At 47.5% G+C, this 113318-nt stretch overlaps 1 protein-coding gene across 2 annotated transcripts; it reads left to right on the top strand.

Moving 5' to 3' along the window:
- The first annotated feature begins 23797 nt into the window (after nt 1–23797).
- LOC146830144 (uncharacterized) lies at nt 23798–99719 on the top strand. Of its 2 annotated transcripts, none has more exons than XM_085604394.1 (2): nt 23798–23934; nt 96731–99719. In XM_085604394.1, exon 2 carries the CDS (start codon nt 96741–96743, stop codon nt 97869–97871), a length of 1131 nt encoding a protein of 376 aa, XP_085460520.1. In that variant the 5' UTR covers nt 23798–23934; nt 96731–96740; the 3' UTR covers nt 97872–99719. The 2 variants fall into 2 exon arrangements, with proteins under 2 accessions (XP_085460520.1, XP_085460518.1); XM_085604392.1 differs by lacking the exon at nt 23798–23934 and adding an exon at nt 45369–45505.
- Nucleotides 99720–113318: the final 13599 nt, after the last annotated feature.

Below are 113318 nucleotides of genomic sequence, written 5' to 3'. Positions count from 1 at the left end.
CCAACTTAAGACCAGGTTTTCCCTGGTCTTAATTTTGGCGCTGCCTCCTATTTACGCTGTCCTTGTAAATAGGGGGCAGCATCAAAATGAATGGGTGTTGCGTTGGAACGCCCACTGCAACACCCACTGCACGCAACTTTTAAGCTCAGTACAGCGTAAAAGGGGGCCTTATTTACAAAGCAGTGGCTTAACGCTGCCTTGTAAATAAGGCGAGGCCCCTATCGCCACAACATCGTAAAAAGTGACATTCCCGTGGCGATAGGGGCTTGTAAATAAGGCGAGGCCCCTATCTCCACAACATCGTAAAAAGTGACATTCCCGTGTCGATAGGGGCTTGCACATAGTCTCCTTCTTCGCATTAGATATCAATCCAGTGATGCTGCTCACAGAAATAACCTCACAGCTGGGCCTTCTGCTTCTTTTTTCCTGGTATTTCTTTTTTGGTTTTCAACCAACATGACTTTGTCTTCCCACTACAACACAGGGGTAAACGCCCACTGTCTTGGATTATAGCCAGTGGTACACTGGGGTTGACAGATTTAACGAATAGTACATTAAACAAATTGACTTAGGACAACCGGCACCAACCACAGGAACATCAGACAGGTGAGAGGAGGTGGTAATAGGCCTCCCGCCATTGACGAGAACACACGTTCAGGAGATGGCCCAAGACCCAATTACAGCACAGTGGAGTGTCCAGTTCAATTCGTTGAAGAGGGGTCACTTCCAGCAGACCTAGATTGCCCAAGTACCTCTCAATGCAAGGAACCCCCACCCCTTGCTGGAGCAGCATAGAGTCTACTGTAGTGGGAGCAAAATATCTTTTTGATCTCTGCCTGAGTGTTTAAAATCTCACCCTGCGGGGCACGTATTGCTGCTACTGGGGTCCTTGCAGTCTCTGAGAGCAGAAGCCATGTCCAGCCATGTCCCGCTCCATACGTTGCCAGGGCTCGTATTCTGTGTAATCGAGGGCGCGCAACCTAGTTAAAGTCGCCTTGTAATCCAGGTTTCCCTGTGCTAACTAGTTGAGGGCAGAGTTAATTTCCAGGGTGCTAATCTTGGTTTCTAGCGCCGATAGCTTTCTGAGGAGCATCAAATGTATTCCCATAGATAGGTTAAATACACCCTCCAGGAACCACTTTAAGGCCTCCCGTTGAGGAGTATATTAGAAGCTGTGCCTGCATTTTCACCGAAAATAAGGTCCACACTCTCTGACAGTGATACACGGAATACCTCATCGTGAAGCTGTTCATGTGGAGAGGAGCCGTGAGGGTATAGCCGGGTGCCTGCCTCCTGGTCGAAAATCAATTTGAGGGGATTATGGTTGTATAAGGTATGGCCTAAATATTTAGCCGCTTCAGAGCTACAGTAGAAGAGATCAGTTCTTTTGGGAAGGTTGCATACCCAGGAATAGTGTGAGTACTCCGTCATCACTGGATCTAAAAGGCATCATATGTTTACGATGTGAATATTGATTGGGCTCCCAAAAACAGAGGAGAACAATTGTCGAGAACTAGATCAGGAAGAATATTGAAGTCCCCACCTCAGATTCATGGAGCAAATGTGTTCATGGGTAGTGAGGGTGTGTGTGAGCATTCCCATAAAGGTGCCTTGATTCATATTAGGGCCATAAAGCACAACCAGCAACAACGGGGTCTCATCCAATGGACCCCCAAACACTACATTCCTACCCTACGGATCTATTGAGGATGTTGCACCGTGAAGTGAACCTCTGAGGCGAACCTCGCATTGCCATGCCCGAACATCCCACGTCAGACATTGTAGGGGTACAAGGAAGAGTTAGCGGTGTCGCCCATAGCTCTTGACGTGCAGGTTCGCCTCATGAGCCTCAACCCCACAGAGGTCTCACCTGTGCCCTTTTTGAGGCCAATGATGGAAGTCGTCGACGGTTGAACAAACCTTAGATGTGATACCCAACCATTGAACCACTCCCCGACTTACAAACCCAGGCTGATGCGCCAACTGGTGATCACTCCATTGCGGTGTAGTGCTCACCCATAGGGGAAGCGCGGGGGCATGTCTGATTAAATCACTCTCCCTGCACATTGCGACGGCTCTGCCATGAGCCGCATCGACCGCAGGGGGCGCCCATTCCTACACTCACGCTAGACCGTGCCCGAGCCACAATCCAGAACAGGAGGACTGCGCTCCCACACGCAGGGCCCCGGCGACCGCAGGTGGCCATCGGCGGTGAATGAGGGACCCAGATCATGTCTGATGCTAGGCAGGGATCAGGATAAGCTACGCAGGGGGGTTCATCAGGGCTCACCACTGAGCAACCGGCGTCACAGCTGCCACCTTGGCCACGCCCCCCACACCGCTCCTCCCACCGCTCTCTGGGGAGAGTCATCGTGGATATCCTATTACTAAAACCTTACTCACTAGATACGCCCTTTAGGAAGCTCTTTGTAAAAAACAAATGCCTGAGTCCTTAAGACATTAGAGAAGGCAGTTGCATTTCTACCTTGAGATCATATTTGGAGCCTGCCAGTGATTTTGCAATGGGAAACTTATGGACATATCCTATAATATATATATATATATATATACATATATATATATATATCACTGAAAAAACCATAGGTTTCACACATGTTATAGTTAGCTGGACATTTTACTGATAAAAAACCAATGAAATTCCCCCGTTATAGTTACTGTAGGCAACTATAACTCACGCGACCGCAATCCTCTGCTGATGCTAATACTGTATTTAGACACTTATTTGCCCATGTCTTCTTCCATTAAATTTTAGCTATACATATATTACAAATATTTTTTTTTCATAAAGACACATATGTCATCAGCAGAAGATTACGGTCGCGTGAGTTATAGTTGCCTACAGTAACTATAACGGGGGAATTTCATTGGTTTTTTATCAGTAAAATGTCCAGCTAACTATAACATGTGTGAAACCTATGGTTTTTTCAGTGAATTTGCAAGGTATTTTAAATGCTAATTCCTAACTATAACGTGTGTGAAACCTATGGTTTTTTCAGTGAATTTGTACGGTTTTTTAAATACTAAGTTACTTTACGCCATTTGTGGCGTGCGCGCCCACTTAACGCAGTTCGTTCCGTGCGCGCACGGTGCGCTTCGCGCACCGTGCGCACATGGAGGACATATGATGAGCATCGTTGTGACAGATAAAATGTATGTTTTTTTATAAGACTATATGCCATGCACTCCCTCGACATGGCTAGGTGCTTGGGAGCTGTCTAAACAGCCCCTTTACATGTTTTTGCACTTTGTTTTTCAGCCCCCTGTCAGAGTGCGAGAGAGAAAATGGCGGCCGCCGCTTCCTGGTTTCGACCGATTCGAATGTTTACTAAGATCTAACGGCCAATCAGAATCGCGCTCGCGCACGTCACCGTACGCGTACGGTAAGCGCACCGTAAGCGCACCGTAAGCTGCCACAGATATATATATTGATTTAAAGGCTATTTTCTCAGAATCTACTCAACAGATTTACACCAAACCTACAAAAGGCACTGCCTTGACCTGAGGACTACCTCTCTGACAAATTTCATTAAATTCTGTTCAGCCGTTCGGGCTGTAGCTGTGTCTAAAGGTCCTATGGAAAAATGCATGGGAAAAACGCGTTTTGGGACCCCCCTTTTATCTCAGCCCCCGCTTGACGAATCCCCCCGAGACTTTCAGGGTAGGAGCGGAGCGTAGCGCCCCACCTATTTTGAAAATTTCGCGAGGATTCGTCGACCGGCGCCAAAGTTATTCCAAATAGAATGTTGCGGATTTCCTATGGAAACAGGGTCCTAACTATAACTATCTACTGGCGACCGCCAGTAGATAATACATATATATATACATATATATATATTGTGATAACCAATTTTATTTTGTTTATGAAGCAGCGCCATCCAACATTACAGGCAGAAAAAGTAGAGCATTCAAAGTCATAACAGTACAATAAACAAACCCACCAGGAATCCATCTGTTCATGAGGACAAATCATGATAGGACCACCACTTCTACCACGCTTTATCATGTTTATGGGGGCATTCACATACCTCATAGGTCAGTTTTTCCTGCTGTGCTCAGTAGTCGACTCCTGTTCGCCACAGCAGCAGCAAAGGGGCAAAGACTGCTTCCACAGTCGGGCCATATCTCTCTTGGCTACCAGACAGGCCACCCCCACAAGGAGCCTCAAGGATCGGGGACCCACAAATTCAGACCTCTGTAAGCTCCCGTTCTACCCCCTCCAACAAGGTCTCAGCACCGGGCAATCCCATGCCATGTGGAAAGAAGCAGCGGCAGGGAGTGCGCAGCGTGTACACATAAATTGGCCAGTTGGGAACATCCATTGTATGCAACAAGAGCATAGGTAGGTTGCGTGTAGATAGTTCACCTGTATCATATGCAAGTGTGCAGCTAATGCTAACTCCCTGGGTGCCATGCATGCCTCCCTCCAGTCATCATCATCAGGTTCCGCCACCCAGCCCTCCTGCTTCTGTTGCAAGGAAGTAAAGCCGTCGGGGCAGGGAGCGGTAGATTTGATAAACTCCTCCTAGGCGGCGAGTCACCTCCCCCACCCTTCAAACTTTCCAACTGCTCCCTCTTAACGTTTGACATACACCAGTGACCATGTGCTTGGTGCCTTAAAAGGTCGCAGTTTATTATAGCATAACATCGATACATATTGCCAATTTCATGCTCATACATAACATTCTGTCAATACTTATATTGTCTCTGCAATTGTAGTCCTTTTAGTCCGTTCTTGTTTATTGTCTGCCTGTAGGCAGGCTAATCTCTGGGGAGGGGCCCAACCAACTGGGCCATTGTTTGCGCGGTGTAAGGCTTCAGCTTGCTACCGATTTGGTGGATGTCCGTCAGGACCAGCCCGGGCTGCAAGTGCCGTCCTGCTCGCCTTCGACCCCCTTCTTGGCCCCTCCCTGCTGTTCCGGGTCCCTGCCGTGTGGCATCCCAAGGACCCTGTGTGAGCACTTCATCTATTCAGCCTGGTGCAGAGTTATGACATCTCGCTGCTTCTGGCACCCCTGCCGTGAGGCATCCCAAGGGCCCAGCGGGAGCATCACATCTACTCTGTCTATGGCTGATTGTCCCCACTGGCTCCCTCATTGCCCCTGCCGTGAGGCATCCCAAGGACACTGTGTGAGCCTTCCATCCACCTCTAACAATGTAACTCCTTTTTCTATCATTCTAGGGTTCTCTCCGCCACGCTACCTACGGTTTCATGATTGGAGGGAGCTCCCCCCTGCTCTCCCGACTCATTCTTCTTCAAGAGAAACCCCTCTGCTCTAGGACTCAGACCTACCGCGTTGGACCATGTTCCCTACCCCAGTTCCCCCTTCTGCAGCGTTGCTATACGGAAAGACTGGGGTATTCCTAACAGTTAACCACATGCATGCTCAAGACCTTATCCTTAGGCCGCCGCTGTCGTTTTGTTACTGCCTTGGCTGAACTTGTTTCACTCAGGAATGTGGAATTCCTATTGCCCGATACCCAGTCCCTATTGTTTGGGGGGGGGGTCAAGGACACAAGTTTTTATGTGCATTTTTATCCTTGGGACAAGTATGCCCAACCCTCTGCTGTACAAAACCTTTTGGCTGCTAGTTGCAGTGCTACATTATGGATCAGGGTATGGGCACTGTCTGCAAGTGCTCTAAGTAAATGTTGGAAGCTTTGGCTACCCTACTGACAGTGGTTCCAGTATAAAAATGCTGCTCTCTTAGTATCCCTGGGAACGTAATTCATTGCCGTTGCAACTATTTATTCATTTATTTATTTATGTTGCTGTGAGGACCCAGCCTCCTCAAGTTCCCGGGAAAGGAGGAGCCACCTGCCTGGGCCTCTGATTCACGGGTCAAGGCTTCGACTTGCTACCGACTTGGAGGGTGTCTGTCCGGACCTGCCTGGGCTGCAAGTGCCATCCCACTTGCCCTGGACCCTTTAGTGGGCCCTCCCTGCTCCCAGGGGTCCCTGCCGTGTGACATCCCAAGGACCTTGCTTGAGCCTCTACTCTATCTCTCCTGAGGCTGAGTCCTTCCATTTTTCTCCCTCTGTGCCCCTGCCGTGAGGCATCCCAAGGACACTGTGTGAGCATCACATCTACTCTTTCTATGGTGGTAAGCCACCCTTGGCTCCCTCAGTGCCCCTGGCTCCCTCAGTGCCCCTGCCGTGAGGCATTCGAAGGGTCCTGCGGGAGCATCACATCTACTCTTTCTATGGTGGTAAGCCGCCCGTGGCTCCCTCAGTGCCCCTGTCGTGAGGCATCCCAAGGATCCTGCGGGAGCATCACATCTACTCTTTCTATGGTGGTAAGCCGCCCTTGGCTCCCTCAGTGCCCCTGCCGTGAGGCATCCCAAGGGTCCTGCGGGAGCATCACATCTACTCCTTCCATGGCGGCATGCCGCCCTTGGCTCCCTCAGTGCCCCTGCCGTGAGGCATTCGAAGGGTCCTGCGGGAGCATCACATCTACTCTTTCTATGGTGGTAAGGCGCCCGTGGCTCCCTCAGTGCCCCTGCCGTGAGGCATCCCAAGGATCCTGCGGGAGCATCACATCTACTCTTTCTATGGTGGTAAGCCGCCCTTGGCTCCCTCAGTACCCCTGCCGTTAGGCATCCCAAGGGTCCTGCGGGAGCATCACATCTACTGTTTCTATGGTGGTAAGCCGCCCTTGGCTCCCTCAGTGCCCCTGTCGTGAGGCTTCCCAAGGGTCCTGAGGGAGCATCACATCTACTCTTTCTATGCCGGTAAGCCGCCCTTGGCTCCCTCAGTGCCCCTGCCGTGAGGCATCGGAAGGGTCCTGCGGGAGCATCACATTTACTGTTTCTATGGTGGTAAGCCGCCCTTGGCTCCCTCAGTGCCCCTGCCGTGAGGCATCCCAAGGGTCCTGCGGGAGCATCACATTTACTGTTTCTATGGTGGTAAGCCGCCCTTGGCTCCCTCAGTGCCCCTGGCTCCCTCAGTGCCCCTGCCGTGAGGCATCCAAAGGGTCCTGCGGGAGCATCACATCTACTCTTTCTATGCCGGTAAGCCGCCCTTGGCTCCCTCAGTGCCCCTGCCGTGAGGCATCGGAAGGGTCCTGCGGGAGCATCACATTTACTGTTTCTATGGCGGCACGCTACACTTGGCTCCCTCAGTGCCCCTGCCGTGAGGCATCCCAAGGGTCCTGCGGGAGCATCACATCTACTCTTTCTATGGTGGTAAGCCGCCCTTGGCTCCCTCAGTGCCCCTGCCATGCGGCATCCCAAGGGTCCTGCGGGAGCATCACATCTACTCTTTCTATGCCGGTAAGCCGCCCTTGGCTCCCTCAGTGCCCCTGCCGTGAGGCATCGGAAGGGTCCTGCGGGAGCATCACATCTACTCTTTCTATGGTGGTAAGCCGCCCTTGGCTCCCTCAGTGCCCCTGCCGTGAGGCATTCGAAGGGTCCTGCGGGAGCATCACATTTACTGTTTCTATGGCGGCACGCCGCACTTGGCTCCCTCAGTGCCCCTGGCTCCCTCAGTGCCCCTGCTGTGAGGCATCCCAAGGGTCCTGCGGGAGCATCACATCTACTCTTTCTATGGTGGTAAGCCGCCCTTGGCTCCCTCAGTGCCCTTGCCGTGAGGCATCCCAAGGGTCTTGCGGGAGCATCACATCTACTCTTTCTATGGCACCACACCGCCCTTGGCTCCCTCAGTGCCCCTGCCGTGAGGCATCCCAAGGGTCCTGCGGGAGCATCACATCTACTCTTTCTATGGTGGTAAGCCGCCCGTGGCTCCCTCAGTGCCCCTGCCGTGAGGCATCCCAAGGATCCTGCGGGAGCATCACATCTACTCTTTCTATGGTGGTAAGCCGCCCGTGGCTCCCCCAGTGCCCCTGCCGTGAGGCATCCCAAGGATCCTGCGGGAGCATCACATCTACTCTTTCTATGGTGGTAAGCCGCCCGTGGCTCCCTCAGTGCCCCTGCCGTGAGGCATTCGAAGGGTCCTGCGGGAGCATCACATCTACTCTTTCTATGGTGGCACGCTGCCCTTGGCTCCCTCAGTGCCCCTGCCGTTAGGCATCCCAAGGGTCCCGCGGGAGCATCACATCTACTCTTTCTATGGTGGTGAGCCGCCCTTGGCTCCCTCAGTGCCCCTGCCGTGAGGCATTCGAAGGGTACTGCGGGAGCATCACATCTACTCTTTCTATGGTGGTAAGCCGCCCGTGGCTCCCTCAGTGCCCCTGCCGTGAGGCATCCCAAGGGTCCTGCGGGAGCATCACATCTACTGTTTCTATGGTGGTGAGCCGCCCTTGGCTCCCTCAGTGCCCCTGCCGTGAGGCATCCCAAGGGTCCTGCGGGAGCATCACATCTACTCTTTCTATGCCGGTAAGCCGCCCTTGGCTCCCTCAGTGCCCCTGGCTCCCTCAGTGCCCCTGCCGTGAGGCATCCCAAGGGTCCTGCGGGAGCATCACATCTACTCTTTCTATGGTGGTAAGCCGCCCGTGGCTCCCTCAGTGCCCCTGCCGTGAGGCATCCCAAGGATCCTGCGGGAGCATCACATCTACTCTTTCTATGGTGGTAAGCCGCCCGTGGCTCCCCCAGTGCCCCTGCCGTGAGGCATCCCAAGGATCCTGCGGGAGCATCACATCTACTCTTTCTGTGGTGGTAAGCCGCCCGTGGCTCCCTCAGTGCCCCTGCCGTGAGGCATTCGAAGGGTCCTGCGGGAGCATCACATCTACTCTTTCTATGCCGGTAAGCCGCCCTTGGCTCCCTCAGTGCCCCTGGCTCCCTCAGTGCCCCTGCCGTGAGGCATCCCAAGGGTCCTGCGGGAGCATCACATCTACTCTTTCTATGGTGGTAAGCCGCCCGTGGCTTCCTCAGTGCCCCTGCCGTGAGGCATTCGAAGGGTCCTGCGGGAGCATCACATCTACTCTTTCTATGGTGGTAAGCCGCCCTTGGCTCCCTTAGTGCCCCTGCTGTGAGGCATCGGAAGGGTCCTGCGGGAGCATCACATTTACTGTTTCTATGGCGGCACGCCGCACTTGGCTCCCTCAGTGCCCCTGGCTCCCTCAGTGCCCCTGCCGTGAGGCATCCCAAGGGTCCTGCGGGAGCATCACATCTACTCTTTCTATGGTGGTAAGCCGCCCGTGGCTCCCTCAGTGCCCCTGCCGTGAGGCATCCCAAGGATCCTGCGGGAGCATCACATCTACTCTTTCTATGGTGGTAAGCCGCCCGTAGCTCCCTCAGTGCCCCTGCCGTGAGGCATCCCAAGGATCCTGCGGGAGCATCACATCTACTCTTTCTATGGTGGTAAGCCGCCCTTGGCTCCCTCAGTGCCCCTGCCGTTTGGCATCCCAAGGATCCTGCGGGAGCATCACATCTACTCTTTCTATGGTGGTAAGCCGCCCTTGGCTCCCTCAGTGCCCCTGCCGTGAGGCATCCCAAGGGTCCTGCGGGAGCATCACATCTACTCTTTTTATGCCGGTAAGCCGCCCTTGGCTCCCTCAGTGCCCCTGGCTCCCTCAGTGCCCCTGCCGTGAGGCATCCCAAGGGTCCTGCGGGAGCATCACATCTACTCTTTCTATGGTGGTAAGCCGCCCGTGGCTCCCTCAGTGCCCCTGCCGTGAGGCATTCGAAGGGTCCTGCGGGAGCATCACATCTACTCTTTCTATGGTGGTAAGCCGCCCTTGGCTCCCTCAGTGCCCCTGCTGTGAGGCATCGGAAGGGTCCTGCGGGAGCATCACATTTACTGTTTCTATGGGGGCACACCGCACTTGGCTCCCTCAGTGCCCCTGGCTCCCTCAGTGCCCCTGCCGTGAGGCATCCCAAGGATCCTGCGGGAGCATCACATCTACTCTTTCTATGGTGGTAAGCCGCCCTTGGCTCCCTCAGTGCCCCTGCCGTGAAGCATCCCAAGGGTCCTGCGGGAGCATCACATCTACTGTTTCTATGGTGGGAAGCCGCCCGTGGCTCCCTCAGTGCCCCTGCCGTTAGGCATCCCAAGGGTCCAGCGGGAGCATCACATCTACTCCTTCCATGGCGGCACGCCGCCCTTGGCTCCCTCAGTGCCCCTGCCGTGAGGCATTCGAAGGGTCCTGCGGGAGCATCACATCTACTCTTTCTATGGTGGTAAGCCGCCCGTGGCTCCCTCAGTACCCCTGCCGTGAGGCATCCCAAGGGTCCTGCGGGAGCATCACATCTACTCTTTCTATGGTGGTAAGCCACCCTTGGCTCCCTCAGTGCCCCTGCAGTGAGGCATCCCAAGGACACTGAGGCAACCCAAGGACACTGTGTGAGCCTACCATCTACCTGTACTCTGTAACTTTGTACAACGTTTTCAAAGTTTAGCAATATGACGCTATGTATAATGCTTCTAGAATGCTCTCTGAATATATGCCAATATTAGCAGATCAGTGTCAGTAACTACTGTGGCAGCGTGCACCTCTCAAGACCAACAACCATTATCTGCATTTGTTTGTTATAATGGTGAAGGCCCTGCAGCTCCCTCACCAATAAGGTTTACAAAAACCCATGCCAAAACAAGTCACGTATTGACAAAAATGAAAGGCTGACCGCCAATATCAGACCTACTGGCTTTGCCAAGACTTGTTTATCTGTGTTTCCCATCGTATTATTGAAACTGGTTACACTGATTTTCCATTATGATTATTTTTGGGGGGATCCTAGCATGCATCGCCCCATGTTATTAAATTATTCTGGAAAGAAAGGATACCTGAATTTTCACAAGAGTTTTTTACGAACCCTTTACTTGGAGGCAAAAGAATCATCAAAGACTACTTTGTGTGCCCCTATGCCCCGCGTGGAAGAGCAGACTGCTGTCACTCCCAGTGAAGCCTGGCTCTACAGAGAGAGAGGTAGAGTTTTTATCAACTCAAACAGTCATAGTCAACGCCAGACCAAATTATGGGCCCAATCCTGAGAGAAGGGCTCAAAAGTGCACCCATGACATATGTCCTTGCATCAAGTGCAGCTATACTGATTTCTTGAATTACCGAGAATTTACAGAAGTAGGACCAGAAATATTATTCTTATCTGGTTCCACCGTTGCTTGACCTTCTATGACTGGGGGTGGGCTCGGCGATGTGCCCATCTCCTGTCAGCCAGTCCTCAGCCTCTGAGATCATGAGTCTTCCTCTGCAGGAGCGGTGTGTGGAGGGGGTCTCCATGTCTCTGTATCACGGCGTTCTCCTTGCTCAGCAGGCCGCAGTTGTCAGCTCTCCACTGCCCATTCCCAGGCCTGTTCCGGGGTATCAAAGAAGTATGTGGAAGACTGAAAAATAAACTTTAGGCGTGCTGGGAACAGAAGCATGTTACAGAGGATGAGGACACAAAGTTTCTGTTTCACCTCCTTGAAGGCTCGTCGCCATTGTTGCACTGCTTTAGTGTAATCTGTGAAGATCATTACTCTGCTGTTCAGGTGCCGGAGATCCAGCTGTTTGCAGGCCTCATGCAGGATTTCGGTCTAGAATATTGAGAATCCGTAGTATCACCAACCGAGGTGAAGCTCCGGTTGGGGGCTTTTGAGTAAGGGGCCGATGTGCCCTCTCAGTAACAAACATGTTAGAGAGCTTGTTTGCCAGGACCCAGGATTGGAACCTGGCTTCCAGAGTTTCGGCTAGGGTGGAGCTCTCTAAGGTCTCGGGAAGTCCAACTAGGCACAGATGGTTACGCCTTGAGCGAGTTTTGGCGTCTTCTGCCCTGGCATCACGGGTCACAACTGATGACATTAACTTCGATACCTGCTGTTTGAGTGTAGTGACTTCATCTTCAATCATAGAGATCTGCGTCTCATTTTCGGTCACTCTTCCTGCTACTTTACGTAAGTCCTGCTGGAGCAGTGAGAAGTCCATTCGGAGGCCATCACCTTTATGCTTCACCGCCTCCCTCGAGTCTTGAACCGCCTTAAGGACCAAGCTCAGATCCACCGCCGAGGGGGTGCGGCCGAGGATGAAGAGGTCTCTGCAGCCTCTCTATTATCGTAAGGGGGGACAGTGTATTGATTCATTTCGTTTGAGCCGATGTGGACAGAGGAGGCTTACCGCAGCCCACCGCCAGTTTGTTTCCATTAAGAGGTGGCAGAAAACAAGACCGTTGGGTTTAGGCCCACTGGCCACACAGTAGCACGAGCAGCCTGCCCAAGGTACCCCTCCCCCCCAAATCCAGAGATGATCTCAGCACCGCGGCTAGGTCTTCAGATAGGAGCCAACACCGACTCTGGTGTGAGTGAAATCAGCCCCACCAACCCGCTTGCCCAAAGGCAGCACGTGCAGTCAGTGGGGGTCTGGTGCAAATACCAGAGGATGAGGATGTCACAAGTCAGGGCACACCACCGGCAGCTCGCTTCCAGCCCTCTGTGGCAACCATGGGTCTTCAATGATGTCTGGGCCCTGCTGCCAAGGCACCTCCCCAGGAGACATAGCGTCTCAGCACAATTGAGTGCATCAAGTTGTCATCCACCAGGGCAGTGCCGTGCGCAGGGGGGGTAAGTGCCAGGCCCCTGCAGAATATAGCCCGCTATCAGGTAAAGAGAGCAGCAGGAGTCAAGGGATGACCTCCCCCTGGAGGCTATGAGCTCCATCAGAGCGCTATGCATTATGGGGCAGATTTACAAGAAAGTGACGCAGCTGTAGAGATGCGTCACCTTCCCTGCGCCAACAAGCAAAACCCCTGCGCCACCATGGATGCGCCGTATTTACAACACGGCGTGCCATGGCGCAAGCATTGACTGATGCGTCAGAAATTCGGACGCATCTGTTGACGGAAAAGTCACGCATTGCTGGAGTTGTGTCGCAAGCACGACCCAACTCCAGCAATGCTCAGGGGCGCCTTATGCCTAACATGCTGTGTCACTTCTTACACCTGCTTCAAGCAGGAGCAGAGTTTTGACGCAGCATGGACGTAAAAGTGACTCAGTGAAATCATGTAGATTTCACTGCGTCACTTTTACGGGGCTTCCTGCGACGGAACGCCCACCCTGCATACATTAAACCTGCCGCAAGTTTAATGTGGCGCAGAGCTTCACAACGTGACGCATCTTCCTAGATGCGTCACTTTGTAAATGGGCCACAACTTTTACTCTGCCGCTGCGTCACAAAAATGATGCAACAACGGTGCAAAAGTGACACAAGGGGCTTGTAAATCTGCCCCTTAGTGTCTAACGCTGCATCCTCAGTAAGGCTACTCATCAGCTAGGCCCAAAATCTGACCAGTTCCGCCCAGCTCACAGCCAGCTCCCCCTCCCCAGACAGTAGGAACTCAGTTTGGCAAGTATTTCTGGTGGATCCCGGGCCTCCTGGTTACAGTGATGAGGGCCCCAGGAGGACCAACCTCAGGCCCTCGGTCCAGCACTCCGCAGGGGGGACAGCCACATGTGGAAGATAGTGCCCCCCCTGCCGCCTCTCCCCCCCGCCGAGAGGGGTTCCTGTCTTCTACTTGTCACCTTCGCAGTCCACCTCAGGAGCAGTCCCACTGTTTCGTAATCACCACCACAGTCCCTGTGTCGGGCCGGAGGCCTGGGACTGCATGCCTCCACCTAAGTCCAGCAATGTCCAGTGGGTGTGCCATTCTGGCCCGGGCCTCACGGATTGGAGGGCCCCTGTCTCCTCCCGGCAGCCGCCATCTTGGACCAAGGCCGCCACCCACGCGAACGGCCACCACAGCTGCATCAATGTCCCCAAGGCACCGGGAGGTGCAGTGGAGACACCGCCTATGCCCAGAGTCCAGCCAGTTTTACTATATCCACTGCAATCAGGGAGGATGAGGGAAGATGTCAGTCGGGCGACAGGAGCTTTAGCAAAGTTTGACCGCCATCTTGGCCTCCCAGGCCATGCCCCATACCTTATAATATTAAACATTATATTTTGTGGTTCATAGAACCTGTAGTTTGTCATTGGTCTGGCCTGTGTATTGTGAAAGGTTATTAATAAGGCAGTGAAGATAAAAGGTAGGGTGAAGGTAAAAAGGGATGATTTAATTGTGGTCTGACTATCCACCTTGCATTCATTGACTTACACACCAACAGATCTCCATGCAAGGTATACCTGAAGGTCTTGGGTTTGCATGCCTAGGGGCACATTTGCTATTATTTCACACAAAGTGGTGCAGCAGGGGAACTTGCTGCATTTCGTTGCGTGAAAGGGAGAGAATAGAATGCTCCATATTTACAAAGATCCAGAGCATTTTGTCTCACTTATCAAAACTCTGAATTAAAGTGTATAGATGTTTTTTTTGTTACATGGAATCTCACAGATTACCTTAGTACAGAGGTCTTCAAACTGTGAGGGTGGGCCTTCCTGGGGGGGTCTTCTTGATCCCGGGGGGGGGGGGGTGCCAAGCTCTGGCCAAGAAGAGCATCATGCTGATAACAGTGCTTTGTTTTAAGCTTAAAACATGAGTGACAGTAAGCTGCTCTCTAATGGGCCATCACTAACATATTTTGCCATTTATATCCTGGCTGGGAGAAGATGTGAAATGGAAGGGACCCCAAATATTCCTCAAACCCCCTCCCCCCCAGCTCCCCATTTCGGAGAATCGAACTGTGGATACATGTTTACTCTTTACTAAGGTCTGGCTGACCAGAATAGTATACTTGGCAATCATGCATTTGATTGCATTTTTAAAAGGGATAACAGAACGCAAGTGCAATGTTTAAATATGTTTAGACATATTCAAACATTGCCAATTTAACAGAATAATTGTGAAAAATGGTGGGGGCCCGATTATATATTTTTGTGCACGGGAGGGAGGTGATGACATTAGAAAGTTTGAAGACCACTGCCTTAGTAGGTAAGGCTTTTGGTGTTGGTCACCCCCTCTGGCAAACCTGAGCATAGAACATATATGGCTCATGCCTGATGGTTGCCTTGATAAAGGTTATGCTCAGTACAATGGGCCTGAATCGGTTATGGTGGCAAGCCGATGATAACAGTGTGCAGGGAAATGTCTTGCCAGTTTCTTAGATCTGGCCTGTGTATTATGAAACGTCATTGCAAAGGCAGTAGTCCTGGTTAATTGGCTGTGAAAAGCAGATGGTAAACCCAAAAGACCTCTAACAGTAGATGGTTTTATTAACCACCATTTTATGAAGCATTCAGCGTTTTAATGAGATAAAATAGAGTGAGCAAATGATGATTCATTTATCTGTGAACAGTAACTGATACTCATAGAGGCTAGTAAGTAGAATACAACAGCAATGGAGGAGTAAAAAAAACAGATCAGTAATTTCCATCACAGTAGAAGTCTGTCTAGTTCAGGGCTAAGCATGTATACTACAACAATATTATACTCTGTCTAACAAACTAAAAGAAAAACAGGTCTACTGGCCACACAATACACACAAGAGCAGATGTAAAGAACTGTTCTATTAATAGCGCACAAGGGGATCGCGTGGGTTCTGTGTAGTATTCAAGGTAGTGTATGTGGTTGTGGAGGGGATGCTTACAGTGTAGCAGAGTTTTTACTTCACTAGTGGGGGTAAATAGTGGAACAGACATATCCGTGTCCTGTAAATGAACTGTAGTATATTTTTCATTGCTAGTCAATTATGAACAACTCGTTAACATATGTTAAAAAATTAACCCCACCTCAGTATCTCTACAACAATCAGCGTGGGTCTAAGGAAACATATTATTTATTCTTTGAGGGGTGATATATACCATATGCAGGTAGTAATATTGAATCAACTTAAACCTAGAGTTCTGAGAAACCTTAGGAGTAGGTTGTAGGATTTTCAACGTTATCACCCTCACTTAAGGGAGTAGCTAGGTCTGCTACCCATTTTTAGGTCTCGACTAAGCAGCGCATGCGCTGTCTCGTTGAGAGATGGTGTACACAGTATAGTGGGGGAATCTCCGCCCACTTTTCAGCCTTATTTTTGATTGGCTTGAATCACAACTTCTGCATTCTGATTGAAGCTTTGCTTGTTAATCCCGCCTCCTGACGGGCATGTTGTAATTTTTATCCTTACGAGGCTATCGGCCCCTGTACTAGAAAAACAGTGTTGTTCCCCTTGCCTCTCCCTGTTCCCTCCCATAGTCCGTAACGTCTTACACCACAACCACCCCACCACCCACTTCCATTCGTGCCTTCTTTTACGCCTGCACTTCTGTGTAAAATGCAATAGGGCTCGCATAAATACGAGCCCTATCGCATTTTCAATGCTTGTTTTAAAGTAGTGCGCATTAACACGTGTGCAATGCCTTACATCGTGCACATGCGCGCCACATGAACACTTTGTGGCTGTTAGATCTGGGAGTCTCTAGTTGGCAGAGGTAAGTACCTTTGTCCAAATAGGGACCCTTACTTCTAGTCAGGGTAAGGGGGTACACTGTTGATAACCCCTGCTCACCCTCTTGGTAGCTTGGCACAAGCAGACAGGCTTATCCCCAAGGCAATGTGTAAAGTATTTGCACCAACACCCACAATAACACTGTAAAACACCACAAATGGACACCACACAGGTAGTTATAAAAATATCAATCTCTTTATATATAGTTTAGATCAAATCAGAAACGTTAGCAAAAATGCACATACATATAAATAAAAGTTCCTCTGTCCTTAAAAATGGTTCCTTGTTATGTTTCTAGCAAAAGCTCACTTCAGTAATGTTCCTTTGCAACTTTGGGCTCACAGTACACCCTTACACAGTTCACCTTTGTAACCTTTGAGCTCACACAGTTCACAGAAGGAAGATGTCTCCCGATCAGCAATGTCCCCGCTCTGTTAAGCGATGCGATGTTCTCAAGAATGCCCCCACTGCTGTTTACTTTTCCCTCAGAGAACGCGAGCTCTAGTTGTCACTGAGGATACGATCTTATCAATTGTCCCCGCTGTAGCGCGGGACGTGCTTGCTCTAGAAATGACCCCCTACTAAGAGATGCGGCTGGCAACAGATTTAAATCATCCCCGTGGTTGTCACGCGTGCGTGCTGTGTAATGCAGTTCTGGTTACCTTCGAGCAATGCGGTGTGAATCCAGCAGTACAGGCGGTTCTTTTCCTTCGGGATGCTCCCCGGCCTCAGAGCAGGGCCGTTTCTACCATTAGGCAAGACTAGGCGGCCGCCTAGGGCGGCAAAAAGGCTGGGGCGGCAAAAGGGGGGATTTTGTTTTATTTTAACCTACGAAAGTAAAGCTAGGCGGCCGCCTAGTCTTGCCTAATGGTAGAAACGGCCTTGCCCCCAGCAGATACAAGAAGGTGGCAGGGGATGGGGGGTAAGACAATGGTGAAGCCGGTTCGCAGGGCCACGTGCGGCCATATCGGGCTTGCCAGCGGCGCCCTATGCAGCCGACTTCCATCCGTTTGTGTCTGGGAGCCATCCACACCCCCTTCCAGGCGTGAGGCAGTTCTGAATAGGGCAGAGGCACCATATAAAGAACGGAGCTCTGCAGTTCCCTGTCGGCGCTCCGCCCATTGAGAACTCACACAGGCTGCCTCCCTGTTCCTCCACTGCAGCACAGCCCCTGCCTCACCTATCCTTCGTTTTCCAGCGGCTGGGGCATCAGCCCACCGATAGCCCAGGTGCCACCTCTTGGCACGCCAGCCTGCCCCCTGGTAACGCCGACCCCCGATAGCACAGTGCCGCACCAGACTGTACCCTCAGCCCAGTCTCAGGGCCGTCTGCCGGCCCGCTACAAGGGGCAGAGGTTCTGTCCCTAAATGCAGGCGGGGAGCAGGGGTGTAATGCCACACTCTGTACTAGGGACTTTGCTCAAACAGGGCCGCAGGATTGATCAGATATTTGGGCCTCCACGTTGGGAGCTTTAACGTGGCACGTCTACGCTGCCATATTCGTTGACCACGCCACCTTCACATGATTGTTGATGTTAAAACATAACACGAGTGTAGATAAATCCTTCTTATGCATCAGGTATAAGAAAAACAGGCTCTAGCTTATTGTAGGCAAATTTATCAGAGTAAGCACAAACTCTTCAGCAAATTCAAGGACTGCATGTGTTTGATAAGGGTAATTAATTTGTGGCGGTATGCATCTTGTGAAAGTACATGCGAAGGAGGGCTGAATGTGCAGTTGACTAATTACAAAACTGCTGGAGTTAAGGTGTGTTGGGTGGGGGGGGGGGGGGGGGGGCGGGGAATCAACAGGACTACAAATCCCTGAGTGTAGAGCGAAAACCTGGACTGGACAATCTACTTTTGCACAGAAAGCTCAAAACTCTGAATAATTCCATCAGAAATAAACATAATTCGTTAATTTTAGCCAGCGCCTCTTTCAATATTACTATACAAATTAGAATTGATAATAAAATAGAAGAAAAATACATTAGTTCAGTTCATTATAAAACAAAACAAAATCTATATATACACTAAAATGTAAACGCTCTATGGTGTATTAGCACACTTAATTGATGAACTCAAAAAAAGTACTGGTGATACAAGACATCTCACAAACACGCACATTTCACAGCTAAACAAAATGTATTTCGGTAATCCAACCGCAAAGTGGATACGTACTCAAATACGCCGACTTTGAACAAAAATAACCCCTCCTCTTCCTAAATTAAAAAGAAGAACCTGTTGCATCGCCAGAACCCTCAAAACTATGGAAAACTATGAATTTCCATCCAGTCTTAAGGGCTTATTGGGTCAGAGGGAGCCATGCACGAGGGGCATTGACTGGTGCAGAGAGCCCTGTAGATGAGAAAGGGGATCCGGAAGGAGACCTCCTGGAAGAGAGGCGCCGAAACTGAGGCTGCAGGGATAAGAAGGGAGCGCAGGAGAAGAAGTAGAAAAGGTGGGGCCGGCATCGGACCCGCCGATAATATGGCGGTCCTGCCGGCCCCCGATGATCCAAAGGAGGCGGGCCTGTCGCGCACAGCAGTGACGCGACAGGCGCACCACCTCTCCCATTGGCGGGCCCGGTCGTGACCCGGAAGTGAAAGAATCACTTACGGGTCACGCAAGTCGCCAGCCCCCACCTCTCTGAGGGGCGAGTCCTTTCCCAATAAAAGGCGGGGAGCAGAGGAATCTTCCTCTTTGCCCTCCGCGCTCCCCAGCCTTGTCGTGCGACCTCGCTAGGAGGTCGTAATTTTACTATTTGTCTGTTTCGCTTTTGCAGGTGCAGCGAGCCTTCGTTGTGAAGTTCTACACGGAGAGGATTTTGTGGATTTCATAATCGTTGCCAAACAAAACGAGACACGCTGGCCTAATTCTTTAAATGAAAAAGAAAAAGAGTCACTCTGACCTAATGGTCAAGGTCTTGGACTCTTACTCTGAAGGCTAGGTGTTCAATCCCTGGTGTTGCAATGTTACTGTTTGCTCAGTCTAAAGTGTAGGCAATGGTATTTCTTTCCATAAGGTTGGGAAATATTTGATTTAAGAGCGAATAATAAATTAAACTGCTTAATTCTTATAAAGATGAGGCTCATGTTCCCAGGGTTGTGTTCGTTGCTGAATGTGTTAGGATGCAATTTTAATAGAACATACAGGTGGGGCAAGCAACTGCGATTTCAGGATTAGGGTCTGAAACACTTGCGCTGCGCAAATAAGTATACTGTTTGTTCAGCATTCAAGTTTGAAATTTGTTCTACGTTGGGAATGCAGCGCGCAGGAGGCCATCATTTTTTGGGGAGTGCGCTTCGAGCAATGGTGCTTTATGTATTGCAGTGATACAGTGCTGACAAGCATTTTATCCAGAAGAACGTTCTTACGTTGGGTACCTTTTAGGCAGGTTAGGACAAAGCTAGCATTGTATACGCGGTGTTAGTCTAAGGGTCAAAGCATTTGGCACATAAGTGGCAATGGCAGGAAAAATTAAGCGGGCGACAAGCGCTCTCGCATGGAGTATATGATGGAGACAATGATGCGAAAACTGGTTAGCATGAAATGGAAGAAGGTGGATAGATTGGGGAAAAATTTGGCAGATCTCAGGAAGAGGGTTGAGGGTCAAGAAGGGACCTTAGAAAGACCCAGGCGCACCATAGTACCCCCCAAGCCCAGAGGTGAATTGGATCCACTTCCGAAGCGGGTTAGGCCAAAGAAAGGGGGAATTAAGTCTAAAGCGACTGCACCGGTGTCTCAGCCTAAAGAGGGGGAGGTCCCTGGACCATCAGGAGTGGTCCCGCTGGGGGGAGTCCCTTTGGGTGCCCCGGCCCGACACTGCCAGTGGGGGTGGTACCTATGGGAGAACGATTGCGTGAGCCATTACCGGTCGTCCCGGCAGGTGCAGTTCCGGTAGCCATCACGCCACAGGGCGCAGGGGTGCCAGATAGTGGGGTCCCTAAGGATAGTACAGCAGGCATAAATCCGGTTCCAACAGATTTGGTGGCGCATTTAGCATTGGTTCTGCCTTGGTTGGGGAAAGCAGGGATTTTGTCACCAACTGTAGGGGGGAAGGGCATGCAGGGCGACCCTGAGGCAGAAGCAAGGAAGTTGATTGCCCAGTTTGTAGGGCCACGAGGACCAGGGCTGGCGCCTCCTTCTCTTCCTAGCCCCATCAATGGGGTTTCACCAGGGGGCGTCAACAAAGAAGTACCGGGGGTGAGCCAGGCGAAAGAGAAGCTGGCAGAGCCTGCGGGAGTGACCACAGCAGGTAGGCAGGAGACACTGTCAATGCTGGGGGTGGGTGAATCTCGTACCGGGAGGGAGAACGCGGCTAGGCATGTGTCACGCGAATTGAAGGAACTCATCTGGTCAGGGTGCTATGTTAGCATGTTTTCTCTCCTAGTAGATGAGAGGGAGAGAGAGAGGAAGCTAAGAAACAGAAAGACTGGATGCTCCCCAGAGAATGGGCAAGCGAGTTGTTACGATTCAGAGTGGAGGAGAACTTGAACCACTGGATCAGGGGTTTCTCAGTATTTATGGCAGTAATGGCAGAACGTTTTCCCTAACATAGAGGCAGATATGGCATGTTACCAGAACCGCATTAACATGGCTCACGACAAATACGGGGGATGGGGTTGGAAACAGTATGACATAAACTTCAGGAGGGCGAAGGCATCGGACCCTGCGCTATCTTGGAACATGGTTGACACGATCTCTTGGTTGGATCACTTTGGCGTACCTCAGACCAATTTTCAGTTTAGCACAACGCAGGCGAACAGAGGACAAGCAATTCCAGCGTTTCAGCCTTATCAGCCCTTTCGGCCTGCGCAGAACACAGGCCCTGCCCATGGCTCAGGTGGTGGAGGGGGGCGGATGGGGACATGTTGGGATTTTAACAGAAGAACATGCACTAGGGCGCCAGGCACATGTAAGTTTAAACATGCCTGCTCTATCTGCGCAAATCCTTCCCACCCAGAATCCAAGTGTCTCAAAAAATCTAGGGATAAAGGCAAGAGAAAGCAGGATTGATGGCAGGGTGCACCGAGTCACACATTCCCCCATTGACATCATAGCTATGACCCCGTGGCTAAACAGATACCCCTGTCATGATACTGCTAGGACACTGCAAGAAGGTTTCACATATGGGTTTAGGATTCCTGCCCCGGGTTATGTCGGGATACCTGAATGCAAAAATCAATTGTCAGTAAGGACTAAACCAGGAGTGACGGCAAATAAAATTGCTAAAGAGCTACGCCTGGGCAGAATAATGGACCCATTTGATCGCATTCCGGTGCATAATTTTGTTTGTTCACCACTGGGTGTTGTCCCCAAAGAAGAGGAGGGGGAATTCCGGTTGATCCATAACCTATCTGCACCTAGAGGCTATTCACTAAACGATGCCATCAGTGAGAAAAGTTGTAGTGTGAAATACGCTTCCTTTAATCAGGCTGTGGAAATGCTCAGGGAGCTGGGCCCTGGCGCTTTGATGGCAAAGTCTGACATTGAATCAGCATTCCGTCTTTTACCGGTTCACCCAGAGGACTTTCACCTGCTAGGCTTCAAGTTTCAGGACAAATTCTACATGGATATGTGTATGCCCATGGGTTGCTCGGTCTCCTGCGCCTATTTTGAAAAGTTCCGTTCATTTTTGGAATGGGTTTTTAGACGTGTGACTGAGCACCAGTCTGTCATGCACTATCTAGATGGCTTTCTTATCCTGGGGTCTGCGGGCTCTCAGAAGTGTGCGTGGGCACTGCAGGAATTCTGCACACTCATGCGGGCTTTTGGGGTTCCCCTGGCACCGGGAAAGACAGTGGGACCAACGACAAAGATAGAATTCTTAGGTATTGAGCTAGATTCAGTTCAAGGGTGTTTCCGCTTGCCGGAAGATAAGATTAAGAAGTTCAAGACAACCTTACAGCAATGCTTAGCTAAGGATAAGGTTACCTTGCATCAGTTGCAGCAAACGGTAGGACAGTTGAACTTTGCCCTTAGAGTGATTCCAATGGCACGCCCATTCTCTCGCTCTATCGCCCAAGCCATGACCAGGATTCAAGAAAAACATCATCACATTCGGCTGTCGACTGAGGTCAAGCAGGACATGCGGATTTGGATGGCATTTCTGCAGGTCTTTAACGGCAGGGTGGTCTGGCCCGGTCCACCCACTACCTCTGCAGAGTTAGGTTCATGGACTGACGCTGCGGGTAGTGTGGGATTTGGTGCCATACTTGGCAATGAGTGGGTAGCGCACAGGTGGCAAGACGCATGGGTACGGAACGGTCTAACGACTAACATTGGCTTCTTAGAATTGTTTCCTATCTGGGTGGCCCTAACGGTATGGCTGCGGTATGGCTGCGTAACCAATCAGTGGTATTCTGGACTGACAACATGACTGTGGTGGAATGCATTAATCAGCAGGCTGCGGGATGTAAGGTGATCCTCCGCCTGTTATAAGAGATTGCCCTGTTGTGTATGAAGGGCAATATACTGTTTAAGGCTAAACATGTCCCAGGCGTGTTGAATAATGCTGCTGATGTACTCTCTCGCTTCAAGATGCAGGTCTTCAGAACACACCTCCCTTCTGCAGAAGCGAACGCAACACCCTTCCCAGAAGTACTTTGGCTGATTGGTGCCCCCAACTAGCGAACCTCATGGCAGCTAGCTTAGCTCCCAGGACAAAGAAAGCCTATGAGGGGGAGTTTTGGGCATATTGCACTTTTTTGGGGAGGGATTGGGCAGAAGATTGGCACACCCCAAAGGCATTGCTACGTTACTTAGGCGTATTGCATGATGAGGGACGCTCAGTGGCGGCAGCCAGGCGCCACGTGGCAGCGATATCTTTCTTCGCCCGAGCCAGGGACAAGGGGGATCCCACTGATAGATTTACCGTAAGGAAGGCTTTAAAAGGTTGGCAGCGCATCCAGGGGACAACACCAGATTCAAGGCGTCCAATAGGAGTGGAACTACAAGCTGCCCTACTGGGGACGCTTGACGCGGTCTGCACGATGAAAGGGGAAGCTTTATTATTCAAGGCGGCTTTTTCACTAGCCTTTTATGGCGCATTTCGCGTTGGGGAATTGGTCACCCAGAATAAACAGGATGCACAGGGAGGTTTGCAGGAAGACCATGTGAAGATACATGGCGACGCCCTACTAATATCAATTACAAAGTCCAAAACTGACCAAGAGGCCAGCGGTGAGGGGTTAGTGTTGCACAGAGCACATGGCAATCCACGCTGCCCTGTAGCACAATTGGAGGCATTTTTGGGGCAGAGATCTTCTATAAGGTGTGGGACTTTATTAATCCATGCAGACGGTACACCTCTCACCCGGTTTCAGTTTAAGAGGGTCATGGACATGGCAATTAAGCAGACAGGTTTAGATCCTGCTCGCTTTGGAACTCACTCGTTTAGAATAGGGGCTGCGACCAAAGCAACAGCTAGGGGGTTACACAGCAGCAATGTCAAGAGAATTGGGAGGTGGTCCTCCAATTGTTACAAACGTTATGTGCGGCTGCACATGTTGTAAGTGGGCCATGTGCACTGTGATGATGCGTGTCTTTCTGCTTAATCTTTACAGTTTCTCGAACCTGTCACGCAGGGGGGAAACTGGCGTCGGAACATCTGCAACAAACAAAGGAAGGACAGGCACCTCCGACAGCGTCAGGAACACAGGTGGTTTGGATTATTGGCCATTCCTATGTGACACGTTTGAAAACATTTTTCTGTTCAGGGAATTACATGCACAGAGCGGAGCAGGCTGGTTTAAAAGTCTCATTCCATGGGAAAGGGGGCCTTTGTTTGAGTCAATGCAGGGGTTTTATAGGGGATTTGCTGAGTAGAAGGGGTCCCCGTCCGGATATCATTATCTTACACCTGGGAGGGAATGATCTGGTGAATCTAGGTAGAAGAGGGCTGGTGGAATCCATAATCACAGAAGTGGGTTGGTTAGCAAAAGCATGCCAGGGATGCACCATCGCATGGTCGCAGATGGTACCTAGATGTCAATGGGGGGGGGGGGAGTCTGGAAGGGCACACTGAACCACTCGGTAAGACGTATCAACAACAAGATAGAGAGGTTGTTTAGGTCTCCACAATTGCAGACTATCGCCCACGGGTGTATCAGGGTGGACCTGTGCTTCTTAAAAGACGGTGTCCATTTATCAACTGTGGGGAATGCTATCCTCTCGGAGAATCTGCTGGCGTGGTTGGTGGGCTTGAAAAGCAGGGCATGACTTCCTAGTTAGCCTGAGGGTAGGGGGGGCCAGATAGTCAGGCAACTATGCTGGCCTGTGGCGGTAAGGTCATGATTGGTGAGCAAACAATTTAAGGTCCTTAGGGGCGGCGCCATTCTTGAATAGGGTCGCCCAAGGGGGAGGGACAAGTCGTCCCTCCTAGAACTCTCCAGGGGCAGTTACAGCCGTTGTGGCTGTATGGGTGCGGGGGAGGGGAGAGTTTCGCGTTTCCTAGGCTGGTTGGCCACCCCGCACGTGCACAATGGCGCCAGTAAAGGGCGCAGAACGGCAAGGGCCCCCGATGGAGATAGTATACAGAGCGTACAGGGTTAACTGGGGGGGGGGGGAGTACCCTCACGGTGAACAGGCCCTCTCCGCATGCGCACTCAGGTGGGAGGGCGGGGTTTAATTGATAAGGATCTGACGACACCAGTTATTGACCTTGCCGTAGGCTCAAACATGGATACGCAGAAAGTGATTGCCATTATGATTATGAATGATGTTATGCTTAGATTCGGATACGAATAACTTGTATTAGAGTTATGTTAAGGATAGCCATCGGATATCTGTACATATCAAATGTAATCAAATGTCAATTATATGATTATCTGCGTAAATGTTTGTAAAAATTGTTAATATTCATTGTTTGATTAATTTTGTTAATAAATACAGCCAGAGGTTATCTACTACCCCCTTTGCCAACTAAACTCTTGTTCTTGATATTCTGTGGGTGTGAACAAGGGAGGAGGGGGTATAGGTAGTACCCGGCCATATGAAAGGTAGAAGGAGGAAGCAGGGAGCGAGCGCTCCGGGGTAAGCCGGAGGCACCGTGAGAGAAGCGAGAGCTGCCGGGTGAAGGTGGGAGTGCCGGCATGTAGGATGAGAAGGGCATGAGGACAGAGAGTTCAATGATCCATGCAAGAGGGAAGGGGCACCAGTGATGCGAGAGCATGGACACTACTGCGGACTGTCACTGAGAGAGAGGTGCTGAGGGGGTGCCACCCACGGAGAGGCATTGAGGACGGGCACTGATTGAATGATAGTGAAGGGCACTGAGGACTGGCACCAAGGATTGGTACTCACAGACTGTCTTGAGGATTGGTACTCACAGAGGGGCACTGTGGACTGGTACTGAGCGAGTTGTACCGAAGACTGGCGCTGAGGACTGCTGCTAACAGAGGGGCACTGAGGACTGTCACTGGAGAGGGATTATGCGGACTGGCACTGAGCGAAGGGCACTGAGGATTGGTACTCACCGAAGGTCTCTCAGGACTGATGCACACCAATTGACCATTGAAGACTGTGTTGAGTGAGGGATACTGAGGACAGGTACTGACCGAGTGAGCCCTGAAGACTGCGCTCACTAAGGGGTACTGAGGGCAGGTACTGACGGAGTGAGCACGGAAGACTGTGTTCGCTGAGGGGTACTGAAGACAGGTACTGACAGTGACTTTGAAAACTGTGTTCATCGAGGGGTACTGAGGACAGGTACTGACCGAGTGAGCCCTGAAGACTGCGCTCACTAAGGGGTACTGAGGGCAGGTACTGACGGAGTGAGCACGGAAGACTGTGTTCACTGAGGGGTACTGAAGACAGGTACTGACAGTGACTTTGAAAACTGTGTTCATCGAGGGGTACTGAGGACAGGTACTGACCGAGTGAGCCCTGAAGACTGCGCTCACTAAGGGGTACTGAGGGCAGGTACTGACGGAGTGAGCACGGAAGACTGTGTTCACTGAGGGGTACTGAAGACAGGTACTGACAGTGACTTTGAAAACTGTGTTCATCGAGGGGTACTGAGGACAGGTACTGACCGAGTGAGCACGGAAGACTGTGTTCACTGTGGGGTACTGAGGACAGGTAGTGGGTGAGTGAGCAATGCAAAGTACTATTTTTTTTGTTTCTGGTTTTGAAAACGAGGTGCACTTGACGCCTCGGTGGTATTTAAACACAAGGCTCTATTGGGCATCCGTGTACATAGTTCTGTGAGTGTATGGCTACCGTAACGGTCTGGCGTGGGCCTTTCGTTGAGGTCGTTTGCAGGACTGACTTTTGTGATCGTGTTTCCTGATAGTAAATGAGAGTAACATAGAAGGGTTCGGCAGTAGAGGGTGTGCCTCTCTAGCCTGGATGACAGGGGGAGAGAGTGATTGATGGTAGAAAAGGGAGGGGGCGGCATTTTTCAATTCTTGCCTGGGGCGGCAAAACACCTAGAAATGGCCCTGTGCACCAGAGGAGGACTAGCTGAACATCAGCCCAGTGTTAGAAGTAGGCGGGAACGGAAGGGCACGGCGTGCCCCTACTTTTAAAAATTATTTCAGTCCGTTCCCCTACTTCTCTGTTTTAAAAAAGCGTCCCGGGACTGCAGGAATAGCTCTACTTTTAAAATTTCATCTTTATCTTTCAGCCTGTGTGGTGCACATCGAGGAAGGCCTCTGCAGTGCCCACGACCTCCTCCCCCTTCCCCTCTGTGTCTAGGGGCTTGCAAAACAACACCGAAAGGGCCATCAGTTTTAGGTTAGCACGAAAACTGTTACCTCTGATGGCCCTGCTGCTGCCGTGATTCACACCTCATTTAGTGGGGCCGCGTCTTGCCTGCACCCACTGTGACCAATACAATGGTCACGTCAGGATACTTTGGTGTCCCCGACCTTGACCTCCTCTGCCCTTTATTTTCGGGTTCACGCAGACTGTCGGTCGCCACCTGGAAAAAACAAGCATTTGCAATGCAACAGGTCTCGCATTTATACGAGTTTTAGCTATTGGCATTGTAAATGAAAATGCCTTTTATTTATGTTTGTTTTTGAAACATAAATAAAAAGCATTGTCATTTACAATGCCAATAGCTTAAACTCGCGTAAATGCGAGACCTATTGCATTGCAAATGCTTGTTTAAGATTGCTGTGGGTAATTTACTTGTAATTTTTCTATTTTGGTATATATGTTTATATGGTGGTGAAGCCATTAGTATTCCAAGCCATATGTTTTCAGTTGTGTGTTAACCAGGAGGGTAGGCCGAGGGGAACTCACCAACAACCATTCCATTCTCTGACAGGACTGTCCAACGCAAATGAGGTGTACTTTATGTAAGGTTTGATGGAGGAGTTACAAGGCACCAGTCTATTTTCTTTGCAGCCTGGAGCCAAGAGAAATCTATTAGGGTCCCTGAAATTTCAGTTGCAGCAAAGCCTTCTATCACGCTGTGCAAGGGATTTCTACCATAAGAGGCCATGGATGGAATGGGCATTGATATTCTACTCATTCTCCGCTTTGAATGCGAGTTCCTCAGCAAATGGGCTCAGTTGAGTATTAAATCTACCAGCTCCCCGATGCAGGAATGAAAATCTGCATTACTCCAAGTCTTCCTTGTCTTAATCTTTGGATTCCCTCCCTATTGCTCAAGGACCAGTTTCAACCTTTCCCAGACATGGGATGACACGGGCAACATTTTAAAAAACAACTGAGTTATTTTCTTTTTCTAAAGTTCACATCACTCAGTAATCCTTTGGACACTCCGATTCGCCACACCTAACAAAGTAATCTTAAACAGAAGTTCAGATTTGCCAGTAATCACGTGGGAAGTGCTCAAGAATGAGAGAGAGTATCGAGTGAGAATTAAACAGGACCAGGTGATAGAAACACAAACTACAAGATAGCCCAAGGCTAGCACCTGCTGTTCATGGTGACTGTTTTTTCCCCCAGTTCTAAAAAAAATGTCCTCCACTTTATGGCCTTTAACTACTAGATGTGAAAGGACGTACCAAGGAGAGGCCAATGACTGTATGGGTGCCAGCATTCTGCTCTGTTCTCTACTTCGAATTCTATTTCCTGTGCATAAAGTGTACATGAAACCTACATCTATTCATCCATGCAGCCTTCTGTACATCTTAAAATCATCTCTCGAATACCCCTTGAGCTTTATCTGGTACTGTACGTATACTTGAATTCTCTTCATATGAGACACTCCGGGTTGGACTGTACGTGCCTGCGCCTCTGTTCAGCTGTGAACATGGGTGACAAATGCTGGCGTTCTGCACGCAGGGTGCATTAAGGTTTCTGTGCAGAAATACATTAGGGTTTCGTGTTAGTCTGCGTAGGTCATGAGGGGGGTGTTGCTAAACATGAGGGGACACCTAAACTATTGCTAAACATAGAGGTTGGCGCACCCTCCACAGGTCAGCGTCCAGTGCAGCCGCACCAGTTGTACTGCCCTAAAGCCGGCCCTGCATACGAGTCATCTAAAGCAACGTCGGCGTCCTGCATCGCTGTGGGAATGCACGCGCTGTAAAACGACAACCTGCTTCGTGGTTTCTCTAATATTCAACAGTTTTGTTCAGTGTTACAAGTTAGTTACAACACACAGCCTCTCATCTTCCCAAGTAACGACCTATCATCACCTTCCGGCTGATTACTCCAAACCACCATGTTTAAGAAAACAAGCATCGATCTCTTGTCTTTATGGGGCTATGTGTTTCTATCTAGAAACACATGGCCCCATAAAGATAAGAAAGTGCTTTGCGACAGCAGCAAAGCAGGCGAACCAGTCCGAATCGGAGGCCAAAGGGCGTCAACAGAAAACCCTCATTTCCAATGGCAGGCCACCGTCTAGCATAAACGGTGACGCCAGCCAATAAAAATGAGGGGCGGGGCTTCAAGTCCCCTTCTCAAATCTACTCTCCTACAAAATCTCACGCCCATCGGCAGCGCTTTACGCTGCAACGCCAATATCGCTCTTGTTTTTTGCGAGTAGAATAGTTGGCCAAGCAGCACAATTCAAAAGGTATCCTTTTCAGGACACTTGAATACATATGTACTATACTATGTTTGAGCAGCTAGCTAGCTGACATGAATATAAAGGAGCCATTGTGGATTTCCGTGAGTCAGATCAGATTCTCTTGAAGAGGCCCTTTCTCTTCTGAGCCCTGCTTAACACATGTGTACAGGAGGAGCCCTGTATTCATGTCCTCAATGTTTGGGCCAAAAAAATACTCATTGATTTCTGAACAATGAGAGTAAAAGTGTTAAGGTAATATGTCGTTCCTGATTATATTTCGAATGCTTTACATAATCCTGCATTCCCTATGAGTGTTTGCATTTTCACATCTGAGTCACATCCAGGTGTTTATAATGGGGCAGAATTGGGTTGCAGCTGAAGACAGTGCGAGTTTCACTCAGTGGGGCAGAAGGGTGTTCGGGGGATAGGATGTGGCACTATGGCCAGAGCTACAGAATTTTGAACTGGGAAACCTGATTCAGCCTTCATGACTAGTCCATCAGACCACTCTCCTGAGGTAGCACATTCCCCTACTAGACCTTAGAAGGCCCTACTAGACCTTAGAAGCCCTGGTCTCTTAGCACCAGCAGGTGGACCTTACCGGTGGCCAGTATTGGTTAACCTTGAAGCCCTGTCCACCACAATCCATACTGAAGGTCACCTCCAGTCTTGCGGGCAGGCCTACAAAGCAGCACACCCTAGAGCAGCAGTGACTTTGCCACTGAGCTCACAGGACCCTTGAGGCCAGTCCGCCTCACCCGTTGGTGCTTCCATTTGCCTTGTTCCAGCAGTACTAATGCAACTCACCAAGGATTGGCAATGCAGGATTTGCATGCACACCAGACTAAGGGGAATGTTTACAAGGGCCTTGCATCATGCTTGCACTTTGCAACATGGTACATGCACAACGCAAAGTTCCAGCTGGGTGACCTACCCAGAAGGCTGCTGCGGCATGATATGACCATATATGAGGTGGATCGTTCAATACAGATGCAGATTTTAGTGCTTGAATCAATGGCTGGTTCACCTGGGCCCTTTGCTACAACCGCATTAAATGCTGCTGAACGGATGCAGTTTGCAACAGAACAAAGGCTGTGTTAGCATCAAAAGGGCACAGTTCTTTAGGAGCTTAGCAAATAACCTGCGAAAAAGGATGACTGACTAATGCATCAAATGTTTCTAGATGCACAACCACAAACAATGACGAAATGGAATACAAAGAGTTGGTACATAGAATGAAACTCTTACAACCAGTTTATTGGCCAGATCCAGTAGACATCGTATATGGTGAGGCAGAATTACTAAACCGTTGTAGCAGGTTGCAGGTATTTGATACTAGGCAGTACATCCTTAGTTTCAGAGAGTACAAACAAAATAAAAATTGCATCCCTGGAAGCCTGAAACCATTAGTGCATATTATAGACACCTTTTGCACCTCCACTGCTGAATGTGAACGGGGCTTTAGTGTAATGAATGATGTGCTCACACCACTGCGGAACAGAATATCAATCAATCGTCTGTCTTCTACAATGTTCATAAATATCATGGGGCCACCTGTCATAGAATTTAAACCTGAATTTTATGTTCAGAAATGGTTAGAAAGAGGGAGGAGAAGTGCCGATGAAAGAAACTGCATGGCTCGGACACAAATGTCTGATTCCACTTATAAGCGTATTTGGAACATTCTGTGATTGGAAACATGTCCCAGATTGTAAATGTATTAAATGTAAACAACTTCTATATTAAACCTCAAATAAACATGTTTTTCCATTGTTTGAATTAAAGAACATTATAAGCTGTAACTGGTCAGTGAAATGCCAAACGTACTAAAAATTGATATGTTTTGCTATTTCTAGCCACACCTCCGACTCCGCCCACTGATCCAATCTTCGGTTTATTCCCGCCCTCTCATTCACCGCCCACAGTTACCCTACTTTTTTTTCCCCACTTCGACCACTGCATCAGCCATACTCATACCCAGCTCCGAAAGGCGGAGGGGCTGCTTCATCAAATAGTTCAGGTGCTGCTGTAAATGCAGGTCATAGAATACTGCTATGTGAAAAAATAGGCTCTCCCATATTAGGCAAGACTTTGACTGACAGGCCATGGGATGTATCTTTGGACTACTGTACTGCTTGTAACGGCACGCCATCTGCTTCTTTCACTTAAGATGCTGCGTCCTGGACACGATTTTTACTTCTGAGATGCTGACAATGAATTGAGCCTTAGTCTGCTGTAACACCAGGCCTTCCTTTATTGAAAGGTGCATTTCTGCTCTTGCTTTCAATAACTTGCCCAAGCGAGCTCCGGGTGCAAGTCTGAGCCTAGCCCACCTCACGGCACAGGAAGATACCCGTCTCCTTCCTCCAAGATACTACAGCACATCTGCTGATTCATTTGCACAGTTTATGTATTTGCACAGTGCATGCCTTTCTTTCCTGCTTGTGGTCTCCAAAAAGCAGGAATGTTGCCTTCCGGCCATCCACAATGTCTTGTTTGTGGCCATAGCCCACCTCCCATCTGTGAGTGAACACAGGTGGCTTTGATTGCTACTGCCAGAAGGGACTTTTATATGTTTCTTTGCCACATGAGCAGGCCAAAGGCACCCTCAAGCGGGTGCATCCGGCCCTCGGGTGCCATTTAGGAGCATTGCTCTAAATGGCTCCCTTTGACTGCATAAACCCAATTGACAAACGGGTGGGTGAAACTGCAGCCAATAGAAGCAGATCCAGACACCACAATGGCTAAGTGTGTTCTGTCCACCAGTCACACTGTTCCTTTCATGGAACTCCTTAAAAGCGGTGTGCTGCCTACCAACAATTTACTCCACACTTTCAACAGTCTGATTCTTCTTTTGAAATCTATGATGTGCATAACTGAGATAGAAATAGTGTTCAGACCCCCTTGAAGACCCACAAGTTAATTGAAATAGAGACTTCAGAATGGTCCCACTTCTTGCTGATTTTTATGGACCTTGGGCTTTCAAGATCCATTTTCACATACTGATTAAACCCAAGTATTGAAAATATTTGATTCATCATCATACACATGATATCCATTCAATAAGTAGGGCTTGGCTCAACCCTAAGGAGGATCTCAAAATATGTGGTGGCTTTTGGCTGCTTATTTGCTGTGATTGACTAATATTGGCGCATTCAGAAATTATAGTGCTTTAGGGGTTCAGTAATGTCTCTGTTTCTTTGCTTAGGTTTGGGGTGAATGTAAAAATGGCAATTCACTACCTTTCCCAACCATGGTTTCCAAGATGCAAAAGTAAACTCAGAAACTCAGTATGGAGAAAAGAGTAGAAATAATAATAACATAAGCCCATTCCTTCCTCCGTAAATATGTTTTCTCCATCAGCTGTACTGAGCCGTCCTTTGCACAATGTCCTACTACACTCCACTCATCAAATTATGCAGGAGGGTACTAGTAAGAAATTGGGTTACAGGTTGAGAGGGGTAAAATCCTACTCAGCAGTAACCGCAATCCTTGTCAGGGGAAGTCACGAGCAAACCCCAAATCAACCTGTGCTCAACCATCTGGTAGCTTGCACAGGCCAGTCAGGCTTAACATATAGGCAATTTTTGTAAAGTATTTGTGCATCTTTTCAAACATTAATAAAATTAAAAAACACTACACCAAAATAATCTCACACCAAATTAGAAAAATAGAATAGATTTTCATAAAAAAACAGATATGAAAATTACAAAAATCCAATCAGTAGATCCGGGGATATGCAATTTAAAGATTTATGTGAAAATAGCACTAAAAAGCCCAAGGTGACACTCGTAGCTATCTCGCATTGAATTGACGAACTGTGCAAGTGACACGGTTTTGGCACCAACAGGCCTGTCTGCCACAAACAGCCTAAAAATATAAATTCAGCCTCTCTGTGGCTACTCCAAGGGTCCAAGACCAGAGGGGCACCATCTGGGGGACCAGGGGCTTGCTTATCTGGCTCAGGTGATTGGGAGCCTGGTATCTCTGGCTCTGAACGGGAGGCTAGCTGACTAGTCCTTGGGGTCACTCTGGGAGTTCTGAGCTCGGGTGCAAGTCCAAATCCCTCTGACTCCGGCAGGAGGGCAGCAGTCAGCAGGGCAGCAATCCAGCAAAGCAGCAGTTCAGAAAGGCAGTAATCCGGCAAGGCAGTAGTCCAGCAGAGTGGCAGTCCTTTCAGCAGCACAACAGGCCTTCTTCCTGGCCGGTTTGCCACAAGTCCAGAAGTGTACTGAAGGGTTGGTGTCTGAGGGCCAATATTTATGCCTTGTTGTTCCTTTGAAGTGGGAAAAGCTTCTAGAGGTTTCCCTATGAAGTTCACATGCTTCCTGCCTTACCCGCCCTGGCTCTGCACTGACTACAGGGGTATGCAGCCCGTTGTGTAGAGGCAGGACATAGCCTATTCAAGTGTAAGTAGGGCTGTGCCCATCCCCACCCTCCCATCCTGCCAGGTATGGCCCATCCAGGCACACCTAAGCTCTCTATTGTGTGTGGCTTTCTAAAACGAATACATAAAGCCCAACTGTCAGCTGCACCCAGTAGTTGGACACACGGACAGGCTGCAGGCAGTAAATTGCTAAGGCAGTAAAATGCCAACTTTTATAGTGTGGCATTATTTAAAATTGTAGCTAAAAATCTGACTTTGCCATAAGAGAAGATTTTTCATTACAATTCCAAATAAGCAAAATATGAACTGGTTACCTGTCCCCATTTGTAAGTTACAGCTTGTTAAATGTAGTTAGGTAACCCCAATGTTATCCTATAGGAGAGATAGTGAAAACGAATTTAACCCCTTGAGTGCCCCGCCCTTTCCCCCTCCTGTGCCGGGCCTTTCATTAGCGGGCGGGGTCCATGACGAGATAGTCTCGTCATGGGCACAGCGCAACCGCGCTCCATGACGAGACTATCTCGTCATGGGCATAAAAGAGGTTAAGAATTTTTTTCTATCAGGACATGTACAACTTAAAAGTATATGTCCAACCTTTTAGAAACACTGCACCTTGCTCTCTGGGCTGTCCAGGGCGTACCCCCAGGTTGACATTTGTATTAAAATGGAAGGTTTGGGCCTGGCAAAAGGTTTATTTTGCCAGGTCGAAATGGCAGTTTAAAACTGCGCACACATGCTGCAATGGCAGGCCTGAGACATGTTTTAAAAGGGGCTACTTAACTGGGTGGCACAATCAGTGCTGCAGGCCTACTGGTAGCATTCAATTTACAGGTCCTGGGCAAATATAGTGTTATGTTATGTTATTTATGCTTATAGAGTGCACGGTTATTCTAGGGTGTCCTGGCGCTAAGCACTGATTACCTGAGGAGCATAAGGCCTAGAGGTGAGATAAGAACCATGGGGCAGATTTATGTTTGACTTGCGCTTCATTTACGCCGCCGTTGCGTCACTTTTGTGACGCAGCAGCAGCGCAAATCCTGCACCATGGTGCGGGGTATTTACAACGTGACGCATCTGGGAGATGCGTCACATTGTAAAGCCCTGCGCCACATGTAGGCGTTCCAGGGCAGGTGGGGGCATTCCGACGCAGGAACGCCTCCTAAAAGTGGCTGAGTGAAATCTACAAGATTTCACTCAGTCACTTTTGAGCCCATGCTGCGTCAAAACCCTGCGCCTGCTTGAAGCAGGCGTAAGGATTGACGCAGCATTGTGAAGATAGGGCCCCCCAGAGCATTGCTGGAGCTGCGTCGCGCTTGCGTCGCAACTCCAGCAATGCGCCACTTTTACGGCACAGATGCGTGACGCATCTGTGCCGTTTTTGCCCCATGGTGCGCCGAATTATAAATGCAGCGCATCCATGGTGGCGGAGCTGGGGCGCAAAATAACTGGCGCATCCCTGCTGATATGCAGGGATGCGTCAGTTATTATAAATATGCCCCCATGTCTTCAAACCCTTCCGAAAAGAAACAAGATCTGGGGCATTTCTCAGTTGGAAAGGCAGTTCATTCCAAGCCTTAGAGGCGCAGTGAACAAAACTCCCCAGTTCGTGTTCTTAAAAGGGGGAGTTATTACTCGTTTAGACTCAGTTGACCGTAGTGTTCTGTTTGGGATATACCATGAGAATTTAGATTTAAGGAACTCAGGACCTGTTCCATTCACAGCTTTAAAGACAATACAAAGAGCTTTAAAGCGAGATCTTAATGGTACTGGAAGCCTGTGCAATTTCTTAAGTTCTCCCTTAACTGAGGCGAACCTGGGTGTTCCGGTCAGCAATCTAGCTGCTTCATTCTGGACCTCTTGCAACCTGTTCAGATGTTGTTTTTGAACATTGAGATATAAGCTGTTGCTGGTATACTCGGCCCTTTCAGAGATGATTGATACCCCACTGGCTCTGTCTCCACTTCAGGCACTACTGGAATATACCAAACCAATAAGGAGACTTTACCGTAGATTCATAACTATCGCTCTCCTATTGGCGAAGAGGCGGGTGGCTTGCCGGTGGGGGAGGGGCAGAGCTCCAAAGTTTAAGGAATGGGTACAGGACATGTTATATTGCCAGGACACGTTGCTCCGATACTCGGAGCTTCTGCCCACTGCCTCTAAACCCGCTGATATTTGGGAACCCCTAAAGAGCTATCTTCTTGCGCACCCTCTTGACAATAATTCTGCCACAGTCGCCTCCACTATTGTATCCGCAACATAAGTTCATGGAGACCACGGGGAGTGGAATTTAGTACTCCTGAAACGGTGGGGTATGGGTAGGAAATGTATTTTCATTAATTGTGTCATAGTAATTCTCCTCATAAGATTGTGGACTCGTGAATTGTGGTGGGGGAGATGTTTTGCTGCTGCTGGTGGGGATGCATTGGTTCGCTTCGCAACTCGAGGATCAGAAAGTCTGTGCTGCCTTAGTGTTGCCCTGCCTGCTCCTCCCAAGCAGTGAATGCAAAGCTAGAACTTTATTCTGGACCAGACCGGTCTAATATGATGATTATGGATCACTGTCAACGTTGTGTGTACTTTATTGCCCAATTGCTCTGTGTAATGTACGCCTCAGTTGCAGCTGTGCCTGTTTATTGGAAAATGTATAAATAAAGTATTAAAAATAAAAAAAAGATATAAGCTGTTGTATTAGTCGAGACGCGACATTATGAGTGCCGTCACCACAGTTCTAAGGCTCCTCTCAGGCAGGAAGAACCTAATTTTCTTGATTATTCTGAGGACCATGGAGCATGCAGAAGTCACCATGCTCACTAGGGGTGGGCGGAATTTGCGTAGCCGCGCTACGCAAAGCTCCGCAAAACGGTAAAAAATCTCCGCGAACACGCAGAAATTCCGCGAACACGCGGAATTGCTTGTTCGCAATTCTTTTTTTCCTGTTCGTGATTGCTGTTTGCATGCTCGGGGGGAAATATATCGCAAACACGCATTTTGAGAACGCGAACAAGCAAAAAAGTCTGCGAAGCCGCAGAACGCAGATTTTAGGGCAATTCCGCGTACTCCAAAATTCTGCAAATTCCGCAAGCAGAACGGAATTTACCGCCCAGGCCTAATGCTCCCTTGGTCCCCCATGGTGAGTTTATTATCCACCACAATACCAAGATTCTTGGCTTTTCTTGATGGTACAGGACACAAGCCCAGATCCTCCGGCCACCACTGTGGTGTCCACACCCGTGGATTATTGCCAAATTTTAAAACCTCGGTCTTAGCTGAGTTAAGTTTTAGACAATTGGCGGACATCCAGGTTCAGATGGATCCCATACAGTCATGGAAGCGATCGCCTGCCTCCTTTTCCGCTCCCTCCGTCAGCGACAACACAATTTGTGTGTCGTCAGCATAAGAGGTGAGCTGGAACCCAAAGGAACCCAAAGGACCTAATGATACCAGTCAGGGGTGCCACATAGATATTAAAAAGCGTGGGGCTAAGAGCTGAGCCCTGTGGCACCCCACACAGCAGTGAAAAAGGTTCTGAGATGATACCGTCTAGGTCTACAGTTTGTGACCTGTCCGTCAGGAACGATTTTAACAGTTTCCAGGCCGAACCACTTATACCTATTTCAGATAGCCGGTTAAGCAGTACCATGTGGTGAACCGTATCAAAGGCCGCGGATAGGTCTAATAGGATCAGTATAGCATTCCCTCCCCTATCCACGGCCTCTCTAATTTCCTCCTTGGATTTTAACAGAGCCAACTCAGAGCTATGAAAGGCTCTGAACCCATATTGCGATGGATCCAAAGAGTTGTTAGAAAGAAGAAAATCACTGTTGGCTGGCAGGGGAAGTCTAGAGATCGGTCGATAGTTATTGGGGTCCTTGGGATCCAATGACTGTTTCTTCAATAATGGAAGAACGGAAGCTTTTTTCTATATTTTTGGAAAAATTCCGGATGAAAAAACAGCATTAAGTAAGGGAGTAAGTGCAGTACCAATAATATAAGGGATTTGCTTAATAATCCAAACTGGACAAGGGTCACTGGGAGCACCAGATTTGATGCAGTTCAGCAGTTTCAGTGTATCTAACCTCTCCAGGGGGGTAAAATGGTCAAGTGTCACCTCTGGGGGACATGAACTTTCCAATGCCACAGTGCCACTGTACTGGGGACTTACAAGCAAACTAAATATGCCAATTAGTTGCAAGCCAATTCTGACATGTTTGAAGGAGAGAGCACCATCACGTTATCACTGGTTAGCAGTGGTGAAGTGCACCCAAGGACAACAAAAACGAATTCAGCAAGTGAAGGCAACCAGTTTTAGGATGGCCCTGCAGAAACGGTCTAGTCCAACAGGAATCTTCATCAGTCAAGTCTAGATGGAAGATTAGACAACATGAGAGCAGGTTACATGCCTCTGTTATGCCTGAAATCCTACTGTCGCTCAGCCATGATATTTGAGATGTGTTTGACGCGTCAGCACCCAACAGATGCCCAGCCCCCACTCTTAGGCACTGAGATGCACAGTGGCATAACAATAGCCTCCTCAACCCCTGCCGTACGGGGGGCGAGGCACCAGGCGGCCCCTATGGGACTCTGCATAGGTGGCAGACCCCTGGCCTGAGAACTCCTAACTGGGTCTGGAGTGTGGGGGGGCGCTCCACGTACATTGCAGGGGGCCCCCTCAAATATCGTTACGCCACTGCCTTCATGCACTCATACTTGGTTTAGTCATTCTTACTCAGATCAAGAATTGCCTTGTTCCCACTGTGGCAAACAAATCCTTAGAGTCACTCCTGTTTTCTTAAAACTCAACTTCTTCATGAAACTGGGCAGATGAGACGTTTCCAGTCTTGCCAGCACATCTCTACCTACCGTGTTGTCTGGTTCATCTGTTTGGCTTTTCTGCAAGGAAAAGTTCCATATATTGGAGGCAAGGACAAACTTGACTGCCTCCTTCTCAAACATCTGCAATTTTGAGCATTGGTTTGTTTCTTCTTTCTCATGACCCTATTTGCTCTCGGCTCTCTTGCTGTCCCTCTCCCTGCGTTCGTTTTGCATTACCAGAGAGGATAACAAGGCCACAGAGCTTGAACTCTCTGGTCATCTTGTCATCTCTGTTCTTCGACTGAAAAATTGCACTTCCACTCTTCATTGCAGGAAGTCAGCAACAGGATTCAGGCTCCCGGTGAAGGAGGATCACCAGATGGGTGGGGTGATTGTGAGAATCTTCATTGATGTTATGTTATGTTAATTGATTTTTATATAGCGCATAATCACCGGCAGGTCTCTTAGCGCTTTAGAGAGAGTGGCCAGCGACCACCAGCAGTTACACAGCAGTGCAAGGAAGGGGGATTAGCCTGTGTTCAAAGCCTCCCTAAACAAGCTATGTTAACAATTACATTTATAATCTCACCGATATCTGACTCAAATCAATTGTCATCCTCTATGCACTTGGAAGCCAGAATGTTTGCAAAGAATTAATAATCAGTCATGGCTGCAGTGTTAGTAACTTTTAATTCTGCAATGGGTCAGTTCATTTAGCTTCAGGGTCTGCAGTGCAGACAATTCCCACACTCTGGTCACCGCTGTTTTGAGTGGCCCTGTACCTCCCATGTACTGCAGAGTACGGATTAGTGTTTCGCGCCTTCTGAAGACTGGAATTTAGTGATCATATTGCTTGAGCACCAATGGGTCCTCTCCTTGTCTGTGGTTACTAAACAGTATTGTGTGGGTGCTGTTGTTTACCACTGGCATGCTTAGAAGCCTGTGCGCTTAACCTGCATGGTGCACAGGGCTTGGTGCACAATGCACCCTAGGGTTCAGTGTTATTTACAGCAGTTGGTCTGTGTGCATGGGTATCTTTATCTCTCGCCATCTCTCCATCAATGTATGTATATCTGAGGGTTTGGGTGCAAGGTTGCTTGTATGTGTTGTGTGTACATGTATATCTGTGCATTGTCCCTATGTTCATGTAGTAACCTAAAGCCAGACCTAGGGCCAGAAACCAAGTTCGACCATGGCAAAAATATACAAAGTGCCCGCACGTTGCAGGAGGCCTTGACAAGAACTGGGCCATCAGGGCATGGCTGGATCATGACAGCCAATGCTTAATTTGAGCAGGTGGTTTCTGGTGCTCAGCACCGGCTCTTAATTGTCAACACCGGCGCTTGTGATAGTCTGCCACAAGGTGACGCTGTCTCTCTAATTTAGGGATGGCCAAAACAACAGTTAATTATTAATTCAATATACATAACAAATTACTATTATTTGCCACCCAAACCCTTTTTACAGCTTTGGGGGCCTGAACTAGTTCGAATTGTCACACTTGTAGGAGAGTGATGGTCAGTAGTTCTGTGGTTATCATCATCGGCAGCATGACAGGGGCAATGTGTGATGAAAGCTGCAGTGGCCTCCTAACAAGGGCCCTGGTACTTTTTCTTTTTTACTTTACAAATTAAGCACTGAACTCATCCTACTTAGAGAGCTAAAGAGCTTGTCCGGCTGTGAATTGAATATTGGATTGTCAACATATACCAGTGTGTTTGTGAAGCCCATGTCCACCTCTCAGCCCTGCTTGACAGATTCTATTTACTCCCCCCAATGATACTCATTTTAGAGACCTCGGCCTCAGACCTAGGACAGGAAAAGAGAGGACATGCTTCGCCTTCGCTGAGCCTCTTGGGATTTGCAGACAGACTAAAACACCACAATGAAAACAGTATCTGCTAATATGAGACAGGAAGGATTCATTAAATGAGAAACAAAGCAGAAAAGAACAACAGAAAATGCATTAGCCTTGTGAATTGCCTCCTATGCCCCAATACAAACAGCACGTTGGTCTGAGAATGTACCCTCTTTGAGTGGAATGAGAAACATCCAAGAGGGACAGTCCTCTGCCACCTCCCTGTAAAGAAGAGCATCAGGCAGGGAGCATGTGCAGCCCCAAAGAGCAGGGGGAAGAGCCAAATTTGTTGTTGTTATTTTTTTTTTACTTTGATTAAATCTCCTGTAACAGTATCAGAATTGCTGTGGCCTATCTTGATCAATGGTCCAGAGCACTCTTGTCAGATCTTCGTTTTTCCCCCCTGCTGGAACTGCATTTTCCATTGCAGGGATGTTCCCATGATTGACACTATCCCTGTGCAGGAATCACACTCTTCGTATGCGCTTCACTTCAATGCCTCAACATTAACAGAGGACTACCTTGTCCTTAAAGTGCTTCACAGGACAGGACTCAATCAGGTGACATTTCCCCCCTTAATGTGATCATCTCCCCTTATTTCATGAACATTGCTATTGTTTTACAGTTTTGCATCTGCTGGTTGGCCAGTAGAAAGAGTACTTGGTCAACCATTTAGTTTTGCGTTGCCTTCAAAATTCTTTCTATAAATCCTGCTCTTAAAGATCTCAATATCTAGCATGGCAGCAACAAGTATGCTTTTTGTATTTCATGGTCGATTCTCCCACATGCTAGATGTACTGTTCTGTCTTTATCTTACCCTAATAAGTGAGTTAGTATGTTAATTCTTGCAAAGGGATGCAGTCTCCTTTCTGTGCATCCTTTCAGATAATACCTCTTTTAGGAGTCTTCCGCTGCTTTACGGATTCACACCAAGTCAAATATTTTGTCAATTTAATTCTCACCTTAGATTTGAAATTCTGCTATATTAGGTCCAATTGCTGTTTTAACCTAGTTTGGCCAACGATCTCCACTCAGCGTAAACAGGGCTTGCCACAGGCACTGTATTCAAACTGAACCAGTTTCCGGTGTGGCTGATAAGGTTCTGACGCGAGCAGTTCAGACCGGCTCCTGTCCTTGGGAGGAGCTTCACTTCAGTCCATAGTGCACTACCGCTTGTCTTGCTGTTGGCATGGAGCCACATTCTGCCTCCAGGGCCGAAAAGCAAAGCCGGAAGTAAAAGATGCGTAGTTACTGCCAGCGTTGCTTCTCATAAGAAACAACTATAAGTACAAAGTGCGTGTTTACACACCGCTTGTAGGTTTTCAAAATACATAAATAAAAGGCATTGGCATTTACAATGGCAATAGCTCAAACCCTCGCAAATGCGAGCCCTTTTGCATCGCTTATTTTTGTTTACTATGGCAAGGCCTATCTCTCCCATAGGTTAGCTTTGGAGTTGCCTTGTAAAACTTTACAACTATAACTTCCAGTTTGGTCTCTCTGGACTCAAAATTCAAAAACACATCTTTTAGTAAAATTGTTTTTTAAATTTTAGAAAGTTGGCATTTTCTTACTTTAACCATCCTGTGCCTCTGCCTGTCCCTAGAATACAGGTCTGGGTCAGGGTGACAGCTAGGCTTTGTGAATTTACTCTAGACAGTCACACAAAGGGAGCTGAGGTGTGCCCTGCGTATCCTGAAGGCCCATCACCAGGCTGGTGAGCCTTCCTGAGCTAGAGTGGTGGGAGGAGCTGTCACTGACACCTGAATAGGGCTGTGCCTGTCCCCACACAAAGAGCGGCATACTCCCCTGTAGTGTGTCTGGAGTCAGGGCAAGGTAGGGCAGAGTCTTGTGCACTATAAAGACCTTTCTTTCAAGTATCCCTACTTCAAAGACTAAAATGGGTATAAGTACTGGACTGCTGACACCATATATTCAGAACACTTCTGGACTGAGAACATTCTGCCAGGGAGAAGAGATGTTGTGCCTCCAGGAGGGACTTCCACTTTGCTGCTTGCTTTGCGGTGTTGGCTTGCTGTCTGCTGCTCCTTGCCTTGGAGTGAGAGGGCTGGACTTTACTCTCTATATCTTGCGTCTCTAAAGGATCTCCAAGGGCTTATTTGGGATTGTCTCCTGTTTCTGAAGTCTCAGGGATATCAAAGACTTCACCTGCATCTTGCTACCAGCACCTAGGCTCCTCTGCTGAGAGTCCTGCTCTGCCAAGCGGTGCAAAATCCAGTCCTGGGCCCTTGGAAGTGAGTGTTTGGTGCTACAACCCAAGAACCAACAGATCACCAAAAATGTAGTTCGGAACCAGCGCATTCCCTGCACAATCATCTCATTGCCATTGTCTGCACTATCATAAACATTATTTGTGATGTCTTCAAAGGCTTTTTTTCTTTAATATGGGATAGTGTGCTGCTTTTGTAAAAAAATTCCTTTTTAATCTCTTTATTTTCTAAAGCATCTACAATATAATTCAAAATCCAAGGGACCTCAGAGACACTAAACAGGCCATATTAAATGTAACCAAGACATCTGGGCTATTTGTTATAAGCAGACAACCATGACCCACATGTTTCCACAAAAGGAATCCTCCTTTATAGGAATTTAAAAAAAATGTTTCTGCTCACTCAGGAACTGTTAACAGGGCAGCTTTCTTTCCAGAAATTGTAGGAACGTTGACACAGCTTTTCTAAAGCTTTTAAGCAAAGTTTTCACTGTTTTTAAAGGGAAGGCTTTTTTACATGTACTCAGCAGTGCTGTAGATAGACAACAAGCATTCAATGTCACATAATTCAACACAATTCCACAACACACAATTCAGTGCCACACAATTCCACACAACATAATTACAATCCACGTAATACAACTCAACACCACATAATTCAACTCCATTTAATTCCACGCTACTCAATAACACATAAATACACCCCACATAAATACACTCCCTGACACATAACAACAATCCACCTAAATACACTCCACACCATGCCACATAATTCCATTCAAAATCTTTTCACTCAACACCACACTGTTTCATACCACACTATTCAACTCATACAAATCCATTCCACACCACATAATTCAACACCAAATCACATTATTCCACTCCACAACAAACTTCCACTACACAACACAATATTACATTTACAACACAGAATTCAACATCATAAAAAATTCATCAGCACATCAATAATTAAACTTCACTACATAACAATCCACAACACAAAATACCATTCCACACAATTCACTCCACATAATTCCAATAGTCAAAATTACTATCCACATAATACAACTGCACACCATGCCAAATAATTCCAGTACACAAATCCATTCCACACAGTGCCACAACTAACAATTCCAATCGAACCCACATAATTCCATACACACCACATACATCCACTCCGATCCATTACACACAGGTAAAATCTTTACATTTACAACAGCCAAAACCTCTAACTCTATATTTTTTTAACACACAGATCTTGCACTTAGCTCGTACCTATTTGTTCTTTTTCATCACCAAATATCCACACAATTCAACTCCACACATTTCCAATCCACACCACATAATTCAACTCACCAACACAATTAGACAACAGACCACATATATCCAATCCACACCACACAAATCCAATCCACACCCCACAATTCCACATCATGCCACAAAATTCAACAGCGCACCACATAATTAAACTCCACTACAACACAAAATACCATTCACATAATTACTCTCTATAACACAGAATCCCACTCCAGACGATTCCAGTACACTCAATACCACATAATTACTATCCACATAATTCCACAGTACGCCATGCCACATAATTCTGCTACACAAATCCACTCCACACCACACAATTACACAACTAACTAATCCAATACAACCAACATACATACACTCCGTAACACATTGGTAAAAGACATTGCCATTTACAATGCCAATAGCACTAACGCAAACTAATGAGAGACCGATTGCATGTTTTGTTAAAAATTATAGCAGTAGCATGAGTAAGGGTGCAGTGCCTTCTATGGCTAATAGAGGTCTGTTTACAACTCCACAAAGACACCTAGTTACAGCCTGTGGCACTGCACCCTTTTCTTGCTTCGTGGATTTTATTTGATTACATTTGCTACTGCTGGGATATTTTTAACAACAAAAAAACTAGCAAATATTATAATTTTCAACGCCAATAACTCAAACTTTCAATAATGCGAGCCCTAATGCATTGCAAATGCTTGTTAATTTTACTTTGAGCCATGTAAAAAATTGTAAGAAAAACAATGAGAAAGCTAATAAATTTCTCATAGGTGAAACCTATTGGCTTTTGCCAATTCTTCTTCAATTACCATATACACAAACATATAAGGCTGACTGGTAAAATGCCAACAAGGCTGCCTGAACCCAGCCAAACATGTGCTGTCATTGCACTTACTCTGCAAGTTATATGTTTGCCAACAAATTCATTATACAAAAAACAAAATACTTTATTTCCCCGTTTTAATACTTTGCTTTTGCTCATTGCCTTTCTTTACCTTCAACCTTTAATCTTCCACCCGTTTTGATATTGGTTTCCCCTCATTTTCGTCCCTGACGTTGTTTCTATTCTGTGTCATTCTCTTCCCCTTGTGTTTATTTTGTTATGATTCCATATGCTTCTGCAAGCATTTTACTAACTTTCACAATGTATATTAATGTAATTGTTATTTTAGTTCTTTGTATTTATCGCGTTTTCTGTCTGTCTCTATTGTCCGCTGCAATATTGGACAAGTTGCAGGCGATTTATAGCCGAGTTTGGCATCCTGTTGAATGGTGTGTCCCCTAACTCAGCCCGAGCGGCGATCGGCTGCTTCTGTCTGAACCCGCCCGGGCTGAGTTTCATTTCCGAAAAATGCAAAAGAGCAGGGGGTACGAGATACCCTTGAAATACCAGATATTACACAACACCGGCCTCCGTCACCGCACCCTGTGATTTCCTTGGAAAACCTGCTTTGTAGGAACTGCAGAGACATTGTGAAGGGTGTGAGCTTGGGGCGGGGGCGTTGAGGTGTGTTTAAGACTGAAGAGAGGGCCAGGCTGCGGGGCCACAGACCAGACAGCTTTAGGAGCAGGCTGGGAACAGAGGGGACCCCACAACACAGACGCCGATCCAACACCTTACTGCACAGAACAGGTGGGTGCACTGGGAGTTAGTGGGATCTATAGAAGAGGAGGACACGGGTGCAAGACTCATCCACCCAGGGCTGAAAATGGAAAATAGACCCCATTCAAAGCGAGTGAGGTTAACACCCAACCACAGCAAGGTAACTCTGCTGGTTCATGCACTTGCTGGAGAGATATGTGTAGTGTAGTCCCCATAGAGGGGTAGTGTGCAGAGACGCAACTAGACCTGAACTTCGGGTGGAGGGGGCTAAGTGTCCCAGCTCAAGAGCTGTTTGCGGCCGTTACAATATTCTTTTTTGGCTCTCTGCTCCCCCCTAACCTCCTTCTCCTTGAATTACCTCACTACCCCTCTCCAACAGTGCACCTCATCTATCCATTGCCTCTCGCTGACGTACATTTTTTTTTTTATAGTGCTACTCATAGTTCACTCACAGTCAGAGGCATATTTACTAGGTAGTGGCGGAGCGCAGCGTTTGCTTCCTTGACTTAAGGCCGCGCTCCGCCACTTCTGGAACGCTGGGCTGCACTGTATGTGTGCTGCTTAATGCAGCACACATAGAAGTTGCAAAACATAATTTTTTTATTGATTGTTTATCTGCAGGAAGCGTCACCTTCCTGCACATAACAATCAGTGGCCTTTTGCTGTTTCTAGGTTTCTCCTTTTTGCACCTGTTTAAGACCAGGTTTTCCCTGGTCTTAAGTTTGGCGCTGCCCCATATTTACGCTCTCCTTGTAAATATGGGGCAGCGTCATCATCACCATGGCAGGTCGCTCCCCTCACCACCACGCAGCCACCTGTGTGACTTGAGCACCGCTGCTGCCCGTTGACCGGTTCCCGCCTGCTCTTTGCTTTTATTTCGTTTTGCCTCTCTACTGCCTGCCTTGTTTTTCTTCTGCCTATTTCTTTGTGCCCCCACTGTTGGTGTTTTTGTGTTCGTTTTCTCCCTTGTGCCCCCTTCTCTTGTTGTCCCTTTGCCTTCTGTGACCCCCACCCGCTCCCCCCTTAGTTTCCCACCGCTGCTCCCCTGCGGCCCCGCCCCCCTCCAAACCCATTCGCCACCCCGCTCCCGCCTCCCAGCTGCTCCTCCCTCCCACAGCCCCTCATATGGAGGCCGCACAGGCGCGCCTAAGGCAAGCCCATCTGCGCCCGTCCGCGCCTGGACTGTGCCCTGCGCCAGGACCCCTGGCCCCCGCAAACACCACGACGCCCGCCTCCGCTACGACTCCAGCACTCTCCACGCACTCAACGCCGGACGATCTCGCACCTGCTGCCAGCCGCCCCGAAACGCACCCAAGGACCCTTCTCCTGCCGGAACTGCAGCTTCACCAGCATCCGGCCCGCCAACCCGCCCAAAAAGGAACCCAACTTCCTCAGATGTATCATGCTCAACACCCGCTCCACCCGCAAACACGCCGTCGAACTCTGGGACCTACTCGACACCAACGCCCCAGATGTCGCCTTCCTGACAGAGACCTGGCTGACCCCCTCCTCGGCACCTGACATCGCCATTGCCATCCCAGAAGGCTACAAGATCACCCGCAAGGACCGCACCAACGGAATAGGAGGAGGAATTGCCATTGTCCACAGGAACACTCTCAAAATCTCGACACACGCCGATGACACCCTCAACACTGCCGAACACCTGCACTTCCAGATCCACACCGACCCCAACACCACCCTCAGAGGCACCCTCATCTACAGACCCCCCGGACCTCGACTGCAGTTCAGCGACTCCATCATCGACTTCATCATCACACATGCCCTCGCCTCCACGGACTACATCCTCCTTGGGGACCTGAACTTCCACCTCGAGAACAACAACAACGCCAACTCCTCCACCCTAATCAACAACCTCGGCAACCTCGGACTCAGACAACTCGTCACAACACCCACTCACTCCGCCGGCCACACGCTTGACCCCATCTTCTCAGCGAGCACTCACGTGTTCTTCGACCGCACCACCGAACTCCACTGGACCGACCACCGATGCATCCACTTCACCTTCCGGAAATCCACCACACACCACCACACCCAGCAGATGCCTCGTCGCAGCTGAGGCAAAATCACCGAGGACCAGCTAACCGCCACCCTCGCACAGAGCCCACCCGCGGACCCGACCAACCCCGACGCCGCAGCCCACAGCCTCAGACAATGGATCAACGACTGCGCCAACACCCTCGCCCTGCTCAAGAAGCCCCCCAACACCCACACCAGCAAGAGAGCCAGCTGGTTCACCGAAGACCTCCAGGCCTCCAAACGAACCTGCCGAAAACTAGAAAAAAACTGGACCCGCAAAAGAACACCGGAAAGCTACTCAGCCCACAGGAACACCACCCACCAACACCACCAACTCATCAGATCCGCCAAAAGTACCGCCTTCAGAGACCGCATAGACAACAACGCACACAACAGCAAAGAGCTCTTCAGCATAGTGAAGGAACTCTCCAACCCCAGCTCCAACACCAACGATATCCCACCGTCACAAGACCTGTGCGACTCGCTGGCCACCTTCTTCCATCGCAAGATCGCAGACATCCACAACAGCTTTGATGCCGTCACCACCCCGGCAACCACCGACACCCCCGCCCCCACGACCACCACCCGCACCAACCGCCTGCTCACCTGGACCAACATCAACGACGACAACACCATCAAAATCATGAACACCGTCCACTCCGGATCCCCGGAAGACCCCTGCCCACACCACATCTTCAATAAAGCCAGCAGCATCATCGCACCCCACCTCCGGAAAACCTTCAACATCTCCTTTGAGACAGCGACCTTCCCGGAGAGCTGGAAGCACGAAGAGATCAACGCCTTACTTAAGAAACCCAAGGCTGACCCCAAGGATCTCAAGAACTTCCGGCCCATCTCCCTCTCCCGTTCCCGGTGAAGGTCATCGAAAAGACCGTCAACAAACAACTGACCAGCTTCCTCGAAGAGAACAACATCCTGGATCCGTCCCAGTCCGGGGTCCGCAGCAACCACAGCACCGAAACTGTACTCATCGCCGCCACCGACGACATCAGGATCCTGCTCGACAATGGAGAAACCGCGGCCCTCATCCTCCTGGACCTGTCATCCGCGTTCGACACAGTCTGCCACCGCACACTAAGAGCACGCCTCCACGACGGCGGAATCCAAGAGAAGGCCCTGGACTGGACCACCTCCTTCCTCTTCGGGAGAACCCAGAGCGTCCACCTCCCCCCCTTCCGCTCCAAAGCCACCGATATCATCTGCGGCGTACCCCAAGGCTCATCCCTCAGCCCAACGCTGTTCAACGCCTACATGGCACCACTCGCCCACGTCGCCCGACAGCACGACCTCAACAATATCTCCTACGCCGATGACACCCAGCTAATCCTCTCGCTCACCAAGGACCGCCAAAACCAACCTCCACGAAGGAATGAAGGCCATCGCTGACTGGATGAGGAACAGCCGTCTGAAGCTGAACTCGGACAAGACGGAGGTCCTCATCCTCGGTTCCACCCCCTCGGCCTGGGACGACTCCTGGTGGCCGACGGCACTAGGAGCACCCCGTACACCCACCAACCACGCACGAAACCTGGGGGTCATCCTCAACTCAACACTGTCCATGACAAAGCAGGTCAACGCCGTCTCCTCCTCCTGCTTCCACACCCTTCGCATGCTTCGCAGGATCTTCAAGTGGATCCCCACCGAAACTAGTAGGACGATCACCCAGGCCCTCGTCAGCAGCAGACGGGACTATGCAACGCACTCTACGCAGGAGCCCCGGCCAAACTCATGAAACGACTCCAACGCATCCAGAACGCCTCCACACGCCTGATCCTTGACATCCCCCGCCGCTGCCACATCACCCCCACCTGAAAGACCTGCACTGGCTCCCGATCAACAAGAGGATAACCTTCAAGCTCCTCACCCACGCACACAAAGCACTCCACGACACCGGACCAGCGTACCTCAACAGCCGACTCGGCTTCTACACCCCCGCCCGCCAGCTCCGCTCCGCAGACCACGCCCTCGCCACCGAAGAGTGACCTCCGGCGGCAGATCATTCTCCCACCTTGCCACCAAGACATAGAACACCCTCCCCATCCTCCTACGGCAGACCGAAGACCTCCTAACCTTCAGGAGACTCTTCAAGACCTGGCTCTTCGAACAGTAGCAGCATCCCCCCCTAGCGCCTTAAGACCCTCACGGGTATGTAGTGCGCTTTAGAAATGCTATGATTGATTGATTGATTGATCAATGGGTGTTGCGGTAGAACGTCCACCGCAACACCCATTGCCCACCCCCTTCACGCTAGGTATAGTGTGAAAGGGGCCTTATTTACAAGGCGGCGTTAAACCACGTTAAGTGGCTTAACACTGCCTTGTGAATAAGGCAAAGACCCTATCGCCACTACAGTGTCCTGAAAAGTGACGTTGTGGTGGCTATAGGGGCATGTAAATACGCCCCTCAGTTCTGTGAATTGCATGGTACAAGTTCTTTGCAGCAGGCACATTAACCCTCTGTGCTACTTTACGATGAGCCAAAACTGCCAGTAGGAACATTAATCACCAGAGTTATATTGACATTTTATGGTTGCCTGAAAACTGTCTGATGCACAAAAAAGTTCATGTACTTTTAAACCAAAATATATTTTTAACCCCTTCGCTGCTAGGCCTTTTCCCCTCCTGTGCTAAGCCCTTTTTGGGCTATTTGAGGTAGTGCGCGCTTAGGCCCCTGTAACTTTTTGACCACATTAGGTATCCACGCCAAATTTGCGTCCTTTTCTTCCAACATCTTGGGGATTCTAAAGGTACCCAGGGTTTGTGGATTCTCCTAGAGGGGTCACAGAAATTAGTCAAAATACAGCAATTTTTTTTTTTTTTTGTGAAAAATGTGAAAAACGGGCTGCAAATGAAAGCTTCTGGGTTTTTCTCTGCAAATGGTATCAAAAAAGGGTTTGTGGGGCTGAAATCACAATTTCTCCAGCTTTTAGGGAATGACAGACGTTTGTTAGAAAACCAACATTTTTTACACAGTTTTGGCATTTTTCTGGGACATACCCTATTTTTGCTATTTTTTGTGCTTTCAACCTCCTTCCAGTTAACGGTGGAAAAGGGTAACAAAACAATAATGGATCCTGGAAAGCTATACATTTTTGAAAAGTAGACAAAATTCTGAATTCAGCAAGGGGTCATTTGCGTAGATCCATCAAGGTTTCTTTATAGAAATTTACAGGCAAATATAGGAGAAATTAAAAATTTGTTGAAAAAAGCAGCCTCTTGAGTCAACGTTTTTACCTGTAACTTCTTCGAATTATGACATCTCTTTGAAAGCAATGTACCGTTACATCCGGTAGACCTTCCTGGTTGTGTGGACATATAGGACTTGTAGGTTCATCAAGAGCCCAACGAACCCAGAGTAGAAAAATGAGCAGCATTTTGTAATGTTTTTTTTTTTTGGTCCGGGTATATAGCAATTATTGTGGGAAAATGTATACTTGGAAAAATCGGTATGAAAGTCACCTATGTATTTCTGAAATGGGAACAAATTACAGAGTTCAGAAACAGTGCATATTTGCACATTTTCGAAATTGGGAATACTCATATTTGCATGACAATTATTGGTCATTTTTCAAAATGACTTTTTTTTTACACAATGTCTTTCATTTGGAAGGGAGAAATGCATCAAAAATCAACAGGTAATAACAGTTGCTTTACAAATTTGAACTACCCTAAGTCTCCCGAGAAAAATGGTACCTCACTTGTGTGGGTAGGCATAGTGCCCACGACAGGAAGTGGCTCAAAACCTAAGGTGAACACACCACATTTTCACACTGAAAATTTACACTTTTTTTGCAAAGAGTCTAGCTGTAGTTTTTGAACCCTAGCCCTGCCGGCACCTAGGGAAACCTAGCAAACCTATACATTTTTGAAAACTAGACACCCAGGGGAATCCAGGATGGGGTGACTTGACTGCCTCCCACCATGGTCTGTTACCCAGAATCCCTTGCAAACGTAAAAAATTGAAAAAAAAACCACATTTTCCCCACATTTCTGTGATGCAAAGTTCTGGAATCTGCGTGGATCCACAAATTTCCACCCACCCCGCGTTCCCCAAAGTCCTACGAGAAAAATGGTACCTCACTTGTGCGGGTCGGCCTAGTGCCCGCGACAGGAAACGGCGCAAAACGCAACGTGGTTTTGGAGTGAAAAATGACCCTTTTTTTGGCAAAGTGACTAGCTGTAGATTTTGTACCCTAGCCCTGCCGGCACCTAGGGAAACCTAGCAAACCTATACATTTCTGAAAACTAGACACCCAGGGGAATCCAGGATGGGGTGACTTGACTGCCTCCCACCATGGTCTGTTACCCAGAATCCCTTGCAAACGTAAAAAATTGAAAAAAAACCCACATTTTCCCCACATTTCTGTGATGCAAAGTTCTGGAATCTGCGTGGATCCACAAATTTCCACCCACCCCGCGTTCCCCAAAGTCCTACGAGAAAAATGGTACCTCACTTGTGCGGGTCGGCCTAGTGCCCGCGACAGGAAACGGCGCAAAACGCAACGTGGTTTTGGAGTGAAAAATGACCCTTTTTTTGGCAAAGTGACTAGCTGTAGATTTTGTACCCTAGCCCTGCCGGCACCTAGGGAAACCTAGCAAACCTATACATTTCTGAAAACTAGACACCCAGGGGAATCCAGGATGGGGTGACTTGACTGCCTCCCACCATGGTCTGTTACCCAGAATCCCTTGCAAACGTAAAAAATTGACAAAAAAAACACATTTTCCCCACATTTCTGTGATGGAAAGTTCTGGAATCTGCGTGGATCCACAAATTTCCACCCACCCCGCGTTCCCCAAAGTCCTACGAGAAAAATGGTACCTCACTTGTGCGGGTCGGCCTAGTGCCCGCGACAGGAAACGGCGCAAAACGCAACGTGGTTTTGGAGTGAAAAATGACCCTTTTTTTGGCAAAGTGACTAGCTGTAGATTTTGTACCCTAGCCCTGCCGGCACCTAGGGAAACCTAGCAAACCTATACATTTCTGAAAACTAGACACCCAGGGGAATCCAGGATGGGGTGACTTGACTGCCTCCCACCATGGTCTGTTACCCAGAATCCCTTGCAAACGTAAAAAATTGACAAAAAAAACACATTTTCCCCACATTTCTGTGATGGAAAGTTCTGGAATCTGCGTGGATCCACAAATTTCCACCCACCCCGCGTTCCCCAAAGTCCTACGAGAAAAATGGTACCTCACTTGTGCGGGTCGGCCTAGTGCCCGCGACAGGAAACGGCGCAAAACGCAACATGGTTTTGGAGTGAAAAATGACCCTTTTTTTGGCAAAGTGACTAGCTGTAGATTTTGTACCCTAGCCCTGCCGGCACCTAGGGAAACCTAGCAAACCTATACATTTCTGAAAACTAGACACCCAGGGGAATCCAGGATGGGGTGACTTGACTGCCTCCCACCATGGTCTGTTACCCAGAATCCCTTGCAAACGTAAAAAATTGACAAAAAAAACACATTTTCCCCACATTTCTGTGATGGAAAGTTCTGGAATCTGCGTGGATCCACAAATTTCCACCCACCCCGCGTTCCCCAAAGTCCTACGAGAAAAATGGTACCTCACTTGTGCGGGTCGGCCTAGTGCCCGCGACAGGAAACGGCGCAAAACGCAACGTGGTTTTGGAGTGAAAAATGACCCTTTTTTTGGCAAAGTGACTAGCTGTAGATTTTGTACCCTAGCCCTGCCGGCACCTAGGGAAACCTAGCAAACCTATACATTTCTGAAAACTAGACACCCAGGGGAATCCAGGATGGGGTGACTTGGCTGCCTCCCACCATGGTCTGTTACCCAGAATCCCTTGCAAACGTAAAAAATTGACAAAAAAAACACATTTTCCCCACATTTCTGTGATGGAAAGTTCTGGAATCTGCGTGGATCCACAAATTTCCACCCACCCCGCGTTCCCCAAAGTCCTACGAGAAAAATGGTACCTCACTTGTGCGGGTCGGCCTAGTGCCCGCGACAGGAAACGGCGCAAAACGCAACGTGGTTTTGGAGTGAAAAATGACCCTTTTTTTGGCAAAGTGACTAGCTGTAGATTTTGTACCCTAGCCCTGCCGGCACCTAGGGAAACCTAGCAAACCTATACATTTCTGAAAACTAGACACCCAGGGGAATCCAGGATGGGGTGACTTGACTGCCTCCCACCATGGTCTGTTACCCAGAATCCCTTGCAAACGTAAACAATTGACAAAAAAAACACATTTTCCCCACATTTCTGTGATGGAAAGTTCTGGAATCTGCGTGGATCCACAAATTTCCACCAACCCCGCGTTCCCCAAAGTCCTACGAGAAAAATGGTACCTCACTTGTGCGGGTCGGCCTAGTGCCCGCGACAGGAAACGGCGCAAAACGCAACGTGGTTTTGGAGTGAAAAATGACCCTTTTTTTGGCAAAGTGACTAGCTGTAGATTTTGTACCCTAGCCCTGCCGGCACCTAGGGAAACCTAGCAAACCTATACATTTCTGAAAACTAGACACCCAGGGGAATCCAGGATGGGGTGACTTGACTGCCTCCCACCATGGTCTGTTACCCAGAATCCCTTGCAAACGTAAAAAATTGACAAAAAAAACACATTTTCCCCACATTTCTGTGATGGAAAGTTCTGGAATCTGCGTGGATCCACAAATTTCCACCCACCCCGCGTTCCCCAAAGTCCTACGAGAAAAATGGTACCTCACTTGTGCGGGTCGGCCTAGTGCCCGCGACAGGAAACGGCGCAAAACGCAACGTGGTTTTGGAGTGAAAAATGACCCTTTTTTTGGCAAAGTGACTAGCTGTAGATTTTGTACCCTAGCCCTGCCGGCACCTAGGGAAACCTAGCAAACCTATACATTTCTGAAAACTAGATACCCAGGGGAATCCAGGATGGGGTGACTTGACTGCCTCCCACCATGGTCTGTTACCCAGAATCCCTAGCAAACGTAAAAAATTGACAAAAAAAACACATTTTCCCCACATTTCTGTGATGGAAAGTTCTGGAATCTGCGTGGATCCACAAATTTCCACCCACCCCGCGTTCCCCAAAGTCCTACGAGAAAAATGGTACCTCACTTGTGCGGGTCGGCCTAGTGCCCGCGACAGGAAACGGCGCAAAACGCAACGTGGTTTTGGAGTGAAAAATGACCCTTTTTTTGGCAAAGTGACTAGCTGTAGATTTTGTACCCTAGCCCTGCCGGCACCTAGGGAAACCTAGCAAACCTATACATTTTTGAAAACTAGACACCCAGGGGAATCCAGGATGGGGTGACTTGACTGCCTCCCACCATGGTCTGTTACCCAGAATCCCTTGCAAACGTAAAAAATTGACAAAAAAAACACATTTTCCCCACATTTCTGTGATGGGAAGTTCTGGAATCTGCGTGGATCCACAAATTTCTACCCACCCCGCGTTCCCCAAAGTCCTACGAGAAAAATGGTACCTCACTTGTGCGGGTTGGCCTAGTGCCCGCGACAGGAAACGGCGCAAAACGCAACGTGGTTTTGGAGTGAAAAATGACCCTTTTTTTGGCAAAGTGACTAGCTGTAGATTTTGTACCCTAGCCCTGCCGGCACCTAGGGAAACCTAGCAAACCTATACATTTCTGAAAACTAGACACCCAGGGGAATCCAGGATGGGGTGACTTGACTGCCTCCCACCATGGTCTGTTACCCAGAATCCCTTGCAAACGTAAAAAATTGACAAAAAAAACACATTTTCCCCACATTTCTGTGATGGAAAGTTCTGGAATCTGCGTGGATCCACAAATTTCCACCCACCCCGCGTTCCCCAAAGTCCTACGAGAAAAATGGTACCTCACTTGTGCGGGTCGGCCTAGTGCCCGCGACAGGAAACGGCGCAAAACGCAACGTGGTTTTGGAGTGAAAAATGACCCTTTTTTTGGCAAAGTGACTAGCTGTAGATTTTGTACCCTAGCCCTGCCGGCACCTAGGGAAACCTAGCAAACCTATACATTTCTGAAAACTAGACACCCAGGGGAATCCAGGATGGGGTGACTTGACTGCCTCCCACCATGGTCTGTTACCCAGAATCCCTTGCAAACGTAAAAAATTGACAAAAAAAACACATTTTCCCCACATTTCTGTGATGGAAAGTTCTGGAATCTGCGTGGATCCACAAATTTCCACCCACCCCGCGTTCCCCAAAGTCCTACGAGAAAAATGGTACCTCACTTGTGCGGGTCGGCCTAGTGCCCGCGACAGGAAACGGCGCAAAACGCAACGTGGTTTTGGAGTGAAAAATGACCCTTTTTTTGGCAAAGTGACTAGCTGTAGATTTTGTACCCTAGCCCTGCCGGCACCTAGGGAAACCTAGCAAACCTATACATTTCTGAAAACTAGACACCCAGGGGAATCCAGGATGGGGTGACTTGACTGCCTCCCACCATGGTCTGTTACCCAGAATCCCTTGCAAACGTAAAAAATTGACAAAAAAAACACATTTTCCCCACATTTCTGTGATGGAAAGTTCTGGAATCTGCGTGGATCCACAAATTTCCACCCACCCCGCGTTCCCCAAAGTCCTACGAGAAAAATGGTACCTCACTTGTGCGGGTCGGCCTAGTGCCCGCGACAGGAAACGGCGCAAAACGCAACATGGTTTTGGAGTGAAAAATGACCCTTTTTTTGGCAAAGTGACTAGCTGTAGATTTTGTACCCTAGCCCTGCCGGCACCTAGGGAAACCTAGCAAACCTATACATTTCTGAAAACTAGACACCCAGGGGAATCCAGGATGGGGTGACTTGACTGCCTCCCACCATGGTCTGTTACCCAGAATCCCTTGCAAACGTAAAAAATTGACAAAAAAAACACATTTTCCCCACATTTCTGTGATGGAAAGTTCTGGAATCTGCGTGGATCCACAAATTTCCACCCACCCCGCGTTCCCCAAAGTCCTACGAGAAAAATGGTACCTCACTTGTGCGGGTCAGCCTAGTGCCCGCGACAGGAAACGGCGCAAAACGCAACGTGGTTTTGGAGTGAAAAATGACCCTTTTTTTGGCAAAGTGACTAGCTGTAGATTTTGTACCCTAGCCCTGCCGGCACCTAGGGAAACCTAGCAAACCTATACATTTCTGAAAACTAGACACCCGGCGGTTTCCAGGGAGGTATGGCTTGCGTGGATCCCCCAACGTTTCCTTACCCAGAATCCCCTGCAAACCTCAATTTTTGCTCAAAAAAATCACTTTTTTCACACATTTTGGGGTGGGAAAGTAGTGGCATCACCGGGCTCACACAAATTTACCACCACCCAGCGTTCCCCCAGGTCTCCCGGTAAAAATGGTGCCTCACTTGTGTGGGAGGCCCAAGTACCCGCGGCAGGCAAGGGCCCCAAACGTAGTGAGGCGACCTCAAGATGGCCTATCGCCAAATCACCTGGTTTTGCAAGGGGGGTCACTTTGGTTTTTGGCCCGGTGCGCGGCGGCCATCTAGGGAAACCTACCAAACCCAGGCATTTTTGAAAACTAGACACCCGGCGGCTTCCAGGGAGGTATGGCTTGCGTGGATCCCCCAACGTTTCCTTACCCAGAATCCCCTGCAAACCTCAATTTTTGCTCAAAAAATCACTTTTTTCACACATTTTGGGGTGGGAAAGTAGTGGCATCACCGGGCTCACACAAATTTACCACCACCCAGCGTTCCCCCAGGTCTCCCGGTAAAAATGGTGCCTCACTTGTGTGGGAGGCCCAAGTACCCGCGGCAGGCAAGGGCCCCAAAGGTAGTGAGGCCACCTCAAGATGGCCTATCGCCAAACCACCTGGTTTTGCAAGGGGGGTCACTTTGGTTTTTGGCCCGGTGCGCGGCGGCCATCTAGGGAAACCTACCAAACCCAGGCATTTTTGAAAACTAGACACCCGGCGGCTTCCAGGGAGGTATGGCTTGCGTGGATCCCCCAACGTTTCCTTACCCAGAATCCCCTGCAAACCTCAATTTTTGCTCAAAAAATCACTTTTTTCACACATTTTGGGGTGGGAAAGTAGTGGCATCACCGGGCTCACACAAATTTACCACCACCCAGCGTTCCCCCAGGTCTCCCAGTAAAAATGGTGCCTCACTTGTGTGGGAGGCCCAAGTACCCGCGGCAGGCAAGGGCCCCAAAGGTAGTGAGGCCACCTCAAGATGGCCTATCGCCAAACCACCTGGTTTTGCAAGGGGGGTCACTTTGGTTTTTGGCCCGGTGCGCGGCGGCCATCTAGGGAAACCTACTAAACCCAGGCATTTTTGAAAACTAGACACCCGGCGGCTTCCAGGGAGGTATGGCTTGCGTGGATCCCCCAACGTTTCCTTACCCAGAATCCCCTGCAAACCTCAATTTTTGCTCAAAAAATCACTTTTTTCACACATTTTGGGGTGGGAAAGTAGTGGCATCACCGGGCTCACACAAATTTACCACCACCCAGCGTTCCCCCAGGTCTCCCGGTAAAAATGGTGCCTCACTTGTGTGGGAGGCCCAAGTACCCGCGGCAGGCAAGGGCCCCAAAGGTAGTGAGGCCACCTCAAGATGGCCTATCGCCAAACCACCTGGTTTTGCAAGGGGGGTCACTTTGGTTTTTGGCCCGGTGCGCGGCGGCCATCTAGGGAAACCTACCAAACCCAGGCATTTTTGAAAACTAGACACCCGGCGGCTTCCAGGGAGGTATGGCTTGCGTGGATCCCCCAACGTTTCCTTACCCAGAATCCCCTGCAAACCTCAATTTTTGCTCAAAAAATCACTTTTTTCACACATTTTGGGGTGGGAAAGTAGTGGCATCACCGGGCTCACACAAATTTACCACCACCCAGCGTTCCCCCAGGTCTCCCAGTAAAAATGGTGCCTCACTTGTGTGGGAGGCCCAAGTACCCGCGGCAGGCAAGGGCCCCAAAGGTAGTGAGGCCACCTCAAGATGGCCTATCGCCAAACCACCTGGTTTTGCAAGGGGGGTCACTTTGGTTTTTGGCCCGGTGCGCGGCGGCCATCTAGGGAAACCTACCAAACCCAGGCATTTTTGAAAACTAGACACCCGGCGGCTTCCAGGGAGGTATGGCTTGCGTGGATCCCCCAACGTTTCCTTACCCAGAATCCCCTGCAAACCTCAATTTTTGCTCAAAAAATCACTTTTTTCACACATTTTGGGGTGGGAAAGTAGTGGCATCACCGGGCTCACACAAATTTACCACCACCCAGCGTTCCCCCAGGTCTCCCGGTAAAAATGGTGCCTCACTTGTGTGGGAGGCCCAAGTACCCGCGGCAGGCAAGGGCCCCAAAGGTAGTGAGGCCACCTCAAGATGGCCTATCGCCAAACCACCTGGTTTTGCAAGGGGGGTCACTTTGGTTTTTGGCCCGGTGCGCGGCGGCCATCTAGGGAAACCTACCAAACCCAGGCATTTTTGAAAACTAGACACCCGGCGGCTTCCAGGGAGGTATGGCTTGCGTGGATCCCCCAACGTTTCCTTACCCAGAATCCCCTGCAAACCTCAATTTTTGCTCAAAAAATCACTTTTTTCACACATTTTGGGGTGGGAAAGTAGTGGCATCACCGGGCTCACACAAATTTACCACCACCCAGCGTTCCCCCAGGTCTCCCGGTAAAAATGGTGCCTCACTTGTGTGGGAGGCCCAAGTACCCGCGGCAGGCCAGGACAACAAACGTAGTGAGGCGACCTTTGGGATAGGCAATGTTGATGTTGCCTCACTACGTTTGGGGCCCTTGCCTGCCGCGGGTACTTGGGCCTCCCACACAAGTGAGGCACCATTTTTACCGGGAGACCTGGGGGAACGCTGGGTGGTGGTAAATTTGTGTGAGCCCGGTGATGCCACTACTTTCCCACCCCAAAATGTGTGAAAAAAGTGATTTTTTGAGCAAAAATTGAGGTTTGCAGGGGATTCTGGGTAAGGAAACGTTGGGGGATCCACGCAAGCCATACCTCCCTGGAAGCCGCCGGGTGTCTAGTTTTCAAAAATGCCTGGGTTTGGTAGGTTTCCCTAGATGGCCGCCGCGCACCGGGCCAAAAACCAAAGTGACCCCCCTTGCAAAACCAGGTGGTTTGGCGATAGGCCATCTTGAGGTGGCCTCACTACCTTTGGGGCCCTTGCCTGCCGCGGGTACTTGGGCCTCCCACACAAGTGAGGCACCATTTTTACCGGGAGACCTGGGGGAACGCTGGGTGGTGGTAAATTTGTGTGAGCCCGGTGATGCCACTACTTTCCCACCCCAAAATGTGTGAAAAAAGTGATTTTTTGAGCAAAAATTGAGGTTTGCAGGGGATTCTGGGTAAGGAAACGTTGGGGGATCCACGCAAGCCATACCTCCCTGGATGCCGCCGGGTGTCTAGTTTTCAAAAATGCCTGGGTTTGGTAGGTTTCCCTAGATGGCCGCCGCGCACCGGGCCAAAAACCAAAGTGACCCCCCTTGCAAAACCAGGTGGTTTGGCGATAGGCCATCTTGAGGTGGCCTCACTACCTTTGGGGCCCTTGCCTGCCGCGGGTACTTGGGCCTCCCACACAAGTGAGGCACCATTTTTACCGGGAGACCTGGGGGAACGCTGGGTGGTGGTAAATTTGTGTGAGCCCGGTGATGCCACTACTTTCCCACCCCAAAATGTGTGAAAAAAGTGATTTTTGGAGCAAAAATTGAGGTTTGCAGGGGATTCTGGGTAAGGAAACGTTGGGGGATCCACGCAAGCCATACCTCCCTGGAAGCCGCCGGGTGTCTAGTTTTCAAAAATGCCTGGGTTTGGTAGGTTTCCCTAGATGGCCGCCGCGCACCGGGCCAAAAACCAAAGTGACCCCCCTTGCAAAACCAGGTGGTTTGGCGATAGGCCATCTAGAGGTGTCCTCACTACCTTTGGGGCCCTTGCCTGCCGCGGGTACTTGGGCCTCCCACACAAGTGAGGCACCATTTTTACCGGGAGACCTGGGGGAACGCTGGGTGGTGGTAAATTTGTGTGAGCCCGGTGATGCCACTACTTTCCCACCCCAAAATGTGTGAAAAAAGTGATTTTTTGAGCAAAAATTGAGGTTTGCAGGGGATTCTGGGTAAGGAAACGTTGGGGGATCCACGCAAGCCATACCTCCCTGGAAGCCGCCGGGTGTCTAGTTTTCAAAAATGCCTGGGTTTGGTAGGTTTCCCTAGATGGCCGCCGCGCACCGGGCCAAAAACCAAAGTGACCCCCCTTGCAAAACCAGGTGGTTTGGCGATAGGCCATCTTGAGGTGGCCTCACTACCTTTGGGGCCCTTGCCTGCCGCGGGTACTTGGGCCTCCCACACAAGTGAGGCACCATTTTTACCGGGAGACCTGGGGGAACGCTGGGTGGTGGTAAATTTGTGTGAGCCCGGTGATGCCACTACTTTCCCACCCCAAAATGTGTGAAAAAAGTGATTTTTTGAGCAAAAATTGAGGTTTGCAGGGGATTCTGGGTAAGGAAACGTTGGGGGATCCACGCAAGCCATACCTCCCTGGAAGCCGCCGGGTGTCTAGTTTTCAAAAATGCCTGGGTTTGGTAGGTTTCCCTAGATGGCCGCCGCGCACCGGGCCAAAAACCAAAGTGACCCCCCTTGCAAAACCAGGTGGTTTGGCGATAGGCCATCTTGAGGTGGCCTCACTACCTTTGGGGCCCTTGCCTGCCGCGGGTACTTGGGCCTCCCACACAAGTGAGGCACCATTTTTACCGGGAGACCTGGGGGAACGCTGGGTGGTGGTAAATTTGTGTGAGCCCGGTGATGCCACTACTTTCCCACCCCAAAATGTGTGAAAAAAGTGATTTTTTGAGCAAAAATTGAGGTTTGCAGGGGATTCTGGGTAAGGAAACGTTGGGGGATCCACGCAAGCCATACCTCCCTGGAAGCCGCCGGGTGTCTAGTTTTCAAAAATGCCTGGGTTTGGTAGGTTTCCCTAGATGGCCGCCGCGCACCGGGCCAAAAACCAAAGTGACCCCCCTTGCAAAACCAGGTGGTTTGGCGATAGGCCATCTTGAGGTGGCCTCACTACCTTTGGGGCCCTTGCCTGCCGCGGGTACTTGGGCCTCCCACACAAGTGAGGCACCATTTTTACCGGGAGACCTGGGGGAACGCTGGGTGGTGGTAAATTTGTGTGAGCCCGGTGATGCCACTACTTTCCCACCCCAAAATGTGTGAAAAAAGTGATTTTTTGAGCAAAAATTGAGGTTTGCAGGGGATTCTGGGTAAGGAAACGTTGGGGGATCCACGCAAGCCATACCTCCCTGGAAGCCGCCGGGTGTCTAGTTTTCAAAAATGCCTGGGTTTGGTAGGTTTCCCTAGATGGCCGCCGCGCACCGGGCCAAAAACCAAAGTGACCCCCCTTGCAAAACCAGGTGGTTTGGCGATAGGCCATCTAGAGGTGTCCTCACTACCTTTGGGGCCCTTGCCTGCCGCGGGTACTTGGGCCTCCCACACAAGTGAGGCACCATTTTTACCGGGAGACCTGGGGGAACGCTGGGTGGTGGTAAATTTGTGTGAGCCCGGTGATGCCACTACTTTCCCACCCCAAAATGTGTGAAAAAAGTGATTATTTGGGCAAAAATTGAGGTTTGCAGGGGATTCTAGGTAAGGAAACGTTGGGGGATCCACGCAAGCCATACCTCCCTGGAAGCCGCCGAGTGTCTACTTTTCAGAAATGCGTGGGTTGGAAAGGTTTCCCTAGATGCCCGCCGATCCCTGGGCAAAAAACAAAAGTAACCCCCCTTGCATAACCAGATTACCTATTGTTACTACAGCGTGAGAATTTAGGAATAATACTGCAAAGAAAATGTGGCAGACAATTTGAGGTTTACAGGACAATGGGGATAAAAAATATTTTTCAAATCACTAGAGAGACATCACCATAAACTCCCAAAGGTTTTCGACAATATCTACAGTTGGTGGGTTATTCTTACATGGAAAGTGTACCTTGGCAGAGAAACAAAAAAAAAAGATTCCTGCACAACCATCTATTCCTCAAACACACACACATACTGGTTGGATTTGGCACGAGGGCAAGTCATGGTTCAGTGTATTAAATTTTATTAACAAGAGATTTCACAAATATGAAATGCACTGTCAATAATTAAATTCACAAAAAACCAAACCAATGACTTGCAGCTCGTGAGCTGTAAAGCCACGTCAAGGCACCAACCGCTTTACAGGCCATTCACACACCTTTCATACGTGATACAAACAAGACCATTCGCACCACCAGGTACAAAAGCAACACAGTACAAAAATCACCAAAAAGGGACAAGGTACACCCTGCTTCAAAAAAACAAATATTACTGCACAGTCATCTAACCCGCAAGCACACGCACATACTGGTTGGATTTGGCACGAGGGTGAGTGATGGTTCAGTAGATAAAATTGTATTACCAAGTGATTTCACAAAAAATGAAATGCACTGGTAATAATTGAAAGGGCAAGAAACTGAACCATTGACTCACAGCTCGTGAGCTGTAAAGCCACGACAAGGCACCAACCTCTTTACAGGCCATTCATACACCTTTCATACGTGTGAGACATACAAAACCATTCACACCGCCAGCCGCGGGCCCATCACATAACAAAACTCACACCGGCACACAGCGCCATTCAAGGGCCCATCACTTTCACACGCCCACAATCCAGACACAGCAACTACACAGGCAGAAGGATTGCGTGGAGTGGCACTCAGCTAGCAGTGTGTGTAGTGACCAGCAGAAAGTCACTACTCGCACACAGCCAGCCAAGCACCGGTCGACACACACCGCTAGCCAAACGCCAGTCCACGCACACCGCTAGCCAAGCGCCAGTCCAGGCACACCGCCATCCAATCGCCAGTCCAGGCACACCGGCAGCCAATCGCCAATCCACCTACACCGCCAGCCAAGCTCCAGTCCACGGACACCACCAGACAAGCACCATTCCACGCACACCGCCAGCCAAGCTCCAGTCCACACACACCACCAGACAAGCTCCAGTCCACGGACACCACCAGCCAAGCTCCAGTCCACGGACACCACCAGCCAAACACCAGTCCGCACACACCACCAGTCCACACACACTGCCAGCCAAGTACCAGTCCACGCACAGCGCCAGCCAAGCACCATTCCACGCACACCACCAGCCAAGCACCATTCCACGCACACCGCCAGCCAAGCACCATTCCACGCACACCACCAGCCATGCACACCGCCAGCCAAGCACCATTCCACGCACACCACCAGCCACGCACCAGTCCACGCACACCGCCAGTCCATGCACACCGCCAGTCCACGCACACCGTCAGCCAAGCACCATTCCACGCACACCACCAACCAAGTGCCAGTCCACACACACCAACAGCCAAGCGCAAGCCTACACACACCGCCATCACATTTTGGATTTTTTTAGAAAAAAATAAAAACACAAACAAATTGCAAATAGATACAAATCTTCTAACAGAAAATCAGCAACTAAATACATTGCACTAACACCAACATTGAAACAGAATCAAATTATCCAAAGAATACAGACCAGCCAGTTCACTTTACCACTCAAGAATCCTCCCAAAAATTTTTTCGCGTGTGGTACGCTCTAAAACAAGCAGAGAGACACAGTGCAGGATGAGAGGGACAATCGGGGCAGTACATACGACTCTCCTTCCGCAAACCTCTTCGCCAACAGACTCTACATCTCCTACTGGGAAAATCTTTTGCGGGTGTGGGAGGAATGTGTTCTGGAAAGTGGCGTTCTTTCAATCTAGCAACATCCTCCACCAGTCCAACTCTAGGAACACTTGCCTGTTCCACTACAACAAGGCTGCCTATTACAGACTCCTGAAACTTAACAAAAGTCATCTTTGACTCAGGGCAAGAATCCTGGAACACAACAAAAGCATTAAACATTGCCAAGTGGAAAAGATGGATAGCCAACTTCTTGTACCAAATGTAAGCCTTACGAAGAGCAGTGTAAGGTTCCAACCTCTGATCTACTCTGTCAACACCACCCATGTACCTATTATAGTCTAAAACACATACAGGTTTGCGCGCTTCAGCGACCTGACCCCAAACAGTCACAGGTGCAGTGCTTTCATCATGGATGGAAGTCAGCATGTAGACATCTCTCCTGTCTGTAAACTTCACAGCAAGAAGCTCCTGGCAACGCAACGCACTGCACTGTCCCCGCACAAGCTTTTGACAAACAAGTTCTTTCGGAAAACCTTTACGGTTACAGCGAACTGTGCCACAAGCAAAAGTGTCCACTTTGGCCAATTCCCTGAACAACCGTACACCAGTGTAGAAGTTATCTACATATAAATGGTGGCCTTTGTTAAAAAATCCTCTTCCAAGTTCCCAAACAATTTTCTCAGTCACTCCAAAAGTGGACGGACAACCAGGGAGGTTAAACCTAGATTCCTTACCGGTGTACACCCTGAAATTAGAGACATATCCAGTCCTACTGTCACACAGCATATACAGCTTTATTCCATAGCGTGCCCTCTTACTAGGAATGTATTGCCTAAAAACCAAGCGGCCCTTGAACAACACCAAAGACTCATCCACTGCAATTTCTCTACCAGGGGCATAAATCTCAGAAAATCGATCAACAAAGTGATCAAGGACAGGCCTAATCTTAAAAAGACGGTCACAATCAGGGTGATCTCGTGGCAACGCTAAACCATTATCTACAAAGTGCATCATCCGAAGCAGAAGCAAATACCTGTCACGACTCATGACTGCCGGAAAAATAGACGTTGCCATCAAGGGACTGCTAGACCAATATGAAGCCAATGATGGCTTCCTTAGCAAGCCCATCAAAAAAGTTAAACCCAAGAACTTCTTCATCTCTTCAACATTTGTGGGAGTCCACCGGGTAGCTCTAGAGTGTGGCTTAAGACTGGCACTGTTGTCCCTCAAAAACTGTTCGGCATACAAATTAGTCTGCTCAACAATCTCTGCCAAAAACACATCGTCCATAAACAACTGAAAAAAATTTACAGGCAAAAAGTTCTCGGTATTCACTCTAGACCCTGGAACACCAGTAAACTCAGGAAATTCCGGCTGCACCATGCCAGGGGCAACCCAGAGGTCATCACTTTCAACGGGAAGACTTGCAGCCCCAGCCTGCAGCCCAGATGTCTCTTGCCGCACTACACCAACGGAAAGGCTTGCAGCCCCAGCCTGCAGCCCAGATGCCTCTTGCCGCACTACACCAACGGGAAGCCTTGCAGTCCCAGCCTGCAGCCCAGATGTCTCTTGCCGCACTACACCAACGGGAAGCCTTGCAGTCCCAGCCTGCAGCCCAGATGCCTCTTGCCGCACTATCGGCACATCAGTCTCCTCCTCTAACACAGGCACTTCATCCGCGCTAAGAGTATCTTCATCATCCGATGACCCCATACGGAGAGAAAACTCACTGCTAGAATCGTCCCCTGCCCCCTCTCCCTCAGAAGCAGAGTCAGTCTCTGACCCAATATCAGAGGAAGACTCAAACAGCAAACCAACAACCTGCTGAGCAGTCATCCTGCGGCTAGCCATTATACCTACTAAGATGGAAGACTGCACAAACAAGTCAACAACAACCAACAATGTGCAAACCAAGTAAGTAAAGAAATGTGTACCTTATATCAATAAGATCAATGTACTCAAAAACTATACAATCCAAAATCAAAAGAGACAGCTACACTCACCAGAAACAAACTCTGCAGTGACACAGCAAAGACCAACGATATCAAACTAGAAAGAAGAAAAAAAAACAAATTACTCACAAGACAACAAAATACACATCATGCACCAATGCAAAAAGTTTTTGAAACTCAAAAACCAAACATACTGCTATTATTACACCATTTGCAAAAAAAAACAGGCAGAGAAATCAAACACATTTGCATTGTACAAAAAAACAGTCTCTTACCAAACTACACAAACAGCAAAACCACCAGAACCAAAATGTCACCGTGAACAGAAGAAAAGCCTTCACCTAGAACAAAAAAGTAAACAAAAAAAACATTACAATTGGAAATCACAAAACATATAACAATAAACATTATAACATGCCATGTCACTACCCAAATGGTCAATCGGTTTGTGTGCCAGGTCAGGCAGAAAACAGCAGGAAAAAAAAGGCTATTCAGTCCCGGGGCAGGTGACCCAAATACATATAACAAATTGCACCCTGGAAGCGAGGGGTCACTTCTATTTCTAATTGAACTAATTCCCTGGTGTCTAGTGGGCTTTTCTGCCTCCAATGGGAGCAGAAACGGCAAAAAAATAAAACCGATCTGCCCACAGAGGGGGCAGAAAAGTCTTCAAAACATTTAGGGGCCCAAGGAAGCGACCCTTGCCCAAGGGGTCGCTTCCTACAATAATATTTATATCCCTGGTGTCTAGTGGGCTTTTCTGCCCCCCCCCAAAGAGCAGAAACGGACAGAAAGACGACCAATCTGCCCCCAGGGGGGGGCAGAAAAGTATTCTAAAAAATTAGGCCGCAAAGGAAGCGACCCTTGCCCAAGGGGTCGCTTCCTACATAAAGAAAAAGACATCCCTGGTGTCTAGTGGGCTTTTCTGCCCCCCCTGGGGGCAGAAACGGGCAGAAAGACGACCGATCTGCCCCCAGGGGGGGCAGAAAAGTCTCCTAATCACTTTACCACCCTAGGAAGCGACCCTTGCCCAAGGGGTCGCTTCCTACATAACGAAATAGACATCCCTGGTGTCTAGTGGGCTTTTCTGCCCCCCCTAGGGGGAGAAACGGACAGAAAGAAGACCGATCTGCCCCCAGGGGGGGCAGAAAAGTCTTCAAATTATTTGGCCCCCAAAGGAAGCGACCCTTGCCTAAGGGGTCGCTTCCTACATAGCATAACCAATATCCCTGGTGTCTAGTGGGCTTTTCTGCCCCCCCCCGGGGGCAGAAACGCGCAGAAAGCGGACCGATCTGCCCCCAGGGGGGGCAGAAAAGACTTCAACAAAATTTGCCCCCAAGGAAGCGACCCTTGCCCAAGGGGCCGCTTCCTACATAGTAGGAACAGCATCCCTGGTGACTAGTGGGCTTTTCTGCCCCCCCCGGGGGCAGAAACGCGCAGAAAGCGGGCCGATCTGCCCCCAGGGGGGGCAGAAAAGACTTTGCCAAATTTTCGTCCCCAAGGAAGCGACCCTTGCCTAAGGGGTCGCTTCCCAAACTCCAAATCCAAAATCCCTGGTGTCTAGTGGGGCATCCCTACTCCACGATCGCGACGCTGTGCGCGATCGTGGAGCAGGAATGCCCTGTATTGAGAGATCGGGGGAGAGGAAATACTCTTTCCTCTCCCCCGATGCCTCAATACTAGAGATTTCACCGCCGCGGCCCCCACCAGACGCCAAACACCTACCTCTGCTCCCCTCGGACGCGCTGGAAGAAATGGATTCCAGCGCGTCCAACGCTTCCTGATGACGCCGGCGCGCGCTGTGCGCGCTGACGTCATCAGAAAGCGTGGGGGGGCTCGGGGGGGGTCGGGGGTGGCAGCGGAAGCTCTTCCGCTGCCACCCCCGTAAAGGGGGCCAAGATCGAGGGACAAGGGGGGGAGCGCCAGCGCTTCCCCCGGGGGCTGTCCTCATGACGGAACGGTTCCGTCATGAGCACAGCCCAACCGATGCTCATGACGGAACCGTTCCGTCATGAGCATCGAAGGGGTTAAACTCAGCGCCCCCTACCAAAGTCAACGCCAGGTGCGGCTGCACTGTTCGCACCGCCATAAAGCCAGTCCTGCTCCCAGCACTGGGGCAGGACAAACATCTCTGGAAATGGGGTCAGAGCTAAGCTCATAGCCATTATATGAGGAAAATACCTATGTTAGTGGTGGGGTGCGATGCTTCCTCCAAATTGCAGTAAACAAAACAAGTTAACAAATTTATTGTAGATGCTTTAAGGGAGAGTGGGCTTCTCCCATGAGAATTTTTTGAAACTTTTGGGATCAAATTTGCTAAAACGCCACAGACACTAATAGGACATTCATGAAATATTCCAGTACTTTCATGGTGCACCAGGGACGCCTGGCCTCTCTTAGGAGTAGATCTAGTTTTTTTCAAATGTGTTAGTCAGAAATAACTTCCACTATAGCAAGTCCAGCATTTTTTTCTTGGGTGAGCCCCTCATGCCAAGGAGTACATTCAATATGACAGCACCAGATATGTACCATGGATACTTCAACCCCGCTCATTGGTACCTCTAAAAATTCCCTCCAGTATACAAGGGTCAGCATTTTGCCATTCACACCCCCTATAAAATGAGTACAGGAAATCTGATGACAAGAGTTACCTCAAATATCAGGTCCAACATTTTACTATGGATCCACCCCGTATGCTAAGAATAACGTGCATAATGTCAGAGTCTCCAGCCAGGTGTCTCGGAAGGAAGCAATGTGGTGAATGGTGTCACACGATCCTCAATCCAGCACCATACCACAAAGCCTCAGCCCTAGTCTCCCTCCTTGTTCTACCCCACATTCTCAGTCCACTCCCCCTCTTGCACCAACCCCGTTGTTCCAGATGGAATTCAGTAGGTATCTAGAACTAACGGAACAAGCAGGTATTCTGTGTATACTTTTGTAGAAATATGTGTATATTCATTAGAGTTGTGTAATTTTCATATGTGCAGAGTAAGAGGTCTGCTCATGTAAGTGCTGGGTGATGGTGAATAGTGTGGGTGAGTACAGCGTGAGTTGTGCTAGTGTAGGGTGAAAAATGTGCCAATGTGAGTGTTGGGTGAGCTGCATGGATACAATGTGAGAGGAGTGCCCATGTGAGTGTAGGGTGAGAGGAGTCCGTGCAGAGAGAGAGGAGTGAGTTCACGGTGGTGTGAGCACTGTAAATGCAGGGTGAGTGGTGTGCCTGTATGTGGTGCAGGGTGAGTGGTAAGAGTGAAGGGTTATCTGTGAGAGTGACTGGTAAGTGAATGGTGAGAGGAGTTAGTGCAGGATGGTGGTGTGTCCCTATGAGTTCCGGCAGACTATTGTCCCAGTGTGCAGTCAGGGTGAACAGAGTGCCTGTATGATTGCAGGCTGAGAGGTTTGCCCACGTGAGTGCAAGGTGAGAGGAGGGAGTGCAGGGTGACTGGTTTCATTCCAGTATGAGTGATGTGCTTGTTTGCACATCGTGAGTGCAGGGTGAATGCCGTGCCCAAGTGTGTGAAGGGTGAGCCGTGTGAGTGACAGGAGAACCTATGTGAGTGCACAGTGAGCGATATGAGACTATGAGAGGAGGGTGAGAGGAGTGACTGCAGGGAGAGTGATGTGACACATGAGTTTGGGTGCGGGTGAAAGTGCAGAGTGGGAGGAATGAATGCATGGTGAGTGATGTGCTTGTTTGGGTAAGATTACAGAGTGAGCTGTGAGAGTGACAGGCAAATAAAGTGTCACATGAGTGCAAGGTGAGTAGTGTGCTCGTGTGAATGCAGGGTTAAAAGCGTGAGTGTAGGGTGAGCGGTGAGCTCATGAGACCGCAGGGTAAGTGGTGGGAGAACGGCGTGAATTCATGACAAGGGGCATGAGTGTAGTGAGCTTGTGTGAGTGCATGGTAGGAGGAAGATGAATGGCGTGAGTGCATGGTGAGTTGTGTCAGTGTAGTGTGATCGCTGTGAGTGCAGGGTGAGCGTGAAAGTGAAGGGTAAGCAGTGAAAATGAGGAGTGAGTTGTGGTAGGGTTTCAGATATAAGCTAAACTATTGCTAATATGGCATCACTCAGGAATAGAGGGTGGAGGGAATGAATAATGTGTTCATCCTGCAACAAACATTCAGTCTCCTGAATAGGGTTGCCAGCTGATCGGATTTCTACCGGAACCACCAGTTTTTTCATGTCCCAACCAGCACAAAATAAGCTAAAGCCCTTTCAGTTGGAGAGCTGTGGTGCAGCGGACAGGGCAGCTGACTTTGGAGCACAGGATTCACGGTTTGATCCCCGGCTCTGGCGGCAGCTCAGCTCAGCGCCATGTGACTCTGGGCTGGGCAATAGCTCCCTTAATTTCCATGATGGCCCCCAGCGCCTTGAGACCCATAAGGGTGAGTAGTTCGTGCTTTACAAATACGGATTTACATTTTATATTTTTATTTTATGGGCGTTTTGCAACTGGTAGTGTGAGTGCTGCAAAGCACAGCGTGTAACACGCAGGCCAGAGAGTTGTGATTCATGTAGCCAGCTCAGTGGGTTTCAGCTTTTGTTGCTGAGATCCTTGTGTTACCTGAAAGCCCCAAGTTACACCTGTTTGAACTATGCAGCTTACTGAGGCATAAACCAGTGCTTAGTTTTAGCCCGTGGTTGCAAGTGGGGCCCACCAGACGCTCATGTTTGGGGGTTCGCACTTACTTTTGCTCATCGGACTTAGACCCAGAGCAAGCGAAAGAGAAACACAAATGGAGGAATGGAGGAGTATGATAGAAGCTATAAACACTGACAGAGGGAGAGAGCTGAGATGGAAAAGAACCTGCGAGAGTGAGACAAAGGGGCAGGAAGTGTCCGGTAGTGGAAGAAGGAGGCAGGGAGCACTTTTGCGCCACCGGAACATCACCATTTTGACGTTCTGGTGGTGCAAGGTGCATATTTACAAGGCCACGTAGAGCCACTTTACTTGACTTTTCATGGCCTCGTAAATATGTGCTCATTTCATGCAGAATACTGCGCGAAAGGGGCATTCCATGATTGTTTCCACGCAACACCTGTGGACTCTGAAGCATTCCCAGATGTACGAGAAATTGTAAACCTGGGAATGTGTCAGAATCTGACGCCACCACCCCAGGGGTGGCGTTAGTAAGACGCAACGAGGAGAATGTTTTCATTCCTCCTCGTTTTTTCCTTATGTGTGCAGCATTCTGTAGCACACATAGAAAGAGGAAATTGCCTGAACTGATTGATTTTGTGCAGGAAGGTGTTCCTTCCTGCACAAAATCAATCAGCCCCGCAACACAGCCACCCTTCCACCATGGTGCAAGTGTGCCTGTGTTGGCGCATGGCAGCCCTTTGTGCACCAGCGCAGGGGAAAAGGGCAGCAATGCGTCATATCTCACAGATGCGGCACATTCCTACCCTTTTGTTTCGACATAGGGTAGCACAGCAAGATTCCTTGCGGAGCTGTCCTGCACCAAGACCTCATAAACAAGGCCCTTGGAGGTGAAATCAAGACCAGACAGCCTGGTATTCACAAACCATCACAAGTGGCGGCTTCTAAGGAACACTATAGCCTTAAGCACTTATTGTTTTTAAAAAAGGCACAGGTTGAAGTCACACCAAGGAGTTTCGCTCAAACTGCAAGACAAACGTTTGTGACCTGGGAGTGATCTTCATTTATAGGGGATTTGTTTTTTGTAGCGCTCTCTACAAACGCAGCTGCTTCCCGGCGCAGCAGCAGGCAACACTGCACTGCAAGTATGCGGAAGGATGCAGGATGAATAGTCTTTCCTCTGGCAGGAGGGTGACCTCCTCTTAGGGCTAAAGTGGGGGCCGGGTGTCCAAAATGTTACAGTGTCAGAGCCGGCAAATTCCCGCCTCCGAGATGGGCGCCAAGTCAAGGGCAGCCGGAGGCATACATGCAAAGTGAAGACTCCCCAGTCAAGGGCAGCCGGAGGCATACGTGCAAAGTGAAGACCCCCCCAGTCAAGGGCAGCCGGAGGCATACATGCAAAGTGAAGACCCCCCAGTCAAGGGCACCCGGAGGCATACATGCAAAGTGAAGACCCCCCAGTCAAGGGCAGCCGTAGGCATACATGCAAAGTGAAGACCCCCCCCCAGTCAAGGGCAGCCGGAGGCATACATGCAAAGTGAAGACCCCCCAGTCAAGGGCAGCCGGAGGCATACATGCAAAGTGAAGACCCCCCAGTCAAGGGCACCCGGAGGCATACATGCAAAGTGAAGACCCCCCCCCCCCCGACTCGTGTGAAACATTGTGGACTCCCTGCTTTGTAGCCAATTGCAATTTAATAGTTTGCATAATCACACTTTTGACAATGAGACCAATCACTAGTGTTGTTCAGCTCTAGTCAGTTAGGGATATGGAAGGGTTGGTAATTACAAGAATATTTAATAATAAAGGGGAAGATTTACAATAACTGGCGTATCTCTGCATATTAGCAGAGATCCACCAGTTATTATGCGTGACCATGGCGCAAGGATAGGAAGATGCGTGACGCATCTTTTACGTGAAAGGCAACGCATTGCTGGAGTCGTGTCGCAAGCACGACGCAACTCCAGCAATGGTTAGGTATGCCTATTCCTAACATGCTGCGTCGCTCCTTATGCCTGCTTCAAGCAGGCGCAAGGTTTTGACGCAGCGGCGTCGTAAACGTGACTCAGTAAAATCTTGTAGATTTCACTGCGTCACTTTTACGAGGCTTCTTTGCGACGGAACGCCCACCCTGCATACATTATACCTGACGCAGATATAATGTAGCGCAGGGCTTTACAACGGGACGCATCTCACTAGATGCATCACGTTGTAAATATGTCGCATCGTGGCTCAGCCATTGGTTGATTGTAACTTGTCATTCATCCGATTCAGCAGCCATTGGTTGATTGTAACTTGTCATTCATCCGATTCAGCAGCCATTGGTTGATTGTAACTTGTCATTCATCCGGCAGCCTTTGACACGGTCGATCACAACATCTTGATCGGCCGTGTCACAGCCATGGGCATAAAGGGCAAGGCTGCGGAGCTTCTGGCTTCTTTCCTGGCTAACAGAGAACAGTCAGTAAAGATGGGGAATTTCTATTCACCAACGTTTGTGCTGCCTTGCGGAGTCCCCCAGGGATCCTCGCTGAGTCCGACACTTTTTAACATCTATGTGTCGGACTTGGCGAGGGTCATTAAAACCCACGGAATGGGAGTGACTTCGTACGCCGACGATACCCAGTTGGTGTTGGCAGTGCATAAAAACGGGACCGAAGTGGCAGCCAACTTTCAGACGGGCATGAGAGCCATCAGTCATTGGATGGACAGTAATTGTCTAAAGCTGAACACCGATAAGACCGAGGTAATGGTGTTTGGAGACCTAAAACCATCTTGGTCTCCGATCTGGTGGCCACCGGAAATGGGCAACCCACCCATCCCAGTCTCAAAGGTCAGAAACCTAGGAGTGTTGTTTGACAACAAACTAAGTTTCACTAATCATGCCAATGCAGTAGTCTCCTCTTCCTTTTTTACGCTACGGAAAGTGAAAAAGTTACTACCTTACCTTCCCCTGTCTGCAGGGAAAACCCTGATGTCCTCCTTGGTGCTATCCAAGGTGGACTACTGTAATGGGCTTCTGCTGAATGCTCAGGAGCAGGTCTTCAAAAAGTTACAAATGGTGCAGAACGCCGCTGCACGAATCTTGACCAAAACTCCCAAGTTCGCGCCTATTTCATCCGTCGTCTACCAACTGCACTGGCTCCCAGTAAAAAAAAGAACAAAATTCAAGGCTTTGTGTATTATATACAAGGCACTGAATAGCCAAGGACCCGACTTTTTTAGGGAATCACTGCAGCTGTATGTTCCCAAGAGAGCGTTAAGATCTGCCTCATCCGCATCCCTATGCATTCAACGAGTGAGAACAGTCACTTGGGGAGACAGACGTTTCTTGGTAGCTGCCTCGAGGCTCTGGAACTCCTTGCCCCATCACATAAAAAACAGCTCTTCACTGCTGCTCTTCAGAAAGCAAGTGAAGACTTGGTTATTCACTCAATAATGCACAGGAAGTGCCTCTCTGTCTGCCCAGCGCCGAGACACCATTCGTGGTATTTGTTTGCGCTCTAAAAGTTTAGAAAATAAATAAATAAATCCGATTCAGCAGCCATTGGTTGATTGTAACTTGTCATTCATCCGATTCAGCAGCCATTGGTTGATTGTAACTTGTCATTCATCTGATTCAGCACCCATTGGTTAATTGTAATGTTTCATTCATCCTATTCAGCAGCCATTGATTGATTGTAACTTGTAATTCATGACATATGGAATTATAGATCCCAAACCATGAGTGGTCTATGTTGTCACCAGGAACCCCAGGGGGAAAACACCCCCTTTAGTATATATTTACACCTGTACAGTTTTAAGTCGCCTACGCCCGCCCTTCCCTCCTCCTGCTCAGCGTAGATGTAGAGGAGTCATGGGGGAGTCACCCATAAGCTGGTGTCCTGCTAGCCAGCTCCACCACCCTTGGCATTACACTCTTCCGACTTTCCCAATCCCTTCCATAACCAAATATAAATAATCACGGGCAAAGCCAGTAGGATTTGGCCAATAAGAGCTATTAGCTTTGCTGCGGCGGAGCTGCTGTGCAGCGTAGCGTAACATCATTTTAGAAAAGTGCTATGACGCAGCAAGTGCTAATGTGCTTTTTTTCATTAAATAGACTAACAAATGGGGGTTGGTGGATGAGGCAACATAGAGGGAGGTTGGGAGAGAAGGGCACTGGTGGGGAAGAGGCCATGCAATAGACAACACAACGAGGAAGCGCACGGACAATGGAGGGTGGGTTGAAGGGGAATGGGAAACACACAGACTACAGTCTGTGCACTGCATGTTAGACATCTAAGGCCTGATTCACAGAGGTAAACTCACCCTTTTGTTTGAGTTTGGTCTAACTTCACAAAGGTAAAGTTAGACCAAAAGTCCAACTTTACTAGTAGTAACTTACCGTTGTGAAGACCAAAAAGTAATACATTTAGACTTTTCTTCTAAGTTTACCTTTGTGAATACCAAACAGTTGTAAACTTACACAAAAGTCCAGGCCATTGTTGGACTTGTCCCTCTTTGCAGAGTCATCCCCAAACTTTTTGCCTTCACCCCCCTCAACCAGTTACCCAATTTCCTACGTTGGTGTTCAGTGGTGAGATTCAGTGTTTGAGTTTGTGCAGCGCAATACACTGGTTTTGCGTGGTACTACAATCCCAGATAAATAATTTGATACCAATTTCAGTTTTTAAAATTCTCGTTGATTAGCTTTTTTGCTTTTTTAAAATTCACTCTCATTCGGCCTGCCTGTCTGCGACCATGCCTGCCAAAATGGAATTCAAGCTTATTAATTTGGAGAGCTATACAGTGGCTGAGCTCAAGGTGTTCGGTCTGGACAGTAGGCTTCCAGCCAAGAGGAACACCAGGAAGCTGAAGCTCCAGAAAGCCACACGGGCCTGGGCAGAGGTTCACCAGTCACTAGCAACAGCAGAGTAGGGTGAGCATATGGAGGGGGAGGACCTAGACACAGGTTCTGAGCTGTAGCACTTGGCGGAGGAGGACAACTGAGGCCCAGGAACAGAGCCCTCCTCCCCATAATTATTGCAGCTGCTCCGGAGGATGGGGTCCCCATGGCCGAAATTGGCCCAAGGAGGGGGTCTGCACGCCCCCTCTCCCCTTTAATTAAAAAAAGCCCTGTGGGATGGGGTCCTGTAATCAGATGTTTATGTAAATTGGTTGGAATACCACTACCATTCCATGGTCTGTATGTTCTACATGAAGAGCTGTTCAGAAGTTGGGAGAGGAGTTGGCCTAACGGCTAGGGCGGTCGACCTCGAATCTAGGGAACCGGTTTCGAGTCTCGGCAATGACACTGAACATCCTGTGATTCTGGGCAAATCACTTACTCTCCCCGTGCCGAACAAAAATGAATGTGTCCTCATGTAACGCAACTGGTGCTATGAGCGCTCTGATACCCGATACCTTCGGGTCAAGATCGCCCTATATAAAACTCCTATATATATAAATAATTTAAGACTGAGTGGCTGAGGGATGGCTATGCTCGAGTTGTAGTGGAGAATAAAGAACTTTACTCACCCTAAAGTGTCCTGGTTTTTATGGTGGTGCAAGAGGTCCCAAGGGGCAGGCCCTATGGCCAACCCCCCCTCCCCCGCTGTAGGGTTGGCTGCAGGCATTGCAGCAAACCCTCCGACACGCATGGTATTTGGCAGGGGGTTGCTTTTAGGTATGGTAATTAAGTTTCACTTTACATTAAAAAAACCTCGAAATTATCTGAAAAAAACAAAGATTAAAGTAACGTTATAGTTAAGTATGATAAAAGGAGCTGTTTCTTTTTTTTATAAACATCACAGTGACTTTGTCAGTGACAACATTAATGTTTTGAACTAAACAAAACCACAGAAATCCACTAGTTATAGTAAGCAGCGCCCCTGCCCTGACCTGCACTGCTTATGACCTCACATGACATCACTCATGACAAGTTCTATGACATCACTGATATCTCAAATGACATCATTTATGACATCACTATATAACTAGCCACAACACATTTTTTTGTGAACAGCGTTTTGTGGTACGTTACTAGTACTATTATAGTACTACTAAACATACAACAAAATGCATTTTGTGAATAGATCCCTTGATGCTTCACCCATGATGAGCAACCCAATGTGGGCATGCTTTGTAAGCCCCTCCAGGTCCAGGGCAGGTCCATGGACATCATCCACAATAAGGAGCATAAGAGGGATTTCCCAATCAGGTCGCCCTCCACTCATAACATGAATATATCAAAAAATACCTGATTGTGCTCGGACTCGAAAGCTTTTCCAAGGACCCTGGGGACAGGGTAGTGATAGCTCTGCCCAAAAGCGGTCTTCTGAAAAATGCCGATAGCAGCCGGACCTGGGTGTCCAATTTTCAATGTTTGTCAATCCACCACACTTAACCCCCACTTGTTAGTGTATACAAGGAAAACAAATATGTGAGAGGTCAGAAAGTACCTCACGTAAGCGTCACCAAGGGAGCTGCTGGTAGGTACTCACCAGTTTGCTCAGGTTTTTCATCATTCATTTTCATGACTGAAAAAATGAAACATGTTTAGGAGGTGAAGAAAAAGAAAAGATAAACAGTGAGATGTGGAAAGATGCACAAGAGTGCTTGTGTCGTGCTATCCCAATGGGACCCCGTAGTGAGAGAAAAAGTAAACTCGCTTCTCCAAGCTAAAATGAGTTCTGACTCACTTGCAAATAGGCCTACTTTATTGGATGCCAAGAGCCCACTCAGAATAAAAAAGGAACAATATGTTGCAGACCACTTCAATTGGGAAAGACATCCAATAAAGTAGGTTTGATAGCCAGCATAGCTTGATTTCAGTGGCATGGAGAACACGGGACTCACGTCTGAGCATACCCATCCCACTCGGGGTGACAAATGCAAAAAGAACTGTTGATGGACAGAATGCAGAACAATGACATACATTCACCCCAGTACAAAGATCTTAGCCTAAATCCATTGTTTTTTTGTTCACCATGCCATTCCAGTTTGGACCCATCCATATGCAAATGAGTCTTGACCCTGTGCCCCATGGGAACAGTCCAGCCCGAACTGCCAGGCCAGGTCCTCCCTGGACTGGAAACAAGCATCCTAGGACCGGTTTCGGGGTTTCACCCCTCTTCAGCCAGGATAGCTTGATTCCAGTGGCATGGAGAGCACGGGACTCACGTCTGAGCATACCCGTCCCACTCGGGGTGACAAATGCAAAAAGAACTGTTGATGGACTGAATGCAGAACAATGTCATACATTCACCCCAGTACAGAGATCTGGGCCTAAATCCATCATTTTTTTGCTCACCATGCCATTCCAGTTTGGACCCAGCCATATGCAAATCAGTCTTGACCCTGTGCCCCATGGGAACAGTCAAGCCCGAACTGCCAGGCCAGGTCCTCCCTGGACTGGAAACATGCATCCTAGGAACGGTTTCAGGGTTTCACCCCTCTTCAGCCAGGATAGCTTGATTCCAGTGGCATGGAGAGCACGGGACTCACGTCTGAGCATGAACTGGGGTTTGTGGAGTGAGCTAAAGAATGATGATGGATTAAACCCAGATCAGTTGACTGGGGGTGAGTGTTTGATTTGCTCAGACGCTCCGTCCATCATCCCCTTTATTATCGCTTTGTTTGCCCTAAGTTGGCAGGGTATACCCAGACGTGGGTTCCTTGCTCACTTTGCAACTGGATTCAAGATAGCCTGGTCGATGAGGGTTATGAACCCGAAACCGGTCCCAGGATGCTTTTTTCCGGTCCAGGGAAGACATGGCTTTGCAGTTCGGGCTGGACTGTTCCCATGAGGCACAGGGTCAGACTGATTTGCATATGGCCATGTCTGAATTCGGGTGGTGGAGTGAGCTAAAGAATGATGATGGATTAAACCCAGATCAGTTGACTGGGGGTGAGTGTTTGATTTGCTCAGACGCTCCGTCCATCATCCCCTTTGGTATCGCTTTGTTCGCCCTAAGTTGGCAGGGTATGCCCAGACGTGGGTCCCTTGTTCACTTTGCCACTGGATTAAAGATAGCCTGGCTGATGAGGGTTATGAACCCGAAACCGGTCCCAGGATGCTTTTTTCCAGTCCAGGGAAGACATTGCTTGGCAGTTCGGGCTGGACTGTTCCCATGAGGCACAGGGTCAGACTGATTTGCATATGTGGGTCCCTTGCTCACTTTGCCACTGGATTCAAGCTAGCCACATCTAACATGGACTTCAATTGTAATCCATAGAGCATATTATCAAGCCCATTATCGCCGTTTTAGCTGCAGTTTTCTGCCGCTAAAGCGGCGATAATTGTATCGCCTGTCTTGATAATATGCCCCTTAATTATTTAGAGCTATTACTGCTTCCAGAACAAAACCAAATTGTGAAATTAACTAGCGTCCAGATGAGAAGTGATGCACTTGGATTTCTTGCTGCACGGTAATGATGGCAGACCTTATTTCTATATACTGTATTCATAGCGGGCCTGGTTTTGAAAGAGCATTTTTCAGAAGGAAGACTGTATTGTGGACAGGCATGACTGCAAGGAAGTCTCTCCGGTGCACCCAGTACTCTGCCTCACAGTAGGTAGAGTTTGAATTCAAGAGGACCGGAAATAAAATGATGTAGTAATATTCAGAAGTAGGCACAACTAGGCAGGACATTGGTGTAGGCAGCCTCCTTTTTCACCCTATGGAAATTTGAGAAATGTTTGATTGTGACTGAGTCAGTCACAGGCAATCAAAGTGAGCGCTTCAAAAGGATGTCCACAAGAGGTCCTCGTTCCCCAAAAGTTGGGAATTGAGAGGTGAAAATATCTGTTTTTGCAGCCCTTCGTCAAAAAACAAAACAAAACAAAGAAGATCACATTTTCGAAATTTCGCAGGCAATTTTGTAACAAGCATTTGCAATGCAATAGGTCTCGCATTATTAAAGTTTGAGCTATCGGTGTTGCATTATTAGCCCGTCATTTCAAGCTAACTCACTCAACAGTTCTGGCTAGTGTTTCCAATATTAATAATATGAAAATGCAATATTATTATGACTTCTTTATAGTACAACTATCAGTTTGTCTGCCTTTTTGACCTTGAAGTGCTGTGAGAGTGCTGTGAGAGTGCAATGTACTGTTCCTGACCCCGAGGCTGTATAGGGATTTAAGGACTGTACACTAACTCGGTGTGTGTCTGGACACTGCCCACTGCCAGCGCTGTGTGTGTAGTGGAAACATGCCACCCCATGGACAGTACTGGGGTGTACAGAGCCCTCATAGCTATGCGTGTGCTAAATCAGCCGGTGTAGTGAGCTCTTGCTCGATGGGGTATGCTGGCTGGTTGCTTTTTGTTTGTTTTTGTTTTGCAGTTATATTTAGCGCGAAGTCCACCAAAAAGTATTGGAGAGATTTACAGGACAACCAGTTACATTACACAAGAACACATTGCCTATTGGAAGGCGCAGGGAGATTAACTAATTTGCACAGAATCACAGGACGGTGAGCCAACGCCGTGACTCGAACCTGGTTCCTTAGCTTCCCGCTCGGCAGCTCTGGTCATTACGCCACATCCTTGTGCTTTAGGGAGATTGCCTACTGTCGTGTTGTGTGCCTATGCTCCGTTTTTATACAGTTCTATTGCAGAGAGGGCTACTGTGCCCCTAATATTCTGTGCAGTGCGCCACAGTGATGCAACGCATCAGGTGTTAGTGGGGAAGGAGGGGATCTGGGGACACAGTGAGGAGCAGCGGGTTATAGAGTCTCCTGAAGTGTGCCCCGGGTAGTACTGTCCCTCTCGTTCCTTAGTATGCAACAGGCTGAATACTCTACACAGGGTACTGCCTATAAATAATAACGTACCCCATACATTGGCAGAACTCTTCCGATCTCAAACTCTAAAAAAAAAAAAGCCATTTGCTTTGCTAATGGTATTTTATAGCAAAGCAAATGGCTTTAACTTAATAAAAGGCGAGGCCTATTGCATTTTTAATGCTTGTTAGTGAACTGTACTTAGCTTCATATCCTTAAACTACAAGTCCCTGACTGCTCAGTGATTTGCCTTACAACGCGAAGGCTTCCAGCAGGCGCTGTCACAGGGGTTCACTAGCCAGGGGTTTACCCACGTCGCCCACCTTTGTGCACTAGCCCTGCCATCGAAGTTTGAATTGGGGTCATGTTGGGGCGGTGTGAGAGAGCGAGGGTTTATTTAGCCCTGAAGTTCTCTGCCCCTTTCAGCACCATCGGCGGGCTCATCTCCCACCATGAGTGCCAGGAGAGGCGCTGCTTCTATGTATAGCGCCTTTGCCCTCCAGTGAGCTAGAGGAGATCACGAGGGAGGAAAGTACGGAACAGGATGGGCCGGTTTCGGCAGGAAGGTGCACTTGGTCCGGACGTCGAGAGTGCAAACACAGCATTCCTTTACCCAAGACGGGCCCGGGTGTGTCTGTCACAGTCAGGGCCGTTTCTAGGTGTTTTGCCGCCCTAGGCGAGAATTGAAAAATGCCGCCCCCTCCCTTTTCTACCATCAATCACTCTCTCCCCCTGTCATCCAGGCTAGAGAGGCACACCCTCTACTGCCGAACCCTTCTATGTTACTCTCATTTACTATCAGGAAACACGATCACAAAAGTCAATCCTGCAAACGACCTCAACGAAAGGCCCACGCCAGAACGTTACGGTAGCCATACACTCACAGAACTATGTACACGGATGCCCAATAGAGCCTTGTGTTTAAATACCACCGAGGCGTCAAGTGCACCTCGTTTTCAAAACCAGAAACAAAAAAAATAGTACTTTGCATTGCTCACTCACCCAGTACCTGCCCTCAGTACCCCTCAGTGAACACAGTCTTCCGTGCTCACTCGGCCAGTACCTGCCCTCAGTACCCCTCGATGAACACAGTTTTCAAAGTCACTGTCAGTACCTGTCTTCAGTACCCCTCAGTGAGCACAGTCTTCAATGCTCACTTCGTCAGTACCTGCCCTCAGTACCCCTTAGTGAACGCAGTCTTCAGGGCTCACTCGGTCAGTACCTGTCCTCAGTACCCCTCGATGAACACAGTTTTCAAAGTCACTGTCATTACCTGTCTTCAGTACCCCTCAGTGAACTCAGTCTTCCGTGCTCACTCCGTCAGTACCTGCCCTCAGTACCCCTTAGTGAGCGCAGTCTTCAGGGCTCACTCGGTCAGTACCTGTCCTCAGTACCCCTCGATGAACACAGTTTTCAAAGTCACTGTCAGTACCTGTCTTCAGTACCCCTCAGTGAACACAGTCTTCCGTGCTCACTCCGTCAGTACCTGCCCTCAGTACCCCTTAGTGAGCGCAGTCTTCAGGGCTCACTCGGTCAGTACCTGTCCTCAGTATCCCTCACTCAACACAGTCTTCAATGCTCAATTGGTGTGTATCAGTACTGAGAGACCCTCGGTGAGTACCAATCCTCAGTGCCCTTCGCTCAGTGCCAGTCCGCATAATCCCTCTCCAGTGACAGTCCTCAGTGCCCCTCTGTTAGCAGCAGTCCTCAGCGCCAGTCTTCGGTACACCCCGCTCAGTACCAGTCCACAGTGCCCCTCTGTGAGTACCAATCCTCAAGACAGTCTGTGAGTATCAATCCTTGGTGCCAGTCCTCAGTGCCCTTCACTATCATTCAATCAGTGCCCGTCCTCAATGCCTCTCCGTGGGTGGCACCCCCTCAGCATCTCTCTCTCAGTGACAGTCCCCAGTAGTGTCCTTGCTCTCGCATCACTGGTGCCCCTTCCCTCTTGCATGGATCATTGAACTCTCTGTCCTCGTGCCCTTCTCATCCTACATGCCGGCACTCCCACCTTCACCCGGCAGCTCTCGCTTCTCTCACGGGGCCTCCCGCTTACCCTGGAGTGCTTGCTCCCTGCTTCCTCCTTCTACCTTTCATATGGCCGGGTACTACCTACACCCCCTCCTCCCTTGTTCAGATCCACAGAATATCAAGAACAAGAGTTTAGTTGGCAAAGGGGTCGTAGATAACCCCCAGCCGTATTTATTAACAAAATTAATCAAACAATGAATATTAACAATTTTTACAAAACTTTACGCAGATAATCATATAATTGACATTTGATTACATTTGATATGTACAGATATCAGATGGCTATCCTTAACATAACTCTAATACAAGTTATTCCTATCCGAATCTAAGCATAACATCATTCATAATCATAATGGCAATCACTTTCTGCGTATCCATGTTTGAGCCTACGGCAAGGTCAATAACTGGGGTCAGATCCTTATCAATTAAACCCCGCCCTCCCGCCTGAGTGCGCATGCGCAGAGGGCCCGTTCACTGTGAGGGTACTTCCCACCCCCCAGTTACCCCCGTACGCTCTGTATACTATCTCCATCGGGGGCCCTTGCCGTTCTGCGCCCTTTACTGGCACCATTGTGCACGTGCAGGGTGGCCAACCAGCCTAGGAAAAGCGTAACTCCCCCCTCTACCATCTGCGACCATGCAATGGTGCATCCCTGGCATGCTTTTGCTAACCAACCCACTTCTGTGATTATGGATTCCACCAGCCCTCTTCTACCCAGATTCACCAGATCATTCCCTCCCAGGTGTAAGATAATGATATCCGGACAGGGACCCCTTCTACTCAGCAAATCCCCTATAAAACCCCTGCATTGACTCAAACAAAGGCCCCCTTTCCCATGGAATGAGACTTTTAAACCAGCCTGCTCTGCCCAGTGCATGTAGTTCCCTGAACAGAAAAATGCTTTCAAACGTATCACATAGGAATGGCCAATAATCCAAACCACCTGTGTTCCTGACGCTGTCGGAGGTGCCTGTCCTTCCTTTGTTTGTTGCAGATATTCCGACGCCAGTTTACCCCCTGCGTGACAGGTTCGAGAAACTGTAGAGATTAAGCAGAATGACACGCATCAGTACAGTGCACATGGCCCACTTACAACATGTGCAGCCGCACATTAACGTTTGTAACAATTGGAGGACCACCTCCCAATTCTCTTGACATTGCTGCTGTGTAACCCCCTAGCTGTTGCCTCGGTCGCAGCCCCTATTCTAAACGAGTGAGTTCCAAAGCGAGCAGGATCTAAACCTGTCTGCTTAATTGCCATGTCCATGACCCTCTTAAACTGAAACCGGGTGAGAGGTGTACCATCTGCATGGATTAATAAAGTCCCACACCTTATAGAAGATCTCTATTGCCATGTGCTCTGTGCAACACTAACCCCTCACCGCGGGCCTCTTGGTCAGTTTTGGACTTTGTAATTGATATTAGTAGGGTATCACCATGTATCTTCACATGGTCTAACTGCAAATCTTTCTGTGCATCCTGTTTATTCTGGGCGACCAATTCCCCAACGTGAAATGCGCCATAAAAGGCTAGATAAGCCGCCCTGAATAATAAAGCTTCCCCTTTCGTCGTGCAGACCGCGTCAAGCGTCCCCAGTAGGGCATCTAGTAGTTCCACTCCTATTGGATGCCTTGAATCTGGTGTTGTTCCCTGGATGCGCTGCCAACCTTTTAAAGCCTTCCTTACGGTAAAGCTATCAGTGGGATCCCCCTTGCCCCTGGCTCGGGCGAAGAAAGATATCGCTGCCACGTGGCGCCTGGCTGCCGCCACTGAGCGTCCCTCATCATGCAATACGCCTAAGTAACATAGCAATGCCTTTGGGGTGTGCCAATCTTCTGCCCAATCCCTCCCTAAAAAAGTGCAATATGCCCAAAACACCCCCTCATAGGCTTTCTTTCTCCTGGGAGCTAGACTAGCTGCCATGAGGTTCGCTAGTTGGGGGCACCAATCAGCCAAAGTACTTCTGGGAAGGGTGTTGCGTTCGCTTCTGCAGAAGGGAGGTGTGTTCTGAAGACCTGCATCTTGAAGCGAGAGAGTACATCAGCAGCATTATTCAATACGCCTGGGACATGTTTAGCCTTAAACAGTATATTCCCCTTCATACACAACAGGGCAATCTCTTTTAACAGGCGGAGGATCACCTTACATCTCGCAGCTGCTGATTGATGCATTCCACCACAGTCATGTTGTCAGACCAGAATACCACTGATTGGTTACACAGACTGTCCGGCCATACCGTTAGGGCCACCCAGATAGGAAACAATTCTAAGAAGCCAATGTTAGCCGTTAGACCATTCCGTACCCATGCGTCTGGCCACCTGTGCGCTACCCACTCATTGCCAAGTATGGCACCAAATCCCACACTACCCGCAGCATCAGTCCATAAACCTGACTCTGCAGAAGTAGTGGGTGGACCGGACCAGACCACCCTGCCGTTAAAGTCCTGCAGGAATGCCATCCAAATCCGCATGTCCTGCTTGACCTCAGCGGACAGCCGAATGTGATGATGTTTTTCTTGAATCCTGGTCATGGCTTGGGCGACAGAGCGAGAGAATGGGCGTGCCATTGGAATCACTCTAAGGGCAAAGTTCAACTGTCCTACCGTTTGCTGCAACTGATGCAAGGTAACCTTATCCTTAGCTAAGCATTGCTGTAAGGTTGTCTTGAACTTCTTACTCTTATCTTCCGGCAAGCGGAAACACCCTTGAACTGAATCTAGCTCAATACCTAAGAATTCTATCTTTGTCGTTGGTCCCACTGTCTTTCCCGGTGCCAGGGGAACCCCAAAAGCCCGCATGAGTGTGCAGAATTCCTGCAGTGCCCACGCACACTTCTGAGAGCCCGCAGACCCTAAGATGAGAAAGCCATCTAGATAGTGCATGACAGACTGGTGCTCAGTCACACGTCTAAAAACCCATTCCAAAAATGAACGGAACTTTTCAAAATAGGCGCAGGAGACCGAGCAACCCATGGGCATACACATATCCATGTAGAATTTGTCCTGAAACTTGAAGCCTAGCAGGTGAAAGTCCTCTGGATGAACCGGTAAAAGACGGAATGCTGATTCAATGTCAGACTTTGCCATCAAAGCGCCAGGGCCCAGCTCCCTGAGCATTTCCACAGCCTGATCAAAGGAAGCGTATTTCACACTACAACTTTCCTCACTGATGGCATCGTTTAGTGAATAGCCTCTAGGTGCAGATAGGTTATGGATCAACCGGAATTCCCCCTCCTCTTTTTTGGGGACAACACCCAGTGGTGAACAAACAAAATTATGCACCGGAATGCGATCAAATGGGCCCATTATTCTGCCCAGGCGTAGCTCTTTAGCAATTTTATTTGCCGCCACTCCTGGGTTGGTCCTTACTGACAATTGATTTTTGCATTCAGGAATCCCGACATAACCCGGGGCAGGAATCCTAGACCCATATGTGAAACCTTCTTGCAGTGTCCTAGCAGTATCATGACAGGGGTATCTGTTTAGCCACGGGGTCATAGCTGTGACGTCAATGGGGGAATGTGTGACTCGGTGCACCCTGCCATCAATCCTGCTTTCTCTTGCCTTTATCCCTAGATTTTTTGAGACACTTGGATTCTGGGTGGGAAGGATTCGCGCAGATAGAGCAGGCATGTTTAAACTTACATGTGCCTGGCGCCCTAGTACATGTTCTTATGTTAAAATCCCAACATGTCCCCTTCCGCCCCCCTCTACCACCTGAGCCATGGGCAGGGCCTGTGTTCTGCGTAGGCCAAAAGGGCTGATAAGGCTGAAACGCTGGAATTGCTTGTCCTCTGTTCGCCTGCGTTGTGCTAAACTGAAAATTGGTCTGAGGTGCGCCAAACGGATCCAACCAAGAGATTGTGCCAACCATTCTCCAAGATAGCGCAGGGTCCGATGCCTTCGCCCTCCTGAAGTTTATGTCATACTGTTTCCAACCCCATCCCCCATATTTGTCGTGAGCCATGGTAATGCGGTTCTGGTAACATGCCATCTCTGCCTGTATGTTAGGGAAACGTTCTGCGATTACTGCCATAAATACTGAGAAACCCCTGATCCAGTTGTTTAAGTTCCCCTCCACTCTGAATCGTAACAACTCGCTTGCCCATTCTCTGGGGAGCATCCAGTCTTTCTGTTTCTTAGCTTCCTCTCTCTCTCTCTCTCTCTCTCTCTCTCTCTCATCTACTAGGAGAGAAAACATGCTAACATAGCACCCTGACCAGATGAGTTCCTTCAATTCGCGTGACACATGCCTAGCCACGTTCTCCCTCCCGGTACGAGATTCACCCACTCCCAGCATTGGCAGTGTCTCCTGCTTACCTGCTGTGGTCACTCCAGCAGGCTCTGCCAGCTTCTCTATTGCCTGGCTCACCACCCGTTCTTCTTTGTTGACGCCCCCTGGTGAAACCCCATTGATGGGGCTAGGAAGAGAAGGAGGCGCCAGCCCTGTTCCTAGTGGCCCTACAAACTGGGCAATCAACTTCTTTGCTTCTGCCTCAGGGTCGCCCTGCATGCCGTTCCCCCCTACAGTTGGTGACAAAATCCCTGCTTTCCCCAACCACGGCAGAACCGCCGCTAAATGCACCACCAAATCTGTTGAAACCGGGTTTATGCCTGCTGTACTATCCTTAGGGACCCCACTATCTGGCACCCCTGCGCCCTTTGGCGTGATGGCTACCGGAATTGCGCCTGCCGGGACGACCGGTAATGGCCCAGGCAATGGTTCTCCCATAGGTACCACCCCCACTGGCAGTGTCGGGCCGGGGCACTCAAAGGGACTCCCCCCAGCGGGACCACTCCTGATGGTCCAGGGACCTCCCCCTCTTTAGGCTGAGACACCGGCGCCGTCGCTTTAGACTTAATCCCCCCTTTCTTTGGCCTAACCCGCTTTGGGCTTGGGGGGTACTATGGTGCGCCTGGGTCTTTCTAAGGTCCCTTCTTGACCCTCAACCCTCTCCCTGAGATCTGCCAAATTTTTCCCCAATCTATCCACCTTCTTCCATCTCTTGTCCATGCTAACCATTTTTCGCATCGTCTCCATCATATACTCCATGCGAGAGCGCTTGTCGCCCCGCTTCATTTTTCCTACCATTGCCACTTATGTGCCAAATGCTTTGACCCTTAGACTAACACCGCGTATACAATGCTAGCTTTGTCCTAACCTGCCTAAAAGGTACCCAACGTAAGAACGTTCTTCTGGATAAAATACTTGTCAGCACTGTATCACTGCAATACATAAAACACTATTGCTTGAAGCGCAATCCCCAAAATATGATGTCCTCCTGCGCGCTGCATTCCCAACGTAGAACCAATTTCAAACTTAAATGCTGAACAAACAGTATACTTATTTGCGCAGCGCAAGTGTTTCAGACCCTAATCCTGAAATCGCAGTTGCTTGCCCCACCTGTATGTTCTATTAAAATTGCATCCTAACACATTCAGCCACGAACACAACCCTGGGAACATGAGCCTCAGCTTTATATGAATTAATTAGTTTAATTTATTATTCGCTCTTAAATCAAATATTTCTCAACCTTACGGAAGGAAATACCATTGCCTACACTTTAGACTGAGCAAACAGTAACATTGCAACACCAGGGATTGAACACCTAGCCTTCACAGTAAGAGTCCAAGACCTTAACCATTAGGCCAGAGTGACTCTTTTTCTTTCACTTTTAAAGAATTAGGCCAGCGTGTCTCGTTTTATTTGGCAACGATTACGAAAGCCACGAAATCCTCTCTGTGTAGAACTTCACCACGAAGGCTCACCGCATCTGCAACAAGCATTGGCAATGCCAATAGGCCTCGCCTTTGGGAGCTTATTAGTATTTATCCATTCAGTACAGTATCCTGGTTGCTAAAACATTTACTGCTATTTTCTGTGCCACTGGTGAACGGCCAGACACACCCACGTTTGGGCTTTTGTGCTATATAATGAACACTGGAAATCCAGTTTATCCCCAGATCTACCGAAATGAATTTAAATGTTGAATATAAATAATGTTATTGAAATAATGTCTTCACTAACTGCACCATGTGGTGATGCATTGAAATCCAACCTAGATTGATTTATGGCAGTAGTGATACGATGATATTGTATTTTTATATTTAACAAAACAAGCCAAAATGTATCAAATGATGTTCAGTATCCAAAGGCAGTAATGATGCGCAGCCGTAATAAAAGCGAGTATGAAATATACATAAAGGAGGCAAATGCTAAAATGTGCTTTTAAAAAAAAAAAGTCTCTGTATATTATTTTCAATTTTGTCTATGTCTTAAAAATTGCCATTAGCACTTTCCTGTCATTTTGGTTCTTTTGACGTACACAAAGTAAACAATTGTAATTGTTTGAAATAAAAAAAAAACGTTCCTGAAAGCAAACCTAAGTGGTTAAAATATAGGATGACTTTTTAGGATGTTATCTTCGTGTACTATATATTTTTTAAATACATGGTATTTGGGCTACATGGTATTTCGGCTACGAGCCAGACACAGGCTTTCTTTACTGAGCTTTATCAGAGCAGGCCTGTCTCCATCCCGCCTGGTGCACCGAGTCACCATATACAAAGAAGTGTGAGCATTCCATAGTGAAGTATTGGCCCTTCTTGGATGCCACTGCAGCCAGCGCCACTCATACCCTGCCAGCACTTGCAATGGCCGTACTAACATAACACCTAACCATCACACTCCTATAAGTGTGACAATTCAGCCTATTTCAGACCACACAAAGCTATAATAATGGCAATACTGGGATTATTCATTTTTAATATACATTGACTTAATAAACACGTTTTTTGTGCTAAAAAAAAAAACCCAAAAAAACAGACAGCGCCAGCATGTGGTGGACTGTCACTAAATCTGGTGCTGACAATCAAGTGCTGGTGCCGAACACCAGAAACCACCGGCACAAATAAAGCACTGGGGCCATGTAAAGCTTAACTTCGACTTCCTGTTCTACCTCAGTGTGCTGGGACACAGTGACTTTTATGTGAGATATGCAGCGTCTCCCAAGTGCCGACAGACAGTGTTGAAGTAAAACAATTGTGCACAGATGGTTGCTTGCGATGGCCTGATAAGGTGGGGCAGACTTGGGAATTGCCCGCATTTTGGAAGGAAACGCGGTTTCTTTGAAGGAGCAGTATTGTTGTTGGCAAAATCTTTTTGGGCAACATATGTTTTTGTATTTGATAAACCTGAATAGCTGGGTTTGAGCTGGCGACTTGTGACGAAAATGGTAGGCTTGGTGTCTGTTTGTGTAGGAAGGTGTTTGCCACCGTTTGTGGCAACTTTAAAATGAAAGCTTTGTTTAAAGTATATTGGCATCAGAGTTTGGATCGTGTAATTATACGTTGTGCTAGAAGCAAAGTAAAGGTATGAAGCGATCAGCAAGATGTTTTCATTTGTTAGAAACATTGAATTAATTACCACAGGAAACATGATATTTCTTGACAGAGGTACTGTTTTTTGCTCGAGCAGATAGGTACAGAGTGAATGAAGAGTGACTACAACTTTATAGAGGGGGTAAAGGCACATCAGCGACAACCAAGTAATATTGCATTTAAACATGTTTGGAAAAATAATTGTTTAAACGCATGCTAAATACACTTGTGAATGGGGTGTTGCGAAAACGAAATTATAAGGGCATTTTGGGGGGCATAAGGAGATTGAATGTGGTGTTAAGGACAGAGCTGGCCGCTTTGTAACAAGGGAACTAGGTGCGAGTCTTGTGGTCAGCTCAGCATCCTGTGATTGTGGGAAAATAACGTAATCTCCCGGTGCCCATCAAATGAATGTATGCCCGTGCAACGTAACTGGTGCTCATGTAAACCGCACAAATACCTTTTGATGGATTTGGCACTATATTAAACTGTTCCTAAAAGAATTTAATAAAAAACTTGCAGCTTAGTAACGATGTAAAAATCCTTGTTGCTAAGCAGAGAGTGTGTGAGCAAAATCCACGTCCCTGTATATCACGTCGGTAGTATGTTCAAGTAGCATCTGTATGCAATGTATTGCTATGCCTCTGCTGATAAGGAAGGGGTCAATGCGGCCAACTAAAAGGGAGAACAATATAAACCCTTTGTAATGGAAGACCCTATGCTGACACCATCAAGATCTTCGTTAAATTGTCCACTAATGTTGTTTATAGAGGTAGGCAATAATGTATACACCTACAGTACAGTTTTTGAAACGTGAGCCTTTGAAGCCCGGTGCCTCCGTATGCAGGACCACTACAGTGCTACAGCTGTGCGAGGTTCAAGACATTTGGTATGCAGCTCTAAAGACCCTGGATTATAAACTTGATACACTGGACACCGGTATGCGGACATTTTAAATCCAGTGTCTCCGTTTACAGGGGCCCTGCTGTGCCGCATCTACAACTGCACGTGCTTAAAGAATGTTTTAGAAATATCTTATCGTAAACCAAAAAAATCAAGTTAAACGTTTAAATTGGCAGTGCCATGTAAATGGGTCATGTCCCCTTCAACTTGTTTCTAGTATGTATGTTGTGGGGAGGGGTGAGGGACGGAGATGTACAGCCAGAAGCATACAACGAAGATAGCGCAGATGTTTAACGGCCGGTGTCTCTGCATTCAGGGCATCTACAACGCAGCAGCTAGGATGCGATTATTCGTTTTTAATAAAAGACTGTCCAAAATGACCAAGAAAAAGCTCGCCCTTTAAAGCCCGGTCCCTCCCCAAACATGGCCCCTGCAGCACAGCAGCTACAGGAAGACGAAATTACTAAATGTACTTTAAAAAAAAAAAGAGAGAATACCAATCCAAAAGCACAAGCCCCGAAATTTTGAAGTTAGTAAGCCAACACAAGCATAAATAAAGGAAGAATGAGGAAGAGTACATATAAACCGCTGCCGCACCACAGATACACACGGTTAGTAAAAGTTTCAAAAAATAAACAAGCGCGCACTGAAGTTGACGAGGAGGGAGGGGGGAGTGGGGGTGGGCACAGTGGTGCGGCCGCAGTTGTAAAAGGCAGGGAGAGGGTGAGATTGAGAAAGGGAAAGATAGGGATCAAAGGAAACAATAACAAGCAGGAAGGGGGTGGCAAATGGTGTGCACTTTGATGTCCTCAGTGGCCGCGCGGCTCACTGAGGACATCAAAGGGGCCGCGAAGTGATCAGGCAGTGCTTTTCAGGCTGCCAAATGGTGCGCGCGCCCAGCGCACATGCACTGTATTTGGAGGCCTGAAAAGCACTGTTTGCACTTCCAGATCCCCCTTTTACAAAAGCTCTCGCGAGAGCAGCGCTAAAGCGCTGTCTCAGGCGAGACCTAAAAACGAAATAGACAAATAGTAAAATTACAACCTCCTAGCGAGGTCGCACAATAAGGCTGGGGAGCGCGGAGGGCAAAGGGGAAGATTCCTCTGCTCCCCCGCCTTTGATTGGGCAAGTACTTGCCCCTCAGAGGGATGAGGGCTGGCGACTTGCGTGACCCGGAAGTGATTCTTTCACTTCCGGGTCACGACCTGGCCCGCCAATGGGAGAGGTGGCGCGCCTGTCGCGTCACTGCTGTGCGCGACTGGCCCGCCTCCTTTGGATCGTCGGGGGCCGGCAGGACCGCCATATTATCGGCGGGTCCGATGCCGGCCCCACCTTTTCTACTTCTTCTCCTGCGCTTCCTTCTTATCCCCGCAGCCTCAGTATTCGGCGCCTCTCTTCCAGGAGGCCTCCTTCCGGATCCCCTCTCTCATCTACAGGGCTCTCTGCACCAGTCAATGCCCCTCGTGCATGGCTCCCTCTGACCCAATAAGCCCTTAAGACTGGATGGAAATACATAGTTTCCATAGTTTTGAGGGTTCTGGCGATGCAACAGGTTCTTCTTTTTAATTTAGGAAGAGGCGGGGTTATTTTTGTTCAAAAGTCGGCGTATTTGAGTACGTATCCACTTTGCGGTTGGATTACCGAAATACATTTTGTTTAGATGTGAAATGTGCGTGTTTGTGAGATGTCTTGTATCACCAGTACTTTTTTCGAGTTCATCAATTAAGCGTGCTAATACACCATAGAGCGTTTACATTTTAGTGTATAAATAGATTTATTTTTGTTTTATAATGAACTGAACTAATGTATTTTTCTTCTATTTTATTATCAATTCTAATTTGTTTAGCAATATTGAAAGAGGCGTTGGCTAAAATTAACAAATTATGTTTATTTCTGGTGGAATTATTCGGAGTTTTGAGCTTTCCGTGCAAAAGTAGATCGTCCAGTCCAGGTTTTCGCTTTACACTCAGGGATTTGTAGTCCTGTTGATTCCCCCCCCCCCCCCCCCCCTGCCACAATACACACCATAAATCCAGCAGTTTCGTAATTAGTCAACTGCACATTCAGCCCTCCTTCGCATGTACTTTCACAAGATGCATATCGCCACAAATTAATTACCCATATCAAACACATGCAGTCCTTGAATTTGCTGAAGAGTTTGTGCTTACTCTGATAAATTTGCCTACAATAAGCTAGAGCCTGTTTTTCTTATACCCGATGCATAAGAAGGATTTATCTACACTCGTGTTATGCTTTAACATCAACAATCATGTGAAGGTGGCGTGGTCAACGAATATGGCAGCGTATCCTGCGGCCCTGCTTGAGCAAAGTCCCTAGTACAGAGTGTGGCATTACACCCCTGCACCCCACCTGCATTTAGGGATAGAGCCTCTGCCCCTTGTAGCGGGCCGGCGGACGGCCCTGAGACTGGGCCGAGGGTACAGTCTGGTGTGGCACTGTGCTATCGGGGTTCGGCGTTACCAGGGGGCAGGCGGAAGTGCCCGGCAGCGAGATGCTTGTGCTGAGTGCCGAGAGGTGGCACCTGGGCTATCGGTGGACTGATGCCCCAGCTGCTGGAAAACGAAGGATAGGTGAGGCAGGGGCTGTGCTGCAGTGGACGATCAGGGAGGCAGCCCGTGTGAGTTCTCAACGGGCGGAGCGCCGACAGGGAACTGCGGAGCTCCGTTCTTTATACGGTGCCTCTGCCCTATTCAGAACTGCCTCACGCCTGGAAAGGGGTGTGGATGGCTCCCAGACACAAACAGATGGGAGCCGGCTGCATAGGGCGCCGCTGGTAAGCCCGATATGGCCGCACGTGGCCCTGCGAACTGGCTTCAGCATTCTCTTACCCCCATCTCCTGCCACCTTCTTGTATCTGCTTGGGGCAGGGCCGTTTCTACCATTAGGCAAGACTAGGCGGCCGACTAGCTTTACTTTCGTAGGTTCAAATAAAAATAAATCCCCCCTTTTGCCGCCCTAGGCGGCCGCCTTGTCTTGCCTAATGGTAGAAACGGCCCTGTACACCCGCCATCTTGATGTAAGAAACCCGCATGGGTGCACAACCAGTGTGTGTACGTTTTTTTTCTTTTGTTGCACAAAGGATTCCTCTGCTCCTCGGCTAGGCAGGGGACATTAGACAATATGACAACATACGGGCAAGCATCTGATGGGAGGTTCAAAGAATGTGGCGCACACCCCGGCACTGGCGCCCTGACTGAGCATGCTGCTTCTCTCACCCCCCCCCCCCCCCACACTTCCCTCTGCAGCACCCTTGCCTTGCCCCACTCGAGACTGTTTGGCCTCTCCTTGCTCAGTGGACATGTTGTTGGTGTTCATAGAAGAGGGTTGCACAGTAATAGGTGACTGGGGAGGGTCGACCTTCTTAGTGGGTGGAAATTTGGATAAGTCAGATGTGTCCTGGTTAGGACACATTGCATCCCTCATGCTCCTTGTCGCAGTCTCAATCATTCCCAGGTGCTAATAAATGGGCTCAAGGCCTTACTTTATTAATGCAGATAATTTATCGCACCAGTCTTGGGATCCTTCTAACATCTTGAGAGAGGGTTCCCCCTCCCAGAGCTCCCGTCTTCCCTGTGGTCACAGGACATCGTTTTTAGGTCAAGCCTGAGCAGCGCATGCGCTGCTCTCATAGGCATGCTGTATCCCAGTAGAGACTTGAATCTCTGCCCACTCTCCGCCCATATTTTTCATTGGCTTGTGTCACTGTCCACTATAAACTGTGGCTCTTCATTGGTCAATAGGCTTAGTAGTCCCTCCTTAGTACCGCCTTATCTCATTTTGTGACCTCACCAGGGGACTCCCTATGTTATGTGTGTAGTTACTCGATAGGCTTTAATTAAACCTCCGAGCACTATTTACTCAAATAGCTTTGTCCACATGCTTTCTCCTAATGCTTTTTAAAAAAAATTATAACAAGGGCACCAAACGCATTTGCAATGCAATAGGTCTCGTATTTGCGAGAGTTTAAGCTATTGGCATTGTAAATGACAATGCCTTTTATTGATCTGTTTAAAAAACAACACATGAATAAAAGGCATTGTCATTTACAATGCCAATAGCTCAAACTCTCGTAAATGCTTGTTTCGATTTGAGGGTTTCCTCTTGTTCCCTGGGCCTTTAAGTGTTGCAGGGCTTCCCTGACCCAGTGGGAGGCTCGGTGTGATCACTGTGTTCGCTAACCCTTCTTCTATCTGGTCGGATCGGCGGCCACCCACACCATCAACTTTCGAAGGGGAGCTAGATGGATCATCTCCTAGAGAGAACCCTAGCTTTGGACTGATGGGGAGTTAGTGAAGCCACCGTTCTTTATTAACACTGCTCTCTTAATGAACCCATCCAAGGTGCAGCCCGACAACATTTTATGCCCGACTCTGCTACTTTCCGCTTCCTAATGTTGGCCCCAGCAACTTAAAATTCCAAAAATAGAAGGAAAACTCCAAAAACACCTTCACATGACAGTGCCTTTATATTGGACTCTCCGGTAGACTACAAGAAGGGCTTCCAAGTAGTTAAAGAGCCATGGGAGGTGTACCCTCAACTGCCTCTTCCTGGCAATGACGGGCAGAGGACGGGCCCACCCTTGGCCCAAGCGCATCCCGCACAGCGGGGAAGCCGGAAGTGCTTTAGGCACCCGCTGGAGGCCAGCTCCGCCACCCTGCAGGCAGTCGGGGTTCACGCCTCTGGGCGTGTGGGGAGCTGTTTTCTGGGGTCTCCCACATCAGTAGCAAAGGTAGCGGGTCTCAAGGGGGCTCTAGATCCCCACAAAGTGTTGGTGCGTCATTTATCATTCATATTGTATTCCATTTTAGGAATGCCTGCCATCACCGCCCTGTCTTCTCCCACTCACCATTCTTTTTATAGACAAAACCTAAAACAGTATTTCATAGGTATCACCAGTTACAACGTGTTCAATTGTGATATTTATATATTTTTGCTATAATTTTAGCGTGATTTTATGCAGTTTTTGCTCAGTTTATAAACGTATCCCTTTGCATTCTCACCATTGTTTAGAACAACATAACATTGCCCTATAATAAGTTAATAAGATTTTTTCCCCAAATATCTTTATTGCTTTCAACATGTATATAGCATCCCATGAAAAATAAAGATTTTTAAACTTAAAAACATTTGTAGATGTTCTTTCCTTTCTATCACCCCCTCTGCTTATAATCCTTGTTTGTCCCACACAAGATTGACTGACACACCGTTGGGATGAACAATGAAATTACCACCAGCCACCTGACCTGCACACTGTTACCACTACTGTTGGGCTATGTCGCCGACATCCCTTATGGCACTAAGACGTTAGTTGTGCTACTGCTGGTGCTAGCCAGACGCAGGACAGCGAGTGCTATATATTGCAACAGTAAAGGGGAGGTGTGTATATCCCTCCAAAGCCTGAAGCGCTACGCCCAAGGACATTTGGGGACCTTTCAGAGAATACATGGTACAAACATTGGCTGAGACTACATATTCTGATGTTAGTTGATCTCGCAGGTGTGCACCCTGGATATCGAAACCAGAATATCAAGAGCTAAGCAAACCTAGACTTTCTAAACCAAGCTCCCTTTACATGCACCATGGCAATATATATATCTTCAAGGTATGTAGATGTGGAGTTAGGAATACTAAATCTATACTTCTCTATGTCCACTTACCTGTTGATATTTTGTCCCTAGATATGCAGGGGGGACGTGAGCACATAATGCCAATTATTAGTCAAAACATACTTGTATACGATTGTTATATGTGTTAACTATGGACTAAGAGCACGAAGTATGCCTGATTCTGTGCATTTAATGCAGTTTGGTCGTGTCCATGAGCCATATGTTAACTTGTGCTTTATACTGCTGACCTAAAAAGAATAAAATGCATTTCAAATAAATAAGTCTTTTTACTCTTTCTCTGTTACAGACTCTGCAGGATGTGGTGGCGACTCGATGCCGTGCTCGGTCTGTCATTGGCTGCAGTGTTTTGCCTGAAACTCCCAGAAGCTGGAGTCCATGGAGTGGACTATGACCATTTTTCCTCCAAATATGACCTACAGTGCCAGGACTGCGGACAAGGACACAGATACTACTGGTGCCATACACGGGGTGGGTGGGACTACTGTTCACCCACAGCCAACCGGGACTATTACGGCAGGCGGTGCAAAGTGGACCATCCCTGTGGACGCCATGGCTACTCCTACTCCTGGTGTTACACAGAAGGTGGAAGCTGGGGCTACTGTGGGCGAGTTGAGATGAAAGTTGTATCCCACGTGACTTCCAATTATCACCGCATCTGTCAGGATGAGTGTGGCAAAGCTGATAAAACAAGTTACTTCTGGTGCTACACTACATCAGGGTGGGACTACTGCTCCCCGCTCTCAGCTGTCACATGTAGGAACACACAGTGTAATGCAAACCACCCCTGCGGCACGCATGGGCACAACTATTACTGGTGCTACCGTGGGGGTTCCTGGGACTACTGCGGATTTGTAAGAGATAGCGAATGCAAGTTGGAGCCTGTGGGACGGCAATTAATGGTGAATCATTTTGATGAGATTGTTTGTGAGAGAGTTGATCACGGCAACAGGGTTCGGACTCAGTTCCAAGCTGAACCCACCACAGATTTGGCTGATGGAGGGTATTACTATGATGAGGCAGCTTTCCAGGTGATTGCGCATTGGACCAATGGTTGCCTTCGACCCCAGCAAACATCCAATATCATACGGACGGGTAACCTGCGCCTGGATCTACAGGGGTTTGTGAACTCTGGGGGAATCCGCTATTACAACTACCAGATTCAGATCAATGGGCATCGGCCGCCGGGCCAGAGCTCGTCCATCACTCAGGTGCTGTTCCCTGTGGATGAGTGTGTTCCAGAGAGATACATTCGCAGAGCATTCATGGAAAGCCTTGTGCGTAGAGCTAGGATCAGAGTAACAGTCAACCAATATTGTCAAGCCAAAAGGAACTATGGCTGGACTGTGGAATCTGAAAGGGAAGTGGACCTTAGCTTTTGTGATGACTCTTTTGGAAGTGAGATGCACCCCCAAAGTATCCCGTCATAGCACAGAAGCATGGTTTTATGGCTCTTCAATAAGTGGAATGTCCCATCAAAAATATATATGTCATACCATGCAGCCACAAGTCAGCCATTATCTAACCATAGAAAAATCAATAACTAACTTCCAAAAAGCCCACAGCCAAACTACAACAAATTATGCAGCCAGTCAATCCACCCACTCCTCTGTGACCGTTTAGCCGCCCAGTTTATATCTTCGTCCATGACAAACGTCCCATCTCCACCATTGGATCCACCAAGCCGCAGGGCTCAGTCTTCAAAGAATGGTGATGGTTCATCCGCCCGGTCTACAGTGGCCGACCCACCCCCATGATCTTTGGAATATGCAGTGTTTCACAACCATCATGGATAGGGTGGCAGGAATGAGAGTTTTGTTGATCTAATATGTTAGGAAACTCTGCCTGAACAGCAAAGATAGATCTACCCTCCAGAGTTCAGCCAGCAGACACCGGGGCAGGTCCTTCAGAAGACCCTGGAATTAAGCCAATGCTGACAGTAGAACCAGAATAGCGCACACTATCAACTTAAATTGATTTGGGTTGAAATCATTTACTTCTACTACGGTGATCAGATTTTGAAAACCAAAAACTGGGACATTCCACAAACATTGAAGTAGGACTAAAATGTCACACCCACCAAGGGGCACAGAATGATATGAGACAACACTCACTAACATAGAAAACAAAGACACTGAGGCACTAAGAGAAACAAATTAACAGCAACTTTATAAATAGTATTATATGTGTCAATTAAATAGATTTTTGATTAGGATGGCAACTATTCCGTCTTTGGAATACATAAAAGCGTGGCTTCCTTTATATTCAGCCGACCGGCTCTAAATACTACGACATGTGCTGAATTTAGTTAAATCTGCCAGGACAGATGATGAAAAACCAGCAGTGTCCTGGCCAATGCGGGATACCAGGGCACCCTATTTCCTTCTAAAGCTGATCTAAAATTAGCAACTGAAAGTTATGGCTATTTCTTAAATTGACTATGGGGGTGCGCTCACTGCTCTTCACGCAGTGGCAGAACATAGGACCCCACGGCCCCCAAGCTCCAGGGGGCCCCCTCAGCACAGTACCATTGCCTGAGAGCTCTTGAATGAGTCCAAAGGTGGGGTGGGGGGCTCAAGTTTTGTTACCAAACTGTCTTCACAAATCAATTCTTGGCCCTCTCCAAGCTCGACATGTATTCAATTCAGAGAAGTTCTCCGCAAACTCCTGTTCTTGCTTCTCTCAAATGCCTACCTCTGGAATCCAGATGCACATTCGAGACGGCTGGCCTCACCTATCGAGCCCCCCACCTGGACAATCCCAAATATCTAATGCAGAAATTCTACTATTGTGGGAGAGGTTCGGGGAGCAAATCACTTTTACAAACTGAATGGAGTTATCCTTCTATGCCAATGGCCCCAACATTGGGCTTGCCCGACTAACTCACATCAATCTTCCTTCTTCTCGTACTCTCTTTAAAAAATAAATCAGGACTCTTCTAGACTAAACCACCCTTAACTCGAGGAGCACTTTTAAAGAACTATTTGTTGATGTGTTTTCTATGTCAAGACCCACAAACGGTCCCACTGGCAGTTCTTTGGAGGGCATATTTAGTCCCTCTTTCATTATATGATGTTTTAGTTTGAGTCACTGTCAGTTCGTCCGTTTGACTCTTGTATGTACCATGGCTGTTTTTCCATGATTGTGTCGGTCATTCTTTATATTGTTTTTATTCTGATTGTATTTCCATTACCATGTGAAGTGCCTTGATGCCTCTTCTGTGGACATGTTGAGGCACTATACTCCGAGCAAAATAAATAAACCAACCAAATCATCTCCTTCTTAGAAATTTAAGTCAGGGATCTCCAGGGATCTTTCAACTTAGCAAACACAATTCAATTCAAATTAATATATTTAAAAGAATTTGGATCTCCAATGAGGTCCACATAAAATATACACACAATCATTACACGAAAAGCAAATTAAGATACAAACTCAATTCATTTCCACTGAAGATAGGATAGAGTACAACGACAAGCAATGTAGTAAAATCCCAGTGAAATCGCCTCAGAATTTCATTGAGAAACAGAATTTAAAACTATATGGCAGCAGCATAGGATGGCAGGAGGAGCAGTGATAGCTAGAATGGTATCTACGGGCCCGATTCACAGAACTAATTTAAGACAAAATCCTTAACTTACTACCATTTTGGAACTAACTTTAAGACTTTCGGTATTCACAGAAGGCATTTAGGAGTCCTAACTTTACTACTCCAAAACTGAGAAAAATCCTAACTTTAAGACTTTCGGTATTCACAGAAGGCATTTAGGAGTCCTAAAGTTAGGACTCCTAACTTTACTACTCCAAAACTGAGAAACATCCTAACTTTAAGACTTTCGGTATTCAGAGACGGCATTTAGGAGTCCTCAAGTTAGGAGTCCTAACTTTACTACTCCAAAACGGAGAAAAATCCTAACTTTAAGACTTTCGGTATTCACAGAAGGCATTTAGGAGTCCTAAAGTTAGGACTCCTAACTTCTGTAAATACCGAAATGAGTAAGTGCCTTCTGTGAATACCAAAATGGTAGTAAGTTTAGGATTTTGTCTTAAGTTAGCTCTGTGAATCGGGCCCTACATTCCTACAACCCAGGTAAACATAGTCTACTTCACCCAATACTTGCCCCTAGCCAGACTCAACACACAGGGGCATATGTTCAAGGAAGTGGCGGAGAGTGGCGTTAGCCGTCATGGCTTAACGCCTCACTCCGCCACTTCAGAAACGCAAGACTGCACCATATTTACAACGATATGGTGAAGCCTTGCATTTCCCCCTGTGCTGGTGCTACACTTAGCAGCTTAGCGCCAATGCAGGCAGGATAAAGATTGTTTATGTACAGGAAGGTCTCCTTCCTGTACATAAACAATCTTTAAATGCCATTTTGTCACTGCTATGTGTGCTGCTTCATGCAACACACATGGAAGACATAAAATTGTATTTTATTTTAAGATTGTTTGTGTACAGGAAGGGGAACCTTCCTGTACGTAAACAATCCACGGCTTTTAGCTTTTTCCATGTGTGCTGCACAAGGCAACACACATGGAAAAAGCGAGGAGAAATAAAGCATTTCTCCTCGTTCCACCAACTTAAGACCAGGTTTTCCCTGGTCTTAATTTTGGCGCTGCCTCCTATTTACGCTGTCCTTGTAAATAGGGGGCAGCATCAAAATTAAAGGGTGTTGGGTTGGAACGCCCACTGCAACACCCACTGCACGCAACTTTTAAGCTCAGTACAGCGTAAAAGGGGGCCTTATTTACAAAGCAGCGTTAAGTCACGTTAAGTGGCTTAACGCTGCCTTGTAAATAAGGCAAGGCCCCTATCACCACAACATCGTAAAAAGTGACATTCCCGTGTCGATAGGGGCTTGCACATAGTCTCCTTCTTCGCATTAGATATCAATCCAGTGATGCTGCTCACAGAAATAACCTCACAGCTGGGCCTTCTGCTTCTTTTTTCCTGGTATTTATTTTTTGGTTTTCAACCAACATGACTTTGTCTTCCCACTACAATACAGGGGTAAACGCCCACTGTCTTGGATTATAGCCAGTGGTACACTGGGGTTGACAGATTTAACGAACAGTACATTAAACAAATTGACTTAGGAGAACCGGCACCAACCACAGGAACATCAGACCGGTGAGAGGAGGTGGTAATAGGCCTCCCGCCATTGACGAGAACACACGTTCAGGAGATGGCCCAAGACCCAATTACAGCACAGTGGAGTGTCCAGTTCAATTCGTTGAAGAGGGGTCACTTCCAGCAGACCTAGATTGCCCAAGTACCTCTCAATGCAAGGAACCCCCACCCCTTGCTGGAGCAGCATAGAGTCTACTGTAGTGGGAGCAAAATATCTTTTTGATCTCTGTCTGAGTGTTTAAAATCTCACCCTGCGGGGCACGTATTGCTGCTACTGGGGTCCTTGCAGTCTCTGAGACCAGAAGCCATGTCCAGCCGTGTCCCGCTCCATACGTTGCCAGGGCTCGTATTCTGTGTAATCGAGGGCGCGCAACCTAGTTAAAGTCGCCTTGTAATCCAGGTTTCCCTGTGCTAACTAGTTGAGGGCAGAGTTAATTTCCAGGGTGCTAATCTTGGTTTCTAGCGCCGATAGCTTTCTGAGGAGCATCAAATGTATTCCCATAGATAGGTTAAATACACCCTCCAGGAACCACTTTAAGGCCTCCCGTTGAGGAGTATGTTAGAAGCTGGGCCTGCATTTTCACCGAAAATAAGGTCCACACTCTCTGACAGTGATGCACGGAATACCTCATCGTGAAGTGTCCATGTGGAGAGAAGTCGTGAGGGTATAGCCGGGTGCCTGCCTCCTGGTCGAAAATCAATTTGAGGGGATTATGGTTGTATAAGGTATGGCCTAAATATTCAGCCGCTTCAGAGCTACAGTAGAAGAGATCAGTTCTTTTGGGAAGGTTGCATACCCAGGAATAGTGTGAGTACTCCTTCATCACTGGATCTAAAAGGCATCATATGTTTACGATGTGAATATTGATTGGGCTCCCAAAAACGGAGGAGAGCAATTGTCCAGAACCATATCAGGGAGAATATTGAAGTCCCCACCTCAGATTCATGGAGCAAATGTGTTCATGGGTAGTGAGGGTGTGTGTGCGCATGCCCATAAAGGTGCCTTGATTCATATTAGGGCCATAAAGCGCAACCAGCAACAACGGGGTCTCATCCAATGGGCCCCGAAACACTACATTCCTACCCTACGGATCTATTGAGGATGTTGCACCGTGAAGTGAACCTCTGAGGCGAACCTCGCATTGCCATGCCCGAACATCCCACGTCAGACATTGTAGGGGTACATGGAAGAGTTAGCGGTGTCGCCCATAGCTCTTGACATGCAGGTTCGCCTCATGAGCCTCAACCCCACAGAGGTCTCACCTGTGCCCTTTTTGAGGCCAATGATGGAAGTCGTCGACGGTTGAACAAACCTTAGATGTGATACCCAACCATTGAACCACTCCTCGACTTCCAAACCCAGGCTGATGCGCCAACTGGTGATCACTCCATTGCGGTGTAGTGCTCACCCATAGGGGAAGCGCGGGGGCATGTCTGATTAAATCACTCTCCCTGCACATTGCGACGGCTCTGCCATGAGCCGCATCGACCGCAGGGGGCGCCCATTCCTACACTCACGCTAGACCGTGCCCGAGCCACAATCCAGAACAGGAGGACTGCGCTCCCACACACAGGGCCCCGGCGACCGCAGGTGGCCATCGGCGGTGAATGAGGGACCCGGATCATGTCTGATGCTAGGCAGGGATCAGGATAAGCTACGCAGGGGGGTTCATCAGGGCTCACCACTGAGCAACCGGCGTCAGAGCTGCCACCTTGGCCACGCCCCCCACACCGCTCCTCCCACCGCTCTCTGGGGAGAGTCATCGTGGATATCCTATTACTAAAACCTTCCTCACTAGATACGCCCTTTAGGAAGCTCTTTGTAAAAAACAAATGCCCGAGTCCTTAAGACATTAGAGAAGGCAGTTGCATTTCTACCTTGAGATCATATTTGGAGCCTGCCAGTGATTTTGCAATGGGAAACTTATGGACATAACCTATAATATATATATATATATATATTCAGTGAAAAAACCATAGGTTTCACACACGTTATAGTTAGGAATTAGCATTTAAAAAACCTTAGAAATTCAGTGAAAAAACCATAGGTTTCACACATGTTATAGTTAGCTGGACATTTTACTCGTAAAAAACCAATGAAATTGCCCCGTTATAGTTAGTTCAGCTAACTATAACTCACGCGCCCGCAATGCACTGCTGATGACGTCACATATTACATCACTCATGACATGGTCAGTGACATCACTCATGACATCACTGATGACATCTCAAATGACATCACTGATGACATCACTGATGACATCATCCAGTGAATGTGTGTTTTTCTGAAAATTAAATATGTTTTATTTATGTATATCTCAAGGTCGATGGAAGAATAAATGGGTATATAAGTGTCTAAATGGATGATTTGTTTTTGAAAAATTGATTGTTTAACTGACTGATTAAGTGTATCTTAGTGAATACATGGCTTAGTGAGTAATGTTTAAATATGTATATATCTGTATCAGTCTCTCACTTTGTGTATAAGTGGCTGCATGGGTTGGTGAGTAGCTACATGGGTGTCTATATAGGTTATTAGTTGGTTTTTTGAGTATCAGTCTGAGTGTCTGCATGGTTCGGTGGGGGGTATTACGTAGTGCATAGGTGCATGAATGAGTGACTCACTGTTTGTATGTGTTGAACAGACCATGTGTGCAGGACTGCATGGGTGGATGAGTGTGTGTATGGGTGTGTTAGTGAGTGAATGACTGTCTCAATAGTGTCTTTATGAGTAACTACATATGTTTTAAACTAGTATATGTGACTATTGGTGTATATATGTGAGTATATGCAAGGGTGAGAGATTGGAAGAGTTCCTGTATGAATAAGTATGTGTTTCTATAAGTGATTGTTTAAAAGACTAAGTATGTGTAAGTTTCCGTAGAAGTAAGTATGGTGGTGTGTGTATAACTGTATATGCAAGTAAATGTATGTTTGATTCTTTATTAGCACGAGTGACTATGTGTGTGAGTAACTCTATGCATGAGTGGCATTGTGTAACAGGATGTATAGGTATATGAGTACATATGATGAGTGAGTACATGTATGAGTGACTGTATTGGACTGTTGGTGAATGAGTGGATGTGTATGTGGATCTTAGAATTACTGAAGAGGTTGTTGTAACTGGTATTGGTATGTCCATTGTTTTGTAAATTTTAGTCTCTTTTTTTGAATGTGTGTGTCAAAGGTTATATTAGGGTGAGAGGAGGTCTACCACTCTATTACAAGGATGATGTCATCAGTGATGTCATCAGTGATGTCATTTGAGATGTCATCAGTGATGTCATGAGTGATGTCACTGACCATGTCATGAGTGATGTAATATGTGACGTCATCAGCAGTGCATTGCGGGCGCGCGAGTTATAGTTAGCTGAACTAACTATAACGGGGCAATTTCATTGGTTTTTTACGAGTAAAATGTCCAGCTAACTATAACATGTGTGAAACCTATGGTTTTTTCACTGAATTTCTAAGGTTTTTTAAATGCTAATTCCTAACTATAACGTGTGTGAAACCTATGGTTTTTTCACTGAATTTCTAAGGTTTTTTAAATGCTAATTCCTAACTATAACGTGTGTGAAACCCATGGTTTTTTCAGTGAATTTGCAAGGTTTTTTAAATGCTAATTTTTTTTTTTTTTTTTTTTTTTCTAACATATTTTTAATTTAATTATCTTACCTTTTATAAAGACTATGATTACATTTTTTAAATTCTTTAATATGTTTTTTTAAATATATTTTTAAAAATAAACATGTAAAATTTATTTGCAGTACTTTTTTTAAAAAAAAAATATTTTTTTTAGTACGCGTACCGTAAGCTCACGGTAAGCGTACGGTTTACGCAACGTCCGTAATCTATCTACGCTGCTTGCGTATAGTTACGCACTTTGCGTTGCCGCGCGTACTGCGCGTGGGACGCGTGCGCGCTTACGCCACACGCACACGTTACGCGGAAGTGTCGGGTAGTGACTGTTATGCGCATGCGCGCAAGCGCGTGTCTTTTTTACGCGCATGCGCACTTTTGCCGTAAGCGTACCGTAAGCGTACCGTAAGCGTACGGTAGGTCATGTGATCATGAAACACAACTTTTGATTGGTTGAAACTACTTTCAGTTCTAGAACTCTCCTACACCACACCCATTCCCCTCATTTCTGCTTGTGATCCCTTGGGAGAAGGAGCTGGTTTGTCTTTGGGATACGATGGCAGAACAGCAGAGCTCTTCTGAGAGTGAGGCTAGCACTAGCAGCACTGTCTTGAGGCAGAGATCGAGGAAACAAAAGCCCTCTTATGTATGGGATTATTTTACTTTTCCTGAAGGCCAGCAAAAGGTAAATGCACCCTTAGTGACTTGTAAGCTGTGTCAGCGTGTACTTTCTAGAGGTAACCCTAACAGGAAGTATTCCTTTGGGAATCACACCATGAAGAGACACCTCCAGGATGTACACAGAAGGACACATGGTCATCTTTTTGGAGGTAACTCTTCAGAAAGACGAGCCAGTACATCCACAGTAGCTCAGCCTGAACCATCATCTGCAGGGCTGACTCCTTCTTCTGCAGGTCAGGTGAGCCCTTCATCTGTGGGGGGAGAATCTCCTTTTGCTGGCCCTCTGGAAATGAACCCTCGATTTCGGAAGGTTGATATTCATTGCACATTTTGTAAAGATCTAATTTGCCATAGGGAGACCAGTGTTTCCCTAGTGAACAACAAAATAGATCAGCACATTTGTCGCTTTGAATAATTTTCCCATGCTTCCTTTCCTCTGTCCCTGCATGAACACAACGGTTCTTTTAAGAGCCAACCTTATCTTTCATCTTTTTTTTACATATGTTTTTAAAAACTTTTTTTTATTTTTTTTTTACCGTACGCGTACGGTGCGCGTACTTTTTTTTATTTTTTTTTTAAAAACACTAAAAATCATTTATCACATTACATTGTCCTTGAGAGACTACAATTATTATTATTGACTTACCATACTCACTGAAAAAATATTTATTCATTTGTTTTTTTAACAAAAAAGATTTAAAAATGTTTGTAGTTTTCGAAAATTTTCTATATCTATCTGGAAAAAAAGAAAAAAGTATTAATATTTTAAAAACATTTTATAATACAGTACACACATTTACATTTTTTTCCAAAAAATATTTTCGCCTTATTTTTGCTGTTTTCAGAATATATTGCATTTCACTATAAATTGTGAAAGCAATTGCATTCATCATTTTACAGCGGGCAAAAAAAAATAACAATCACAAAGATTGTAATAAAAAAGCCCAGAATCTCTTTTTACTTAAACTTAACATTATAGAAAAGCATAATATTTAAAAAAAATATCATCTAATACCAATAGTTATTTCTTTAAAATACCGTCTGATATGTTTGTTTCAGAAGTATAATCACAATATTATATCTCAAATAACTCCAAAATACATCTGATTTCATTTCCTTTAGACCAAATAGTAATTTTAATTTTTTTTTTGGAATAAATTTCCAACGGTAATCCAATAAAATTCTAAAGTTTAATTTGTCCAGATCTCACCGATTCTCTGTAACATTTTGGTTCACGAAAATTTTTTGAATAATTTATTAAGTCCACAATAGAATTGGTTACTTTTCCACATGGCCAAATAGTAATTTTTTAAAACATTTTTGAAAAAATTTCCAATGGCAGTCCAATAATATTCCAAAATTTAAAATGTGCAGAAGTTACCGATAATCTCTAAATTATTGGTTTTTCAAAGTTTCATTAAAAATTAAAAAAGTCCACATTACAATTGGTTATCTTTCCATTAGGCCAAATGATAATTTAAAAAATGTTTTTTTTACAAAATTGCAATGGTAATCCAGTAAAATGGTAAAATTGTTTTGTCCAGATCTTGCCAAGTCTCTCTAAAATTTAGGTTTCAGGAAGATTAGATAGGAATTTGCTAAATCAAAAGGCAAACGTTGTTTGAAAATCAATTGGGAATCATTACACAGTGTCCAGCCTTTTTCACATTTAAGATAAACTGTGTAATGTCCAGAAGTAACAGTAGGTCCATCATGGAAAATTATTGCAACAGTTAAAAAAGTTTTTCCTGAAATTGATAATTGCTGTCCTGTAAACTTCTTTATTAAAGTATCCAATTTTGAACCATCAGCTCTACATCGTTGCATCATTAAAATTACATACTGTCCGTATTCCTTTAAAATTAATGTTGAAAACATGTCAGAATTACACTCACCACATTTCATGCTATGATTAGCATCTTTAACTAATTTTGCAAAAGTGACTGTTTTACTCTCTGGCAATGTCAAATAAATAAACCTTTCATTATCAACAATAGAGCCACATATATTATAACAATTTTCACAACTATGTTCCCATTTATAAGAGAGACCAAAAAAAATGTCAATGGGAACTCCTTCTTCTTCCACTACCTGAAGAAAATACATCAAAAATTCATGTGCATCTTGCTGTTCATTTTGAGAAAACTGTGTTCGTCCTGAACATACATCTAAAAGTTTTCTAATGTCAGTAGCACTTTCTATTTGAGTTTTATCTTTACTCAGCTTTTGAAAAAGGAGACTCAGCTCTGAACAGAATCTTTTTCCCTGATTTACTATTATCTGCTCTTGCAAACTTTCCAGATAAAATGCAACATTCAGCACTACATTTGCGTAGCAGTTGACACCAGAGCTATTTTCAAAATGACATCCTACAACCTGTTCTTCATTTTCCTTTTTCTTTTTGCTTGCAATTACATCACTCCTCTTTTTTTTCCTCTTCTCTACATCTTCACTACAGATATTCTCATTTTTTCTTTTACGAGAAACTACACGTTTCTCCAACACAGGATACTGACCTAAATGAGGAGCATAGCTTCTTCTTAATCTATTATACTCTTTTACACAGTTTGTATCAGCACTAACTTTTGACTCATCAAAGTCTATCATGAATAAACCTGATAATGTTTTGACTCGTGACAAAGCAACATATGCCATACCTTCTTTGAACACAGTTGAACCAATGTTCACAAATGCACAATCTACAGTCGATCCTTGAGACTTGTGAATAGTTACAGCATATGCTAGAGAAAACGGAAACTGCTTCCTACGTACATATAAGTCTTTCACAAGCATAAAACGAACTGTACAACGACAAATATCTTTAACTTCATCTATCTGATCAAATTTTATTTTTAAACATTCAACTCCTTCTTTTTTCTGGTAATTAATAAAACCCACAACTCTTCCCATCGCTCCATTAACTAAACCTTTCTCAACATCCAAATTTCTCCTTAAAAACACTCTACAGTTCATGCAAACATATAGATTTTTTTCTAATCCAGCTGTTTTGGAGATGTTCTTCTCTAGTGAGTCCAATTTATTTTTCAGTTTGCCTGTTACTGTGACAGTAATTCTTCCATCCTCAATTTTGTCCACTGCTTCCAATTTCCTGATCTCTTCCTTTTCCAATTTCAAAAGCTCCTCATTGAATATTGAGCATTCACGTAGAGTTGGCATTAAGCAGATGACACTTTTGTTTTCTGCAATGTTCTTGTATATCTTCTCTGCAACTATTTCTTCCTTTGGAAATAAATTATGTAGCAGCCGACTCTGTAATGCTTTTTTGCCAACTTCTGTCAGTAGTCCAATCCTGATATCTTTCAGAATACTTCCATATTCTTCATCGTTTGCTTGCCTCATATTAGTAGTAAGTTCCTTGTACTCAAAGAAGGACCAAATATTTGTATTTCCGATGCTTCCCAATGACTTCTTCGTGTCTTCATGTGTCACAGTATTAAACACTGGTTGTCCTTTAACTGGAGTAAGTTGCAAAAGATCTCCAAAAACTATGACGTGTTTTCCACCAAATAACATGTCATAGTCTGTCTTCAAAATTTGCTGCATTCTTAAATGCACAAAGGCAAGCATTAGGTTTGATACCATGCTCACCTCATCAATAATGAGAACTTGCATCTTCTTCAATACTCTTGAAACTTCCAAGGATGCTTCTCCAGTTAGCTTGTTGAATTGTATTTTGTTCTCATGCTCCACTGGTAACATTAGCAAACGATGTAAGGTGATTCCTTTTATGTTATATGCTGCTAACCCAGTTGGAGCAGTAACCACACAAGACAAAGTAGAATCCGTTTTTTGCTGTAGGTAGCTTCTGATGACTTTTATTAGGAAACTTTTTCCAGTTCCAGCTTGTCCGCTTACATACATCCTGATTGGATGAAATGATGTGCATGAGCACTCTTTTTTTACATGTAGAAATCCGTGATCAATTTTGTTTTTGATCTCTTCATAAATTTGTTGCTGCTCTTGATTCAGTTGTCTTTCCAAATTTTCTAAGTCTATAAATTCTTCTTGAGCTTGATTCATAGCCGTTTCCACTTCATTCATGGCTATTGATGCTTCATTTTCAATGATTGGTTGTCCTAGGGGATCTTGACTGTGTGTTCCTGAACTTTGGCTGTCCTGAGAATTGTCTCTAGCTATTTCTGCTGCAATTGTAGTTTCCTGTTCAATTTCTTCATTTAACATTTGCAGATAAGTTGTGAATGTATTGCATTGTATGCTGTCTTTGCAAGCATTAAATGAATCTTCATAGCTTTGAAATTCTCCCAGTAGTTCATCGTCTGTACGCCATGGTTTAAACAACTGTAAAAGAGCCAAGTAGTAAAATTCTTTCTTGTCAGTAGTGTCGCAACTCAGCTTCCGGTGATTTATCAAACTTCCTTTTGTTTGCTTCACCAAACATCCTTCTTCACCAACGACTTTATATTTTCCATTATTGATGTCTTCTGCGGCTTTCCTTGAATAAATGTAGTTCTGCAGCACTTCATAGAGACACATGTTTTCCAGATGTTGACTTCTCTTGGGATAATATGTGTCCAACATGTTTGTTTTCAATATATCTGTACTTTCTGGGTCATTCTCGACCAAATATTCAATTTCTCCTACAGATTTCAGTACCCGATTTCTCATTGCTGCAAGGCCTAAACTTGCCCAAATTATTCTTCTTGACTTCGAGTAGAGACTTGCAGAAGATAACCTATCTGAACATTCGTAGGATCCAATTTCTCGATGCGATAACATCTTCAAACTGAAACTGTACAGCTTCTTACTGACAGTCTTCTCGTGAGAAATCTCTTCCCACATTTCCTTCAATTCTGTTTTTTCTGATTTCGTAATGTAAGACGTTACATATCGTGCCACAGCAATGGAATTGTCAGCTACATACTGTATATCCATGTTAGCATTCCACATGGATAAAATGACTGGGTTGTAGTCATTTATATTTTTTGATTCTTCTTTTCTTTTAAGGTTGTAGGTATTCTTAGGTGATTTTCTTGTGATAGTATGTCTCACAGCTGACATAAAACTGTTGACTCTTCCATTTGAAAGAACAGGTCTAGGAAATCCAAATCGACATTTAGTGTAGTATTTTTCTTTGCTCTTGTATTTCCGTCGACAGTATTTTCCACACCGATGACTTTGGAAACGTAAAACTTGCTCCTTTAACTTGTTCTCTTCTGTGCTTTTTGGTATAGCACATGTTGCATATTCTTGAATGTATGATAACACTGCTTCATCAGCATCTGTTCCAAACTTTGGGGCATCCTTGATCCACAACAGCATATGAATATGAGGAGCACCTCTTGCCTGGTACTCTTTTCTCCAAAAGAAATCCACTACTTCTCCAAGGGGTGGATTTTTTTTATTGCAGATGAAGGACATCATAGCCTCAAATCTATGATTGAAATATCTGCAAACATTAACCGGATCCAATGAGCACAGTTCTCCTGCTGTCTTGTATTCGATGTTTTTAAAGTTTGAATTGGCCTCTCGTAGAAAATCCAGTAAATCATCCCAAGCGTACTCGGCACAGCTTAGGGTAAGGAACCATGTTGGTGTTCCTAAATTCCGTAACATGCATTTTAGTTCACCATGGCGTCGGTACCAATATTCATTTGTCCCACGCTGACAAGCCATCAGATTGATCAGTTGTGTTTCCAAATGATCATCTCGGTGCTGCACTTTCTCCATAAAATCCTTAGCAGACACATTTTGTAAATGTACTCCACTTTTTAAAATGTGATTTACTGCATAAGACAGTGCAGACAAGTCGCTTTCAAATAAAAGATGGAACAAATAAGGAATACTTTGTCGAAATCTGGGATCTTCAGCATATAGTCTTGTAGTCCGATACTCTGAAGCTGGAATCTGTTCTGGACGTTCATCGTATCGTCCTCCTTTTCCTTTAGGAAACAGCTGAGGAAAACATCGAGCTTCCAAGCTCTCCTCCCATACACTCACAGGAGTTCCTTTTGCTTTCTTCATCTGAAAGAGATCAATATTGTCTCCCATAACTTCTTTCGAATGAAGAGGATGTATGCTAAAATGTTCATAAATGTCTTCTTCCTTTGACTTGTCCACTTTTTCAATTTGTCCAGTTGGTGTTTCTGTGTCTTCTTGAAAATCTTCTTCTTCTTCTTCTTCTTCTATATAAATTGATTCATACCATTTGTTATTTTTTTTCAAATACAAATTTGCTCTTTGTACTTTCCGCACATCTACCAGCTCCTGCCAAATCTTCTTATTCTTTGTAGGTACACCATTAACCAGAATAATTAATGGTTCAGTTTCCAAAGTATCCGCATCAATAGTTTCCATATTTTTTTTCAAATCCAAGGGCAAATACACCACTCTACCTTTTAAACCTCTCAGTAAATCTGAAGGAGGTAATTTACCAGTTTTGGGCTCCATACGTACTATGGTCTGGAACGGATGAACACATTGAATGAGTATAGACTCATATGTATTTAATTCAGAAAGTTCAGCAGGAATAGCATCCAATTCTAAATTATTATGTACAGCTCTGGTCGGCATTCTATTTTCCTCTAACTTGTTGTAACAGTATTTACAAATACGCTGATCTTCACCCAATTCAAAACAATTTTCTAGAAATATATATGTGGCAAAATCCTTCCACTTATAATTATCTTCATTTTCACTCTTTCTGTAGAGATCAACATTCCTAGTTTGTTTTCTATAATGAGTTCTGCGGCAACAAATACAAGTAACATTTGGTCTTTCATTAGAGACTATTGCAAATTTTGTTATGTGATCATTAAATGTCTTACTTACAGAAGGTTCTACATTCTCTTCCACTTCTTCCTCATTTACTGTGTCCTTCTCTGCACTGTTTTGTTCAGGACCAAAGTAACAAAACTGAATTTCATCAACAACCTTCTCTACATCTGATACCGTTCCTCGGAACAGAGCCCTATTCAATTCATTTAACTTTATTGCTGGACTTTTGGCAAAATACAACCGTCTCACAAACTTTCTCATTCCAGTATGATGAACAGCCAGCATCCTAAAATGATGGAAAACACTATTGCACACTTTTCTAGATAGACAAGCCAGAGAATGACCCTGCAAACCAGTATTCTCTCTCACTCTGCATGGATCCAGACTTTGAAGCACCTTAATCTTCTGTTTTACACTTTTTTTACTATATTCTCTTAGAAACTCTCGAAATTTGTCAATAGATTCCTGACGCACAGTGCAAATACTACTACAATTCCAAGTGTACACTGGGGCTTTAGGACGTCTCCCCATTGCCTCATCTGCCATCACTTGTACCTCATCTCTTGGAACCATTATCTCCTTCTCCATTATGCAACCATTTGTTACTTCGTATGAACGACCTCTGGTGTCAACTGCATGCAGCAAACTATTACTTTGAAAATAG

Source organism: Triturus cristatus, chromosome 5_1 (genome assembly GCF_964204655.1).
Source record: "Triturus cristatus chromosome 5_1, aTriCri1.1, whole genome shotgun sequence".
NCBI classification, from domain to species: Eukaryota; Metazoa; Chordata; class Amphibia; order Caudata; family Salamandridae; genus Triturus; species Triturus cristatus.
The sequence above is the reverse complement of the archived record's forward strand: the minus strand, read 5'-3'. Positions and strand labels throughout refer to the sequence as shown.

Coding starts and splice junctions, on each gene's coding strand:
- LOC146830144 (XM_085604394.1), top strand. CDS start 96,741: ATGTGGTGGCGACTCGATGCCGTGCTCGGTCTGTCATTGGCTGCAGTG.